The following is a 144,179-nucleotide window of genomic DNA, read 5'->3' as shown; positions in this document are numbered from 1 at the left end:
GGGATCAAAGGAGCCCTTCGAAGCCCGGACCGATCATAGAAATCTACAGTGCTTAAGAAATTTCCAGTGCCAAAATAGCCGGCAGGCTCGATGGGCCTTCTTCTTCAGCCAATATGATTTCTATATCACCTACATCCCTGGTTCTCAGAACATCCTGGCGGATGCCCTGTCCCGACGTTATCCTGGGTGCGGTGATTCCGCAGTTCAAAACTTATTCGACAACAATAAAATCATAGGGGTAGCACAGACCTTTTTAGATCAAGTCAAGTCTGAATATGCCCGTCTACACGAAACAGAACTAAAAAGGTTACGTCCACAGCTGCACATAGATCATGACTACTATTATCATGATAAGGCCCTGTTTTTACCCACTAAAACAGTGCAAATCGAAGCTTTACGCATGTGCCATGATTCCCCTATTGCAGGTCATCGAGGAGTGAAAGCGACTCAAGATCTTTTGCTTCGCTCTTTCTGGTGGCCAACTTTCAAGGCTGACACTGAGGCATATGTGTTATCCTGTCCTACATGTGCTCAAGCCAAGACACCCCGAACCAGACCTGTGGGGTTACTCCGCCCATTACCTGTTCCCCCAGGCCCATGGCATACCATATCCACCGATTTTATGTGCGCATTACCTTCCTCAATGGGAAACCACGTCATAATGGTAACTGTGGACTCCTTCACCAAGATGGCCCACTTCACGGCCTTGAGAAAGTTACCTACGGCAAAGGAGTTAAGTCAGGTCTTTACTCAAGAAATTTTCAGGCTACATGGGCTACCCCAAGTTATTATATCAGACAGGGGTCCTCAATATATCTCCCGTTTCTGGAATCAATTCTGCAAGATCTTGGGGATCCAGGTGGCCTTATCATCTGGGTTCCACCCTCAAACCAATGGACAAACATAACGACTCAATCAGGGTCTCGAGCAGTACTTACGTAGCTTCTGTAACGCTACACAAAGTAATTGGGCTCCCTACTTACCGCTTGCAGAATTCTCCTATAATAACTCTCTACACAGTGCCTCTAAAGTCTCTCCTTTCTATGGCTCTTATGGTTTCCATCCCAGGGCCTTCCCAACTCCCCTGAGAGACAACTCCAACCTTCCCGCCATCTCCTCCTTCGTTCGACAGCTACAGGGTATACAGCGAATTATTCATTCCAACCTTGTGTCCACCAAGTCCCGCATGAAGAAGATAGCAGATAGGAGACGCTGTGCGGCTCCTCTATATCAGGTCCATGATAAGGTCTGGCTCTCCTCTAGATTCCTACCTCTCCGACTCACCCAAAACAAATTCAAACCCCGCTTTTATGGTCCCTTTCTCATCCTCAAGAAAATCAACCCAGTATCTATGCGTCTTCGCCTACCTCAGACATGGAAAATCCATCCGGTATTTCATGTCTCGCAGTTGAAACCTTACCGTCCTGATCTTTTTCATAGGCAGTTGCCCTGTCCCCCTCCTCTGTTGGTTGACAATGTACCTGAGTACGAAGTTCAGGAGGTCTGTGACTCTCGGTTTTTCCATGGGCGCCTCCAATACCTTATTCATTGGAAGGGATAACCTTTGAGTGAGTGTTCCTGGGAGGATGCCTCTTCAGTCCATGCTCCCCTTTTGCTCCGCCGCTTTTTTCGGCTCTTCCCTCACAAACCTGGGGCCTCGGGGGGGGGCATACTGTTATGCCGCGGCGCCTGCCTCGGCCGCGGGCTCAGGTTGCCGCGGCGCGTGCATTCTGCCGCGGCCGGCGCCTGGGTCACGGAGAGCACTGCGGCCGACGCTCGGGTCGCGGGGGTTGCCGCGGCCCAGGCAAGAGCCATGAAGGCTCCAGGCAGCCAGTCTAGGGGTCGCAGCACTCGCCGCTTGCCCTATTTCAAGTTCTGCCGTAAGGGCAGAAGCGGCAGAGCCCGAGACCCCGAGGGGGTTTCAGGCACGGCCGCATACAGCGCAGTTTGCGCTTAACATATATTTTTTCTTGCAGGTCCATTACCTGACAATCACTTACCGTGGTTCTCTGAACAAACCGAACCCTTACACTTGGGGAACTTTATACTTGTCTCTTTTTCCTCCCAGCATGCTGACCACTTCCTCTCTGCCCAGCATGCATTGTTAACGCACGTAACTAATTCACTATTGTTGTCTTTTCCCAACCCAAGATGGTGGTGTTCTACTTCCTGTTTCCTGTTTCCTGTCCAGGGGTATATAAGGGGATTCCAACTGCTTGTTCATTGCGTTGCAACACTCCTTGGTGGTAGTCACGCTCCTATTTGATATCCTTCTGCGAAACCTGTCTGTTCCTGATCTGCCTTTTTTTCCTGCCTTCCTGATCTACGGTCCTAATACCCTGGTGTCCTCCTTTTCGTTTCAGGGAGTTCCTGTGGAGGTTTTTTACCCTACTGGGGTTTTTCCTCTGGGACTCCTTCTGGAGGGCACGGACTGTGGTGGTTCGCTCATACCAAACAGCACCGTGGCTACCGGAAGGGGTCGCCCCTACCTCGGCCAGAGCAGAACCCGTCGGAACAAGGACCGTTCCCCTACACCTCTCAGCTACGAGGGTAAGACCATTGAAAACCGCGACAAGTCGCCTCGTGTACCAGCACAGCGTAGTTGATGTTGTAGTATTTTAAATTGAAAGGGTTTGAGGTATACAGGCCGCTAAAAGTGGGATTGTCCACAAATCCTATGATAATAAGTTTCGGTAAGTTGGCCCAGAAATACATTTTGCTGTTGGGTTAATCTGGTATTGACTGGTATGCTGAATATCTTCAGAGCTATTCTTTCCACGGTGTACTTGGTGTTTGACAGCTGTAGGGCCTCTCCATGAGCCAGTCTGACGCTTTGTGACACTTTCACTCACTTTACAAACAAACTGGCGGACATAACAAGTTTATGCTGTTCCTCATCCCCACTGATGAGACAGAACGAGTCCTTGTTGCGGGTTAGTTTGATCTTAAGATTTATACAATTGACAAATAGTTTATCTTGGTAGAAAAGGTCCAAATGTATGCGTCCTAGGAGGTCAAACTGTCTGCTGCCGGCGGCAAAGTTTGCTCTTTTTACAAAACCCTGATTGTGACCATCCAGCACCGTGGCTTCAAAATGGCCATAAGTATCTATGTAGAAGAGCCCGCTGAAAGCTGGATGTCTGGGGCATCACAGCTGTACTTCAGAATAGTCTCAATGTATACCCTATACGTGTACATATTATCACTCTGCGTGATAAGCCAATCCCCGAGGGTGATGTCCACCTGATTAAACATGGTTGCTACTGGGTAAGCGATCGTCGCCACTTTAGCATTGTTCACTATGCTGGAAGTATCCGCTTTTACAATTTTACAGATGATGTGCAGCAGCGTATTGTTGAGATCCAGATACATATCTGTGGATCCTGACACATAAAACTCTATCAGCGTCAAAGGCGTTAAAGCAGCTAGCAGCGATACCTCCTGAAAAAGCACTCCCCGGATGCGCAATGTATGAAGGCCATGTTTGCAGAGTGACCAGATTTAAAAAAAATAATTACGCTAGCGCCCCTTCTCTTCTTCATATCTCTTGTCCGACATACAGATCTTCGTTTGTGAGTGCTTTTTGAAGATCGGTGTCTTTTTTTATAGGGGGCAGATGGACCCCTGCGCTTTGAAGCACCGGGCTTCCTTTTAACACGTGTGTGAGACTTGTACACCAACCCTGCTCCTTCTTGAGGCTGTTTATGCATACGTTTGACAACCGGAGATGTCACAGAACCCACCTCGTTTTGCACGATGTTCATAGCAGCCGCTTTGATGTGTGTGTTTGTAATTTCATAGCCTCTTCTCAAGAATGGCATAGCTCTTCTAAACAAACTATGGGGGGAAAAAAAACAGCCCCTTACGTAACAGGGGCCCCTTGAAAGTACGGCGGCGGGGTTCCATATCCAGCCTGGTTTCTGTAATAATCCCTATACATAGACGGGTCGCCATTTGTTTTCATAATCATCATGATGACTTGTAAATAGTCGCTGTCTCAGTCTTAAATTAAGCTTAACAATAGGTTTCCCGTATTTAAAGGACACCGGCTCAGCCTGATCATCATAGATCGTGATCGTAATGGTCTCAAAAAGATTTTTGAGAAATTGACACATAGTCAGGTTTGTTGTCTTGTATATTAACCATTGTGTTATTTTCACCCTTCACCTGGACCCATCTTAGCAACGGCAAATAACTATCCCTATCATCTGCGACTCTACGATGTTGCTGTACATGTAGAGTGTATAGAAACCTCTGTTAATATTGAGGCATGAATGGTCCGGTTCTATTTTACTTCTGAAATGCTGTACTGTCCCTAAAACCCTTCTTAATTTACCCGAACAGTTAAACACGGTATCACAATTTGGAGCTTGAAGAAACACCTTCAGTCTAACACTAGATGAACATTTGTATATGTTTCAATGTTGGCTATAGATTTGTTGATGGCGTCGACCACTGAGGAGACGGTTGGGTAATAGCCTTGAGAAAATCCTGCGTGGATGCCCGAAGGGTCCTGCTTACGCTCCATATTAAATTTGGCCTTGAGCATTGAAAAAGTATTCCATGTTCGGGGGTATTGGATTTCTGTTAGGGCTACCTCCCAATTTCCTTTCAGGTCTAAGGGTTTAGCCAATTTCGCTGTATAATTAGAAATTTGATTGTCAGGGAACATGTCCTTTGAGGCATTGGACGGCAGCGTAATATAAAATGGTGTTGTCTACATCTTGTGTGTCTACAACACCACCCCGTCGTACTCCCACAACCTGCACAGAACTGGCCAGCACCCAACTGTTAAATTTCTCAGGCCACCCTTGCCATTTGACAAAAACCTGGTAGTTAGCACCTTTACCTTTCCTTTTCAGAATCTTTTCAACCCTATACACCCTGTGCAGATCATTAGGCCCCTTCTGTAACTCCTTCGTGTAAAAGACGCCACACACCTTTTCGCCATCATAGTCCTTTTTCCTGTAAATAATACATCCTCTTTAACATCCACACTTTCCACTATAAATATCTTGTTACTAAATGTATGTTGGTAACCCTTCGTAAAGATCCCTTTTAATATTGAAACCCAAACATGGGGACAGCTTCTTTACACCCGCGGCGATCCGGTTCCCGTCCACAGTTCTCCACAGCTTTAACGAATTAGCTGTTGTTACATTTACGGGTGCCGTTTTGATGGTTCTGTGTTAAGTGGCGTCAAAAACGTCTATAAAAGCCTGTAGAACTTCCACGTATCGGTAAGTGTTATAGGTCGTGAAATATCTCCACATGTTAGACTTTAAGGTTCTGTTAAAACGCTCTATAACGGCCACTTTTACCTCAGTGTGCGTTACAAAATGGTTAACATTGTGCTGTTTTAGTAATTTCTGAAACATTCTGTTTAAAAATACTTTTCCAGCATCTGTTTGTAGTTTTTGAGGTGTTCATCCTTTCCTGCAGATGGCTTTGAAGGCGGCGGTCACACTGTTCCCACTTTTATCGAATAAGGCTTCTGCGTACGCGCACCTAGATAAGACATCTATGACCGCTAATATATACTGAGCAGCGTTATGTTTTGCTCAGTCTTGAAGACTGACTATGTCCGCCTGCCATTGATAATCCACTTGAGAGTTAACGACTGTAGGTCTACCCTTAAACCGCTTCCGGACGGGCTTATGGAGTGAATATGTCTCTTCCCCAGATAACCACGTCTTCGCCTGGCCTCTGTTTACCGTCTAATTTTCAACAAGAGCCCTTCTAAACAATGCTTTGGCACCCCAGTAGTTCCGGACACCACTTGTATCGTAAATAAAGTTTCCTTAACCCACCGCCACCAGAGATGTTAACAGCTGTTAAAATCCATGAAATAAAAGACAAATATTTTGTGTGAGGCCATTTTATTAAAAATAAAGAATATTAGCACAGCATAAACACAACATACTTTACAGTTACTAGCCACTGGTCTTATGGGCGGCATTGCTGGACAATATGTTGACTTTCCACTACACGTACATTGTATGACACGTTATACACATAACTAAGGACCATGCCGCTACACGGTTGCAGCGTCACAAGTTTTGCTATTTTTATAGATATACACTTGATAGCTCTAGACATGACTTCCGTCTCACCCCTCCTATAACTTGGCAGAATCAGGATACTGACAGCATTCATAAGCTCGTACAGTTCTAGGCCTGACAATACAAATCCCTTATTTGTGAAATAATCATCCGTTTAATCAGCACATATACCATTCTGGCAATCCATATGTATCCAGGGCGTAACGCTTAGACATCTTGCCCTGTGACATTCTGTTTCTCGTCCTAAAAGTGAGTAAGTATGTAATGTTAAATAACACAGTTATGGCCCGCAACCCTAGACTTCTGTATTTAAAAAAAAAACCTTTGTGGGGTTAAACACCCGATTCTTCTATTCTTATAATGAATATCACACATTCGTCTTCCTATGTCCCTTTCTATCAACCTTCTGTCAAAATAGGTACACACACCTTGCATACGTTCGAGTTTTGAACAGGGCTCTCCCGCGTATCGGATCTCATTGAGCACTGCTGTCAAGACCTTAATCATATCAGCTTAGACATATTCCTTTTCCGTGGACAACCCGTACACCACCCTTATCTTATATACATTGTGCGGGTCTGACCTGCTAAATATGTGGCAAATTGTCCTTGCTGTGTTTGACTCGTATAGACACTCGTGAGCCTCCTGTTGTGGGTCGTTCATTTTATGCCCGTAACACAGGTTATAATAGTCACCTGTAACACGTGTTCACAACAGTCACTGCAAAACCTTTAACAGGGCATATGGCGTCACTGAATACAACCAGAGTGTCCTTTTCAAAATCTGTGCTATTGTAGGTGCAAACACATTTATTACGCAGCACTTTGTTCTAGCTTGTAATACATTCAGACAGTTGGGAACAGCATAAGCGGTAAAAATTTACATTATTAACCTTTGGCGCCAGCCCCTCTAATTCATCTCTTTTTGCAGACGTTTTCTACGGATCAAACAGAAAGAAAGATAAACTATTAGTTAAAAGTATGATATCAGCGTATACATGATGAGAGCTTATAGAGTTTTTTTTACTAACCTCATCATTTTCGCTACACTCCTGCAAGCCCATATCTTCATAGAACGGTGAATTCGGTGGTGCTATACCTTCTTCATCATCTTCAGTGTCGATGAAGTTGATTCCAACATTTAATTCGCCTTTCAAGGCTTCGCTACCGCTGCTGTCAGCCTTAATAGGGGATATCACTTGTGGCAAATCCTTGAAGCTGGGCTTTTCAAGCCATTGACAGAGTTCCTCTTGAAATCTGGTAACGTCGAAACCACCATCTTTAGGGGCAGCTGGCTCTGCCTTCTCATCCATCACCGAAGGTGTTAAGGTACCATAATATCTATTGATAGTGTTCAGGGCACTTGAGGAGGCGGATGTTTGGTGAGAGGATTGTATCTCTTCATAATGCCCGACAATCTATTTACTCATGGTGTGATATAAGGCTCTAGAAGGCTCCTTGTATGTATTCTATGTTTCAAAAGGGCATACTCCTCTACAGCACATAGCGGTCACCTGCTCTCCTTGATGTCTCTGATAGGTTGAAGGGTTACAAATAACGCTAACCATGTGTCATGACCATTGCTACATTTGACCAATCCCCTTTTTGGATTAGCCATCAGTGTGGAGGTTTGGCCTTACATCTCCACTGCTCCTCCCTGTGAGGAGACACCCAGCGGCCACATGATCCTGGCTCTCTGACATGTCCAGACATGTCCTCTTAGGTGCAGAAACAGGGTGCACACCAGCAGGGTCCCCATTATACACAGCCCATAGCCCTAGACACTAGGGCTAGGACCCTGGCACATGACTAACACGTGATCACATGATGTCACAACCCACGTGACGCACCTACACCTACGTCAGTTCCAGGGCGGGCTCTCAGGGGTACCAAAAGTCCCGGTAACGGATGTGATGTCATTTCTGGGGGGCAGGAAAGTGTTTCAGTGAAATGATCTAAAATGAGATGGGAGTAATGATGGTAATTTGCAAAGCTGTGAGCAAATAGGTCCATGATATGTTCCCAACATGCATGGGGTAATAGTGAAGTATGCCTAAATTTAATGCCTTCCAGCAGGTGAAACAATAAAAGTGTGAAATGTTTTCTTAATGAACCTCATGAAGATTTGAATTTGCACAGATATACTAAAAATGCTGTCTGTGTCTTTTCAGCATCATCAGGAGAAGCAGAGGAGACATTGGCCATGAAGGCGGGGAAGCAGCTGGCCGCTGTGTTTTGGGTGCAGAAACATCAGACACAGATGGACACAGTGGCAAAGAGGGAGAAGGGACAGGCACGGAGGCCACCAGTTCTAAATCCTCTTCGGTGGCCTCCACAGAAGACCAGTCCATAGTTGTGGCAGACCCAACAGGACCTGTCCTATCCTCAACCGGCACCCACACTCCCATCTCCACCCTCCCGCTTGCCACCCGAGCCCCTCCAATAGGCCAAACCCCCTCCATAAAAGGGGTGGTGTCTCCTTTGCCACAGACACCTCCCCCCTGCCAGTTCCCCCGGCTGAAGGGGCTATTGACCTCTTACGCAGCATTTCTGTAAGCCAGACAGCAATTGCGAATGCCATCTAGGGGCTTAGTTGCCAAATGCAACAGATAGTTGCATTCGTGGATGCCAATCACTATTTCATGTCTGGCATGCAGCGAGTGCTTGCAAAGATAGCCTCTGCACTGACTAAAACCCCACCCACCTTGTGCCCCTACTCCTGACCCTTCCTCATCCCAAATCCCACCTCCCACCGCAATCTCAAGCACACTTACTTACTTGCATGCACCCACGCCAACAGACAAAAGCAAAATACCCACACATATACACAAACACATGAAGAAACACAAGTGTACCCGCATTCAACAGTCACACACTACTGACACTCTGCCCACAGGCACCACAACCCCCGCAACCACCACACCCACCACCATAGACACAACCACCACAACTACCACACCCACAACACCAGCACAGACACATTCACCCCATCACCACAACCACCAGCACACCCACATGCACCACAACAACAACATTCACTGCTACATCTCACTCGTCCAAACATGGTCACACACACAGGCAACACAAAGCCCACCAGATGCATAAGCTCACAATCACCTGAACACAATACACTTACAAAACCACAAACATCCAAACATACACACTCACAGAAAGGCACACACACACACCCCAACACTCACCAATGCACACACTCACCTGACCACCACACACCTTCCAAGACACACACACACCCAAACATGCACCACATACACCAGAGCCACATGCACTTGCATAACAGACACATACACACAACACCCTCTACCTCCCAAACCCCATCTTTTACCACCCCCTCTACCTGTTCCCCTACAGACGTTTTTACTTTTGCTCAGTCCCTGATCCCTGTCAAATACAAACCTGCCCCTTGCAAGAAAGATCATCGAGATACCCCTTACTGAGGAGGCTGTACTTGGCAGTGTCATTAGGAGGCACGTTCTGGGCCTGAAGCCCTCAAGTTCGATAATGGACACTATGGACAAATTCCTTTTACTATATATTTTTTATTTAATTATGAGTGATGCATCTCATTATTTGATTATGGGGGTGATTCTTACCTTGGCAGGCGGCGGAGGCCGCCCGCCAAAGTACCCCCGCCAGAACACCGCACCGCGGTCGTCAGACCGCTGCGGTGATTCTGGGTTTTCCACTGGGCTGGCGGGCGACCGCCAAAAGGCCGCCCGCCAGCCCAGTGGAAAACAACCTTCCCACGAAGACGCCGGCTCTGAATGGAGCCGGCGGAGTGGGAAGGTGCGACGGGTGCAGTTGCACCCGTCGCGAATTTCACTGTCTGCAATGCAGACAGTGAAATTCAAAGTGGGGCCCTCTTACGGGTGCCCCTGCAGTGCCCATGCCATTGGCATGGGCACTGCAGGGGCCCCCAGGGGCCCCACGACACCCCATACCGCCTCTGCCGCCAGGAACAGGATGGCGGTATGGGGTGTCAGAATTCCCATGGCGGCGCAGCGAGCTGCGCCTACATGGAGGATTCTTTTGGGCAGCGGAAAACCGGCGGGAGACCGCCGGTTTTCCACTTCTGACCGCGGCCAAATCGCCGCGGTCAGAATGCCCTGCGGGGCACCGCCAGCCTGTTGGCGGTGCTCCCGCCAACCCTGGCCCCGGCGGGTCAGAATGACCCCCTATGTTTCATTCATTTTCACTAACTTTGTCCTGATATTATTTTGAAATTGTTAACAATGGATTGCTGAAAATGTCATTGATGCAAATGTGTGTAACATGAACCTATTTTCATTTCTGACTATGACAAACACAGGTTTTAATTTTTTACATATGTATGTAGTGCATACATTAGTGTTGGGCATGTTAATGTTGATGCAAGCATTCCTCATGTTACTGGTCACTTACACCAAGATTAAACAAGTGTATATATTTAAATAACTTGTGAATGCAGGTGCGTTTATTTTATAAGGATAAATGTTCAAATTGAACACATATGCATTTTGCATGGTAAATAACAGAGTTAAATGAAATGTAATGGTTAACAGAAATTCCACAAGACAAGGGGAAATGTGACATTTATACATAAATGACATGTTTTAGGTTTAGAGGTGAAATTGCATGTACATTTCTTGTTCACTCACTTTTTGCATTGTATAGTGCAATTACTATATTATATTGGATTTATGTAGTTACATTGATGTACTGTTTATGTATCTGATATGGTAGTTACACGCACCTGTATGAATTCATTTGAAATTAGGGATTAAAGTAACCTTTTGTGTAGGTGTCCCTTGGCATGAACACAGCTAGTATCAAATTAGTGAGTGTGAATAATAAATTGAGGTTTATTTCTTTAAGTTTTTTAAATAGCAGATTATACACATGTGCACTGCACATCGTTGTACTACTGCTTGCAAGCATTTTTAAACATTCACAAGTGCAGAGCCAATGTACACAGGCAATTCTGATGGTATCAGGTACAACAGTCACTTACCTTTGGTTCTGGTGATGAAAGGGATGATTTGCGATGATGTCCAGTATCAGCAGCAAAGGTAGGATTTGTGTGATCGGGTCCAGGGTAGCAAGGAAGTGAAAAGGGAAAAAGGTAAGTTTTGTGCTTATATACCTCACAATCCGCCAACTCAGGTGTGAAAAATCAATAGTGGAACAGATTCGCCAAGATCTAAATCAAACCCAGAATGTTCATAGAATTTGTGTTCTTAGTTTGGTTATCCCATGGTAAAGTTGGAGTCTCCACAGGGCAAGAAGCATGAAATAAGGCCTGTCCCCCCTGAATGTATTTCTTGCTATGCTACCTTATTAGCACCGGAGAGCTCCCCTTCCCCTACAAGGATGTGGTGACTTCCATTGCCAAGTCAATCCACCATAGAGGTTCCCAGATCAAAGGTGGAGGATGAAGATCAAGAGCTGCAGAGTGAAGAAGGTGAATACGGTGGACTAAATCTGAACTGAATTAGGATGCCTATCAGAGCGTTTTTATGTAATTCAAGGACCACAAGCCATTCTGCATGTAGGTGTGCTTAAATACTAACTCACTATAATCAAAAAACCCTCCTGCATTGATGGATCATTAAATCTTTTTGCATGTCAAATGTCTGAGTGAATTAACGAATAGCAACTGCGCACAGACCTTATGTAATATATGCATTAGTTAATTAGTAAGTCCACGTCCTTTCTAACGCCCGGGGTCAGATTAGGAAACTTTGTCGTGTACACACAACTTGCCCTCCATTGAAGATCCTGGTATTCCCTCTCTACTAAGCCCCTTAAATTTGGTCTCTGAAGAAAAAAAAACTTTAGCAGGAGGTTCTCTACTAGCTTTAATTAGCGTCCCAGGATTGGCTAGTGATAGCCCTGGTCTGCTAGAAACAGAGAAAAGTGTTCTTTGCTGCATTTTAGAGAGAGATGACTAAGGTAGAGGGGTTCGAATGCCTGAGTCCAAGGGCATGTTAATGACCAGATTTAATGATACTATTTTTATGCCCACATTGATCTATTAGGGTGGTGTAAGCGCTAGTGGGTAGAGTGGTGGGAGCCCTACTTCTCTGTAAACTTTCAGGTTGCTTTAAATTTTCAACTATAGCTGATAAGGCTGCTACCTGCAATCTTAGGTCAGATACCTCACTCTGTAACCTCCTTACCATAATGACCACAATAGCAGCAATGCTAACGTTAACGTTATCATTGGGCCCCAATCCAGGACCACAGTGCAACGGCTCATTACTTTTTATCCTCAGATATTTGCTCAGTCCCCTCAGATGCACTCCTCCCGAGCTACTACACAATTTAGAATCTGCAAGAACAGAATCCCTTTTTGAACATAAATTAACGGGTTCCAGTAGCACTGGTACAAGTTTCACGGGGTTAAGCCTTCGGGGGGACGGGAGGGGGGGGGGGGGGGGGCACCAGACATCAAGGCCTCTGAGCCAGCTGAACCTTAACTAAATCTAGGGGGTTTGCTCTTCAGCTTGCTAACAAGTATGAGAGTGATTTTGTCACCCTCTTTCTCATGGTTCAAGATTTTTCCACTGTTACCCCACAAAAGAGTTTCAACCTCCTCAATTACCGTGTCAATGCCCTCTAGCATTGTGTTGGCTTCAGATACTCTGCTTAATCAGTGGGAGTGATTTGGAAATTTTTCGTCCTTTTTCCTGGCAGTGTCTCGGTTGCTTTGCGCTTGCCCATTAAAAAAAGCTTGTGCAGTCTCGGGTCAAAGCAAGCATAAATCTCAGCCTTTTGTACAATGTTAGTCCAAGCATCCCTCGTCAAAAGATTCTGCAGGGGCATGAAGAGTTAACAATTCCACAACAGCTAAACGAGACAAACTGGGGAGCAAAAGTCACACCCAGCAGGAGCCCGGGAACATACATACAGGTGTCAAAGCGGGATTTATCTAATGATTCTGGAAGACAGTCCTTCAAACACACATCCCAATTGATTTTAATTCAAAATTAGTCAAACTGGGGCACGACACACGTAGGCGAAAAGAGGTATTGGGAGAGAGGGCGAAGATGAAATGCGGCAAGATGGCTCTTCCCACACTCCTCCAAGATTTTGCTTACCAGCAGTCTGGGGAACGATGACTGACCCAACCTGGCATACGACTTCAGGCGAGACACATAAAATATAAATCAATATGTGTAGAGATGAAATGCAAAATAGCAAATGTCAGAACGCACTGTGCATTTAAAAGCCAGACAAGCTAGGGGACGATGTTCCACCCCAGCATGGAGCCAAGGGGAAGGTGAAAGGTAGAGGAAGAGTAAAAGCCCCGTTATAAACGTGTCACACCCCGTAGGGTGACCACCCGTCCGTAACTTTCACGGACTGCCCGTAATTTCGCCCTGCTGTCCGTGATGAAAGGCTTAAAGGACGGCATTTGTCCGTAACTTTAGCCATTCATCAAAAGGACAACAGACTGCAGGGCGAAATTACGTGCAGATCAGTTTCCCCAGCTGGGTTGAAAGACAGGGTCTCCTGTGCTCCGATGGAGGTGCCTACAGATGAGAAACAGACCTTCTTGTAAGGGGGTCTCTTTCCCTTAGGAAATGCAAATGTGGGCAACTGGTAAATCTGCAAATGTAAAGAGGCTTGAAAATCTGCATCCACTTTAACCAAAGGAGTCACTTGAAGCTTTCTGATGACAAAAATATTTTCTTTTAGGGGGTACTTCAATGGTGTTCCAAGGTGAGCTGTAGATTGTGTGTTTTTAATGGAGTGTTATAAAAAATGTTAGTACTAGGTTTAAACTGTATATTATTCAAATCTGTATTTGAGAAGCACTTTTTTTTATTTAACCAAAATGTATTTGCGCATTTTGTAGCAGCCAACTTTAGGATGTAATTGTATTTATATAGCACTTACTATCCATGACGAGGCGTCGAATGCATGTTTAAAATAAGGACTTACACATTCACAGTTCTTTCAGGGGCCTTGGTACCTCAGAGTACTAACAAACATTGGCAAAGCCAATACGTCTCATCTACGCAAGAGTTATTGGCTTTGCCAATGTGTTTTAGCCATGTTATACATCAGAGTGGCTCCTGTTCATGGCTAAACGTTAGTGGCTTAGTGGTGTGGAGTAGAGCAGCATGGGAGCAGTGGTGGAGAGCCCACTGGTGCAGTGTACAATGCAGTTGTTTAGAGTGCATTGGCGTAGAGTGCAGTGGTTTAGAGTGCAGTGGCATACTATAGTGTTGCAGAGAGCGCAGTAGTGTATAGTGGTGCAGTGGCATAGAGTGCAGAGTAGACTCGTGTGGCAGAGAGAGCAGTGGTGTAGTGTAGAGTGGTGCATTGCAGAGTAGAGTATAGTGCTGTAGAGTGCAGTCACGTAGAGTGGAGTGATGCAGAGTAGAGTAAAAGAGTACAGTAGCATAGAGTGCAGTAGTACAGAGTAGATTGGGGTACAGTACAGTGGCGGAGAGTGCAATGTTGCAGAGTAGTAAGTGCAGAAATGTAGAGTGGAGTAAAGTGCACAGAGAGCAGTGGCTAGATTACAGTGGTGCAGAGTAGAGGGCAGTGGCGTACAGTGCAGCTGTTTAGAGTGCATTGGCGCAGAGTGCAGTGGCATAGAGTAGCATGGGATAGTGTAGCATAGAGTGTAGTGGAGTAGAGTGGCATTCAATAGAGTGGCAGAGAGTGCAATAATGCAGAGTGGTGCAGTGTCAGAGTGCAGAATAGACCTGTAAGATAAATGTAGAATCCCAGACATACACTCTGGTGCTGTGAGACTACAGACAAGCTGTGGGTACCTCACATCCTGACATTAGGTGTGAGACTGTCGCCCACACCATCTGTCCTGCCTCTTACATTTTTTTTTTTAGGTTGAAAGTCAATGGGCGGTTGTGGTAAGCCACAAATTTTTGTTCAATTTGTTTAAACTTACATAAGGTCAATTACCTTAATGTTTCCCAAACTGTTTGCCAGAGGTTTTAGAATGTTCAGAAACATAACAAAAAAATTGCTGTTACTTTCTCTCCAAGAAAGATTGGGTAGGGGGGATGGCCTTGCCGCAGTACTGAAGGGCATTAATTTACTACTGAACAAGGACGTATTGTGACACCTGAATGTAGCATACCAGGAGGCAATCACAAAAAGACCACAGTGAATAAATAGTGCTATGTTAAAAAAGAGAAAATAAATGCACTTACAACATAGTGAGGCATGGCCTCTCTTGCATGTGTCCGTAAAACTGATGTTTGTTCTTGAATTTTTGTCCTGAATTTTGACCCTTTGTCCTGAACTTTGACCCTTTATCCTGAATTTTTTACAGTCCTGTCCAGAATTTGCATCAATGCCACGTGGTTACCCTAGTCACATCTATGTAAGCAGACCTTACTAGGAGTGCAGGAAGTGCTCAAGACAGAGACAAGGAGGGTGTCCCAGCCCTCTTGGTGCTGACGGACCCGGGCCTTGCCACAGCACGTCCCTCGCTGCAAGCTGAAAGGCACGCGCTGTACAGCGCCAAAATAGTCCACAGCTGCCAGCGATGTCAGGGCTCCTCCAGCATGCCCCAAGGACTCTGGGACAGGAAGTGCCTGCTGCTCCCTTTGTAAAATAGCGTGCGCTGCGGGATGAAAGGCAAGCACTATACAGCGCCAAAAGAGTCCACAGCCACCAGCGATGTTGGGGCTCCTCCTGCAAGGACTCTAGAACAGGTAGTACCTGCTGCTCCCTTTTGAAAAAAGTTCAATTAAATCTGTATTTGGTTGGAGCAATGCCTCTGTGCTGGTTCTAGTGATGCTTTCTAGATAGTTTCAGTATATTAACGTTGTGATGGTTTTGAATGATGCCCTTTCATTGGTTCTTATGACATTCCTAGTCAGATACACTGGAGCCCTTTCACTGATTCCTATAGTTTTTGTCTACCGTTGTCCTCATTTTGCTTGATTCCTTAACGAATTAGTTGATTTTTTCAACCTACGTTTAGCACACCATATAACTCCTTCCACTGGTGCTCTTATATTGATTCCAGTATTATACCCTTGAATTGATTCCATTAATTATCTCTGCCTCGGTTTTTGATGCCCTCAAGTTTATTAAGCTGGTGCCAGCATACAGGGTTTGTTGATGTGCTTTGGTTGGTTCAGGTATTAATTACACACGTTGCTTCCAGTGAAGCTGTCAAACTGTCTCTGGCAATGTCTCCTGGTTTTGAAAATGCGGTTGTTTAATTAAATTTAATTTAATTAATATAGTTCAGTTAATATACTATTGGGATAGTTTGTGTATTCTCTACAGCAGCATTCTTGAATTCACACCTTAGGTGTCCGCCACACACCAGACCAGCCTCCTACAGTACTGAATTGTGCTCTTTTATTGGTTGGTTAGGGAAAATGAAACATAGTGGACAAAAGCAATGGGCCGTGGTTCACCCAATTCAGTCAAGGGTGGAAGCTGAGATTTGAGTACAGGATTGCATACTATGCAGTTCAGAGCTTGTAGGGTTATATACTTCTCTTTTCAATTAAACACCATAGGTCAGTTCGTTGTGTTCTTCAATTAATGTTATTCAGTTAGTGTTAGTATATGGAGTTCAATATATATACTTATCACACCTTAAATCAAACTGAAATTATATACACACATATATGCGTGTGTAGTCATAAGATGCAAATGTATGCTTTTCTGATTAGAAAGTTCTCAAAGACACCGAAGATCAAACACAGTGATAGAACATGCATGCCTGAAATCATGCTACACTTCACTAGCGTCTCTTTGAAGAGCTGTAACCCAAGGAGCAAACGCTGTGGGGCTCGGAGACCTCTTTGTTTTTTGGTAATCATTTAATTCTGTTGTTTGAAATGTGCAGCCTCCTCTAAAATGCTTCTTTATTTCAAATCAAGCAAGCCAGTAGTAACACGGACATAATAAAACAGGAAGTTCTATCTTCACTTACTCTGCTGGTACCTCTGGTTTGAAAACCAGAATGATTTAGGAGAGGCGCAATACCTTAAGGAAAGCAATTAAATAATTGGTTGGAGCCCCCACAGAGCTTTGCTCAGGGTCTAAATCCCCCTACCCCGCAGTTCCTAAGTCAACGTTTGTTCTTTTGGTGGAGGTATTCAGATTGATCTTGTATTACATCCTTGTCTCAGTACCAATGAGAGCATAAGTCTGTTCCAAGGATGTCTTTGAGCTGATCTTGGTGGCGTTCTTTGGTTGGTTTCCGTATTACCTTGGTCTGGTATAGTAATGCCTTTGCGCCATTTCCAGTGGTGACATCAAATTGGTTTTAGCATTATACCTTTCCGCTGGTTCCAATAACATCCTTGTGCTGGCTCTAGCAATATTCTTATCCTGGTCGCAGTCATGCACTTGGGACAGTTTTAATATTATACTTTCAAGCTAGCACCAGTGATGTTAATTGCCTGGTTTCATTGAAACCTTTGTGCTTGAAGCCCCTCCATAAATGTAGGTAAAGCCACAATTTCTGTCCAGTGAAGACCATGGGCTGATTTCAGTACCATAAGCTGTGGCTGGGTCCGGTGATGCCTTTGTGTTTGTTTAACTGATTCCCTCAAGCTTGCTCTAATACTAAATTCTCATTCTGATTCAAAGGTGGCCTTGCTCAAACTCTTAATGTGCAGTTCTTAAGTCCAAAGCTTGGTTTTGGGGACCCCTGAATCTTGTTCAGTTGGTGCCACCTGGTTGTTTACAGTGTTGAACTCTCAGGCTGCTTCTTGTTTTAGTAAGGCCTTTTTATTGAATAAGATGAAGTCCTCAGTTATTTCGAATACTGTATTTTCAGGTTTCTCGCAAAATCTTCAAACTAGTTCAGCTGTGTCCCTTAAATTGGTTCAGTATTGTGCCCGGTGGCTGTTTACAGAAGTGTAATGTGTGCTAGTGCTTGTGATGCCATTGGAATGACTACTATATGATACCCTTAGGTGACTTATAGGATTGTGCCTGTAGGAGGCTGGCCTGGCTTATAGTGGGTACCTTGTGATACTTACACCTTGTGCCAGGTCCAGTTATCCCTTATTAGTAGATTAGAGGTGTTCTAGCAGCTTAGGCTGATAGAGATAGCTATAGCAGAGCAGCTTAGGCTGAACTCGGAGACATGCAAAGCTCCTACCATACAACGTATATCATATAGCACTATATCATATGAAAACGCAATACTCAGAGTTACTAAAAATAAAGGTACTTTATTTTAGTCACAATATGCCAAAAGTATCTCAGAGGATATACTCCCTTAGGAGGTAAGTAATATACACAAACTATATACACACAAACCAAAATCAGGTAAGTAACAGAAAAGTAGTGCAAACACTGTAGAACACAATAGAATGCAATAGGGAGAAATAGGCCAAGGGGCATCACAAACCATATACTCGAAAAGTGGAATGCAAACCACAAATGGACCCCAGGCCTAATGTAGTGTGTAGAGGGTCGCTGGAGTGTAACACTAAGGGTGTCCAAGATACCCCACCCCAAGACCCTGAAAAGTAGGAGTAAAATTACCCTACTACACCAGAAAGACAGTAAAGTCAAGATAGGGGATTCTGCAAGGACAACAACTAACTGCAAAACACTGAAGACGGATTCCTGGACCTGAGGACCTGTAAAGGAAGGGGACCAAGTCCAAGAGTCACGCAAGTGTCCCGGGGGGTGGGGGGGGGGGTGGGCAGGAGCCCACTAAACCCCGCCGGATGAAGGTGCAAAAGGGCTGCCTCCAAGTGGAAGAAGCCAAAGATTTGGCAACAACGGAAGGCGCTAGGAACTTCTCCTTTGGTCAGAAGATGTCCCATGACGTGTTGGAGAATGCAGAGTTGTTTCCACGCAGAAAGACCGCAAACAAGCCTTGCTAGCTGCAAGAGTTTCGGTTGAGGATTTTGGGTGCTGCTAGGGCCCAGGAAGGACCAGGAGGTCACCCCTTGGAGGAGACAGAGGGGGTGCTCAGCAACACAGAGAGCCCACACAGAAGCAGGCAGCACCGGCAGAAGTACCTGAACATGCACTTAGAAGATCTGAGGACGACGGTCGACTCAGAATAACAACAGAGGGTCCCACGAGTCCAGCTCAGTGAGTTGGGCAATGCAGGTCGTAGTGCTGGGGACCTGGGCTAGGTTGTGCACAAAGGAAGTCTTGCAAAAGTGCACAGAAGCCCGAGCAGCTGCAGTTCACGCAGTACACAGGATTACTGTCTGGCGTGGGGAGGCAAGGACTTACCTCGATCAAATTTGGACAGAAGGGCCACTGGACTGTCGAAGACACTTGGACCCAGCTCCTGTGTTCCAGGGACCAGGCTCGTCAGGATGAGAGGGGACCCAGAGGACCGGTGATGCAAAAGCTTGGTGCCTGGGTTAGCAGGGAGAAGATTCCGTCGACCCACAGGAGATTTCTTCTTGGCTTCCAGTGCAGGGTGAAGGCAGACAGCCCTCAGAGCATGCACCACCAGGAAACAGTTGAGAAAGCCAGCAGGATGAGGCGCTACAATGTTGCTGGTAATCTTCTTGCTACTTTGTTGCAGTTATGCAGGCGTCCTGGAGCAGTCAGCGGTCGATCCTTGGCAGAAGTCGAAGAGGGAAGTGGAGAGGAACTCTGGTGAGCTCTTGCATTCGTTATCTGGTGAGATGCCCACAGGAGAGACCCTAAATAGCCCACAGAGGAGGATTGGCTACAGAGAAAGGTAAGCACCTATCAGGAGGGGTCTCTGACGTCACCTGCTGGCACTGGCCACTTAGAGCTGTCCATTGTGCCCTCACACCTCTGCATCCAAGATGACAGAGGTCTGGGACACACTGGAGGAGCTCTGGGCACCTCCCCTGGGAGGTGCTGGTCAGGGGAGTGGTCACTCCCCTTTCCTTTGTCCAGTTTCGCTCCAGAGCAGGGCTGGGGGGATCCCTGAACCGGTGTAGACTGGCTTATGCAAGGAGGGCACCATCTGTGCCCTTTAAAGCATTTCCAGAGGCCAGGAGAGGCTACTCCTCCCAGGCCCTTCAAACCTTTTTCCAAAAGGAGAGGGTGTAACACCCTTTCTCAGAGGAAATCCTTTGTTCTGCCTTCTTGGAACCAGGCTGCCTAGGCCCCAGGGGGGCAGAAACCTGTCTGAGGGGTTGGCAGCAGCAGTAGCTGCGGTGGAATCCCCAGAAAGTTAGTTTGCCAGTACCTGGGCTCTATGCTGGAGACGCGGGGATGCATGGAATTGTCCCCCCAATACCAGAATGGTATTGGGATGACAATTCCATGATCCTAGACATGTTACATGGCCATGTTCGGAGTTACCATTGTGACGCTACATATAGGTATTGACCTATAGGTAGTGCCCATGTGTAATGGTGTCCCCACACACACAAAGTTTGGGGACAATGTGGGGCACCTTGGCTAGTGCCAGGGTGCCCACACACTAAGTAACTTTGCACCTAACCTTCACTAAGTGAGGGTTAGACATATAGGTGACTTATAAGTCACTTAAGTGCAGTGTAAAATGGCTGTGAAATAACTTGGACGTTATTTCACTCAGGCTGCAGTGGCAGTACTGTGTAAGAATTGTCTGAGCTCCCTATGGGAGGCAAAAGAAATGCTGCAGCCCATAGGGATCTCCTGGAACCCCAATACCCTGGGTACCTAGGTACCATATACAAGGGAATTATAAGGGTGTTCCAGTGTGCCAATGAGAATTGGTAAAATTAGTCACTAGCCTGCAGTGACAATTTTAAAGCAGAGAGAGCATAAACACTGAGGTTCTGGTTAGCAGAGCCTCAGTGATACAGTTAGGCACCACACAGAGAACATATACAGGGCATGCTTTATGAGCACTGGGGTCCTGGCTAGCAGGATCCCAGTGACACATAGGCAAAAACAAACATACATGCAGTAAAAATGGGGGTAACATGCCAGGCAAGATGGTACTTTCCTACAGTGCCATTGGTGTGGTTTGTGTGATGTCTGCTCGTCTTAGTGCGGATATTGCACTGACTGTTTTTATTTTGACAGAGAAGCCAGGTTCACCTAATTATTGGTGGGGCCCTGGTCATATGAGCAGTTCCGTAGGGAGCTGAGCTGATGAGCATGCCCGCAGCATTCCCTTTCTCACATGCATGATAGTCCATGGAAAAGACTCCAGAAGAACGAGTTACTTACCTTCGGTAACGACTTTTCTGGTGGATACATTAGCTACCTGTGGATTCCTCACCTAATGAATACTCCCATGGCGCCAGCATTCGACGGAAATCTTCTTACTAGTCTCTGCACGTCGACGAGGACGTCACTCTAGCCCACGCGACGCCGTCTGACGTCATACAGGCAATAAGAGGTCCTCGACGACGTGCGGACGTCAGTACCAATCATTTTTTACGTGCATGAGAACAACCAGGCAATGCAATGAAAGAGCAAGGCAACATCCCATTACATTGTAAAAATACACAACATTGCATGAATAACTGTAAATCTTTTATATATATATATAACTCTCTCTTTTTAAAATATATATCTATACATCAAGTATATACACAAAGATATATACATATATACATATAATATATACAACGTCCATTGCACCCTCAAAGACCAAGAGGAGCGTACTCAAGGATTACTTGGCAAGACCAGAAAGGCAACGGGGAGGCGGGTGGGACCGTGAGGAATCCACAGGTAGCTAATGTATCCACCAGAAAAGTCGTTACCGAAGGTAAGTAACTCGTTCTTCTGATGGATACAACTACCTGTGGATTCCTCACCTAATGAATAGAGTCCCAAAGCAGTACCACGCCCGGCGGTGGGTGCCTAAATGGTCAAACCAAGAAATCCTGCAGCACTGACCGTGCAAAATGGCCGTCCCTTCTAACCTCAGAATCCAAACAGTAATGTTTTGCAAAAGTGTGAAGGGACGACCAAGTTGCGGCCTTGCAGATGTCGACCACAGGAACACCTCTGGCCAAGGCCGAAGTGGCTGACTTAGCTCTGGTGGAATGAGCTCTAATGCCCTCAGGAGGATCCTTCTTTGCCAAAGAGTAACAGATTTTAATGCAAAGAACAACCCACCTGGATAGTGTTCTCTTGTGGACTGCCTTTCCTCTCCTCTTGCCCACGTATCCAATAAACAGCTGATCCTCCAGCCTGAAATCCTTTGTTCTATCAATAAAGAAGCTCAACGCTCTCTTTGGGTCCAGACGGTGCAGTCTTTCTTCCTCTTTGGAAGGATGAGGCGGAGGATAGAACGTGGACAAAGTAATTGCCTGAGCCAAATGGAAGGGTGAAACAACCTTCGGGAGGAAAGCAGCCTTGGTCCTCAACACCACCTTATCCCCATAAAAAGTTGTATAAGGGGGCTTTACTGATAAGGCCTGCAACTCACTCACTCTCCTTGCTGATGTTATAGCTATCAGGAAGACTGTTTTTAAAACCAAATACCTTAAGGGGCAAGAATGCATAGGTTCAAAAGGGGACCCCATAAGGAAAGTCAGGACCAAGGACAAATCCCATTGCGGCATAACGAATGGCTTTGGAGGATATTTATTTAGAAGACCTTTCAAGAATCTGATAACAATAGGGGATTTAAATAAAGATGGTTGGTCTGGAAGACATATGAAGGCTGACAAGGCCGATAAATAACGCTTAATGGTAGCCACTGCACAACCTTTCTGCGCTAGAGACAGAGCAAAAGACAAAACGTCCAATAGATGAGCATGCAAAGGATCAATCTGCCTCTCTCCACACCACGCAACAAATTTAGACCATCTATTAGCGTAGATAGATTTAGTGGAGTGTCGCCTGGCCGCTAATATAACATCCACTACCTCAGGTGGGAGAGAGAAGGAACTCAGGTTGCCCCGTTCAATCTCCAGGCATGTAGGTGCAGACTCTGGAGGTTGGGGTGTAGAACCTGCCCCTGCGACTGCGAGAGGAGGTCTGCCCTGAAAGGGAGACGGAGCGGAGGGCACATTGAGAGTTGGAGAAGGTCGGAGTACCATACCCTGCTTGGCCAATCCGGAGCTATTAGGATGACTAGAGCCCGGTCCTGGCGAATCTTCCTCAATACTCGAGGAATCAAGGGTATGGGAGGAAACGCGTAAAGCAACTGGCCGCACCAGGTTATTTGAAACGCGTCCCCCAACGCTCCCTGCATCGGATACTGGAGGCTGCAGAATAACGGACAATGCGCGTTCTCTCGAGTGGCAAACAGATCTACCCGAGGAAACCCCCACCTCTGGAAGATTAAACGGACTTGATCTGGATGGAGACGCCACTCGTGGTCTGCCGAGAAATGGCGACTGAGACTGTCCGCACGCACGTTCAAGACTCCGGCCAGATGGTTTGCTATCAAGCAAATCTGATGGTCCTTTGCCCAGGACCATAGTCGAAGAGCTTCTCTGCAGAGAAGGTACGACCCCACTCCTCCCTGCTTGTTTATGTACCACATCGTGGTAGTATTGTCCGTTAGGACCTGTACCGACTGACCACGAAGGGAAGGGAGGAAGGCCTTGAGAGCCAGACGTGCAGCCCGTAACTCTAACAGATTGATGTGAAACATCTGTTCCTCTGGAGACCAAAGACCTTTGATCTCCAGATCCCCCAGATGAGCTCCCCACCCTAGAGTGGAAGCATCCGTTATGACTGTGGCCACTGGTGGCGACTGCTGGAACGGCTTTCCTTGTGAAAGATTGTTGCTTGCAATCCACCACTTCAAATCCACAGCAGCATCTCTGGAGATCTTGACAGTACCCTCTAGATCCCCTTTGTGTTGAGACCACTGCCTTCGGAGGCACCACTGAAGAGCCCTCCTGTGCCAGCGAGCATGCGTGACCAACAGAATGCAGGAGGCAAACAGACCGAGCAGACGAAGGACCTTGAGGACTGGAACTACCGCTCCATTTCGAAACATTGGAACCAACTCCTGAATATCTTGAATCCGCTGAGGCGGAGGAAAGGCCCGACCCAATGTTGTATCCAGTACTGCCCCTATGAACAGGAGGCGCTGAGAGGGCTCTAGGTGAGATTTGGGCTCGTTCACCGAAAAACACAGGTCGAACAACAACTGGGTTGTTGACTGCAGATGATGCGACACAAGCTCCGGGGACTTGGCTTTGATCAACCAGTCGTCCAAGTAAGGGAATACTGCTATCCCCTTCCTTCTGAGTTCTGCCGCAACCACCGACATCACCTTTGTGAAGACTCGAGGTGCTGAAGTAAGACCAAACGGAAGGACCGCAAACTGATAGTGCTGCGATCCCACCACAAACCGGAGATACTTCCTGTGTGACTTGAGTATCGGGATATGAAAGTAAGCATCCTGCAAGTCGACAGACACCATCCAGTCTTCGTTGTTCAACGCCAAAAGCACCTGTGCTAGGGTCAGCATCTTGAACTTTTCCTGCTTGAGGAACCAATTCAAGATCCTCAGGTCCAGAATTGGTCTCAAACGACCATCCTTCTTGGGAATCAGGAAATACCTTGAGTAACATCCTCGACCCCTTTCCTGCTCTGGGACCAACTCCACCGCGCCCTTTGAAAGGAGGACTTGTACCTCCTGTTCTAGCAACAGGAGGTGTTCTTCTGAACAATAAGAAGGGCGGGGCGGGATGAGGGGCGGGAACTCCCGAAAGGGAAGGGTGTAACCTTTTCCCACAATACTGAGAACCCAAGTGTCCGTTGTAACAGTCTTCCATTTGGTGAGAAAATGCTGTAATCTTCCCCCTACAGGAGAGGAGTGAGTGGGAAATGGTGGAAGCCTAAGGCTGCTTCCCCTGCTGCACCCCGCCAGAGGATGAGGAAGAGGCAGAGTGCTGCTGAGAGGCTCCTCTGGTGCGGACCCTACCTCTCCCCCTAAAAGATCTATAGGGATGGGAAGAGGCAGGTTGCTGATATCTTCCCCGAAAGGAAGAGGAGGAAGAGCCCCGCCCAAATCCACGAAACCTCCTGAAAAATCTGGAAGAGGCCGTGGAAGAAGGAGCTTGGAGCCCTAACGACTTAGCCGTGGCCCTGCTTTCCTTAAAACGTTCCAAGGCCGAATCAGCCTTGGCTCCAAACAGTTTGTCCCCATCAAACGGGAGATCCAACAATGTGGACTGTACATCCGCAGAAAAGCCCGAGTTACGGAGCCAGGCCTGTCTCCTTGCCACCACAGTTGTGCCCATTGCTCTGGCTACCGAGTCGGTGGTATCCAGTCCCGTCTGGATAATCTGGGTCGCAGCAGCCTGGGCATTTGAAACAAGATCCAAAAGACCCTGAGGAAGCTCTGTAAACGATGAGGAAATGTCATCCATCAGAGCATGAATATACCTCCCCAGGATACAGGTTGCATTGGTGGCTTTTAACGCCAGACTGCAGGACGAAAAAATCTTCTTGGACTGCGCCTCTAGTTTCTTTGAATCTCTGTCCCCAGGCACCGTCGGGAAAGAACCAGGCGCTGACTTGGATGAACAGGAGGCCTGCACCACCAAGCTCTCCGGCGTAGGGTGTCTAGATAGAAAACCAGGGTCAGTCGGAGCTGCCCGATACCTCCTGGCTACGGCTCTGTGAACTGCTGGGGAAGATGCCGGCCTCTTCCACACCTCTAACACCGGATCCAGCAGAGCGTCATTAAATGGCAAAAGAGGCTCCGCCGCAGCTGAGGCCGGATGTAGCACCTCTGTTAAAAGGTTTTGTTTAGCCTCCACCACCGGCAAAGGCAGGTCCAAAAAACTAGCTGCCTTCCGTACCACTGCATGAAAGGAAGCAGCCTCGTCAGTATATTCTCCCGGGGACGAAAGATCCCACTCAGGGGAAGTGTCCAGCCCACTGGCCGACTCCAGACCACGCAGCCCATCACCCGAGTCCTCTAGCTCTCCTTCCTCCAGGGCTCGTTGGTACTCCTGCTCCTCTAATACACGGAGAGCACGTCTCCTCGAATGAAGTCGTTGTTCAATACGCGGAGTCGACAATGCCTCTGCCGAAGTCGAAGATCGGCGCCGATCTTCAGAAGCCACCGACGCCGCGTCCGGCGCCACAGGTAACTTCGGCGCCGACGAAAGAGCAGCTGAAGCAGATGGACCCACCGGAGTCACAGGCCGAAATCCCGACGTCGACGTCGACGGGATGGAAATCTCCGGGGCCAATCCTTCTGAAGCCACCGGAGCGGCCACCGGCGCCGACACTGGCGCCGAGCCCACGTTCCCAAAAGGGAGAAAGGGCATAAAGGGTGCCGGCCGAAGAGGCGCAGGATCACCCAAAGAAAAGGCCAAAGGCCCAGCCGGAGCACCCCCTGGAGCCATCTGTTGGAAGATGGCATACATCGCATTCAAGAATGCAGAACTATCGGCTCCAGGGGTGGGAAAAGCCGGATACTGGGGTGCCTGTCTCGGAGGCGACCCCGACGCCGGCCTCGACGTCTGCGCCGGAGAAAACACCTGAGGCTCCAATACCTCAATCACCGACGCCTGTCCAGGTGAAGTTGGAGACGCCGGAGAGGGCAACGGCGTCGAAGGATGCGGGGCAACGGCGTCGAAGGATGCGGCGTAACCGTGGGACTGATCTCCCATGTCCTTCGGCGCCGATCCGAAGACCTGGAACGGGTCTCCTTCGAATGACGCCGAGATTCTCTACGGCGCCGGGAGTCTCGATGACGCCGATGTCTTGGAGAAGAAGACTTCTTGTGATGCTTCTCCTTCGATTTCGCCATAAACAGCTTCGCCTCACGTTCCTTGAGGGCCTTTGGATTCATGTGCTGGCATGAATCACAAGTCGAGACGTCGTGGTCGGAGCTCAAACACCAAAGGCAATCGGAATGAGGATCCGTCACCGACATCTTGCCTCCACACTCACGACAAGGCTTGAATCCAGACTTTCTCTGCGACATTATTACCACAGCGAAAGACTACGCAGCAAAAATACACTGTAACCACAAAAGTAACAGTTGCTCCCTCGAAGATAACCGTTTCGAATGCACGGAAAAAAGGGAACTGACGTCCGCACGTCGTCGAGGACCTCTTATTGCCTGTATGACGTCAGACGGCATCGCGTGGGCTAGAGTGACGTCCTCGTCGACGTGCAGAGACTAGTAAGAAGATTTCAGTCGAATGCTGGTGCCATGGGAGTATTCATTAGGTGAGGAATCCACAGGTAGTTGTATCCATCAGAATAAGAAAATGCACCCCAAGGCAGGAGCAATGTATAAATAACATATTAATTTTGTATAGCACCAACCACGATATACAGTGTATATTGTCATAAATAAACCATATGCAGGAATCTAAATGGTTTATGATCATGTTTTGTATTTACACTACGTATTATCCCAAATGAAAATGTAAAAAGAACATTTGAAATCTTGTAATAATGTCAAGCACATTCATATCTATCCTGTTTCCAGATGTTGGCATATATGCTATTCCCCCATGCTGCTAAATAACACACACCCAGGCACCGCCTAACATTTCCCTTTGATCAGGGTTGACAGCTTTCTGGGAGAAAATGCCATTCGTTTTAGATTTTGTAAATCTGGTACAGCCAACACATAGTGGTGAAAAATAATTTGTATAAAATTGTCAGAATTCTTCTGTTACATCGCAACTGTCTGTACTTCCTCTAATAATCATTCTGAAACAACTTAGACAGCGCTCAAATACTTTGTAATTCATTTTTGTTTGCTGTTTTAGGTTTATGGTTCAGAAAATAAAAATACCAGATTTCGCTGCTCTTCCCAATATTCTTTACTAGCCTGGACTTTAAAACATTGGTCGGGTGACCAGATTCTAAGAAGTAAAAACAGGAACAGGCGAGATATAGAAGCAGAAGAAGGCCTGAACGCTGACAATGATTAAGGTATTTGTCTGGCCTATCCCATTTGTTTGTAGATATATTCACTGAAAAAAACAAAGGTTACAGGGACATTATAGTTAGGTTCTGAATTACCTCACATAAACTCACATAAAACCATAGAAATTCAGTCAATCAATCAATCAGGGATTTGTAAAGCGTGGCTAATCACCCATAGTGTCTCAAGGCACTGAATATCGGCCTGCGGCTCCAGTTGAAGAGCCAGGTCTTGAGGTCCTTCCTGAACAGCTTCAGTGATACGGTCTGCCTGAGCTTGAGGGGAAGTGTGTTCCATGTCTGGGCTGCTAGGTAGAAGAAGGATCTTCCTCCTGCTGTACTTTTCTGGATCTTGGGGACGGCTGCAAGGGCGAGCTGGGAGGAACAGAGATGTCTGTTGGGTACGTAGAAGGTGAGGCGGTGGTTGAGGTATGCTGGTCCTATTTTGTGCAGTGCCTTGAAGGTGTGGATCTGGAGTTTGTATGTGATGCGCTTGTTGACTGGGAGCCAGTGTAGGCCTCTGAGGTGGGAGGAGATTCACCTGTGTCAAGGGATGTCCAGGTCGAGTCTAGCTGCTGCATTCTGGACTCTTTGTAGCCTTGATTGAATTTTCTTGATAATGCCGGCATAGAATGCATTGCTGTAGTCCAGTTTGCTGGTGATGAGTGCGTGGGTGACTGTCTTCATTGTGTTGGGGGGATATCCATTTGAAAATCTTCTGCAGGAGACTAAGAGTGTGGACGGAGACGGCATTAACTTGGCGAGTCATCGATAGAGCGGAGTCCAGGATGATGCCCAGGTTGCACGTATGGTCATTGGGGACGGGGGCATACCCAGAGTGGTGGGCCACCAGGAGTTGTTCGAGGCAGAAGGGGTGGAGCCTATCACGAGGATCTCTGTCTTGTCTGAGTTGAGCTTGAAGCAGCTCGCCTCCATCCAGGCGGTGACTGCTCTCATACGGTTGTGGAAATTCCTCTTGTCTTGCGCAGAGTCCTCGGACAGAAAGAGGAAAAGTTGGGTGTCGTCGGCACACAAGACTATGTTTAGCTTGTGTTGTTTGGTGATCTAAGCGAGTGGGGACATGTGGACTTTGAAAAGTGGCGGCTTGAGTGAGGATCCTTGGGACACTCCGCAGCAAGTGTTTTTTTAGGTTCTGATGTGAACAGTGGTAGTCTGACCCTCTGTGTTCTTCCGGTAAGGAAGGACCTGATCCAGTTCAGGGCTTTGTCTCGGATGCCGGCGTCATGAAGTCTGTTGCAGAAGGGGGAGTGGGAGACGGTGTCGAATGCAGTGGAGAGGTTAAGGAGGATGAGTGCGGCAGTCCCTCCGGGGTCCAGTATGATGCATATGTCGTTGGTGGCTGTTAAGAGTGCGGTTTTGGTGCTGTGGTTGCTTCTGAATCTGGTCTGGGAAGGGTCTAGGATACAGTGTGTCTCGAGGAACTTGGTGAGTTGCTGGTTGACAGCTTTCTCCGTTACTTTGGCTGAGAAAGGGAGCAGAGAGATGGGTCTAAAGTTCTTCAGCTCCCTATGGTCAGTGGTGGGTTTCTTGAGTATGGGGCTGATTTTGGTGTGTTTCCAGTCTGAGGGCAATGTGGTGGTATCGAACGATAGGTTGATGGTTCGGCAGAGCTCCAGTGCTATGGAGGTGCTGGTCAAGTTGAGGTTGTAGGCTGTGCTGTCTGCGGTGGATTTGCCAAGCCTCCATTTACGTTCCAATCATCTGCAGGCGCGCTTGGATTCCTGTAGGTCTGGTGTAAACCACTTGGGTGTTTTGCTCTGTTGGTTTCCTGCTGATTTCCTTAGGGGGGGGGGCTACTTGAGGTGGCTGTCCATGCTTGGTGCGGGATCATGGGGTGGTCCTTGGAGGGTGCTGGAGCAGGCATGGCAAGAAAAAGGTCCATGGGTGTTCCTAGGGTCAGCTTGGTGGTAGGCTGATGATCTTCCCGAACTGAGGGCGGGTAGAATGCTGGTGTTGAACCAGTGAACAGTGCGAGAACCAGGGTCCATGGTGCTGGGCTTGGTCCAGGCATGGACGGGCGCAGACGGGCTTCAGCAGTTATAGTTAACTCAAGTAACTATAACTTGCGCACTAAGGTAACTACAACTTGCACCCCTACCATGCACAATTTTTCTAATCAATAATTTTATTGTAAATGTTGCAGTGATAATATAAATGATGCCACAGAAGGTGTCATCAATGATGTAATATGTAGAGCAATGTAGATTTTCCTAGTCCCATGACGGAAAGTCTTAATTTTATTAAAGACACGGAGGCGAGTATTATGCGTTTCTTTTCTTACTTTAATAAATAGCAGCAGTCAAAAAACATACTACGATTCCCAGAAGGCAAAGGAACAACAGCCAATGGGAATAGAAACGTAGTCCGAACAGTGTACACCAATCATATGTATGCAGAGGCATTGTGACATCACTTGACTGCGAACAGCCCTCTTTTCTTGCGAGAGAGTCAATGAAAGTTAAACAATGGAACGATAGAAAACAGGATAAGAATTGCCATAATAAAAGACAACACATCGGAACAAAAGTTCAAAATCCAAGGTAGCCAGGACGGGTTCGGGTAGGTAGTTCCAGCGGAAAGACCAGCTTGAAGAGTAGACAACCAAGCTGAAGTCCGAGACTTAAGTGGAAGATTGAGTGATGGCCAGCGGTGCTGAAAGAAGAGTGGGAAAGATAAAAAACAAAGTTACTAGAAGTGGAGGGATAATACTCGCCTCCGTGTCTTTAATAAAATTAAGACTTTCCATCATGGGACTAGGAAAATCTACATTTGATGACAAGACTGGAGGCTCCTATTATGCGAGTTTAACGCATATTAATTACATCCAGAGACACATTATTGATAAGTTTGCAATAAAATACTCTAAATACATTGTCATTAGACCAGTCTGCAGATTTAAGAATATCTTCTAATTGGGAGCCCCCCAGAACGCTTTAGAAGCCATGGCTCCTCTGGAAGGATGAGCTCCGAACATAGAAGTATCTATGCCCGCCAGCGACATTAACCATTTAACCCACCTAGCTAGGGTACCCGCTGAAACAGGAGAGTGGGGTTTCCTAAATGAAATTAATAATTGGGAATGAGAAGAGGATCTTAAATCTGCAGTCTTTAATTCATACGCTTTTAAGCATTGTCCAACGCATAGTTTAAGATGATCAGGAAAATATGGATAAAAAACTGAAGATAAATTGGTCTTGGTTCGGCAAAACACATTAAACAACACCACCGTAGGTGTAAATTGTCGATTAGAAATATCCAAAGCTTTAACATCTGAGATATGTTTTATAGAAACAAGGCACAATAACATGGTCAACTTTGCAGATAACATTTTTAACGAAAGCATGGGATTATCAGGCCATGACAGAATAAATTTCAAAACAATGTTAACATCCCATAAATGAGGGGGGGCGTGGCCTGACGCCGATGGCAGAGGAAGCCTCTCCGTGAGGCTCCTGCCAGTGATTCCCACTCCGGTCCAGCCTGAAAGGCAGTGGACCCCCAAACCGCTCCATTGCCCGGCTGAATATGCGCAGGGGTCCCGAGGCTCATTTTGAGGGGTCCGGTCCCGGAGTGAAGAGAGTTTCGGAGCTGAATTGGCGGCCGACGGAGTGCCGCGGAAAAAAAAAGATGGCGGCCGCGATCTGAACGGCGTCCCCGGTGGCAGAAAAGCCACTAAAGCAATTCCATGCTCCTTTCCCGCTCACCCCTCTGGGAGACAGGAAGTACAAGGGGTCCTGGTGGTTCCCTCTGGGGTCCCACGCCGACGAACAGAGGGGCCCAGCGCGGCGTCTGTGCTTGGATAAGGACCGCGGAGCACACACAACATGGCGACCGACACCCGAGGGAAGGACCGAGTGGATCAAGGTGAGAGGCGAAAATTCCGGGGTTCCCCCAGAGCTCCTTTGGCAGCTCCCCTCTGAGGACATCTGATCGCAGTCTACACGACAGCGCCGGGGGGTACTTCTGGGAGGCTTGACCCCATGGACCGCCTCTGGTGAGCTGGAACGAGGAGGGCGAAGTCGGCGACTTGATGGGGCGAACCTGGCCTGCACTGGGACACGGTGCATGCGGCCCCCCTCTACGGGGGTCCCCCTAGATGCGCAGTGCTACATACAGGAGAGTGCAGGGGGCCCCCAGACACTGGATGGGAGTCATGCATGCTTGAAGGCACCCTCCACGAACGGCAAGGCTTTTTGGCTCGACGGGTCCACACCCTGACTGGGAGGAGAGAGAGTGTCCTATCTACCTGGCGTGTGGAGTACCTCAGGGGTTCTTAGCGGCCTAGAGTGCGGAGTGCGGCTGGCACTGGAAGGCGATAATCCTCTTACACGTGTACCGAGCGCCAGAAACAGCAAGTCTCTAATAAAAAGTTCGGCGATCCCTCTGGCAGTGCAGTATACAGCGCGGTGGTGGGAGAGTAGGGGTCCAGAGCCCACCGATCAGACGGAGCTGGAGCCATACCCCAGAAAATGGGTAAAGTCGGTCGCCGGAGGGACATAGAACAAAAAGGTGGGTCCCTAGCTGAGGCACAGGCAGTCCCGCCTGAACCCAGGAATGACGCTTCAGGAGAGGGCCGAGCCGACCCCACACTTCAAGATGTCCTACAAGCTATAACGGCTTCCCGTGTAGCACTGGAGGGGAAAATCGACGCTTTGGCCACAGATCTCACAGTACTACGAGATGATCACCGCCGCCTAGCCGAAAAGGTGTCCACCACCGACAGACAACTTAAAGAGCTCCTTCCAGAGGTCAAAGATGCCACTAAGTCTACACAGCAGCTGGAGACCAGGATCAAGGCCCTGGAATTAAGGGCCGAAGACGCGGAAAATAGATCGCGTCGCAATAACATACGGGTGATTGGTATGCCTGAAAGTGTTCCACAAACTGGCCTGGCGGAGTTCCTCGAGCGGTGGCTCCGAGAGGACTTAGCGGGCGACGGACTTTCTCCTTTTTTTGCGATCGAGAGGGCACATAGAGTTCTGTCGCGTCCTCCCCCTCCGGGAGCCCCCCCGCGACCTATAATAGCCAGGCTTCTTCATTACCGGGATAGGGATTACCTGTTGCATCAAAGCAGGGCCAAAGGGGACCGCACAATGGACAATCACACGGTTTGTATCTTCCCAGACTTCTCCCGGGAAGTACAGAAACAACGGGCCACCTTCAGAGCTGCAAAACAGAAACTGCGTCAATTGGGTCTACAATATGGCATGCTATTCCCGGCGAAGCTTAGGGTAGTGACCAAAGACAGTACACAGTTTTTCACTACGGCGGAGGAGGTATGGCAATGGATTGATCTGCTTCCACAGGAGGGGAATGGTCCTCCGGCACAGGGCCCTGAGCATGGACGGAGGAGAGGGGCTAAACGCAACACGGCCCGTATAGTAAATAGTCCCTCACCTGTGGAGATGCAAACTGAGAGACGAAAAGCCATGGAGGCAGCAGCTTCATTGAGCGGCTCTGATCGCGGATCCCAAGTACAGACTGCTGCGGACTGTGAACCATCTGTTTCGGACCATGAATCCGAGACTTCCCAAGTATCCGACAGATCGGGCCCGGCCATAACACCGGGCACTTCTGACTGTATCATATGAAAGTCTTCCCATCGAACTACACTTGAGCCAGTTGTCCTGGTAATGAGAGCCTCCCCTGGCAGGCACCATGGTGGCCGGTGAGGAGGGTGTACTAGCTGTCACTATGGCGGTCGTACCCACCAGATGGATGAGACCGGGGTCCACAAGTACTACTATATCTTGCAATCCGGTAGTGGGGATTAGGGCGATGGCCCACTCCTTTTGTGATCTAGGAGTTACCCCACTTTCGATAATCTAGTTGACATTTCGCGAAGTTTGGATGAGAGTAGTTCAAACTTTTGTCCCGGGGAAGGGGAGTTGGGATGTTAAATGTTGGGGATTGTTTAGGGGGAGTGATGAGTGGTGGATGTTTAACACTGGTCTGCTGATGTTATATAATGTGAGCGTAGGGATCTTCGTGGTATATGCTAGCCCTGCATGGGGTATGTCACAGATGGGGATTGAAACACAGTTATGGCGTCGTTAGGCACTTATAAATTTCTCTCATGGAATGTACGGGGCATGCACACAATGTCTAAGAGATATAAGGTATTCTCACATTTACAGCGGAGGGGGATTCAGATTGCGTTGCTCCAAGAAACACATTTAACCCAGACTGAAGGGCTAGCACTACAGAAAAGGTGGAGGGGCCAGGCATACTATACCTCTTATTCCGCATTCGCCAGGGGTGCCTTGATATGGATCAGAGCCGGGGTTCCATTCCAGTTATTAGACACGCTCATAGACCCAGAGGGACGTTTTGTAGCAATCCGGGGTCGATTGGAGGGAAGAGATCTAGCGTTGATCAATGTCTATGCCCCGAACTGGGACCAGGGTGAGTTCTTTACACGCTTATCGGGCCTCCTAGCCACCTATTTGCAGTTCCCCCTAGTGATGGGGGGCGACTTTAATTGTGTGGCCGATCCCTCCAGGGATCGCTCCCACCCTCCGTTACATGATTCCCCTCTGATGAGAGTAGCAGGGATATTCTCCTCCTGGCAGGGGAGTTGGGGGCTGGTGGATATCTGGAGACGAGTACACCCAGAGACCAGAGACTATTCCTTCTTCTCCCCCCGGCATGAGCTCCATGTCCGCTTGGATGTGTTTTTCTGCTCCCCAGACATTTTCCCTCAGGTGCATAATGTTGAATACCTGACCCGCACAATTTCTGATCATAACCCTCTATTACTAGAGTCACGCTGGGGTTCGCCCCCCTCTCGCATCCCCACCTGGCGGCTGAAGACTGAGTCCCTAGAAGACGCACCCTTTCGGGAGGAGCTAAGACAACATATTACCCACTACTTTGTAGATAACGAGGCTTCGACCAATAACCCCTTGATTGAATGGGACGCTTTTAAAGTGGTGGTGCGTGGGCGCTGTATTGCGGGAGCGGTAGGGGTCCGAAGGACTCTACTTAGGGACACTGAACAAGCGGAGAGTGAGCTGCGAGAGATGGAGAAAAAAAGACCTGAAAGGCCGCTCCTTCAGCCTACTATCTTAGAGCTTAGAGCTACGGTCGCTGACTGTGTGGAGCGTCTTCGATGCTTTGACTACCAAAACTATATTACACGAGCACACGGGGAGAGAGACAAAGCGGGTCGGATGTTAGCTTGGGTAATATCGCAAACGCATAAAACATCCCCTATCCTGGAAATGATATCGGAGAGTGGAGATCCCCTTCACGGGCAGGAGCAAATTAACTCTCACCTCGTGTCCTTTTACGAACGATTATATAAAAGCACTCTTCGTCCTGTCGGTAACTCCACCGATAGTTATGTATCTAGTCTGCAGTTGCAGACGCTACCACCAGATGTTGCGACACAACTTGAGGGAGCCATAACACAACCAGAGATTCGGAGGGCCATTAGAGAACTATCGAGGGGAAAGACTCCGGGGACAGATGGTCTCCCTATCGAATTCTATGCCACGTATATAGATTTGTTAGCTCCTAGGCTTGAGATACTATATCAATCCGCCAGAGACCGAGGAATTTTGTCGGCAACAGCGAGGGAGGCGGTAATAGTGCCCTTGCTTAAACCTGGGAAAAATCCTGCGGAAGCTGGGGCATACAGACCTTTATCTATGCTGAACCTGGATTACAAGATCCTCAGCAAGATTCTGGCCTCTAGGCTTCTCCCCCACATGGCAACACTAATACATACTGACCAGGCAGGGTTCATCCCGGGGCGCAACACAGCGGATAACATACGCAGATTTATAGCGGTCATGAACGATCGAAAATCGTCTAGCCCAGCCCCTGGAGTGCTTGCAGTCGATATAGAAAAGGCCTTTGATAGCTTGGAGTGGGCCTTCCTTTATACAGTGATGTCCCGCCTTCGTTTCGGACCTGAATACATTGCCTGGGTCAGATTGTTGTATACTGAGCCCACTGCTAGGGTACGGACAGGACGGATAATATCCAGACCTTATGTCGTTGAGCGGGGTACCAGACAGGGGTGTCCCCTATCGCCGCTGCTATTTGCACTGGCTATGGAGCCATTAGCGGCCGCAGCGCGCGGTGGTGGGGGGGGGTCCCGGCATAGTGGCAGGGGGCAAGAGACATCAAATAGCGTTGTATGCGGATGATCTATTGATCTTCTTAGACGATGTACACAGAGACCTTTCCCGGACCCAGCAGTTACTTTCGCAGTTTGGTGAGCTTTCTGGTCTTCGGGTGAATTGGGGCAAGACCGGCCTGTTTCCGTTGAACGCTACTGTAGCCCCACCATTGGAGTTGGGAAATGTCCAGTGGGTTCCAAGATGCCTCTCATACTTGGGGGTCAAGATTTTCCATGACCCAAAGGATATAATAGACAGCAATATTGGAGGCTCATTGCGTTCCCTCCGTTCCAACATGGCTTTCTGGCAAACCTTACCTCTATCTGTAGCGGGGAGGGTAGCCATCCTTAAAATGGTGGTGTTGCCTCGCCTTCTGTATCACTTCACGGTCCTGCCGGTATGGATTCCTAAGGCCATATTTGCAGAACTAGAATCCATGGTCGTGGCCTTTATCTGGGGGGGTGGACGGAAGCGAGTGGCTCTGGCCAAACTTCAGAGGCGGTCCACAGACGGAGGCCTAGCAGTCCCGGACTTTGAGGCTTACTACTTGGCAGCGCAATTCCAATGGTTGGCGCAATGGATAGCCAACAGATCAGCAACAGGGTTGGGGGTAAAGGCATTTACTCCCCCAGAGACTAGATTATACGAACTATTGTTGGGGTGTCCGGGTACTGGGACGCATGATTCCCTTGAATTTAAAGTCCTTGCGCCCTGTTGGAGGAGCTTTTTGCGTAAACTTAAAGTAAAGGCCCCTTACTCCCCCGACCTACCCCTCTTGTCCCTAAGAGCTTTGCCCCATCGGGGTGACTGGGGAGGACTCCAGTCCTGGGTGGAGTCCGGGATACAGACGGTAGGAGCACTATTTAAGGAGGGGGCACTGATGCCGTTTGAAGTCCTTCGGACACAATTCGGTCTACAGGGAGGACACTTCTTATTGTATGGCTCAGTAGTGGCTAGTATCAGGAAACACTGGCTGACACGGACAGGAGAGCTCACTACACAAACAACCTGTACATATTTGGCGACTTCTTCTGGCACCTTTAAGGCAGTTTCTAATCTCTACAGCAGGGTTCAAGCGGATAGGAACATACCTTTGACTCAACTCAAATCGTCATGGGAAGTAGACCTGGGCACAACTATATCCGATGTGGACTGGGAGCGTATTCTGGGGGGCTTCCCCAAAATGACTCGCAATGCCAGATTTAAGCTGATTAATTTTTATGTACTTCATAGGGCATATCTCACCCCTGAGCGGATCAGCAGGTACTTTGAAGTGGAAGGAGTAAATTGCCCGAGGTGCGGACTAGAGAAGGCAGAATTTAGGCATATGATCTGGAGCTGCCCTACGGCGGAGGTGTATTGGGCGGAGGTGAGCCGTCTGGTGGCTGGAGCGATAGGAAGAGAAGTCCCTTGCACAATAGGGCATTGTCTGCTTGGCTGGTTTCCACGCACGGCTAAGTACAAAATAACCAACAGGTTCCGGGACTTGGCCTATGTACTGGCCAAGAGGGAAATAGCGATGTCCTGGAAGAATCCAGTTGGGCCGAGACTGTCCCTATGGACCAGAGAATTAACTAGGTGGGCTGGGTGTGAGAGCGCTGTTTTACATAGCGAGGCCAGAAGGGGTTGGCGGCCCCTGGAGGTGGCGCAAGGTTGGGACGCGATATTAGACTCCTTTAAGGAGGAATGCCGATTAGGTCCAGTCCCCTGATTGAATGATGTTTGGATGTTTTGAGAAGTTACCAATAGTCCCAATCCATTGGTGCCAGTACAGATGACCCCGGGGCAGGATCCTACGGTTGGACTAGACGGGGTAAACACTCTCACACTGTGAGCGGAGGATTGACTCCTTCATAGCACACCTACATACAATACAAATGTCCAGATAAGCTACCAGTACCATCACTGGGGGGTGGGGCACTGTTGGGGAGGTTGAGGGATGGGGGGGTAGGGTAGTTGTTGCAACATCAGATTGCTGTTAGTGCAGAGATGTGTAGATTGAAAAAGCTCTTGATCTCAGAGTCTATGTAGGTCACTGTATATTCTCTTATACTATGTTTACCTAATCATTGGTTGATCGAAATTGCAATAAACTTTGTTTACAAAAAGAGTAAAAAAAAAAAAAAAAAACATCCCATAAATGACTGTATTTAAGTAATGGAGGATTGGAAAATTTTACTCCCTTTAATAAGCGGCAAATCAGTGGATGTTCTCCCACCGGTTTTCCATTGACTGGTACATGATTGGCCGAAATGGCTGATCGATATAGGTTGATTGTACGGAAAGCTTTGTCTTTACTGGCCTCAGCCGCTAGGAAATTGATGATATAAATCAAATCAGCTGAAAAGGGATGGATGTGTTTTCCCAGACACCAGCTGTGCCAAATAGACCAGGCTGATGTATAAGCCTTTTTTGTGCCTGGGGCCCAGGACCGTGAAATGTATTTGGAAGCCTCTGTTGAAATGCGCGGGAAAGATTGAGATTGCCCGATATTTTCCATGCTGACAGGGTTAATAAATTGTCCAGTATGAGAGGATGAGATCGGCCTAGAGGGTCTAGAAGTAGATCCGGGAAGGAAGGAATCAAAATCGGGAAATCTATTGAAAGCTCTAGAAGAGCTGGGAACCAGGTTTGTGATTGCCAAAAAGGGGCTATGAGAATAAAAGAGGCTTGTTGACGTCTGACATGGGCTAGGACCCTGCTGATCATAAGGAAAGGGGGAAAGGCGTAATTGAGGGAGAGGGACCAGTCCTGTAAAAAGGCATCTGATGCCAAGGCCAATGGATCTGGACGCCAACTGTAGAATTGGGGAAGGTGGGAATTGAGGCGAGAGGCAAAAAGGTCGATTTGTAAAGGACCCCATTTGTTGTGAATGATGTGGAAAATTGAAGTGTGCAGTCTCCAATTGCTTGAATCCCAAAGATGACGGGAATGCCAATCTGCCACCGAATTCTGAGACCCCGGAAGGTACTCTTCATGACCGAAATGTGGTTTGAAAGGCAAAATTCCCAAAACCCCTTGGCTAATTCCGCCAGAGGTTTGGATCTTGTGCACTTGAGATGATTTATATATCGAACTGCAGATATGTTGTCCATTCTGAGGAGAATAGCACAAAAAACTCGTTTTTTTGCGAGGCTTCTGATTGCAAAGGAGCCGGCAAGCATCTCTAAACAGTTGACATGCATTTTGGACTCCTCTGACAACCATGTGCCTCCAGTCGAGATTGGTCCACATCGGGCCCCCCAGCCGGAACGGCTTGCATCTGATTCTAATACTAGATCTGGGGCTGATGCAAAGATAGTCCTTCCGTTCCAGGCCTCTAAATGGTCTATCCACCACTGAAGTTCTGTGCGCGAGTCGACGTCTAATGGAATGATATCTGCGTAAGAGAGGCCTTTTCTTAAGTGACAAATTTTCAACCTATGAAGGGCTCTGTAGTGGAGAGGGCCTGGGAAAATGGCTTGAATTGAGGAGGAAAGGAGACCCACAATTCGCACTAGCGTTCTGAGAGAAATCTGAGAGCTGCGCAGGACTTGAAGTATTTCCGACTTTATTGTCTTGATCTTTGCAGAGGGTAGCAAAAGGGTGGCAGAGATTGAGTTTATTTGGAAACCTAAGAATTCTATAATTTGAGAAAGGGTTAAAATAGATTTTTCTCTGTTTATGATAAAACCTAAGTCTGAAAGGAGTGAGCATGTGAGGGATAGGTGAGACAACAGGGATTGAGGAGACTGGCTCATTATTAGGATATCGTCGAGGTAGATGATGAGATGGACACCTTGGGCTCTGAGAAAGGCTACCACTGGTTTCATGAGCTTGGTGAAACACCATGGGGCAGAAGAGAGACCAAAGGGTAGAGAGGTAAAATGAAAGTACTGGTCTGACCATTGAAATTGAAGAAATTTCCTGAAATGAGGGTTGATTGGAACAACGAGATACGCGTCTTGGAGATCCAATCGCACCATCCAATCCTGTTGAAGAAGAGTATCTCTGAGATGGAGGATGGTTTCCATCTTGAAATGGTGATAAACTACAAACTGATTGAAACCCTTCAGGTTTATCACAGGCCGCATTTTTTTGTTTTTCTTGAGAACTAAGAAAATTGAACTTCTAAAACCTGTTGGGTCGGGAAGGGTAAGAGCGATGGCTTGTTTTTGCAATAGTGATTGCACTTTTGAGGTAATGAGGGAAGCCATCTCTGCGGAAAAACGAGGGAGGGGGGGTAACTGGGTCTGAATAGGGGTTGCATAAAGTTCTATGGAATAACCTTGAACGGTGTGCAGAATCCAAGGATCTGCCGTGATTTCCAACCATTTTGGTAGGAAAAAAGGGAGACGTCCTCCTACAGGTATAAGGAATAAGACTTACGAGGTTGAGGAGAGGATCTCGAGTTCCTGAAGTGTCTGGAGCGGAAACCTCTTGATCGCTGAGGGTAAAACTGCGGCCTATACTCTTGGTAGGGCGCGTTGTGGTATCCTCTGGAACCTTGGTAGTAGTACGAACGGCCGGCAAAGCGGTTCCTACCTCTGCCAGCCCTTGCAAAAACCCGCTGGGCAAACATCTTCTTTAGAGATTGCTGGGCTTTATCCAGTGACGTGAAGGTTGATACGTACTTACTCAAGTCTTTGATAAAAGACTCCCCAAATAGAGCACCGTCTGTGCGAGCATTAGGTTGGATGGTCGCCAGGTTGACCAGTTTAGGGTCGAGTTTTAGTAGTAGACCCATACGTCTCATGTGTAACAGCAGAATTTGCATTTCCTAGAAGGCAAAAGGAACGTTGAACCCAAAGGGTAAGCACTTCGGGATCGATGAAGGAGCCGTCGATTCTAGCTGCTTCAGCAATGTCAAATATGTGAGTTAGGGGACCCATAATGTCAAGCAGCTTGTCCTGGCAAGAGGCCCACGCCTTGTCCACTCCTTTGCGTGGATCCTTGCCTAATTTCGTAAAAAAGGTCAAGTGGGGTTGGTCAATAGCGGGAGTAACTGAGAGATTGCCGGAGAGGAAGGGGCGAGGACACTCAGATTTTAACTTTGCCCTAGTTTGTTTATCCAGAGGACAATTAATTTTATCAGAGACATATTGGGCGACATGATCTGCAGGAACCCATTCAGTAGAGTTGGGGTGAAGGATATTGGAAGGGTCAAACATCGGGAAACCTTCAGGGTCTAGAATATTGGAAGATTGAAGGGAAGATGGTTTAGATTTCTTGGGGGGGGAGGAGAAAGGGAACCATCATCCCCAATGGAGGACACATCGGAGTCAGAGTCCGGGTCAGGAAGGTCGTCATCCGTGTCGGGGATAGAAGAAATTATCAAAGGATCAATAACATTCTTTTGCTTGGATTTGTGTTTTAAATTTGATTTTGAAGTTGGTTTCCCAATGTCCAAATGTTTATACTCCTTGGAGGGAGCCTTTTGAGGAACCGCGTCCTCTGCCACATGTGAGGATGACTCACTTTTCTTTTGCGGCAATTTTTTGTTTTTTTTTAATGGGAGAAAGGCGCTGACTGCATTCCCCCGCAGCCTCGGCCGACATAGACCTAGATATCATGCCAGAGAAGGAAAGTTCTAAATTCTTAAAGGTTTTTTGCATAGAGGATGCTACTGCTTGTTGGACAGAAGTTTTAATAAAAACAGACAACTTGTGTCTGATATCCTCAACCTCTATAGAAGGAGAGTTGTCTGAATCCATAATAGGGCTAAGGGAGAACAGGAGTGTGAAGGGTTAAGACAACCAGGAAGAAACTGTAAAGCTCTGCCTGTGCTTGCCAGACACGAGGGAACACAGGAGGAGGAAGGACTGGGGCTCCTGTGTGAAGGCAGGAGGTAAGGGCAGAAAGGAAAGTTTGTCCGGTTTTTCAATAGGAATTAAAATTCTTACTATACTTAGCAAAACGGGCGCTCAAACCGAGGAGCGCTGAAAATGCTGTAAGTTGTCCAAATGAACGGGAAAGCTGCAGCGAGTTGACGCGCTGAAGCAGAAACGCCGGGTTTCCTCAACGTGTCAAAAAGCAACTGCCATTGAGGAAACCCAGTCGAGTGAACGGAGCGCACGCTGACGCCCGCAGCAGGAATTCAGCGGCGGTTGGGGAAGCGCGAGGGGCGCTAAAAGGAATGCAGCAACATGCCGACTAAAACGGGGAAAATATACATAGAAAAGGCGCGTTTATATGGCGCGACCACAATAAATATAGAAATGCAAATATACTTAGATAAAGCAACAACAATGAAATTTTTTATAACGGAGAGAAGATAAAAAGGTACTTAGCTTGACTGCGAGCAGCAAGAAAAGAGGGCTGTTCGCAGTCAAGTGATGTCACACTGCCTCTGCATCCATATGATTGGTGTACACTGTTCTGACTACGTTTCTATTCGCATTGGCTGTTGTTCCTTTGCCTTCTGGGAATCGTAGTATGTTTCTTGACTGCTGCTATTTGTTAAAGTAAGAAAAGAAACGCATAATAGGAGCCTCCGGACTTGTCATAAAATTAGCTGTGCATGGCAAAGGCGCGAGTTATAGTTACATTAGAGCATGAGTTATAGCTACCCATAACTATAACTGCAGAATTTCTATCGTTTTGTGTAAGTACATTTTGAACCTAGCTATAACGTCCCTGTAAACTTTTATTTTTTTCAGTGCATTTCTATGTTTTTTTTAGCACGCACACAAGTAACTATAACAAACACAATGCACAGCTTTTGGCCATTCATGGCGGGGGATGGCCGAGCCAAATCCGACGTCCAATCCTCCTGCATGCACCCAAACCCAAGCTGCACATTACCTCTGGCCATGTGCAGCATGAAGTTAGATGCAGTGGCTAGGGTTTTTTTTAAAAAAATCTCTGGATCTGCGAATCCATCATGTGGATCCATGGACTGGACCAAAAAAAAAAAATTGCCACTTTTTTTGCCAGTGAATGGTGCCTGACCCCACTGTGTGTCCTATGGGGTCACGGTACCTGTATCCTGAACCCTTATGTGTTTCTGAACTATTCCTTTCCCAACTCCCAGCCAATAGGACCCCTTATATGTTTTTGCACTCTTTCTTTCCCACCTCCCAGCCGATAGGACAAGCAAAAAGGCAGCAGCAACTTTTCTATCAGGTTGTGGCCAGCCAATCAGGGCCTTGCTTTTCCCCTTGGATCCACGGATCTGAGTTCGGATCCATGTCCCTACATATCTATATTTTTAAACTATAATATCTCTGAAACTACTGAACTGATTTACACCAGCTTACAAAAAACATGCTTTCTGGACCAAGAGCTAGCTTTCTGACAAGTTCTGTGTAATTCCGTCCAGCGTTTCTGGCTGTAGTCAAGTTCAAAATTCCCAGGAAAAGGCATGGGGAGATAGCGTTTTGGGACCCCCTTTTTCTCTGCCCTTACTTGATGGGTCAGCCTGAACCTTTCAAGACAGAAGCTGAACTGACCAAAGTATCTTCCTGTGGCAACTAGGTCCTAACTATCCTAAAACAACGATACACATAAAGAAGATTTCTGCATCCAGTTATTAGTGTAACAAAACCAACACCAAATAGGACGCCATTGCATTTCTGCTCATGCCTTCTATTGGGCAACCCCTTTCCTCTACAACCAGGGATTTCAAAGTAGTCCCTCATCAGTTTTATGGCCCTCGCATTGAATTGTCTAGAACACATACCTCAATAGTTGGAGAATCAACTCGGCTGTCATTAAAGGTATGTCAAACACATTAGAATTGCATTTGCACAGGTTAGAAATATGTGTACAATTCTCAGTCTCCTTTCAAGACATTTGTACAATCAAGCAACATTTCTTTATCATTTTTAAATATGTGCAATAAAACTAAGGCATTGGCTGGTTATACATCAACAATCCAAAGTTGATCAATCGAATTGCTGAGATAAGCAAGTGATATCAGATACATTCTACACATATTGACCTATAAGACCTATTTCTTATCATATATGATGTAAAGACACTGCACAATTTTTACATTTATATCTCAGTCAATTCTACAAACAATCCATGGGACCACAGAACATATTCAACGTTAATAGTACGCAATCATAAACGTTTCTCACACATTGCCAATATGGCCAGTTCAGTCTGCCTCACTGAAAATTAATAAAATGACCTGGTAGGCCTTGCACAGATCTCCAGTATGTGTATGTTTCAACAGTAGTAAATCAACCACCCATGTAGTACCTCCTTTACCATATATGCTACCATGTCAAGTTACTGTGCACTTTCAATATATCTACATACAATTGCTGTGTAAAAGCTTGTCATTTTCATCAAAATCACCAAAGGGAATATGGTCATGCACTAAACAGCTCAAAAGGTGGACTACTCGCAGTATCTTGTACAAATGTTTGCCCTGTGAAGTGCATGATTGGAAATGGGATGTGGCCCCACAGACGCTACAAGAGCATAGCAATACACCAGTGTTAATGCTGAGTCATGCAGCCCACCTGATCGTTAACAGCTATACGAGAAATATATAAAGTGCATTATACATCCCTGAAAATTTGCCTCAACACTGAGATATAGTGCCCTCATACAGGCAGTTACCAAATGAACAGCATATCATGATGCTTATAAATAATCATTGTATATTGCCACAACATAGCACTGCATCAATTTAGAAAATGTATAAAATGCCAATGTGTGTGCCTACAATTTTTTCTCTCAGCACTGGGAAGCAGTGCCCCCAAACAGGCAGTTACCAGCCACACAACATATCATAATCAATGTACGTATTCATTGTGTATTACACTAAAGATCTCCAAGTAAAGTGCAGGGGTGGATATCTAAGATACTGGTATCACCTATGGATGTATTCACCACATAAAGTGCATTCATCTCAATACCAAAGTACGGCAGCACAACCAGTCGATAGCAACAATTTGGGTGTATTAATATTAATTGTATATTGCACTAAAGATCTCCAAGTAAAGTGCAGAGGTTAGTGTCTAAGATAAGAGTGTTAACTATAGATGGCTTCACTACATAAAGTACATAGATCGCAATACCAAAGTACAGCAGCACACCGAGTCAATAGTAGCAATGTGTGTGTGCATAAAGTGCCAACATGCATGCCTGAACAATATAAGCCAAATTGTTATTGGAGCGCGGTCCCTGTCCTATGAAAGAGAACTTGAGTGCATACCCAAATCAACTGTGAATAAATGTGTATGGTCTCTGTATGGCCTAGAAACTCTTAGAATATATGTGAAGCTAAGTCCCAAACAATCCATAACAGATCTAAAGGCAAGCATATGTGATATTAACTAAGGTTTCAGCTTACTCCTCTAGAGAACAAAGCGCTAGTGCATAATAACTAGCCTCAAAGGAATATTAACAACCATGAGGAGATCTAAATATCCTAAAGTGCACACATTTCCCAGACTCAGGGACATGTGGGAGGGATATAGCCTTATGGTAATGCAAGTCATAGAAGCTACTAAAATAACAGTGCAGTTCCTTCCATATGCCAAGTACACCACACCTGCCAATCTGAAACATGGTAACTTAAAATGTGACCACCCCCGTCATCCCAAAAGGAGACCATCCTATTAAAAGAGGAGCATGAAATATGGCTCACCGCAATAATTTCATAACGTAGAGTACAACAGAATGTCAAAATCTATAAGACCTGGCTTCAGAACTTATTCAAAAAATTGGGGTACTAGGCAAGGGACTACCAACATAGGACATAAAACTACCTGATAGTGAACAATATTAAAACACCGAAGTGGAATATTAACTGAATCCTCAGAAGTGCATATAAATGATGCTACATAATGAAACATGCATACGTCCAGCTAAAATGACAGGCCAATGTTTGTAATAGGAGGAGCAACCAACTTGGTAAGAGCTGAACAACTTAGATGTGTACATGTAGTTACACATCCAAGTAGTGCTCTCAGGAATTTTCGATTCCCAGTAGTATAATCATACAAGATTCACATCTGCTCAACTCCAGTTCTCTGTCACATCTACGTGGTTACGCTTTGATATGTTTGATGTCATAATATCGTAAACAGCTTGGATTTCCCGGGTGCACCTTCCAAAAGTGTTTGGGCCTAGGGTAGTTCCTGATTTCTGATGGCTCAGGTGTTGAAGGATGCAGATCTTCACCTTATTGATGGTACTCCCCACAAACTGCACCTGGCAGCTGCACTCAAGGATGAATTCTGTCTCCCATGTTATTCTCTCCTTTATCTGACAATATCTGCCTTCAAACGTTAAGTATGAGGTAATGTTATTGCCTTTGTTGCGTTCTTTGCAGCTATTACATTTCTTGAACCCCAAATTTCTTTTAGTCAGCCAACCCGATCCTTCCTGATCAATAAACATGCTTTTTGTCAAAATGTTTCCCAGTGATTGTGCTCTCTTGTACGTGATCTGATCTGGGGATGGGAACCTATGATAGCCTTTAAATGTTCATCATGTTGTAATATATGCCAGTTACATGCTAGTATGGATCTGATTTGTTGATGTTCATTGTTATATTCCAGAAAGAACTGTACTGTCAGACCCCTCTTCATGTGTGGACTCCACTTGACGAGTGTTCTTGCCAAGCCTGTCCTTGAAGAGCAGGTCATCTCTGGCTTTCATCAACACTCTCTGATGTGCTTCCTCAAGAATCTTTCTGGGATATTCTCTTTCCAGAAAGAGTTCAATCATTGCTTTTGCTTCAGTGTGGTATAAGGAGACAGTAAAGCAGATCTGTCAAGCTCTAAGTAACTGGTTGTATGGAATGCTTGATTTGAGTGCCCTGGAGTGTCCACTGTTACCATGCAGAATGGAATTGTACATTGTTTCTTTCCGAAAAATACTCGTCTGGATGAATTCACTGTGGATATTTAATTCAACCTCTGAAATGTCAATGCGACTACTACTCTGCTTGGCTGTTAGTTGAATTTTGAAGATGTTGTTCAGGGTTTCAATGTATTCACATAGAAGACTAGCTTCACCATCCCAGAAGATAAATAGTTCATCAATAAAACGTACTCAGAGCATAATCTTGTCCTATACTGGATGTTGGCATCTGACCAAGCTTCCTCCTTCTCACACCACCCAATGTATAGGTTTGCATATGTGGGGGCGAAGGAGCCTTCCATGGCCATTCCTTGCTTTTGAAAAAGAATTATTTTGTCAAATAAAAAGATGTTGTGGGTGAGACAGACTTTTAGCATAGCCATAAACATTCTAGTGTGCTGTACATAATTCACCGGTTGTGCTCTTAAAAAATATTCACAAGCTTGTATGCTGTTCTGATGTTTAATGGAGGTATACTGTGAGGAGACATCTATGGTTACCATGATGTATGAACTGCGTCATGGGATATTGTTGATATTTTTGTGTTTTTGCTCAAAACATTGTTGTGTCTTGAATGTAAGACAGAAGACTGGTCACGTAGTTACATAAGAACAGATCCAGGAACCTGGAGGTGTTTTTCAGGAGTGAGCCCACCATGCTCACTATTGGTCCCCCCTGTGGCTGTTGTCGATCCTTGTGAATTTTTTTGGAAAGAAATAAATGCCAGGGTTTCTAGGATGGTCAACTTTCAAATAAGTAAATTCATCGAATGATAGAAGCTCTTGATCTACCAATATTTGCAACAAGCGCTTGATCTAACATTGTTGTGGAAGCTCGCTCCGGTAACAAGACTGCTGGATTTTGGGCGAAAGCGCCACCGAGCATGGGGGACTGAGTCTAATCCTATGCTGTGTGACAGCTGTTGGCCTAACGCCTTCTGGCTAGCTAGCAGCATCTCACAAGTACCAGAGGGTAGAAGTGATTTATGGCAGCCTATTGCATGACACTCAGATCCCTCAGGGGAGTCATGGTGGGGCGGATACCATCCCTTTCTAGCAGACATACGAGTCTCACACATGCAAAGACAGAACAGAAGCAGGGTTTTGGTTCAATAGGTTTTATTGAAGCAAATGCATTCTACGCAGGAGGGCATTAATGGGGATTATAAGGATAATAAAACACAATGCTACGACAGTCACACCATGCTGTCATATTAGTCCACCTGGTATTCCTAAGTATCCAACTAAGTTCCAACATGAAAGGGAGCATCAGTGCTAGCCCATATCTGCTCTTCTGGTCCCAGGAAAGAAACCCAATCCCCATACCTGTACTGAGGTTAGATGAGTTCTATTAGTCTGCTAGGAGTAGATGAAGAGGAACCAAAAGGGTGACTGGCTGTCAATACTTCAACCAGGAAGTGTTGGCATCCATTTTGGGACATTCACAGTAAAATTCACAAATATATGTGCTGTGAATTGTTTTATAAAAAGCAAGCACGATCTCCTGTGCTTGCTTTTAATTTTGCCCCTTGGTGGGCCAGGTCCATGGGGCATACTTATTTTAATTATTAAGAGGGGGGTGCAAGGGTCCTCCCTGCTAGGGCTTTTAGAATCCCCAGGGACCACCACCTCCCCTGGGCTATGCTGTACAAATATGCAGGGGGCCACATGGACCCCCGGGCGCTGGGACCACCACCTACCCGGGGAAAGAAACAAAAATTATAAGGGGGGCCCCATGAACCCCCCCAGACCCTAGGGACCACCACTTCCCTAGGGCTACATTATACTAATATGCAGAGGCTGCGTGGACCACCCCAGGCTCCGGGGACCACCACCTCCTGGGGGCTAAGTGTAAACAATTGTTGGTGGGCTGCGAAGGCAACTCCCCGTGGGCCCCAGGGTCCGCATAGATCCCCCTAGCCCCGGGGACCACCACATCCCTGGGGTCAAATAAATATTAAGAAAGAAGGAGGGGGGCATGTTGCCCCTCTCCTGGAGCCATATATGGCCCCGTGGACTGCCACCCCCTAGGGCCATCTCATGCTACCTCCTGAGGTGCCCACCCTTGGAGGGAGCTGTTTGCTTTTGCTTGGCGGGAGATGTGACAGCTCGGCCAAACAAATGCAAAGACTCTGCTTCCATCAAGCCAGAGCTGTGAAAATGCTCTTGCTTGCTGGAAGCAGAGTTTTCATCTTTTCTCTGCCAGGCCCTGTGGCCAACCGCCACCTGCACAAATGACGTGTGTGGCACAGGGTTGGGTGGTTATAGGGGGTTGGGCTGTGGATGGATTAACGTAAAGTAAAGTAAGGCGTGAGTTATAAGTACCCTAGGGCATGAGTTATAGATGCTTGAAATAACTCTAACTATAACCACTGAATTTCTATGATTTTTTTATTAGTTTTTTAGATTTTTATGTGAATATACTTGGTAGTTATAGCCATGTTTCCATGGAAAAGGTTTGACAAATCTTCAAAAAATGTTTTTAAAAACTGTGTCTGTGATGCTTATTGTGCACAGAAAGTTTCAGGGTGATCCATCAAGCGGGGGCTGAGAAAAAGGGGCAGTCAAAAAAGTTATATTTCTCATTTTAATTCCGATTAGACCTTTAAACATGAATACAGCCCGAAGCACTGGACAGAATTACCCCAAATTTGGCAGAAAGCTAGCTGTCGGTACGCCAAATGTGTTTTGGGGTACTTGGTGTAAATATGTTCAGCAGTTTAGGAGAAATTAAAGGAAATCCAAATTTGTATATCTGAGGTTGCGAAGTCTTCGCTAATCATAACAAGCTCGTGCAGTGAAATTCAGAGCTTTGATTGGCTGCCAACACTTAAAGTTGGCAACCAACCACAAAGTTTGGCAGCCATTTTGGGACTCTGCTTCAGCCCTGTCCCACCAAAAAATGTAAAAAAACGGAAAAGGGATCAGGGTAGGGACACCTTGACCCCTTGGTTCTGGTATTGGGGTCCCAGTGGAACCCCGCCAGGGCAAAAAAGACATTTTTTAAAATTGTTTTACTGCTAATTTGCAACTCCCTCCTCTGGGTTTAATGAAATCTAATGTGGGGGGGACCGTGTGGCCCCGCAACCCAGCACCCCTCTGAGGCGTTAATGAAATGTGATGCGGGGGCCAATGGCCCTCTTGCAGCCCTGGGGACCACCTCCGCCCTGGGGCATTAATGAAATGTAATGCACAGAGCTGCGCAGCCTCCCCCCGCAGCCAAGGAGACCACCACCTCCCCGGGCTCTGAACACATTAAATGCGGGGGGCTTTAATAAATGAATGAAGGGGGTCTATTGGGACCTGCAAGCCCTGGGGACCATCACCTTACCGGGGCTCGATGATATTGGAGGTGGGGCGCGTGGGCCCCTTGCTTGAAGCCAATAATGGCCCTGATGACATAGCTACTTTTGCTTGGAACCCTCACCATGCACTGCTAATTACCCCACAAATTAAGACACTGATGATATCATGATTGATAATATTCAGGGCTCCAAAAAACTCGACTACTCGCATTGGCGAGTCTTATTTGTTCAGATCGAGCTATTTTTAATACTTGCTCGTCCATTTTGGCAACAGGTGTTCTGTTTAGTTGAAAAGTGGAGGGGCAATAAAATTTGCCTTTAAAACATGTTCTTATGTCACATTTGCTCTGTGTTCAGAGACAGAAGTAAAAAGTCAGTTTTTCTTTCAATTAATTTTCCTTCTGACTGCAGTTCCAGGACTTTGTAAGGTAAACTGTGTGACCTTCTGCTTAGAGGTAAAATAAAAGGATATAGGGTGTCAGATTTTTCCTAACACACATTTAGGGGGTCATTACAACATTGGCGGGCGGCGGAAGCTGTAACCGCACTCCCGCGGTGCCCCTTACAACATCCCCGCTGGGCGTAAAACCTAGTTTACGCCCGCCTGCCCAGCGGGGATGCGGCTGCAACATAGGAGTCGGCTCCTAATGGAGCCGGCGGTGTTGCGGCCGTGCGCCGGGTGCAGTTGCACCCGTCGCGCTTTTGGCATGGGCTTTGCATGGGCCCCCAGGGGCCCCAGGACTCCCCTTACCGCCAGCCTCTTCCTGGCGGTGCAAACTGCCAGAAACAGGCTGGCGGTAGGGAAGTCATAATCCCCAGGGCAGCGCTGCTTGCAGCACTGCCCTGGCGGATTATCTCCACCGGGGCTAAAACGGCGGGAAATATGGGTCTCCGTACTGCCAGCCTGTTGGCGGTACAGATGCCACTTTAGCCCTGGCGGTCTCAGGGTCGTAATGACCACCTTAAATGACTAAGCCAACTGTGCCAACATTTAAAAATATATTTCAGTAGTTGTGAAAGCCCTTTTCCACATTTCTGTGTGATGAAAAAAATACTTTAATAGGATGAAAACAAATCAAAATACTTTACGTGTTGATGTGCAAAGTATATGTTTTCTGAAACCCAATTTTCACAGACTGTTAATACACTATGGGGGTCATTCCGACCCTGGCGGTCATGGACTGCCAGGGCCGGGGTTGGAGGATGCACCGCCAACAGGCTGGCGGTGCATCAAGGGAAATTCTGATACCGCGGTCAGAAAAGGGAAACCAGCGGTTTCCTGCCGGTTTTCCCCTGCCCCTGTGAATCCTCCACGGCGGCGCTGCAAGCAGCACCGCCATGGGGATTCCGACCCCCTTCCCGCCAGCCTGGTTCTGGCGGTTTTCACCGCCAGAACCAGGCTGGCAGGAACGGGAGTCGTGGGGCCCCTGGGGGCCCCTGCAGTGCCCATGCCAATGGCATGGGCACTGCAGGGGCCCCCTAACAGGGCCCCACATTGATTTTCAGTGTCTGCTTAGCAGACACTGAAAATCGCAACGGGTGCAACTGCACCCGTCGCACACCAGCAACTCTGCCGGCTCCATTCGGAGCCGGCTTCCTCATTGCTGGTGCTTTCCCGCTGGGCGGGTGGCCTTTTGGCGGTCGCCCGCCCGCCCAGCGGGAAAGTCAGAATTACCGCGGCGGTCATTTGACCGCGCTGCGGTATTCTGGCGGGGGAACTTTGGTGGGCGGCCTCCGTCGCCCGCCGAAGTTAGAATGACCCCCTATGGGGGTTATTACAACTTTGGAGGAGGTGTTAATCCGTCCCAAAAGTGACGGTAAAGTGACGGATATACCACCAGCCGTATTACGAGTCCATTATATCCTATGGAACTCGTAATACGGCTGGTGGTATATCCGTCACATTTGGGACGGATTAACACCTCCTCCAAAGTTGTAATAACCCCCTATATATTAAAGCTGCAAGTTAGTGGAGAGGTTTTTGGACATCTCTTGGAAAGCTACTGTGTGTAGATGGCAATATGCTACCACATCTTGGTTTAGTAATATATTTATTAAAATTGAGTGTTTAAACAAACTGAGAAACACTCCTGCCCTGATGGTAATGTTGTTAGTAAACTAAAAGTCCTCGGTTATGTGGGCTAGACCTCATGAGCATGTGGACTAAATTTGTGTGATGCATGCAGCAAACTTTAGTCTACTTAATCAAACAAAAGATTTTTTTTTGTACTGCAGCAAAGCTGAGCTCACATATTTGAAGGTGCAATCATATGTGAGAATTAGGAAAAAGGCGACTCTTTAAACTACTTGCCTAGTATCGCACAATTTGAGACCCGTTTACGGGTCAAGTACATTGCAGTTAGGTCGAGTAGATTATTTCAGTTACTTGACCTGCAGGTCTAGTAACATTTTTATGATTTTTCACGCCCTGATAAAGTAATATTTGCAGTAAACTTTTTGAGGAAAAACTGAGTATGGCGGGGACCAGAGCTATAGTTACTTTAGAGCACGAATTATAGTTACTTGAGATAGCTCTAACATTACAGATACATTTCTACAGTTTTGTATGTTCAAAATATTAGCCTAACTATAACGTCCCTGTAATCCTATGTTTTTTTTTAAATTCTATTGCCTAACTATAACGTCCTACTAACCTGTGTTTTTTTCAGAGAATTTCAATGTTTTTTTTAACATAAAGTACTTTTCATTGCTATACATTATTCAAACCACCGCCGCACCCAGCCTTTGGCTGCCAACCCCTATAACCACCTAACCCTGTGCTGCACACGACCCTTAGCTGTATGGAGGGGGAGTTGGCCGCAAGGCCTGATTTACAGCCAGATGAAGCGGCCAAGCCCCCTAACAACCCAACCCCAGGCTGTGCACGGCCTTTGTCCGTGTGCGACAGGAGCTGGCCACCGCCAGTCTCTCTGGGTGTGAGAATAGGAGTTACAGGGTGTATCTGGGTGTGAGAGTGGCTAGATGTGAGAGTGGGTGCATCAGTATTTTACTGGGTCTGTGAGCGGGTGCGTCAGTGTTTGTGAGGGTCTGTGAGTGGGTGCGTGAGGGTTTCAGTGGGTCTGTGAGTGGGTGCGTGAGAGTCCGAGTGGGTCTGTGAATGGGTGCATGAGGATCTGAATGCAGCTGTTAGTGGGTACATGAGGTCTGAGTGCTTCTATGAGTGGGTGCATGAGTGTCTGAGTGGGTCTGTGAGTGGATGTATAAGGGTCTGAGTGTGAGTGGGAGAAAGATATGAAAAGAGAGTGAGAGAGGTAGAGTTTGTTAGGCTTTGATGAATGATATAATTCGATTGAGATATTTCTGGAAAACTGAGAAGAAAAATGTATTTGTCAATTAAAAAGAGTGAGATCACCTTTCAGTATGAACCTTAAATATTTGAAGTTGAAAAGAAATTGAAGCAGGTAAATGAGCAGAGACACACCTAGGCTTGAATCTTCAAACTTCGGTACCGGGGTCTGAGATCTCAACAACTAGGCCACAGGAGACTCCATATTTTGCAGAATCCAGACAGACCCCTCACCTAACACATGCACGCTGCCATTGCAGATTGTGTGTGTTGGTGGGGAGAAAAAGGCAAAGTCGATATGGCATTCCCCTCAGGATGCCATGCACACAAAATACTGCCTGTGGCATAGGTAAGTCACCCCTCTAGCAGGCCTTACAGCCCTAAGGCAGGGTGCACTATACCACAGGTGAGGGTATAGCTGCATGAGCAATATGCCCCTACAGTGTCTAAGTCTATTCTTAGACATTGTATGTACAGTTGTGGCTATATTAAGTATATGGTCTGGGAGTTTGTCAAAAACGAACTCCACAGCTCCATAATGGCTACACTGAATACTGGGAAGTTTGGTATCAAACTTCTCAGAATAATAAACCCACACTGATGCCAGTGTTGGATTTATTAAAAAATGCACCCAGAGGGCATCTTAGAGATGCCCCCTGTATTTTACCCAATTGTTCAGTGCAGGACTGACTGGTCTGTGCCAGCCTGCTGCTGAGAGACGAGTTTCTGACCCCATGTGGTGAGGGTCTTTTTGCTCTCTGAGGACAGAAAAAAAGCCTGCTCTGGGTGGAGGTGCTTCACACCTCCCCCCTGCAGGAACTGTAACACCTAGCAGTGAGCCTCAAAGGCTCAGGCTTCGTGTTACAATGCCCCAGGGCACTCCAGCTAGTGGAGATGCCCGCCCCCTGGACACAGCCCCCACTTTTGGCGGCAAGTCCAGGGGAGATAATGAGAAAAACAAGGAGGAGTCACCCACCAGTCAGGACAGCCCCTAAGGTGTCCTGAGCCGAGGTGATCCCTGCCTTTAGAAATCCTCCTTCTTGATTTTGGAGGATTCCCCCAATAGGAATAGGGATGTGCCCCCTCCCCTCAAGGAGGAGGCACAAAGAGGGTGTAGCCACCCTCAAGGACAGTAGCCATTGGCTACTGCCCTCCCAGACCTAAACAGACCCCTAAATTGAGTATTTAGGGGCTCCCCAGAACCTAGGAAACTAGATTCCTGCAACCCGAAGACAAAGAAGGACTGCTGACCTGAAGCCCTGCAGAGAAGACGGAGACACCAACTGCTTTGGCCCCAGCCCTACCGGCCTGTCTCCCCACTTCAAGAAAAACTGCAACAGTGACGCGTCCCCCAGGGTCCAGCGACCTCTGATGCCTCAGAGGACTACCCTGCATCTAAAAAGACCAAGAACTCCCGAGGACGGCGGCCCTGTTCCAAAGAAACTGCAACTTTGCAACAAAGAAGCAACTTTTAAAGACCACACGTTTCTTGCCGGAAGCGTGAGACTTTCCACTCTGCACCCGATGCCCCCGGCTCGACCTGCGGAGAACCAACACTACAGGGAGGACTCCCCGGCGACTGCGACTCTGTGAGTAGCCAGAGTTGACCCCCCTGAGCCCCCACACCGACGCCTGCAGATGGAATCCAGAGGCTCCCCCTGACAGCGACTGCCTGCTTCAAAGAACCCGACGCCTGGTAAAGACACTGCATCCACAGCCCCCAGGACCTGAAGGATCCAAACTCCAGTGCAGGAGTGACCCCCAGGAGGCCCTCTCCCTAGCCCAGGTGGTGGCTACCCCGAGGAGCCCCCCCTTGCCTGCCTGCATCGCTGAAGAGACCCCTGGGTCTCCCATTGAAACATATTGCGAACCTGACGCCTGTTTGCACACTGCACCCGCCCCCCCCGTGCCGCTGAGGGTGTACTTTCTGTGCTGACTTGTGTCCCCCCCGGTGCCCTACAAAACCCCCCTGGTCTGCCCTCCGAAGTTGCGGGTACTTACCAGCTGGCAGACTGGAACCGGGACACCCCTATTTCCATTGAAGCCTATGCGTTTTGGGCACCACTTTGACCTCTGCACCTGACCGGCCCCGAGCTGCTGTTGTGGTAACTTTGGGGTTGCCCTGAACCCCCAACGGTGGGCTACCTTGGACCCAACTTTGAACCCTGTAAGTGCTTTACTTACCTGTGAAACTAACAAATACCTCCCCCTGGAACAGTTGATTTTTGCACTGTGTCCAATTTTAAAATAGCTTATTGCCATTTGTGCCAAAACTGTACACGCTATTGTGATGATTCAAAGTTCCTAAGATACCTGAGTGAAATACCTTTCATTTAAAGTATTGTTTGTAAATCTTGAACCTGTGGTTCTTAAAATAAACTAAGAAACTATATTTTTCTATATAAAACCCTATTGGCCTGGAATTGTCTTTGAGTGTGTGTTCCTCATTTATTGCCTGTGTGTGTACAACAAATGCTTAACACTACCCTCTGATAAGCCTACTGCTCGACCACACTACCACAAAATAGAACATTAGAATTATCTCTTTTTGCCACTATCTTACCTCTAAGGGGAACCCTTGGACTCTGTGCATGCTATTTCTTACTTTGAAATAGTACATACAGAGCCACCTTACAAACCCCCCTGATGCTTAGCAATGGGCTTTACAACAGTAGTCATACAATCCTTACGAGCTCCATTCACACTGAGCACGGCTTCCATAACATCCCCTGGTAGGGGGGATTCGGCCAGGAGGGTCCCTATTATCAGCTTTAAATTTTGGCTCACAACTCTCTCCACTATTTGCGGGATGTTCGCCTGTCTCCATCCAACTCTCCTTCCCTGATCTTTCATTCTCAGAGAAGCCGGCCCGACTGCCCCCGGTTTACATATATTAAGTGGGAAGTTAAAAAGGATCGTAAGAGGGTTATGGTCACTAAATTGTTGCTCTACCACCTCACCATACAGGACCAGGTTTTTCATGGCTGGGGACACAAAGATATAATCAATTATAGACCCAGCCCCTCTTCCAACAAAAGTTAGGACCTGAAAATCACTTACCCCTTCCAGATCGCATATATTCAAAAGACACAAGCTCTGTAGTCCCTTAATAAGATACCTTCCCCTTGCATCCTGTAATCCCTGATACATATGCCCTATGGTCCTGCTCGAAGGGGTTCACCTCAGTACAATGCTCCCCTATCTTCGCATTGAAGTACCCTAATACAACAGCACAGAATTCCATGCCACACACCTCCAATTTACACTTCAATGTCTGCAACACTGAGAAGAGGGCCCCAATTTGGCATCCAGAGTCCTGTAAAATGTTGTAGAAATTTACCAGGACATTAAACTTATTTGGGAAGACTACCCAAATAATAAGGAGGCCCCGGTGATTACAGTTTATTTGGTATGCTCTTGCTATCTTAGAAGACCGGATCAGAGTAACAATATCCCCTTTTGGGCATCCACTTAGTAGTCGCTCAGCCGGAACTACAAACCTTTGGAAGCCATCCTGCACGGCATGCCCCTCAGACCAGGTTTCCTGTAGTAAGATGAAATCTAAATCTACCATAAACTTAACCCATTGCACATCTTGAGGTTTGGTATCATACCCTGCCACATTCCAAGAAATTAAACGAGACTGAGAAGTCTTCCCAGCCTGACCTCTCAAGCTCATAAATACATTTGAGGGCCTCGGTGAAGCCACTAAGCCCCTGTCTTTCAACCCTGCCGAAGGCACCCCTACACAACGTCAATCGATCTCCTCCAGATCAGAGTGTGTAGTAAGTCTATTTTCTAAACTAACTTGCTGTGGTTCCACATGCACGTAGGCGCCATTCCTGGCTTGGAAATCACCCATGGGCTTGTATGCTTAGAGAAAAAGCCCAGGGGGACCATACCAATCTTTTCCTTCACCTGGGGCACCAAACATTGCGTCGCAAGAAACCGTTAGGCCAAACCTGGGTATCTACAATTTACAATAATACAATCCCCTTTGCCTTCCTTTTCCCGAGGCCCATCCCACCCAATCCTTCTGACAAACAAGATATCATTAAAATCTTCACACGGAAAATCACAATTCTTGCCCAGCCAGTGGCATGTCTTGTTTTCCAGTTGATCCATAGATTCACTTACTCTCAGCATCAAAGATGGACCATTTGTAAGCACCACCATATAGGGGGCAGAGTCCTGAGGGAGCTCCAAGCGGACAGGTGAAAGACCATTTCCCAAAGGCGAATTTTGTCCCCTCCTTTGTTCTTGAGACAACGCTGCTTTCTCCATAAATCTGCTCCCACTTTTTTCTCCAGCTCCAGACCTGCACATATCCCTTACAGCTACAGGCAGATTTGTAAGAGCTGACTCTGTGCACTCTATGCATCTGTCCGAAATCCCTAAATTGGAATGGTATAGTGGCTGCTGATCATCTCTTTCCAGGATTATAGAATTTTTCCCTGATCGGGACCACCTCCCCCCCATGTACTGATCTTTGGGACCCAGAGTCCAGGGGGCTATAAATTGCTGGAACAGTAGTGGACACCCCCCCCCCCACACACACACTCAACAGGGAAACTTCCACCTTCAGGGCCTCCAATTTTTCCATTACCAGAACCAGACTTGCCTCAATCATCTCCTTAAAGTTTGCCAAAAGATTGTCAGCACCAAGTGCTAGGCACTGACTACCATCAGTGCCTTCCCAAGTACCAGTGCCACTCTGATTTTCAGACAAAGTCAGGTATTTTTTCTTCTCTGGCTGCTTCAGAAGTTTGTTCCGTTCAAGGGGGGGGCTAATGTAAGCTGACAGGACCTTCTTGCTCTTTCTTGGTAGACCTTCCAAACCCTTCACCCCTGCTGCCTGCAGGGTTGATTTAGGGAGATCCCCTTGCCTTGCCAGTGGCTGCCCATCTTCATTACAATAAGGTTCCAGGGCCTCAGCATTTGGTGGAACTCGCTGTCAATCACTCATTTCCATCGAAAGGCGTCGCTCTGCCAAGTCTATTTCCTTTGCAACTACCCCAACTGCTCTAGCAAGAAAGGAGTCTAGCGTTGAGTTTGTTGACCTCTTCCCCCCTGCACATTGGTCCCCATTCTGCTGGGCCCTCTTCCTGTCCATCCTATTGGATGGCTAAACGCCTCTTAGATGTATCTCATCTACTGATTAATTTTAAGAGGGAGTGGTCACCTCCTCGGCATAGAAATTATAGTGGATATGATATGGTAGTTTTTAAACACTCACCCTGTTTTGCCAGGCTTCAGAGGGGTAGCCCAGCCCAGCCTCTTCCGGCCACTGATGGGCAAAGGATGGGCCTGCCCTTGGCCCGGGCTTCACTCGTCCGTATCCTGCGCTGCCGGGCTCTGCCAGTGCTTAAATGCACTGCCTCGTGGTGCTCCACCCTCTCCTGAGGTCCTGCTGGGACTGTTGCCTGTTGGGACAGCAACTCCCCCCCACTCCTGGCTACGAGCGCATCCCACGCTGCGTGGCTCTCCTGGTGCTTAAATGCACTGTCTCACGGTGCACCGCCCTCTCCTGAGGGCCTGCTGGACCTGTTACCTGTTGGGACAGCGAGTCCCCTCCACTCCCAGCTACGAGCGCGTCACATGCTGCGGGGTACTCCAGGTGCTTAAATGCACTGCCTCGCGGTGCTCCGCTCTCTCCTGAGGGCCTGCTGGGCCTGTTGCCTGTTGGGACAGCGAGTCCCCTCCACTTCCGGCTACGAGCGCGTCTTATTCACAAAGTCGTCGCAGCCAGAGATATACACATTTGGATTTCCTTAAATTTCTCAAAAACTACTGAACAGTTACACCAAATAAGCGAAAGAGTAATCTGCGTACCGAAAGCTAGCTGTATGCCAAATTTGGAGTCATTTCGTCCAGTGGTTTGGGCTGTATTTGTGTTCAAAGTTCTTATGGCAATTAACATGGGAAACACAACTTTTTTTCGCAACCCCCCTTTTCTCAGCGAAATGCAACTTTTTTGCCCCGCCCTTTTTTTCTGCCCCTGCTTGATGGATCAGCCCGAAACGTTCCATATGCAACACGAATCACCGGGACACTTTTTTGGGAAAATTCGTGAAGAATCATCAGACGGTGCCAAAGATATAGGCAAGTCAAAAAATGCATTTTCTATAGAAACATGGTCCTAGCTATATCTACCTAGTGGCGACGGATGGGGGGTTTATATAAATACATCATTATCTATATCTATTTATATACCTATCTTTTTCTTTCAGACAGCAAAGGAGGAGGTGAGATGGTAATGTAGTCATTCAAAGCATTCAAGGCTATGCACAGTGTTCTAATGGCCACAGGAAGCGAGACCTGCTGTTTATAAATGCAACACTTTGAAAAAAATGAGAAAATTAAAATTAAAAGTTTATTTAATTATAAGCTAACTTTTCATTTTGATTTTCCACGATTTAAAAGCATTGAGAAACATAATTTTGTTCTCACCTCGAATACTGAGTTGACAAGTATTTTATTTAAGAGTTAACTACCTTAAGGCTTCAATTCTTCACATCTGTGCCATGGGTCGTAAATCTGATTCCAGCTCTGCTCGTTATCAGTCCCTTCTATCTGCAGCCTGATTATAATAATGTAAAATAAACAGTCTTCCCTTCACTTTAAAAGGGAAAGTGTGACCCTGTGCTTATTTAGAAATGAATCCCAGGCTGTGAGCTGAAGAGGTCTTGGAGCTATTGGGAGCTCAGATCGACTGGTTGGAGATACCTGATCTAGTTCAACTCTCTCCCTCTACAGCCTCGTCTCTCGCATCCTTCTCAGCACTCTGCTTATGGGGCAGCCTTTGATGGCTCCTTGTCACAGAATCCAGTCTGCCAAGTACCACAATTCAGAGGTTAGACTACTACATTCTAGTGCTGGTGTTCGCATCACCGCACTAACATGCATCAGTCACACATATTAGAGCTCCTGTTACAGACCTGCACATTGAGAAGCTACATTAATTTAAGCAGTGAGCGTGCTTTCTCTTTACTGCTGGTTATCAGTGAAGAAAAATTGGCCCGATCTCTCTGCACCACATAGAGCTGATGTTGCAGTGCATCGGTGAAAGCAATATTAAATAAGGCGCCTTCTGGTCCTACGTGCGTCCTGATGCTTAAAGTACAGCCCAGTAAGGCAATGTTTTTCCCTACTTCTGGCGTTCAAGGCTGCACCCAGAGAAGGTGGAACCAAGCAACCCTGCGGATTGCGGGTTAGATAACAGGCGCAAGATGTTTTTACCAATAATAAACCCATACATCTGAACACAGCATCCATGGCCAAGAGTAGGCCTTCGTCAATCTGCATTCCAGTGATCCTCCACCATGGACTCAATTCAAAGATTCTTGCAGCTGCCTGCTGGCACAAACCGTCCTGGTCGATATACCTGGTCAGCATCAGTGTGAGCAGTGTCCAAGCCTGAGGTGCAGAGTCCACTTAAACTGCATAGAAAATAACATTGCACACACACTTTAAAATGAAAGACAAGTGCAATTTAAATAATCAGTAGAAAATACATTATTTTACATTACGAAGCCTAGACCTTTTCCATTACAAAATATAGTTTTCATCACATAAACCATACTATGTAGAAGATTATTTTGATTTACTTGTCGAATGTCATGTCTTTCGGAATGTTCTGTAGTGTTATGTGAGCTACAGTCAAGTCCTGGCTGGCTGAAGAGCTGCCTTGTCTTCATGGCGTTTCTGTTTACTTTCAATTAACATTTTTAATAAGTCTAATGTCACTCTGGTATTGTTGTCAGCGTGGAAGATGAGACTTAGTACTAGTAACAAGTGGCTTGGATGGGGACACGCTCACAGCGCACGCCACTAACTGCCTTGTAAAAAGTTAAGATTTATTGCACACTGCTCCCCTACATTGGACAACTGGATAGACCTGGTTGTAGGGAAAGAACTTTCCAATTTCAAACAATACACCTGTAAATATATCCGTTCACCCTCATTTTCATTTGCAATACGATTTAATTGAGCAAGTTTAACTATGTCTGTGGTACTTTTGAGTTAGTTCCGCATGCAAAGCCACTGTCCTATTGATTCAGCGTGAGCGCAAGGACACTTACTTGATATTCTCTTAGTCTGATGGTTTATCCAATGACTGCAGATGTTGGCGTGTGTGCAACCAGAGAGAAATAGAATTTATCCCGGTTGACAATGTGAGGAATAATGACAAGTATATTTATAGTGCTACAAAGTCCCTGTCTGCTACTGAAAGCACTGGGAGTATGGAAGTCCTTATTTCAAAACGGTATTGTACACAGTATAAAATGCAACAAAACGTCCAGAGATTTAGGCCCTCATTCCGACCCTGGCGGTCCAAGACCGCCAGGGCCACGGGCAACGGAAGCACCGCCAACAGGCTGGCGGGGCTTCATTGCCCATTCTGACCGCGGCGGTAAAGCCGCGGTCAGAAAAGGGGATCCGGCGGTTTCCCGCCGGATTTCCCCTGGCTGGGCTGAACCTCCATGGCGGCGCTGCAAGCAGCGCCGCCATGGGGATTCCGACCCCCTTCCCGCCAGCCTGTTTCTGGCGGTTTTTACCGCCAGGAACAGGATGGCGGGAACGGGTGTCGTGGGGCCCCTGGGGGCCCCTGCACTGCCCATGCCACTGGAATGGGCAGTGCAGGGGCCCCCTAACAGGGCCCCAGCATGATTTTCACTGTCTGCATAGCAGACAGTGAAAATCGCGACGGGTGCTACTGCACCCATCGCACACCTGCAACACCGCCGGCTCCATTCGGAGCCGGCTTCTGTGTTGCAGGCCCTTTCCCGCTGGGCCGGCGGGCGCTCCCTTGGCGGGTGCCCGCCGGCCCAGCGGGAAAGTCAGAATGGCCCCCGCGGTCTTTTGACCGCGGGGCGGTCATTTGGCCGTTTCCTGACAGGTGGGCGGCGACCGCCGCCCACCCGGGTCAAAATTACCCCCTTAGTGTTTAATATAAAACTTTCCAGATTTACTTAATACGAAAAGTAATTGCATATAAAATAAAATTGGTGGAAAATGTATTTTTCTAGCAAACCTCAATTATCAATGCAGTCACTTCAGGGGTATGTCTGTGAATGTGTTTGTATGTAATGAGAGAGAAGCAGAACTAAATCCTGATTGGGGCAAGAGGGAGTGCGAATTGTTTATTTATAGTGCTATGAGATCCCAGCCTGCAACCTAACACTAAATAGAGAAATCATTATTTTTACATTGGGGCAGTAAGTTAGTGACATACCATTTTAGGGGTTTGCCAGCAGTTAAAAGACTACGTTCGAGCTTCGCATTTATCTCTTTCCATGCCTGGCTTTACTCTTGAGAACGTGTCACTCTCAGAGTCACAAAAGTGGCAGTTGAAGGTCACTCATAAGTACATTGAGAACATGGAAATGTCACACATGAGCAATTTACAATATGGCAGTTACGAAGGTCTCCAGTACCTGCCAGCAACGGCTCTGCCACTTCGGCGGTGAGCACCAGATCAGCAGAGCAAAGCAGCAGCAACCATATTGGCCTGCACGCGTATCTCCTCATGGCCTACAAGTCCGTTCCTATCACCATTCAAGCATCCGGCACAGCAGGTGGTACACGGTTCCCGCGCTTCTGAAAGCGCATGGAACCACGGTGATGAGCCGCGTAAATTCATCAAGTAATAGGTAAAATCGTGGCGGCCATCTTGGTGCAGCTTATATTTCTTCTTGGTTTAACATGACTGTCAAATGTTATCCTATGCTTTTACAATAAGCGAAAGCATGGCCTACTTAATAATGAAACGCGTGCGTTTTAAATATACTGAGGGGTTTAATAAAAACACTTGGACACTGATTATAAGTACTAATTTAATGCTAGTGTTTAATTTCTGTCGATACATAGGAACAACCACTGGAGGGTTAAGTGCTGTCAAGTGTATTTTAGCCATATTCTCTACAAGTATGGGCATATGTTCTTCCCGAATACGATTTTTGCAGCTCAGCAAGTATTTCCAGACTGAGTAGCCTTTCCCTCTTAGCATCCAGATAGTTTCGCCGATTGGTGGCAGTACACATATTCTTCGCAATTTAACCTTCCTGCTAACAGCTTAGCCGATATGTTAAACAACAGGTCGATCGCTGGTAAATCAATTTTGGTGAGCCCAAGTCCCCCATTTTTCAAATATATACTGAAATGGTTGACCTGAGCGTGGCACCAGAATTCTTTGTCAGGAACAGAGGCAAGGATTATGCATTATTCTGTTCACTTTATTGTCACTGTAGTTATAAGCACATATGAAAAAACACAAGAAAAAAACGTTAACACTACATGTTCCATGAACCAAGTGTGGGAAGAGCCCATAGCAACTACTATCCAATCAATACACAGCCTGTTTTATATAGGTCCCGTTCTCATCCTTCTTCTTCGCTGCTCGTCAGTTAAGTCGCAGCTTTTCTCTGCATACTTAACTGCTGCATTGCATTGAGATTTACTGTGATTATTTATTGCCTCTACCCGTTGCACTATTCCTGATTGCTGTTTGGTTTCGGCACTCTTATTGGGCTACAGTCCGAGCGTTCACAGTACTGCGCGGGTCCAACAGAGTGGTCACTTTCGTGCCGACAAAAGATCTGTAAGGCGAGCAGCGATCTGTCAAAGTAGCTTTGGGATACACATGCAGTGACACTCGTAACTGGTGTAAAAGGTCATTTATTTAGGACAAGATTTAACATAAACATCAAATTACTTTAGAACTGTATAACTCCCCTTTGCCCAACCTTAACTTAAAACGCTTCCTTATGCCCTTCAAACTCTCTTTCAATGGCTCTCCTCAAATCTCCTCCCTTAGGCACTCCCCTATTCCTTTCATGCCCTCCTTGTTTGTAAGATCCCACCCCCCCATTCTGATCCTACCCCTGGTTTTTCTCCTTGGAAGGGGGGACAAGCCCGCATCAGGCTCTTCCCCCTCACCCATTTCCTGCCAGAATTTGAACAACATCACCTGCCCTAACTGACGTTAAACTCATTCTCCCCAACCCTAACTTCTGAGCTCCCTCTAACTGGAACCCCTACTAAAAACTTTGCCTATCTGCTGGGCGGGTGGGTGGTCACGCAAACCTCTCCTATCTAGGTCGGCCCGGAAAAGAGGCCGACCCCACCCTTCCACCCCCTTATAAACTCCTCCCTAACACCCACCCCCACTTACCTTAAACCAATCAGGCGCGCCCGCGCCACTTCCTGTCCTCCCGAAAAGACCCGCGGAGTGACTAGAATGAGTCTCTCTCTCCGCGGGCCCCCCATAGTGAGTGCTTCTGCAGACTCGCGTGAGGAAAGCACTGTAAGTACAATGAGGAATCCGCGTCAATATCACTGACAAGCACATGCCAGGGGCAGGCTGCCCAAATATCAATAGGGTGTTCTGTGACATACATTATTATTCTATTCTCCTTTGGTGCTCTTCCCTCCGTTAATATCATGAACTCCCATAGGGACCAAGAATATTCATCCACAAAGGATGCTAGAGAAGAATCCTCAGCGCCAGCCGACAGGCGTGGATAGGGCTCTGTCCCGAACAATATCAAGGGCTTTGGCCCCTCTACAAGAGAAAGTTGACAAGCTTGCCATGAGAATACCAGGGGTATTCTCCAACCCCAGTTCCCTCAGGGCAGGGACTAGTGGCTTGCAGGCAGGGGGCAAGAAGGCGAATAAGCATGACGCAGGACACCTGGAGGGTTTCAATAAACTATATGCATGCTTAAACACGCACCTTTCTGGGTGGACGATCAACCTGGGGAAATTGGTGCCCCAAATTTGGGCCCTGACCCCAGGGACTCGACTAGAGGGGAAGGTGAGACAGAAGGGGACATGTCTTCCGATGAGGAAGGAGACTCCGGTAGACCTTGGCGCCCTGGCTCCTCTGCCTCCGAATCCCCAGACAGAGAGGCCAGACAAACGGACATGCTTGATCTGGAGGGGATATACCCCCAGATCCTCGGAAGGGACTCCGGACACAAAGGTGGTGAGTATGTTGGAAGCAAGATATGCAAACTTCTAGAGGAGGAAGTCAGGGCACGCCTAAGAGCAGAATGCCCTAGGACCACATTGAGTTGTAGGGTGGTGGCCACGACAGACATAGACCCTAAAATGTGCCTTTTCTTCAGCAAATATATGTGTGTGACCAAAAGAAGTGCATAGATCACTCCTGGAGCACGTGCTGGATGTGCTGGGACCTCTAACAAAAATAATAGAGATGGCAGAACAAGCCAAGCAATTGGGAACTCCTATGTCTGCAGACGTGGCTGGCTGGGCTCAGAGGGCAGTTTGCCTTCTGGGCAACGTTAATTGTGTCCTGGTAGCAGAGAAGAGGAGGTCGCTGCTCATAAAAATGTACTCCAAGGTGGGGGAACTGGCTACCTCTGAAGCTGGCATGATAGCAAAAGGCCACCTTTTTGGCGAGCCTTTCTTCAAGGAGCTGGGGAGGTTCGTCTATACTTTTCTGGCCCTTGACAAGGCAGAGTCTTCCATAAAAAAATCCTCCCAAGGAAGGTTTTTGCAGGGGCCGGAAGAGGCAGCGGACGCTCCTCCGGTCGCCCACCCGCACAAGGTCCCACTAGGAGTCAAGCCAGATGAAACGACAGCCTGGATTTATGTGAGACAAGGTCCATTCTACCCAAGCCAAGGTGCCGGAAGAGGCAAGAGCTACAGAAGTAACAGAGGCACCAACTCCTCTCAGAAAGGACAGTCTGGTAAGCATTCCTGTTTCTTCCCCTCACGACAACTAGGGGTGCACAAAGTTCACATGAGACCCTTGGGTTCGCCAGGCAGTCAGGGGCTTCCACATAGAATTTTACAAGACACCTGTCCAAAACACACACCCTCGGCCCTTTGGCTTTTCAAGTGAGGAGTCCCTCCTAAAAGATTCAGAGATAAGAGACCTTCTAAGAAAAGAGGCGATTTGCAAAATGAACTGCCATCCGTACAGATTTGTGAGTAATCTATTCTTGGTCCAAAAGAAGGACAAAGGCTACAGACCAGTCAAACTTGAGGGAGTTCAACAAGGGGCTGGTATTCCGCCATTTCAAAGTGGATGGCCTCCATCTACTGAGAGACATGCTTCTATCAGGCAACTGGATGGTGAGGCTGGACCTCAAGGACGCCTACCGTTTATTTAGATGTCATCCTTCTCATGGACCAGTCTCAACCCCACCTCATATATAATTTGAACATGACTACTAAACTATTGCAGGATCTGTGCTTCGCCATTAACAAAGATAAGTCAGAATTGACTCTGAGCCAGAAAATAACATTCTTGGGGTTCCTCATCGAGTAGAAAGAGGCTACTCTGAGCCTCCCGACCTCCAAGATCACATAGATGAAATTCGAACGGTATTGAGAAAGGACAGAGTCTCCCTGAGACAACTCTCCAGGATAGTGGGCCTCCTGTCATCTTCAATTCACCCATATTCCTGGGACCATTGCATTACAGAGCTCTACAGATACTGAAAGCGCACCACCTGAAGAGGGGTTTAGCTTACTCGGAGCTGGTATCTATGTGGACCCCAGAACAGAACTACAATGGTACTTGGACAATATGGAGGCCTGGAATGGCCGAGCAATATTTGGGACAACTCCAATTGTAATAAAATCAGATGCCAGCCGACAGGGCTGGGAGCCAGATGTGGAGAAATCTCCATGGGAGGCAGATGGTCAGAGGAGGAGCTGAGTGTCCACATCAACTGCCTCCAACTCTTGGCAGGGTCCTTCGCAATAAAATGACTCACTAAGGACAAGGTGTCCTGCTGCATACTTCTGAAGATGGACAACATTTCAGCAGTCCAATATGTCTACCGGCTGGGGGGACCCGGTCGTACGTCACAAAGGATTTCTGGCACTACTGCCTCGAGAGACAGATCTCTGTGACTGCGGAGTACCTCCCAGGCATCAGCAACAAAATCACAGATTGGAAATCCAGGACCTTTACAGACAGCAGCGACTGGCAACTGGACTGTGACACATTCATAGCCCTTATAGACAGATGGAGCCCATGCAATCTGGATCTCTTTGCATCCAGATTGAACCAACAACTACCAAGGTGCGTGAGCTGGCGACCGGATCTGGAAGCGGAAGCAGTGGATGCCTTCCTGCAGGACTTGTCCAAGGACAACCCATATGCCTTTACACCGTTCATGATGATTCCCCGAGTAGTGGCTCAGGCTCAGAGACAGAAAGCATCACTGATCCTGATCACACTGATCTGGAGGTCTCAGGCATGGTTTCTCCTGTTGATGGACCTCTCTTGGGATCTCCAGATCACTGTGCTCTCGTTCCCATATATACTCAGGGACCCTTTGCAACAGCTTCACCCTCTGGTTCTCCAGGGACCTCTAACCCTCGTGGCATGGAGGATTTTAGGCAACGATGAAAAGGCGGCCGCCTTTCACAGGAGGCTTCAACATTCAACCACCAAGCGTGAGTTGCGGCAACCTCCAAAAGATACCGCTCAGCCTGGCAACAATGGCATCATTGGTGCTTGGAGAGACAGCTGGATCCCATTGGGACAGAAATTACACACTTACTGAATTTTCTAGCAGAAAGGGCTCAAGCAAGTATGGCGTACAGGGTTGGTAAATTCTTTTAGATCTGCCATCTCAGCCGGGCACAACACCTTTGACAACAAGCTGCTTGGGGAACACCCTTGTGTTTGTAAACTTTTAAAGGAGTTTAGGCTCAGCAGACCACCGGAGCCTCAGTACTCTGACTTGTGGGATGTTAACTTGGTATTGTAGCTCCTTATGAGCTGGTAGGATAACCAGTATCTGTCAAGGAAAGAACTATCAGCGAAATTGGCCATTCTATTATTCCTCATCTCATGCAAGAGGGTTTCAGAAGTGCAGGCCCTGGATATATCAGCCAGGATCTTCACCCCAGTTACATTTACAATTTACAGAAGAACAAAGACGCTTACCAGGTCGATATCCCATCCTGCTTTTACAGATAACCCTACTACAGAGATTTAAAGACTGAAACACAAAACCACACTCAGGGGCATAGCTTGGTCAGTAAGTGTAGGAAAGTACCCTCTTTTTGCAATGGTTACCCCTATTTTCTACCTGTGCTTGACTGTGTTCACTGGGATCCTGCTAACCAGGACCCCAGTGATTATGCTCTCTCTCTCCTCTAAATGTGGTTGTTGCATACTGGTAACCCAGTATTTCACTCACTATTGGCATACTGGTGCCCCCTCATAAGTACCCAGGGCATTGGGGCTCCAGGGTATCCCTATGGGCTGCAGCATATCTTTTGCCACCCACAGAGAGGCCATGCAAAGGCTTCTGAAGGTCTACCATTGCAGCCTGTGTGAAAAGGTGCATACACCGTTTCACTGCCATTTACACTGCACCAGGTCACTTACAAGTCATTCCTATAGAAGGCCCTCCAGCCCTGAGGGCAGGGTGCAGATACTTGTGCTAGAAGAGGTGCCCCCCCCAACCTCCAAGACCATTTTCCCAGACTTCGTAAGTGCGGGGACGACATTTTAAGTGTGTACTGGACATAGGTCACTACCTATGTCCAGCTACATAATAGTAACTCCGAACATAGGCATGTTTGGTATCAAACTTGTTGGAATCATACCCTAAGGCTTTTGCAAGCATTGTTTTTTTTTAATTCCATGCACTTTGGGGGGCTCCTTAGAGGACTCCAGTATTGTCACTCCAGCCTTCTGAGGTTTTTCAGGCAGCCCCAGCTGCTGCCACCTCTCAGGCAGGTTTCTGCCTTCCTGTTGCTTGAAAAGCTCAAGCCCAAAAAGGCAGAACAAAGGATTTCCTTTGGGGAAGGGGTGTTACACCCTCTCCCTTTGGAAATAGGTGTTACAGGCTTGGGAAGGGTAGCCTCCCTGCCACTGGAAATGCTTTGAAGGGCACATTTGGTGCCCTCCTTGCATAATCCAGTCTACAGCGGTTCAGGGACCCTCAGTCCCTGCTCTGGTACGAAACTGGACAAAGGAAAGGGGACTGACCAATTCTCCTTTCTATCACCACCCCAGGGATGATGCTCAGAGCTCCTCCAGAGGGTCCCTGGGTTTTGCCATCTTGGATTCCAAGTTGGCAGGGAACTCTGGGAGCATCTGAGTGGCCAGTGCCAGCAGGTGACGTCAGAGCCCTCCCCTGATGGGTGCTTATCTGTTTAGCTGACCAGTCCCCCTTTCGGCTATTTAGGGTCTCTCTCTTGGGTGGTTCTTCAGATTCGGATTGCAAGACTCCCGCAGGAATCCTTTGCATCCTCCACTTCAACTTCTCACCTAAGAAACTGAATCTGGACCCTCCAGGAACTCTACAAACAGCAACAAAGAATCAAAGACAACTTCTGCAACATTGTATCTTCAGCTCCTGCCAGCAACTGCAACTGTTTCACGGTTGTGCATTCTCAGAGGACAGCCTGTCTTCAGCCTGCACCAGAAGAGTGAAGGAATCTCCCTTGGGGTCAAGGAGTCCCTACCCTGCTTCAGCAGGCACCTACTGTGACAACGACTAGCTGAGTGGATCCCCTCTCCTGATGAGCTGCGTGGATCCGGACGGTCCTGATGTTCTACTTTCTAACTTTGGTGGAGATAAGAGCTTGCCTCCCCAGGCAAGACAGTACCCCCATGCATCATGTGTTTTGCAGTTGCCAAGGCTTGTTGGCATCCTTCCATGAAGTTCTTCATGCACTGTGCAGCTCAGGCCCCAGCACTCTAGCCTGTGACGCACATCTTCCTGAGTGGTTCTCCGGCGGCGTGGGAGTCTTTGTCATAGTGCTGTATGGGCCTCCTTTTGCACCTCCTTTGTCCCCGTGCTGTGGGACTCCAGTGCGGGCTGCCTGGTTTTCTGTGGGCTCTCTTAGTTGCTGAGAGCCCCCTCTGATTCCTCCTCCTGGGTACAGTCCACCTGGTCCTTCCTAGTCCCGTGCAGCGCTATTTTTCGCTAACCGCAAGCTTTGCGTGTTCCAAGGCTTGTTGGTAGACTCCAGGGACACAAACCAGACTGCAATCCTCCATCCGGCATGGGACATCATCTGCACCAACCAGGAACCCGAATCTGTCTTCGTGGGTGCAGTACTGACTGTTGTTCTTCACTGGTGGTTCTTTTGCACCTTCATCAAGGTTAGCAGGGGCCCCTGTTCTCCCTGGACTCTTCTGTGCTTCTTGGACTTGGTCCCTTTCTTCCACAGGTCTTCAGGTCCAGGAATCCACTGTTGTCATGCAGTCTCTTCTGGTTCTTGCATAATCTTCTTTCTCGTGTTCTGGGAAGGATACTGTGTTTTACTCCTGCTTTCCTGGGCTTTGGGGTGGGTTCTAGTACTTGCCTTTGATGTTTTCTAGAACTCCCAGCCCTCAGCTACGCACTGCACTTGCCTAGGTGGGAAACCGACATTCACATTCCATTTTCATAGTATATTGTTTGTGTGATTTTCACTATTTGCACTGTTTTCTTACTGTGTTTTTTACACCTGTTTCTGCATACTAGTGTATATAATTTGTGTACTACTTACACCCTAAGGGAGTATAGGGGGTTATTCTAACTTTGGAGGAGTGTTAATCCGTCCCAAAAGTGACGGTAAAGTGACGGATATACCACCAGCCGTATTACGAGTTCCATAGGATATAATGGACTCGTAATACGGCTGGTGGTAAATCCGTCACTTTTCCGTCACTTTTGGGACGGATTAACACCTCCTCCAAAGTTAGAATAACCCCCATAGTCTCTATGGTATTTTTGGCATTTCTGTCACTAAAATAAAGTGCCTTGATTTTTGTAACACTGAGTATTTTTTCATGTGTGTGAGTACTGTGCGACTACAGTGGTATTGCATGAGCTTTGCATGTCTCCTAGATAAGCCGTGGCTGCTCAGCTACACCTACTTCTAGAGAGCCTGGCTTCTAGACACTGCCTACATTTCACTAATAAGGGATAACTATACCTGGTATAAGGTGTAAGTACCATAGGTACACACTACAAACCAGGCCAGCCTCCTACGTAAGACGGGGGACCCAGTATAAACCATGCCAGCCTCCTACCGTAAGATGGGGGGTGAGCTTCAGATTTCCCAACTTTCATACTGGTTAAAATACATAATACAACAAGCAGGTCAGGAAGGGTGCCTTAAGGAGAAGTAGGAAGGCAGAGGAGTAAAATAACATTTTTTGTCAAATCAATGTTTTGCAAAATAACCATTTTTAGCACCTTTGAAACAGAGACAATAGTATGCGTGTGTGTTCTTGTCTGCATGAGTAAGTAACATTTCCAAGTGAAATCCCATAAACATTTCACCATACCTGACTTAAAGCACCCGTACCCAACTGTTTACTACAGAATATATTTAATGGGGTGGGGGTTGTAAAACCCCAAACACCCCCCCAAAGCTATGCCCCTGACCCCACACCCGTCTAATTAATTATACAAAAGCATACCCTGCTCAAACCATGGTATCAAACCACTTGTGCTGATAAAAAAATTCTGCCCCACTTGTGTAGATCGGCCTAGCACCAGTGACGGGAACAGATCCTAATGAGGTCAAAAGGAGTCTCCACGCAAAGGCTCCCATTGTGCTTGGTTTGATCCATTCCTGTTGCGGCTCTAGGCCCACCCACACAAGTGGGGTAGCAGTTTTATCAGCATAGGTGAGGGCAATGCTGGGCTGTAGGAATTGTGTTGATTCCTGCAGATTCCAGAAGTTTCCATTTACAGATATATGATTAAAATGTGTGATTTCAGGCAAAGTTTGAGGTTTGTAGGGCACTGTGGGACAAAAACCTAATGGGATTCAGGCATCTCATGCCATCTTGGATTTCCCTAGGTTTTCAAAAATGTATAGATTGGCTAGGTTTCCCTAGGTGCCGGCTGGGCTAGGGTCCAAACTACCCACATCGAAAAAGAGGGTCAGTTTTCAGTGGAAAAATGTGCTACGTCCATGTTGAATTTTGGGCCTTTTCTTGTCATGGGCACTAGGTTTAATCACACAAGTGAGGTACCAATTTTATCAGGAGACTTTGGGGAATGATGGGTGGAAGGAAGCTCGTGGTTCCCCGCAGTTTCCAGAACTTTCCATCACAAAAATATGACGGAAGTGTGTGTTTTTAGTCAAGGTTTGAGGTTTGCAATCAATTCTAGATAAATACATATGGTGAGACCATGCACGTCAGCCCACCCTGGATTCCCCTAGATGTCTAGTTTTAAAAAAAGTTACAGGTTGGCTAGGTTTCCAAAGCTGCCAGCTGAGCTAGGGTTCAAAATCTAGAGCAACCGACATTGGAAAAAAGAAGGTCAGTTTTGGTGGAAAAATGTGATGTATCCGTGTTGAGTTTTGGCCCGTTTCCTGTCGCGGGCACTAGATTTACCCACGCAAGTGAGGTACCATTTTTATTTGGAAGACTTGTGGGAGCATAGAATAGTAGAACATTTGTTATTACCATTGGATTTAGCTGCATATGTGCCTTTGAAATGTAAACCAGTGTATCAGGAAGATGACATTTTGAAAAATACACTCCAAATCATACGCTAGTACGGGTACTCACAAATTCAGAGATGTAGAAATAACCACTTCTACTATATCTTGTGCCCATTTCAGAAATACATAGGTTTTCATGATAGCCATTTTTCACTCTGCCTATTTCGTAATAAAAAATGGTCTATACTAGTTTCTCAATGAAAAAAACACTGTATAATGCAGTTCAATTGTTTGCTCTGGGTACTGTGTGTTGTTGGATTACCTACAAACCCCATATATCCCTGCAACCAGAAGGGTCGGATGGATGTAATGGTATATTACTTTTGTCAATCTGCCATTGTGACAAAAAGTTACATATGAAAATGTTGTCACAAATGCATACTTTTCCCATTCATTTTCAATATTTTCTTTTTTTAAGAGTTATTTTCCTTTGGAAAACCTTGAGGGATCTACACATATGACCCTTGCTAAATTCAGAATTTTGTCTACTTTGCAGGAATCTATAGTTTGTCTGGATCATCCATGGGTTTCATACCGGTTTGCACCACAAACTGGAAGTACGCTGAAAGAACAAAAACAGGGAAAACAAGCTACCTCTTCAAAAAATGCTAAAACTGTGGTACAAAATAAGGTTTTTTGATTCAGTTTTGCGTGTTATTCAAAGCTGGGAAGATGATGACTTTAGTAAAGCAAATAGTTTGTGATGCCATTCGTAGTGAAAAAAACAGATACTTTATCTGGAGCACTTTATTCTATTTTTCCAAAAAAACTCAACTTTTGCTATATGTTGCCTATTTCCTCAGTCCCATCCAGGAGAATCCACAAACCCTGGGCACCCTTACAATCCACAGGATGCTGGAAAACAAGTACATACATTTGGTGTGGATAGCTTATGTGTACAAAAATATATGGAGGCCTAAGCACTAACTACCAAATAGCCAAAAAAGGGCTCAGAAAAGGGGAAGGGTAGGGGTGGGGGAAGGCTAGCAGCAATAGGGTTAATAAAGCACCCCTGGGTCAATTTACTCATTAAGGACTATCACATATGTGAAAAGGGTGTCATTTCTAAAAATGATCCCTTGACATGGGTGTAACTGTCTTCTTTTACTCCCAATAAAGTATTGCTCAAAGTGTCATACACATGGCTTGAAATGTCACACATAAACATATTACACACATGGAAATGTCACACATAAGCACACTGGAAACTTGGTTGCTTAGCAAAGAGGGTCAGGTTCCTAATTCATTAATGAAGGAGTGTTGATTAACTTTTTGAAAGGTGGAAATCTTTCTACAGAGCCTACGTCTTATAGGCCAAAAACGCTACTCAACCCGACTATAAGATTTTTACTACAATCTTAGCTAACCGCATAAATACAGTTTGCCCTCTACCTAATCACGGATGATCGAAACGGGTTTAAAGCTGGTAGAAATTTTAGCACCAGCACTAACTTTATGTCTGAATTTATCAATGTGGTTATCTCTGATTCAATAACGGCAGCAATTATTTTCCTCAAACCTCCAAACTGGACAGATGTGCAGTGATTGATTTTCTTGTACCCCTTAAAAAAGTCCAAGTACTCTTGTATAAATATTACTAAGTTGAATAAGTACTGTAAATAAGCACCTTGCTGGCCACGTACTTCAGTTGATTCTGTTACCCACTTTCACAAGGTGTTATTGGGTTGCCATTACTTTGTTGTATTCTTGTATTAAGGTCAAGTATATTACTATAAACCAATACCTAACAATGATAACTGCTTCCCTAAATGTCTGTGTTTCAGCTAAGAGAAATATTTAGCTGTCAATGAACACTTACAAATCTGGTGCATCATTGTAAAACATTGAAGACTAATATTAATATTTCCTGAAAAACAGAGACATATTTTTGGTGACATTGGAGAAGCACTGAACAGTCACCATTATAGAAATGATTCATGTTTTGCAGGCTTTGAATCGTTTAGATTTTTGAGTGTTTAAAAAATAAAAATAGCTGATTTACCATGTCAAGCTATCATACTTTGAATTTGTAAAAGGTTTCTATCCAGTATTTGGAATTTCAAAAGCTCTGTATTGGTATTAGGGTTCTTTGGGCGTCTGACTATAGGTAACCTGACAGGAGATAATAGTGTAATTGCAAGTTTACCTATTTGGGAAACAGAGGACCAAGGTTTCAATCCCAATGTACCCACTTTATCAAATTGGGTGAACCCAAGGTAAAACCCTTTTTGTTCCTGTTACATAGTTTCCTTCTCTGCTAGCATTTTGTGAGTGCCTAGAAGTCATTTGATCTACTGTGTGACCTGTCGAGGAGAATGCATTAATACTATCTCATGTTGATCCAAGGCAAAGCTTCTAACCCCACAACCCCATTTTTATTACTCAGAGATATCATGAAGCCGTTTGCATCACACAGTTACATAGGAAATGTCATAGGTTTGATCTGCACTCGAAGAATAGGTTCCCTTTCGCTACCTTGGTGCAGTTTAAAACCCTTTCTGTTTAGGACAAATATCTTGCACACAGTGTCTTTGTACGTAGCAAATGTCCTTTGCTCCAATACAAATGCAGGATAATTGTGCAATGCAAAATTTGCATTCTATCCCTATTCCGATGTTCAATTTTTTTCCATGGGGGAACCAGCCAGATTTGGGCGTTAGCAGCTATTTTCGAGCTGGAACTGGCTCAGGGCTGCACTGCTGAATTGTACCACCTATGCCCAGTGCCCTGTGTGCACTCCAGAACACATTCACCAGACCACCAGGGTCACGTTTGCAGTCAGACCGCCGCCAAAGGGGGGGTCTGACCGTGACATTACAACTGTGGCAAAAGTGCCATGGTCAGACCACCGGCACAGCCACATTTTGGCTGCCAGATGGCCTGGCGGTGCCGGCGGTCCCAATCCGCCAGGGCAGCGCTGCAGGCGGCACTGACCGGGGATTACGAGCTCTCTCTCCACCGGTGTTAACATGGTGATAAATGCTGGTAGAGACAGGGCGCCAGGGGCACTTGGCATGGGCAGTGCGGGGGCCACCCTGGCCAGCCCCGTCATATAAATCACTATCTGCAAAGCACCCGATGCACAACAGCATAGCCGCCAGATCTATTATGAGCCGGCGTCAATGTTGTTGTGCGTTTCCCACTGGGCCAGTGGACAGAAACTGTGTTTCCACCTGCTGGCCCAGCAGGAAATACAAAATAGGTCCAGCAGGAAGGCTGTTGCACTGGCTGCCTCCTGTCCTGTGGGAGTTTGGCGGGTGTCCTTTTCCGCCCACCAAACTCCTAATGAGGGCCTCAGTGTGTGCTTCATTGTGTAGACAGCAGCCTGCAGAAGGGAACAGCTGTTACTTTCCTTTTCAACACAAAGGTTGTGCTGAACAATGTCACACATTCACCCCCAGTCACAGACCTGGGCCTAAATCCATTGCTTCTTTGCTCACCACGCCATTCCACTTTTGATCCAGCCATATGCAAATCAGTCTTGTCCGTACTCCCCATGGAAACAGTCCAGTCCAAACTGCCAGGCCAGCTTCTCCCTGGACCAGAAACAAGCATCCTGGTACGGGTTTCGGGGAATCACTCCTCATCGGTCAGAACATTGATTCTCAACCTTTCTCCAGACCTCCTTCACCAGTTGGAAATGTACAAAGGCGCTCTATCAGCCCCCGACTGGAAGGAGGAGTAGGACTCTAGAGAGCAAGCTTTACTAACTCTACCTGGAGGAGAGGAAGCTTGAGCTTGAAGAGAGGAGACTAGCCCCAGACGCGATAAGGGTTAGATTGGGACTAGTTCCTTTAGTTGGTGGCAGCCGTATAAATAAGGAAAGTGAGTGTTAATTTGACCCTAAGGTTCCCAAAGGGATTGTCCAAGCATACAGTGCAGGTGATGACATAGACAAGTGGTTTGCAGCATTTGAGAGATGTTGCAGTGTGGGAAACATTCATCCACAGCACTGGGGCTCTCTACTTTGGGAGTTATTCCCAGCTAAGGGCAGAGATAGACTTAAGACCCTGTAAAAGAGACCCTCACTGAAGGGTTTGGACCCACCACAGAGGAGTACAGAGTCAGATTTAGGAATATCGGAAACAATCAAGACCAAACTTAGGTAGACTTTTTTGACTCCTCGGTCAAAGCACTAGAGACCTGGATAAAGGGCAATAAAGTTGACACTTATGAAGGGCTATATAATCTTTTATTTCCTGACTAATTGTTATACAGAGAAATTGTGACAGCATCTAGTGGATTCTGAGTTGTCTTCTCCCAGACAGCTGGGGAAGATATCTGACAAATGGGTCAGGTCCAGGGTAACCCAGAACAAGGCCCATAGTGGAAGTGACTCCAAGAAGGATGAACAAACGTCTCAGCAGGAGAAGGGGGCTAGCACCAACAAAAGTAAAAAGACAGAGTCCTCATCAGGGCCCCAAAAGAACTCCAATGAGGGAGGGCCTTGAGACTTGTCCCAGTTCAAGATGAAGGGTCATCAGGGGAAACACTGAAGACAAGAAGGCTGGGACATGCTTTGACTGCCAGCAGCCAGGGTGTAAGAAGGGTGATGCAATTTGCTCCAAGAAGCCCGCCACTGAAGGGTGCTGTTCGCATTGGGATGAAAGTAGAGGTGTACTCTGGAAATGCCAGAGGTCACACTGAGGCTATCTTGGTTTCTCTGGGAGGGGTGGACATTGAACCCTTGTCTGTCTTGCCTTTAAGTTTGGAGAAGTATACACAGAGACCAAGAAACAATGGGACTGAGGTAGAGGCTCTGAGGGATGCAGATGCCAGTGTCACAATGGTGACAGCCAAACTGGTTTCCCCAGACCAAATGATCCCTGGTGCAAGTTACCTGATTACCATTGCTGAGAATGAGACTAACATTCATCTAATGGCTTTGGTTAACTTAGAGCGGGGAGGAGTTACTGGCCCAAAGAAGGTGGTTGTGTCTCCTGACATTCAAGTCGAGTGTCTATTGAACAATGATTTGGAAACTTTTGCATGGGCAGAAGTAGGAAGGAGGGCTCATGCAGAAATGCTGGGTCTCCCTGGGTGTGTGTGTGTGTGAGATAACAAGGAAACAGTTTGCACATCAGGGTAAAGGTAAGGAGCTGGAGACTGAAACTATGGCCAAGACCCTTAAGTCCAAGGGGAAGGGCAAGAAGACTGCTGATCCAGCCTCTACTTACACACAGGATCAGGGAGAGAACTCACCCCTGTGGGTGGCCCTGATGCCTGAGGAGGGAAATGCATCTGAGGAAGCCTGGCCTGACTTGGCAGAGCTTCTCAGTGCAGGGGATCCTCCAGAAAATAACTTTGCCAGGAGCAAAGAAGATGCCCTCCCCCTGAGAGCCTCAGGCAGTAAACTGTCAGGCAAGAGAAAGGAGATGTCAGTGGTACTCATAGAGTCTTTTGGGAGGATGGCCTGCTGTACACTGAGGCTAGGGACCCCAAATCTGGGGTAATCAGCAGAGTAGTGGTCCCCCAGGTGTACAGAGAATTCATCCTACCTTTGGCACATGATATTATACTTTGCTGGCCATCTGGGACAGGTTAGTGGCCCATTTGTATTGGCCCCAGATGTCTGAGAAAGTTAAGGAGTTTTGTCGCACCTGTGCCACCTGCCAGGCCAGTGGCAAGACAGGCACCCAACCAAAGGCTCCCTTAATTCCACTACCTGTGGTTGGGACTCCCTTTTAGAGGGTAGGGATCGACATGCTTGGGCTTCTTGACCCACCCACTGCATCTGGGAACAGATTAATTCGTGAAACGGCCTTAACAACGGGGATTGAGTCATGTGTGCCATTTCCCCGCAAGCTAAACCACGCTTGCCTAAACCACACATTGGCATAGTGTCTGCCTTCACCAACATGTGCCTTATCAGTGCATGTGCGTGGTTAAGGCAAAGAGCTCGATCTAGCTGTCACGAGTGGGAAGAGGAAGCAACGGGAGAGGTAAGTGGGGCTGGGGCCGAGTTGGGGGGGGGGGTAGTTTTTGGGGTGGGGTGGTTTCAGGGTCCAGGGCAGTGGGGTTGGGTTAGTTTTTTTGACGGGGTGAAGACGCATGGGCTGAGTTTGGGGGTTAGTTTTTAGGGGTGGATGTTTTAGGGCTCAGGGTGGGTGAGGGGTCAGGGTAGTTTTTTTTAACAGGGACAGAGTTTTAGGGCTCAGGAAAGGCAGAAGGGGTGCTGTTGTGCTGTAGTTGTACATGTGGGGAGGTAAGTGATACTGGGGCTGGGTTTAGGGGGAGCTTTTAGGGGTGGGGAGTTTTTAGGGCTCAGGGCGGTTGGGGAGGCCGTGGTAGATTTCGTTATTCTTTTACAGGGGGCAGGGTTTTAGGTCTCAGGGCGGCAGAGCGCTGTTGTGCAGTAGTTGGCGAGGTAATTGGAACCGGGCCGAGTCTGGATTTGTGGAGGAGCTTTTATGGGTGCGGACAGTTTTTAGGGCTCACGGTGAGTGAGGGCATCAGGGTGGTTTTTATTTTTAAAGGGGGAAGGGTTTTAGAGCTCAAAGCGGGTGGTTGTATGACACAACCATACATGCCTTTAGCACACATTCCTTTACGAACCATACTTTTACAATTAAACTTCTTGTAAAGGCATGCGTGGTAAAGACTCGGTCGTAGTTCAGACTGCATTGTTAAGGCATGCATGGTTGTGTCATACAACCAATTCATTCTAGAGGTAGTGGACCATGCCACTAGGTACCCAGAGGCCTCTTACTACTGCAACTGGTCCTGCAGTAGCAAAGGCCCTCCTGGATATCTTTACCAGGGTGGGCTTCCCTAAGGATGTGGGCTGTGACAGAGGGACAAATTTAATGTCTGCATACCTGAAGGCCATGCAGGATGAATGTGGTATATCCTATAAATTCACCCTCAGCCCCCATCACCTCAAGACTATTGGCTTAGTTGAGAGGTTCAACAAGACCATTAAGGACATGATCATGGGACTCCCAGACAAACTCAGAAGGAGATGGGATGTCCTGCTGCCATCCCTGTTGTTTGAGATTCCTCAGAAGGGGGTTGGATTCAGCCCGTTTAAATGTCTTTTTGGACACCTTGTAAGGGGTCCTCTGAGTCTTGTGAGGGAAGGATGGGCGAAAGCTCTCAAACAACCCAGGCCAGCTAGGACCTTGTGAAAAACTTGTATGAACAGAAGGCAGCCTTGATTGAGTAATAACCTGGTCAGCTGGTGTGGATGTTGGAGCCTGTGGCTCTCAGCTCCCAGGGCCCTTCGAGACAAATGGAATGGACCCTACCCCGTTGTGGAAAGAAAGGGGAAGGTCACCTACTTGGTTGACTTAGGTACCCTCAGGAATGCTCACAGAGTGATTCATGTCAATCACCTAAAACCACACCAGGACAGGGCTGAGATAACCATGCTCATGGTCACAGATGGAGGGCAGGAGGAGGAGAGTGAGCCACTCCCTGATCTCCTGTCAGCCAATCCCCAAGATGGTACAGTAGAGGGTGCTGCACTGTCAGAAATCCTCACTGACCAACAGCAGGCTGACTGCAGACAGGTTCTCAGTCAGTTTGCAGAGCTCTTCTCTTTGACCCCTGGTCAGACAACATGGTATACCCATGATGTGGGCACCAGTGACAACTTCCCTTTCAAAACAATTGTACAGACTGTCTGATCAAGTCAAGGAATGCATCAAGACAGAGGTCAAGAAGATGCTGGAGCTAGGGGTGATAAAACCCTCTGATAGTCTCTGTGCCATCCAGTAGCACCTGTCCCCAAGCCTCACTCAAAATGTTGGAAACCTGAGATGAGGTTTGTGCAGATTATATTAGGTTTAAGGGAAGTCACTAAGACAGATGCAAACCCCATTCCCAGAGTAGATGAGCTGACTGATAAGCTTGAACCAGCCAATGCCTATGGACTGACTATGCCTATGCAGATGGCTTTTCCAGGTTTTTCCACTTAGAAGATGAGGACTACCAGATGAGAGGTAGGTGCTCATCCCCTTTCGTCTGGGAGGGGGTATGTTGTAAAGTGTCCTTTTTGGATGGCCACCCCCCCCCACACTTTTTGCTGCTTGATACTGTTGTTTTTGACCTGTTAGTGTACTACTGAGGCCTACTAACCAGCCTGACAGGTGAAATTAGCTATGGAGAAGGTATACACCTCCAAATGGCTAGCCACACCTGTAGGGTGGGCTAGGAGGTGTGTTCAAACGAGTGAGGGTTCTGCCATCAAAGACATCATCACTGACAACAGGACCTGGACTCCAGCCTCAGCACGAAGAGAGGACACAGTAGTGACCTAGAAAGACCACCACTGGAACTGAGTGACCAAAGTGTGCCCAGGGTGAAAGCTCGTTGGTCCCAGCAAGAGGGACCTAGTGGACACTGAGAAGCCAAGAAAGATTCCCCTAACTGCTGGTACCAGTCCCCTGTAGAAGTAAACACCATGTTGAAGTCAAAGAACTGCAACCCGACAGGCCCGAGTGAGTGAGCTTAAAGAAACTCAGTGTCCAGCATCCAAAGAGTGGGAGTGCGGTCTCAGCCAAGTTTCAAGCCTCTACTCCCTACTGGACGAACTCCAGCCATTGAAGTACCAGCGGATCACCTCAGCAGCTACCAAGGCTTGTCTGTTGTCAATCTGGAAAGCGACAGCCACTCAGACATCACAGACTCCAGAGCAGACCCTCACCATAGAGACTGATGTTGGCAGTGACCCCTTTCCTGTGATTCTGCATCCTGAAAAGAGTGGAGCAGCAAAGCAGCTTTGGCACGACCAACTCCGGTGATTGACAGCTAGAAGCCACCTCTGCACCTGGAGCCTCTGGACCTGGTGGCAAAGTTCCAACTCTTGATTCCTGGTCCTGGCCCCTCAAAAGGCCTCAACATCCACAGGGTAGAGTGTGTGTTCACCCCCAAGTGCCAGTTTACCAAGTTGTGCAAAGGCACCAGCAGCCACAGAGCCGTCAGCACCCACGACAACCAAAGCACCTCTGCATCTGGACTCCCTGGTCAAGGTAATAAGAAACTGACTGTTGACACTTGGTCTAGGGACCCGCAGAACCTTAAGTCCAGGTGGGTTTCCAGGAACTTACCATGTAAGTGCCCAAGTGCACACTTTGATTTTCTCCATTGACTTCAATGTCAGACATTTCCAAATTTTCCAAAGTTTGTAAAATTCATAACTCCGATTGTGTATAACTTTAAAAGTTCATTTTGGTGTCTAAATTTATATAACAATATGTCTTATTTTTCTAAGGTGGTGTTGAAATTCTTTTGAGTTGTGTCATTTACTTATTGTCCATGTTGGCATTGTGAACTGCTTTACACATGTTCTTCTATGTAGTCTGACTGCTCTTTGCCTCACTACCGGGGCTGACCTAAGGTTTACTACTGTGTGCCTGAGGTACACTATGGGGTAATGTGCTAGTATTACATGGTAAGACTCCCCGGTCATACCACATGATACTGCCACCTTGCTACACTTGCTGTTAGCTCACAGTACCTGCAGCCTACCCTACGTCACCTGACTGGGTGTAAATGACACTTAGAACTTTGTGAATTCGTTTCAAACAGTCACACAATAGTGGTATTAACAGAGCCTGAATGTACCATCAACTGACTTGAAGTGGGAGTGGAGCTAAGCACAGCCTCAGTAGCACCTGAATAGGTTGTGCTCTGCCACCATACAATAGACTTAACAACCGTGCGTTGTCAGTGCAGGCAGCTAGGAACCAGAGCAGGGGAGGCAGGAATGTCCAGGAACTTCAAAGAACCTTTCTGGAAACTTCTCCCACCTTCTAGGAGCATGGCACCAGTGTATAAAAATAGGACTCTCTGACCCACGCTTCAGTTCACTACTGGAGCTGCAAAAGAACTCACAAAGGACTGCCTGCAGCTGTGACCTGCTGTACATTCTGCCAGACCTCTGCTATACCTGGAAGTACTGCTTTGCTGCCTGGAGCCTGTCTCAAACCTCAGAGGCCAGCTCTGCTGTGGAGTCCTGCATCTTCACCTGCACCCAGGACTTCTAGAAGTGACTCCAAGGGTTAGCTTTACTGGCCTCCTGTTCAGAGCTACAAAAACATAACAGGCTCCCACCATCTTAGACCCAAACCTGGACCCAGCTCAATTGAATCGTGAACCCCAAAGAGGCCTTCATCCACTCCTGGGCCCTTGGTTGTGGTGCTAAAGGTGCCCAGGTAGTCATTTTCCAAAACTGAGCACTTCTTATTTTGAACTTTTTATATTCATAAGTCTGGTTCTGCTAATTGGATTTTGATTATTTTTGTGTCAAATAAGTTATTAAAATGTTCTCTAGTTTTTTTTTTATTTGTTTGGGATTTTTCATGTTATACTTTACCTTTATTACTGTTTGTGTGCTGCGTAAATACTTTACACATTGCCTCTAAGTTAAGCCTGACTGTTTTGTTTGTGCCAAGCTACCCAGCACAGGTTAATTTAATGACTTTTTGTGATTCGCTGTGTGAGGGATTGTGGCTGTTGTTGATCAGGGGTCACAATGAGTCAACCAACAGCCCAATTTCTCACAATAGGTCACCCCTATGTAGGCCTCGTAGCTGTAAGGCAGGATGCATGGTATATAAAAGTAGGACATGTAGAAATTTAATGTTAACATATCTTTGCAGTGACTAGCACCCAAATGCTATTCTATGTAGAAAACCAGAGCAAAGAATAAAATACTAATATTGTATCTCGGGTAAGGGGCCAGCTGGAAAAATCATTGAACAACTATATTCAGGTTACAAAAAGCCAAATAAATGGTGGTCAGCTTTTTAATAAATATTAAGGAAAAGTAACTTTTAGAAAGTTACCATTTGCTAGCCTGCACTGTCAGTAGGTTAATTAGCATAAGCCTCTACTAGCTCCCAGCCTGTAAATAGCCTTGAATAGATGTGAATAGATTTGAAATGCCTCCCAGGAACAAACAATAGCCTGACCTCTATGAGCAGAGATGACTCCTCTGAAGGGTAGGGATGTGGGCAATTTGTGAGCCAATTTGTGTGAATCCACTGCCTGGGTCCTAAAGCACTCTGGTTTTGTCCTACTAGACTTCTGTCTCTGAGTTTATTCAGTGGACAGAGGGTCCAGAGTATAGTTGGTGCCTCAAACTGGATTTTAGTGTTGGGAGATGTGGGAGGACAATAGGTTTACCATAGTACACTCCCTACACACCCGGCCTTCTTGAAAGTGCCCACAGTGGATAGGGTTGTCCTGGAAAACGTTCACCCAATGGTTAGGGCGTGCCCAAGAGTCATGCAGAAGTCTTAAGGTTGACCTCCTGTTCAAGTTGGAAGGATACAGCAAGTTGCAAGAGGCCTTGTCTTAGAAGTACCCAGCTGACCAGTGGCAGCTGGACTGGGACTTGACTCCGCTGTTGGCCTCTGCCTGACAGAGTCCCTTAGTGCTTCCCCTAAGGTCCTGGGGGCTTTATAAGTGTACTCATGTGGTGACCTGGGACATAAAGACTAAGGGACGTATTTACAAGAGGCTTGGGCTGCCGTTGCATCTCTTTTTTTGCCGCAGAGACCACGCAGGCTGCGGGCCCATATGTACAAAGCCATGCAAAGTCACTTTGCATGGCTTTTCATGGCCTTGTAGAAATGGAGTAAGGCAATGCAGTGCAAGTCACTGTGTTGGCTTACTTCGCACCAGAAAGGTGTTCCATGGGCGTTCCGTGGGTGTTCCCAAGTAACACCCATGGATGCATTCCCATATTTACAAGGTTTTGTAAACCTGGAAATGTGTCAAATGTCTACCCATCCCCAGGAGAGGCGTAAGGGAGGCACAATGAGGAGAAATACCTTTATTTCTCTTCATTTATTTGATATGTGTGAGGCATTCTGCAGCACACATAGAAAGAGGAAAATACTTCTCATGTTGCACAAATAAAAATATTTCAATGTCGAATTTTCAAAGAGGCTCAAAATTACACTCACAACCCCTTAGTTGTGCTGTGTAACTTAATACCTTTCACTTAAACATACAAATTATTGGGTCACTACCAATGGATTTACCTTCCACCCACTGTGATCAGCTGCTACAGCTTACATATAGCAATTAATAGTTCTATAAAAAAAACAAAAAATTAGCAAAACCTACTGTAAAAGGTTATCTGGGAGCACACTCCTTTCCAAGCACCAGCAAACCCAGGAGACTGTAACTTCTTTATACATCATTGTTGACTTCATTCTAAAGTCCCTCATACTCACTGGCTCCCCCAATATCTTCCAGACGAGAAGGCTGAGAGCCCTGCTGACCACCAAAGGATGAATTATCCTGTTGAACCCTTCAAAAGACTCCTAACAGCTAGAATCAAAAGAAGTTCTTCTACTATCAGCTCCACCTCCCCCAGAAACCAGGAGGTTTGAAACCCAAAATGGCGTCACCTAAACTACCTGACATTTCTGTATCTGACCAGCATCAGAACCTTTTGGGTCATGACATTGGTGGGAAAGAATATCTCTTCAGACCTTTCCAGTCTTATTGAAAGGCACGTACTGTGTGTACCCCAGTCCCGTCTTCCAACTCAAATTCTTCTTCACCTCTGCTGTCAATATTAACACAAAAGGATTCCCCTTCAGAGTTTCCACAGTGATCCATTATCAATTCAAAAACTTTCTGATTCAGCATACAATAATCTCTTGTATTTCTTAAATTGCAGGCTACCACCTGAGTGTCATTCCCTGACAGATACTCTACTTTGAGACCAGACTTGTTCTGTAGACAATTATGCCATACTTCTTGTGCAACTTCTGGTGTATTTCCTGACTGGCGTTTTCTTACAAGGTTTATATTTCAACCCTTTGACACATTGCCCTTCTTCAAAAAAACATTAAACTTGCTTATCACACTGAAGCTTTTCTGGCAAAGAAAACTCCAAGTAGTTGATATGCAAATCCTTCTCCTTCACGGACCAGTTTGCACCAGTCTCTTTCTTCTGCATGTGAGCCCCTGAGCCAAAGAGATTTGCATCTGATTCCAACACAGAGGCCCACATTACAACCCTGGCAGTAAATCCCGTTTACCGCCGTGCTGAAGGCCACCAACATACCGTGGCTGCGGCAGAAATCCGCTACAGGTATTATGACCCACTTACTCAAGAGAAACTTCCTGAGCACTCAGAAATCTCTCAGACAATAGCTGACATGAGCTCCATGCATTGCACACAACATATTAACCCCTTCAATGCGGGCGTCGGCCACTGGCCGACGCCCGAACTACCTCCCTGGTGCGGGTCACGACCAGTGGCCGACACCAGGGAGGGTGTTAATAAATCCTCGGGTGCGTTGCACTCGAGGATTTTTTATATTTTTTTCTAACCCCGGGAGACACGGAAGCTTCCGTGTCTCCCCTTTCCGTGTCTCCCCCCCACCCCCAACCCGCCCATTTGTGACGTCAGCGCGCCGCAAAGTTACAAAGTTGTTTTTCCTTGCGGCCGCTTCCTGCTCCGATGGGGAAAACGGCCTTCCCCACGTTCAGGAAGGCCTCGTAAGAAAGGGGAGAGTCTCCCTTTTCTTACGGGGCCTTCCTGCAACTGTTTCCTGGCCCCCGATCGCAGCACGTGGGCAGGGCGACCCCCTGTGGGGGCAATATTTTTTTTAGATGTTGTAGGGTTTCCCTGGGAGCCATTTTGGCCCCCAAGGAAACCATACAACAACTAAAAAAAATAGATCTATATATAGATCTTTATATATAGATATATCTATGTAGATATATCTATGTACATGGATATATCTATGTAGATAGATATATATATAGAGATAGATCTATATATATCAATCAATCGATCAAAGAGATTTATAAAGCGTGCTACTCACCCGTGAGGGTCTCAAGGCGCTGGTGGGGGGGGGGGGCGGGGGGAGGGAAAGGGGCTGGGAGGATCACTGTTCGAAAAGCCAGGTTTTGAGGCCCTTCCTGAAAAGAAGTAGGTTTTGGGTCTTGCGAAGGTGGGTTGGGAGGGCGTTCCAGGTTTTGGGTGCAAGGTAGGAGAAGGATCTGCCCCCGGTGGTGGTGTGTTTGATGTGGGGGACAGAGGCGAGAGAGAGGTCAGCTGAGCGGAGGTTTCGTGTGGGGGTGTGGAAGGTGACTCTCGTTGAGGTAGGCAGGGCCTGTGTTGTGGAGTGATTTGTATGCGAGGATGAGGATCTTGAAGGTGATCCTTTTGTCAATGGGGAGCCAGTGGAGGGATTTGAGGTGTGGAGAGATGTGTTCGTGTCGGGGGAGGTCGAGGATGAGTCGTGCTGCTGAGTTCTGGATGCGCTGTAGTTTGCGCTTGAGTTTTAGAGTGGTGCCGGCGTAGAGGGCGTTTCCATAATCAAGTCTGCTGCTGATGAGTGCGTGAGTGACAGTTTTTCTGGTCTCTGTGGGGATCCATTTGAATGTTTTTTTCAGTATACGGAGTGTGTTGAAGCATGAGTAGGTGAGAGCGTTGATTTGTTGGGTCATCGAGAGGGAGTAGTCTAGGATGATGCCGAGGTTGCGTGCGTGGTTGGTGGGGGTGGGTGCAGGGCCTAGCGTGGTGGGCCACCATGAGGGGTCCCAGGTGTTTTTGTGTGGGCCAAAGAGGATTATTTCGGTTTTGCTTGAGTTGAGTTTCAGGTGGTTGGCTGTCATATATATATCACTTTTGTCAATATATGTGTGGTTTCCCTGGGGGGAAAAGGGTCAAACTTGTCTAGTGGCAGTTTTAGTGCCATAAAGAAGCGCAGAAGGTTTATATGCCTACTGCTAAGAGCAAATCTGTATTTTATGTAAATAGCTGAGTACATTAGTAAAGTCAGCCATTACCTGCGCTATAATACCAATGAAATGTATGTGCGGGGTAGAGGGCGGCTATGGAGAGATGAAGGGCACTTTTGATGGGTGGTAATGAGGGAATCCGAGGAGGAGGGAGTGGTAGCACCAATAATGATTGTTGGACTGGGCGCAAGAGGTGCTAAAGACTGTGACGAATGGTATGTGACAAGGTGTTTTTTGAGTGTCTTGAAAGAACGTGCTCATTGAGCGAAGAAGCGCAGGTAAGGTGGCCTCTACTGTTGCACGTATTTCACACACACCATCGATTTTGTGACTGTCTACGTAGGCTAGTGTTTTAGAGCAACAGTTTAGCCAATAGCAGAGATGGCATCTTGATGGATGACTGCTGCCTGCACTCGGGTTATAGAGGACAGCTCCGACATAGGATCAGAGACTGAGACATCAGATACTGGTACAGCATCTGAGGGATAGGACAATGGTGCAGACTCTGGGAGTGATTTTTCAGTCGGAGGAGTCCCATTCGATAACTCCTCTTCCAGTACATTATGAGGGAGGTGATGAGGACAGTCCTGCTGTCCCTTCGCAAGCTGTTTGTGCAACTGGGTAATAGTGGGTTAGCCCAACCCAGAGAGCAGGTGAATGCGGTGGCAAGCAGAGAGAGAGAGAGTGCTCTCTTGGGAGCTCCCCAATTTAGTTCAGCCCCAAATTCCACCACCCAAATCGTGTTGTGGAGACATCAAAATTATCTATGGCAAAACAAACTGGTTTTGTAAGGCAGGCACCTGTGTTTTTGGTCCTGGGTTCGGCGGCCATATAGAGAAACACACTAAACCCAAACATTTCTGGAAACTAGACATTTGGGGGAGTCCACAGAGGTGTGACTTGTGTGGATTCCCGAAAGTTTTCTTACCCAGAATACCCTGTAAAGCTGAAATGTTGAATAAAAACTCTATTTTTCTCGCATTTCTGTCACACAAACTACAGGAATATGCTGGGATCCACAAAATTCCTACCACCCAGTGACTCCTCACCTGTCCTGATAAAAACACTACCCCACTTGAGTGCCCACACCTAGTGCCTGCGACCGGAATGGATCACCACAGGGTCAACAGCTGCCTCATGTAAGGACCAACATTGACCGTTGTGTGATCTATTCCTGTCGCGGGCACCAGGCCTACCCACACAAGTGAGGTATCATTTTTATTGGGAGACTTGGGGGAACGCTGGGTGGAAGGAAATTCGTGGCTCCTCACAGATTCCAGAACTTTCTGTCACTGAAATGTGAGGGAAACGTGTTTTTATAGCCACGTTTTGAGGTTTGCAAAGGATTCTGGGTAACAGAACTTGGTCAGAGCCCCACAAGTCACCCCATCTTGGATTCCCCTAGGTCTCTAGTTTTTAAAAATGCACAGGTTTGGTAGGTTTCCCTATGTGCCGGCTGAGCTAGAGGCCAAAATCGACAGGTAGGCACTTTTAAAAAAACAGCTCTATTTTCTGTCAAAAAATGGGATGTGTCCACGTTGTGTTTTGGGGCATTTCCTGTTGCGGGCGTTAGGCCTACCCACACAATTGAGGTATAATTTTTATCGGGAGACTTGGGGGAACGCTGGGTGGAAGGAAATTTGTGGCTTCTCACAGATTCCAGAACTTTCTGTCACTGAAATGTGAGGAAAACGTGTTTGTTTAGCCACGTTTTGAGGTTTGTAAAGGATTCTGGGTAACAGAATCTGGTCAAATCCCCACAAGTCACCCCATCTTGGATTCCCCTAAGTCTCTAGTTTTCAAAAATGCACAGGTTTGGTAGGTTTCCCTATGTGCCGGCTGAGCTAGAGGCCAAAGTCTACAGGTAGGCACTTTGTAAAAAACAGCTCTGTTTTCTGTCAAAAAATGGGATGTGTCCACGTTGTGTTTTGGGGCATTTCCTGTTGCGGGCACTAGGCCTACCCACACAAGTGAGGTATCATTTTTATCGGGAGACTGGGGGGAACTCTGGGTGGAAGGAAATTTGTGGCTCCTCTCAGATTCCAGAACTTTCTGTCACTGAAGTGTGAGGAAAACGTGTTTTTTTAGCCACGTTTTGAGGTTTGCAAAGGATTCTGGGTAACAGAACCTGGTCAGAGCCCCACAAGTCACCCCATCTTGGATTCCCCTAGGTCTCTAGTTTTAAAAAATGGACAGGTTTGGTAGGTTTCCCTATGTGCCGGCTGAGCTAGAGGCCAAAATCCACAGCTAGGCACTTTGCAAAAAACAGCTCTGTTTTCTGTCAAAAAAATAGGATGTGTCCACGTTGTGTTTTGGGGCATTTCCTGTCACGGGCGCTAGGCCTACCCACACAAGTGAGGTATCATTTTTATCGGGAGACTTGGGGGAACATAGAATAGCAAAACAAGTGTTATTGCCCCTTATCTTTCTCTACATTTTTCCTTCCAAATATAAGAGAGTGTGTAAAAAAGACGTCTATTTGAGAAATGCCCTGCAATTCATATGCTAGTATGGGCACCCCGGAATTCAGAGATGTGCAAATAACCACTGCTCCTAAAAACCCTATCTTGAGCCCATTTTGGAAATGCAAAGGTTTTCTTGATACCTATTTTTCACTCTTCATATTTCAGCAAATGAATTGCTGTATACCCAGTATAGAATGAAAACCAACTGCAGGGTGCAGCTCATTTATTGGATCTGGGTACCTAGGGTTCTTGATGAACCTACAAGCCCTTTATATCCCCGCAACCAGAAGAGTCCAGCAGACAAAACGGTATATTGCTTTCAGTAATCTGACATCGCAGGAAAAAGTTACAGAGTAAAACATCAAGAAAAATGGCTATTGTTTTCAGCTCAATTTCAATATTTTTTTATTTCAGCTGTCATTTTCTGCAGGAAAACCTTGTAGGATCTACACAAATGACCCCTTGCTGAATTTAGAATTTTGTCTAGTTTTCAGAAATGTTTAGCTTTCCGGGATCCAGCATTGGTTTCACACCCATTCCTGTCACTAACTGGAAGGAGGCTGAAAGCACCAAAAATAGTAAAATTGGGGTATGTCCCAGTAAAATGTCAAATTTGTGTTGAAAAATGTGGTTTTCTGATTCAAGTCTGCCCGTTCCTGAAAGGTGGGAAGATAGTGATTTCAGCACCAGAAACCCTTTGTTGATGGCATTTTCAGGGAAAAAACCACAAGCCTTCTTCGGCAGCCATTTTTTCCCATTTTTTGGGAAAAAACAACATTTTCACTGTATTTTGGCTATTTTCTTGGTCTCCTCCAGGGGAAACCACAAACTCTGGGTACCATTAGAATCCCTAGGATGTTGGAAAAAAAGGACGCAAATTTGGCGTGGATAGCTTATGTGGACAAAATGTTATGAAGGCCTAAGCGCAAACTACCCCAAATAGCCAAAAAAGGGCTCAGCACTGAGGGGTGGGGGGGGGAAGGCCCGGCAGCTAAGAGGTTAAATACCCCAGCATCATACAAATATAAACATTCCAGAACATATTTGGTGCCTAGACCTCGATTGTATGACAGAATATTGACTTCGCTGTACAAAAATATTTCAGAAAAATTAATAAAGGCCAAAATATCGACTGCACTTATTTGTAAGATAATGCACAAGAATATTGACCATAAAAATATCATGGACCAAAATGTTGATAGAGCATGGGCAAGAAAATATATTTAAGTGTATTTAACATTACTGTTACTTTAGAGAAAATAAATTAAAAAAAATGTATATATTATAAAATAATGTTAAAGTTAATACTTTTGAAAACCTTTAAATTCAAATGTGTGTAATTTTAAAATAACTGAAAAGTATAGAAATACTTTTTTTTAAATTAAATTGTAAATTTAAATGCATTAATTAAATGCATATTTCTTACATAAAACTTAACTATGTATGATTATTATTTTTTGAAAAAATGTAAAAACACATTTCATAATTAGTAAAATCCTTAAAATTAATGTTAAAAATAAGTTATTAAAACTGTTAGGATGCTGGAGGAATGATTCAACGTTTTCGCCCCTAGCCCACTCCCCCCGCCACACTCTGCAATGCTAAGCCTTTTGTGGCTATTTGGGATAATTCGCCCTTAGGGCTCCTCCTTTTTTTCCATATAGCTATCCCGGCCAAATGTGCATGCTTTTTACCAGCATCCTTGGGATCCTAAGTGTACCCAGGGTTTGTGGCTTCACCTAGAGAGGACCCTGAAATTAGCCACAATATAGCTAGAGGGAAAATGTGCTGCAGAAGAAAGTGTCTGTTTTGTTTTTCCTGCAAATGGCATCAATGAAAGGTTTGCGGTGCTAAAATCATTATCTTCCCAGCTTTCAGAAACGGGCTGTAAGTACATTTTGCGGATACTCAGAGCTAAATAAATCACTAACTCCACTGCTATAGGACTAGAAGTTATAACAGTGGCGGCGGACAAGGAAAGCAGCTAGCTGGGAAGCTTTGATCTGACACTGGAGTGAGGGTTATGAGACTATACCATAGTGGCACCCTTTCATTGAAAATGAATTTCTAGGGTGCCTGAGTAGTGGACTAGAAGTATGATTGTTATTCGCCAGTTACAATTTGAGTTGCAAAAGGCTAGTAGCCCGAACGAGGCAATGCTCCTCTCTCTTTAGAGGGGTTCCTGCTCTTAAAGGTGTGTTTTCCATGATCTGCAGCACAGGATAGAGGTAGGTGCCTGTCAAGCTCATCAATTGATATATATGTATCCCCTCCCAGATTGGCGAGTCCCCTTGCATCTCCTGGGCCATCTTTACATACAACCTTACCCCTTTAGTGACAACACATGAGGCAATCATGGTTCAAAAATACCACAGTTTATTCACGCAAATACAAGTTCTCAAACATAACAGTACAAAAGCCTGTTCCACAACTATGTCCAAAGTCTTTTAGTCCCTCGTTGTGGGAGGGTCCAGGTCTGTCAGTTTTACTTTGCTAAGCACTTCTAGCCAGAGCCTAGAGCGAGTAGCCCCTTTATTTGCAATGATCCAGCATTTCTTGCAGCTTCTAGGCTACACCTTGATGCCGAGTGTTGTGGGTGGCCCCCATGTGCCTACTTGGGCTGCAAGGGCTGTGTCCGCCCACTGCTGACCACTTGCTGTTGGCCTGCTCCCTCGTGCTCCTGCCTCGAAGCATCCCAAGGGCACTCTCTTGAGAGGCTTCTCCCATGGCTATGGGTCTCACCTTGCTGACGATCCATGCTGGTTCTGACCCACTCCGCCTGAGCCCTCTACGTACTTGCAGCAGCGACGCCTGCGCTTCGGTGTTGGGAAGTGGGTCAGTGACGAAGGCATGTGAATCCTGGTAGGTAACCTTTTGGCCATTTAAACCTGGTGCCGCCATAGTGCCTGCCCGCTGATTGGGCCATTTAAAATAATGCTGGCCACTAAGACCAACATATTTTCGTGGGCTTGACCTCTCACTTTCAGGGTCCTGCCCCTCGTTAGGTGTTTGCCACGAGTCCCTAATAGGTCTGACTGCGCCTCCCCGGCCGCGTAATTTTTTCCCCTTGCTTCTGTTTAAAGCATAGGGCAGTCACAATCAGCACTCCACAAGAAGTGAGAAGTCAAGGCGAGAACCAAATGGCGTCAGGCAAGTGGGTGATCAAGAAAGAAAGAGGGGAAAATTCAGCCCCACACAGTTATGGATACCAATATAGGTGAAGCCCACAATATATGAACAGTCACCACTTCTCCAAGTACTAAGAAGGGCAACTAGATTTTAAATAAGAGTCATAATGGTAGACTAGCCCATGTACTTGTGCTTGCTCTTTTGCTTGTAAATACAATAATCTATACCCAGGTATAGCCATTGTTGACGAAGCTATCAAACATCAGGCAGAAAGTGTCAATTACAGGTTTGAAAATGAAAAAAAATAGAATGTCACTGTTGTATGCTGTATAAAGCCCGAGCTTCTCCGAGCCATCACGCACCACAACACATGATAACAGATATAGGGCCAGACGTTCAATTAATGTTTCCGGTCACAAAACGGCCTGATTTGCAGGTGACTAGAAAAATGGTTTTTGGTATGCACCAAGCCCTATTTGCGATTTGGGGCCAGATGTAGGAAAGCATTTGCGAGTCGCAAACGGCAAAAATTGCCGTTTGCGACTTGCAAATCGCATTTTTCTATTCAGAAATGCATATTGCGAGTCGGGACCGACTCGCAAAATGCATTTCAGAATCGCAAATAGGAAGGGGTGTTCCCTTCCTATTTGCGATTCGGAGTGGTATGCAATACCATTTGCGACCGCTTTTGCCGTCGCAAATGGTGTCGCAGTTACCATCCACTTGAAGTAGATGGTAACCCACTCGCAAATGGGAAGGGGTCCCCATGGGACCCCCTCCCCTTTGTGAATGGACCCAAAACTATTTTTTCAGGGCAGGTAGTGGTCCAAGGGACCACTACCTGCCCTGAAAAAATACCGAAACTAAAGGTTTCGTTTTTTTTTTAAGTGCAGCTCGTTTTCCTTTAAAAACTACTTTATTTAAAAGCAGTCACGAACATGGAGGTCTGCTGACTACAGCAGGCCTCCATGTTTGCGAGTGCCTATAGTCGGTATGGGGCCGCAATTTGCGACCCACCTCATTAATATTAATTTGCGACCCCATACCGACTCGCATGTCTGAGACACCGTTCTGCATTGCAAATTGCGACTTTCAATTTGCGAGTCGGAAGGACTCGCAAATTGCAAGTCGCAATTTGCAAATTTCCTACATCTGGCCCTTGGTAACCTAATACCGAATCGCAAATTGTGTTTGCTATTCGGTATTAGGAAGGGGCTTGTTTAGGTCGTCTGAATCACAATGGTATGTGTGTATGTATGTTTTGAGACCAAAATGCAGTCACAAAGCATTTACATTTTACCACCAGTTTCAAGTTGGTGATAACTCATTAGCAAATCGGAAGGGGTCGTCAAGGAATGGTTGGAAAAATATTTTTTAAGACCAGGCATTGATCTCATGGACTACTGCCTACACTTAAAAAATGAAAAAAAAAACTTCTAATTTCTCTTTTTGAAATGTATCCCATTTTCCTGTAAGGAAAACTGGGTGCATATTTGAAAAACAGCCACAGACATGGTGGTCTGCTGACCCCAGCAGGCCACCATCCCAGTGATTTTTGCCATTCTCAATGTGTTGCAAACTGAGACCTACCTCATTAACATTTATGTGGTAGCTCTATTTGCAACCCACTGGGAATTGCAAAAAGTGTTAAACACACTTTAGTACATTTGTGTTTGCCAGTACCAAATAGTGAATTGCAAAAGTGTGCTATTTGTTAATAGCAAACCATTCCTTACCTACATCTGGCCCACAGGGGCAGCAGAGAAGAACACAGCGCCTGCTTGAGCAGCCAATGATAGCTGACACACCCCACTATCCTAGTGGCTCACATTAGTGATTGTTTTTCATATGTGTTGTAATGTTGCACACTACTTTTGATTTCACAGATAATCCTGTCTGCAGATTGATGATTGTGTAATTCTTTCTTGTGTACTTAACCGCTTGTTACCGAGGCCTCAAGCCGCACGAGTGCTGCCTTCTCCCCCACCTTGCTCCCCATCTACACTGTAGCGCACACACCAGCCACCTCTACCCAGCTAATCAACTGCCCGCCTTTACTTGTGCTGGACCCCCAGCAACCAGAAATGTCTGGGTGCGCAATGGTAGCAGCAAGCTGTGGAGGACGTGGTAGCGCAGAATGCAGGGGATCAGTCAGGAGAAGTGTAGGAGAGAACACGAATGCAGCATGCTGGCTGTTAATGCGGTCTCCACAAGTGTTTTTCGCTGTGCTTAATTTGTTAATAAAAACGCGTCGGTGGCCAAATATCTCATCTGAAACACGTGGCTGCTGCAATTAAATGTGGGAGCACTGAATACTGAGGCCGCATAAACCTGAAGCGATCTTGGGCCTCTCTTTCCCATGTATAGCCACTCCCTGCCCCTTCAGCTCACACCTGCAGCTTTCTGCTTTCTCCCTTTGTGGCGCTTTTTTGTTTTGCTCTTCCTCAGTCCGTTCGATATGTGTATTTTGCTTGCAATAAATGCTTGAGGCAGAAAAATAAGTGCTGCCCCTCAAAAATAAGTGCTGGTGTCCTGCACCGGAAACCACTGGCTCAAATTAAGCATTGGTTCTTCGTTACGCAAAGCAGGAGGAGCACACAGTGAGAAGAGGTAGCACCCATCTTCTCTTTCCTAGCAAAGTTTGTGCCTCCCTTTTGCCTCCTCCTTTGCTCCAATCAACTCTCCTACTTTGCAGATTAGACAATAGCAACAATCTGCCCATGGGGTTCCATCCGTATCCCTTCTCCCCACTGTCAAGGGGTCAATGGTTTTGCCAGAAGCTTCTTAAACTTGTCTAGTCACACTTTGTCAGTAACTCAATGATGAGAACGTCTAATGAATGCCGTTATAGATTGTCCAAGAAAAGGGGGACTCCACCCTGTTGCCACGGTGGCACCCTGCCACAAAAAAATAAGGAAAGAAATATGTGGCAATGCATCATGCACATCCAAGCACTGCCTTACTTATGCTTGAAGCAGGAACTGACATCACAGGAAGAAAATCTGCAACATTTCGTATTGGGATAATCCAGCAACATCCAAAAGACTTGAAGAGCATTTTCTAAGGCTTAGTTCTGCCACTCTGAAAATTCATGTTGCTTGTTCCACCTTAAAAAAGCCTGAGTTTGATAACCAGTGTACCACACAAAATTCTGAAACCCAGCTACTAAGACCTGTGATACCTGTAATCTGCAGGAAACCCTTCTGTGTCACTGCAAGCATTGAAATGGTAAAGTAGTTTAGCCGCGACTTCTGCATCTGACTGGGCATGGCATTTTGCAATGTGCTGATTTGAAGGGTGTAAGAGACTTTTTCCTCTTCTGAAATTACACAACCTTAGATTAGTTCTTCATTCGGTCCTACTCACAATATGATATACCATTTCACCACAATGCTGCACAGTTCTCAGCAAAAACAAGGTACTTGACAAGTCTTAAATAGCTGTTTCCGAAGTGGTCTATGACAATTCTCTGGACTACTGTTGAAGTGCCCGCACAAGTCTTCTGCGCTCTCTGGGCTCAGAAACCACAAATGCTCTGGTGAGACACCATCATTCTTCTCCACTAGACGTCGACTTTATATTTGGACTTGGAGAAGAGTGTAGGAGTCAGAATTATTCATTCACAAATCAATGGCATAAGACATGAACAATTTAACATTAAATCAAACTCCAAACTGAAAAAAGTTTCAAAGCTTTATTACAAACCCAAAATCAACGTCACGTATTTGGTGCGCAAAACTAAATTATAAACATACATAAAAAACATTGTCTGGCCAAAACATCTGAAAAGATTTAATCTGCTAAACATCAATATTGTTTGACACCCCAAAAGAACAATATAGATTTGAAACAACACAATATGCACATTAATATCAGATCCCAAAGCAGATGATGGGGGCATCGGTAAATCTTCAAAATGCAATTTTAACACTTGGATTTCAGAGCTGGACCATCCTTATCTCTAACACAAATTAGGACTGGCATGTGTGGGAACGGGCAAACATATGCGGACAAAACAAAAAATAAAAATAAAACAAAATAATTTGAAAAATCATCTAACTAGGGCACCTCATTATACAAATATACTGGTGTGAGTGACTAAACTAAAAGGGAACAAGAAATCACATTTAATTATTTCTCTCCTAATGGACAGCAGACAGGAATACTTCATTGGCGAGAGCAGTCACTTTCTTCCGGAATCAGTTGACAGCAGCATCAAGACAGTGCAGAACATGAGCTGCGCATCGTACAACTCAGCAGTTCAGAATTAGCCGGAAATATTAGTACTGAACTAACAGAACAGGGCAATTAGACAACGATTAGAAAACTCATTTTGGGGCTTAGAGAAACAGAGAGTGACAGCAGCCTTACTAAAAAACAAATGGACTCCGACAGAGTTCTGGACAGCTTTGAGACACGGGAAAGACTGACTGCAAATTTCATAGTTTCTCACTAATTAGAAATATGCACAATCCATTCATTGGTTCTTCAGGTGGACTCACCTCAGACATCAACTTCGATGTCCAATGGATGTTGATGGCACCACTAAGTTTTCAACTGCTCAAGATTTTCTCAGCAAAAGTGCATTATCATTTCAATGATTTCATACAGTCCCGAAAAAATATCACATTCTCAAATAACTTGCTACATTGGGTACTTCTCTCACAGTACACAAAATAAACTTACAAAAAGTCATGAAAATCATAAGTTTCCTGTCCCGTTCAACAGCTGGAAAAAATAATGCAAGATTGGTAATGACAAACATGTCCCTTGCCTTCAATACGATAGGACATTCAACATCACATTAATGCCCTAGGAAAAGAATTCAGGTCAGAGGGGACAAAATAAACAAGTGATTTTCCATTACTGTTGCGAAAAAGTCTTTCAGGCCTAGTCAAGCTAAGAAAACCTTAATACACATTAATGCAATTAATACATTAATAAACCTATTGTGCACCTTACAGTTATAATCAAATATGCAAAGCAAGTTATTAAATTGCAAACATTATTTATGATATGTTAGAATTAATTTAGATGATCATTTATTTTTCTGCACACATATAACTCATGTTAATAAAATTCAATTTGATTCAATAAGTATGTTTAATTTGTATTCATTTGATACTTCAATTCTTAATCTACAATTTAATAAAAAACTCTTAACAGTGATTCATTTCAATACTTCATTTAATATGAATGCAAAATCTCTCATGTTAAAACGTAGTGCTTAATATGAATGGCAGCCACATGGTCCACCATAATTGAAACCTACACATTTTACATTTCAACGTTAATTTATCTGTCAAACTTTGAAATGTAGGTTTATTAGTCACCATGCCACTAATTCATTAATACAAATTTGATCTCTCTCGCTACCTTGCAGACATCCTGACCTTATACACACCCATCAGGAGTTTTCAGTCTCCCAACCTTAACTTGCTGGGTGCATCTAAAACATTATATGCAGGTTTCAGCCTCTCCAACTTACTGTTCCTCATCACAGGAACAGACAGCTTCCTGAGGTCTGAATCTTTTCCACAAGGGGTGAGATTATCCTGAAGAGCAGCCTCTTGAGATTGGAGAGAAAGAATACCTAAAGACAGAGATTGCATCTAAATAGTAAATCGGTGTATTGGCAAGCTATACCATATAGCGTGTCTATATGTTGCATTTATTTTTAATGTTAACTTGACCCAGACCAGCACCTTTGTACAATATGTCATAAGACTCCTGTTGTTGTAACAAGACTGCTGGATTTTGGGTGGCAGCTCCAGCAAGCATGGGGGACTGAGTCTGATGCTAGATTTTGGATGGCAGTGCTACGAAGCATGGGGGACTGAGTCTGATCCCACACTGTGTGACAGCTCTCAGCACCTCACAAGTACCAACAGTAAAAGTGATTTGTGGCAGCCTATGGGATGACACTCTAAGACTCTGCAGAGAAGTTGTGATGGAACAGTTGAAACCCCTTTCTCTCAGTTATACAAGTTTCATACATGCAAAGACAAACAGAAGCAGGATTTGGTTCAATAGGTTTCACTGGAGCAACTGGGTTCTATGTAATAAGGCATGAATTGTGTTTATGAGGATAATGAAACACAATGCTATTACAGCAGTGACCAGGAAAGGGAAACACAGGAAAAGTCACACCATATTGTCACATTAGTGTATCTAATTGTCAGAAGGTTACCAATTGAATCAAACATCCACAGGAGTAGATGCCTTTTACCCAACTCCCTCTAACAGATGCGTGCTCAGACCTTAACTGATTATCTGAACCCTGCATCTGCTAGGGGGAAAGGGGAATGGGAATAGAAAAAGAGAGACCTCCTCCAGATACAGTTCCTGCCTGTATTTCCCACTTGAAGATAGGATATTCTGCTTCTGTCACTAGTACCTTTCTTCTTTTGGGGATTTCTTTAAGGGAAGGACCTGCAGTCGGGTGATAAGAGCAGAAATTAGTATATTGCTACTGTGCATTCAACTGTTCAGTCATTCTCATTCACCTAATTCAATTGCTCTACTAACCTGGATCTTTTGAGAGACTATCCTTTCTCTTAAAGAACAATGTTATCTCAGAATCTTCTCTTCTCCTGAAGTCAGAGGTAAAATCCAAGGTTCTCCGAAGAGCAGTCCAAAAGTTCACAAATGTACAATTTACTATTGTCTTTTACAGACATAGAAACATCCTTCTAAAAGTTCAGATTTCTCAATCACAGTCTCTAAGTCATCAGTCTGAGTTCTGAGGTTTGTCTCTAAGACTGATGAGTATACAAGGCGAAGTGTTTTTATATATATATATATATATATATATATATATATATATATATATATAGACACATATTGGCAAGTCGGGAAATTATACAGAAGGATGCCTTACTGCATTTGCTTGAAGTTCAAAACAAATCCTCCTCAGAAAGATGATAGTCAGTTGCTGGAAGAAGGAAAAAATTCAGCTTCTCCAAAAGGGAAATAATCCCTGGTGTGCACACCATACCAAGAAAAAGGATTAACTACTCAATACTGGAAGAATTCTTAATGAAGCAAAGCACCACAGGAATACTGCTCATTCTGCCCAAGATGACAGTTGAAGTGCATGGCTCCCAGAGAAACAGCTGGAGGGAAGCTACAGCACGAGACTAAGGTAGAAACACTAGAGTGCTGACCTCACAAAGATCTGCGGCCACCATCTTGAGTGGCAATTAAACCTGAGGAGGCTAGTTCTAAGAACAACCTCCGCAAGAGCCACCGGGAGTGAGGACGCCGCTGCAACCAATGTGGGTACAGAGAAAAGGGGAATCGCCTTTGCGGAGGGAAGAACTTAACGCTGGCAATAGGTTTCCTGACACTAATATCCCTACTTACACTACTAAGTTTCTACATGAGAGCAAATTGCAGAGGTAGCCTTAATCTGCACTTCCAGTCCTGGGAAGGAAGCCCAATCCCGATACCTGTGCTCAGAGGTAAAGAAGAGGTCTATTAGCCTGCTGGAAGTCCTCCCATGTAGACAGAGAGGAAGCGTGGAATTTCAGCAGAAACTGCAACGACATACAGCATGAGATGGCAGGCTGGCTGGAATGTCCCCTCTGAGTTGGTGGGGACAGCAAGTTGTTTTATAATAAAATATCTTGTTGTTCTGAGAACTGCACTGACGTGACAACACATATTTGTCTGTGTAGGGTAGACATTGTATTCTCAGGACCAGCAATACCCAGTAAATAATCATGTGCAGCACACTTCTGCTACTTTTATCACTCGCATGGGGAAAAAAGCACATTTCTGCAACAAGTCATAATTTGGCAGCCCGAAACTACATAGGCAATTTCGGCTCGCATTCCAAAACAGCTTTCTCTGTTCAGCATCACATACCTCCCATTCGAGAGCACCTGGAATGCGGGACAATTCAAAAGGACGGGAACACCCTGCAGATGACAAGCTAAATTTGCAACTGAAGCATTACATGCTGTGTGCAAGGACAGCTGTTTACTAATCATCGAATGACTTCAAGATGCCTCGCATTCGCTGCCGTTAAGCAAGACCTCTTTCATGCCCTTGAAACATTTGTACGTAACTAACTCCTAGATTTTCAAATCTGCCTACAGAAATGTGCTTCAAACACAAGGTGACCTGAAATGTTGAAATGGGCAGATTAATAACCCTGTGTATTAACTAAACTGCAGATGGTATTTTCGTCACAGTGAATGGCAACTTTTCTAAATTCTTGATGTTTAACAAAAGGTAAATTGGTTCTTTCTAGGCCATTATTTGTTGCTTTCACGTCAAATTACACACTGAAAACAGGTTCCTGGAGCTGACTGGTTGCCAGGGTATGCGACCACTTTCAGAACTTGTAACGTCCAACGTAAACTGCATAATGGACCTAAGTTGACTCCGTCCATGGTGTAAAAATGACATATCTTTTTGTATGATGTCAATTGCAGTTTAGGGTGTAAGTGTGGGTGGACAGTATTCATACCATTATCTACAATGTCTAGATCTTTCTGGAGGTTTTCCTGGTCTATTTGCCTCAACCGGGAGACGGCTTCTTTTTGTGTAAGTTTCAAAATCTTCTTTTATATTGCATGCGTGGTTTTCTAGGACCTAACAGGATATCTTGTAATACTGTGTTTTCTAACAGAAAGCTAAGGTGCTCTTTAAAGTCTGCTAGCGTGGAAGATTTCAACCATTGTTGACCTAGTTTGCCACGTTGTATTTGGTGGTGAGATCAGAGTGTTGTGATGATATGTAACAAGGATCAGGTCGGCTTGCTCTAAAACCCCCCGTGGAGCTTACAAAATGTGCATGACAAACATTTGTGTCTACGGGCCACAATCATCACCCGTTTGGACCTGAAAGTGCTGAATTAAATGTTCAATTTCAGACCCACCTGTTGAGCTGTTCTTCAGTGACATTTAAAATCTTTTGCCATTTGTCAAATTTAGCTGGTGATGGAATACTCAGCGCATTTAGGCCCATATTCATACTTTTTTAGCGCTCCATTTGAATAATTTTTTGAAACAAAAGTGGCGCAAAGTTACAAAATACAATTGTATTTTGTACGTTTGCGCAGTTTTTGCGTCAAAAAGGGGTGCAAATGCGGTGCTAAAAAGGTATAAATATGGGCCTTAATTCCTTAATCTGTGCTAAGCCTAAACAACTTGTTTGTTGTTCAGTTTCATTAAAAAATATAATTTGCAACAGAATAAGGCCCTCATTATAACATTGGCAGCAAATGCCACCTACCGCCACAGTGATGGCCACCAACATACTGTTGCCGTGGCTACCAACCGTTCACCAAAATATGACCGTAGCCAGAATTCTCCCAGAAGGCTGGCGGAATTCTGGCTATGCTCATGGCGGCGGATGATACGGCCTGGCGGTGTTCTGCTGGTGAAAGCTGCTGCAGGTATGTCGGGTTCTCCAACAGGGAAGGAGGGCGGGGGTGTTGTGTGTGTGACTGTGTTTGTACGCGTGCATGCGGGTGTGAGGCGTATGTAATGCGTGTGTGCATGAATGGGTGTGAGTGTACGTGTATGTAGTGTTGTGTGATTGCGTGTGTGCTAGAATGTATGTTAGTGTGTGTTGCTGTGTGTGTATGAATGTATGCATGCGTGGGTGAATGTGGGTATGCGTCTGTGTATGAGTGTGTATGTATGTGCGTGTAGGTGTGTGTATGTAGGGGGTTTGGGAGGGGGAGGACTCTGATAGTGCCTACCGCCATGGTTTTCGTGGCGGTAAAAAAGCCACGGAAACCATGGCAGTGGGTGGGGTCATATTGCCATGGGCGGCCTAGTGATGTTGTTACCGCTGTGGCGGTCGGTGTGTTACATTGGTGGTTTGGCTTATGCCAAACAGCCAATGTCATAATATGGCAGTATGTACTGCCAGCCTGTTGGCGGTACTACCGCCACTATTACACTGACTGCCAGAGTCATAATGACCCCCTAAGGCATGCCCTAAACAAAGCTTCCTATCCGTGTATTTGCCAATTTCTAGTTCCCCACACACTCTTTAAGTCAATCATTTCAACCAATATCCATAGCCTTTAATAGCCAACTGGGAAACAGAAGATTTAGAATAGATTAATTTTGTGTCTGTTAACAGGACATTCTTTAATTCCATATGAGGCACTTTAAACAGTTCTCGGGGTGCTGGCTTTATGTATGAAGTGGTGTCCAAATGATGGTAACAGGACATTTCCCCATAATTTGCTGTTGTTTGGTAAACATCTTCACTTTCAAACACAATATAACACTCACACTCAGAAAGCGTAGAATCAACTGTTTTCAAATCCCACTCATCAGAAACCATCCCAGGTGTTATTATATAATTTACAGAGACTTTGAATACATATTTCCGTCGACCGGAAGATATTGAATGAAACTTTATCCCAAACAATCCCATCAAAAATCAGTATAGCTGAAATGTTCACTTGGGACAAGTCTCTGCGGACCTTTTGTGAGGACAGGTGAGGCTTCAAAACCTTATCCACCAGTTCAACAGCAGAGCATTCAGGAAGATAATGACCATGTATCAGCAAAAAAAAAAGAATGCACGCACTATTAAAAGGATGAATAGATAACTCCATGGATGAATCAGATAGTTAGTTTTAAGCCAATTGAATAGTTTACATGGTCTTGATACAGGTGTAGTTGAAGATGCTGAAGAATTTGAAAAAGAATCATTGATGTTGGCAAAATATCCAGAAGCGGATTATGCAAACAATGGAGCCGGTGTCGGAGAACTGACGGATGTATCCCTTGGTAGTTCGTAGTAAGTGATTCTATCCATTTGTGTTGAATTTGAATAATATAGCTCAGAACTTCAGACATTTCTTGTCATAGATGTAGTGACAGGTACTAATAAAAGTTAATTTTCCAATCCTCCCCAAGCTCGGAGAAGTCTCATCACTGTTGGTTACATTTTAAAGAGGCACAGCCTGACTGGCAGTGAGAGGAGTTCAGGACCTGCCCAGGAGTCCTCGTGGTCTACTCTGTAGGACTGGACACATGGTGTAACTTGACACTGTCAATTTAATACAGAGCGGTTTTCTTCCAAACGAGGCAGCAGTGATAGAATGACAGTTCTGGAACCGGGTATTCCCAGAACTGGAACAGGTGCTCCATAGGCTGGGCCAAATTCAATTTTTAAAGGAATCTTTTCACGCACTAGATCCCCAACTTTTGGAAACAAGCTAGTGGTTGTTGTTGGTGAATCCCTCATTCCCAAGGTAGCGGCCCATGCAGATGAGTTTTTATCACGGAATAGTTGTAATTCCTACAAGACAGTGACACATTAGTTTATGTCAAAAGGTGTGTCTGCCGCCACTGTGCCAGGGCCATCAATATCTGGGACATACATAGGTAGGCCAAACAGAACCTCATATGGGGTACGCCCTCCCAAAGTCCTTCTGGGCAGACTGTTTAGTGCTCTGTGGGCTCCATGTAGCTGGTTAAGCCAACTATGACCTGTACCTAGTACCCTTGCTGTTAAGGATTGCTTTAAATCTCTTTTTTCCCCTACACCACCGCATTTCTTTCTGGATGATAGGGAGACGAGAAATGTAGTTGGACCCGTCTTGTCGCCATGGTGTTCCTGAATGCCCTTGAGACAAAGACAGGGCCCTAGTCTGAATGGAATGCTGCAACTGCATCTGTTCCAATGAAGACCTGCAAATCTTTTAAAACAGTTCAGTGTTTCAGCGTCAGCTGATAATTTTGGCCACACCCATAGAAATCTGGAGCAAGAATCAACAGCGACTAAGATGTATTTGTATGTATCATCATGTGTTAGAGGACCACAATGGTTGAGGTACACAGAGTATAGTGGTTTGTTGGACATTAGGGGGGGTCTGCGATGGGCTTTTCAGGGTGGACTCTATTATTTGTTGGTAGGTGTCACAACAAAGGACATACTATCTGGTCTGTTTGTATAGACCTGGCAACCAATAGTGTTTTTGCAATAGTGAAATTGTGGCTACCACACCTGCATAGGCAGAAGCAACCTCGTCATGCATTGCTTTTATTAGATCTAATCTTTGTTCTTGGTTGAGGATCACGCAATCACCCACTGCTGGTATGGTTGCGAATGCAAAATCTTTAGCGCTAAGTTGGTAGGAATATTTGGCGGGGTAGGCCTTTGGCAAAGGCTTGCTGTAAACCGAAGCTTTCACAGCAACCAGCGTTTCATCATCCAACGTCGTCCTAGAACGAGTAATTGCGGCAACAGAAGCCACAGCTACTGCTGACTTGGCCGCTTCATCAGCCAAAGTGTTTCCTGCAATGTGTATTCCTACACATTGATGGCCCACTTTATGTACTACATGGATTTTTGGTAGCGTACCTTTTTAGATCTGCTACCTTTCCCCACAGACGTCTGTGCTTAATGGTGTTCTCTTTTGAATCTCTCAACCCATTCTGGCACCCGTAATGCAGGTATTCATTAAAGGACTGGACACAATAATATGAATCACACACAATCAGAGTTTGGAGGTCAGGATCCATATGTTCCAGTGCCAATAATAGAGCCTTAAGCTCTGCAAATTGTGCAGTGCAGTCCCACACGGTCTACGTGTATGTGTTTTTGGGGTGGAACTTGCAATCCCTTATGAATCCGCTCACAGCTACGCAAGCAGCAGAGTATTGCTGTTTGGCACTACCGCTGGTTGTGCTGAACCCTCAGTGAAAAAAATAATTTGATTTTGCACAACTAGCAAAATGTTTGTAGGTGTTCGGTATTCAAGTTCATATTGAAGGAACTCTTGTGTCTGAAATTTATGATAAAAAACGTATCAACATCAGTGGCAGTCAGAGAGGTGGCCTATTGAATCCAATGTGGATGTAATGCTTTTGCATTTTGAACACAGGCTTTTGCCACAGCCTCTAAGGGTGGTATTGGGGTCACAACAACAATGTGTTTCCTCTGGGCTAAAGGTCTCTCTTTTATGACAGCCATCTGAACAACAGTCAGAATTTTCTCAGTGGGGGCAAAGCATTATTCAGCTGTTGAATACAAATGTGATGTGTATGCTATATGGACGCTATCACCTTCATTGGATCTTACATAGGTAAACTCAATGCCACCAGCAATTACTCTGATGACCAAGTTTGTTTTGTTGTATCATCTATGTAGATGTTTTGCTTCAAGTATATCCTGATGTAATGCTCTCAGAATGCGTGTGTGTTCAACCGTCCAATATTTACTGGATGTATGAAGTCATAAAGTGGTTTTATGCATTTTGCATAACCTGGAATGTAAGTTCTGCCAAATTTGAAAAGTCCAACAATGACGGTAGTTTTTTTTATAGTATTTGGTGGTTGTAACTTTGCACACTTTTCTAGAAAGTGGGGCACCAGGCTCTCTCCTCCATCTGATAACTCGTATCTCTAAAACAGGACACTGAGAAAGGAAATTTTAGTTTTCTTGGAATTAAATTTGTAGCTTATTTCAGTGAGACCCACCACAATGTGTGCAAATTACATAAAGTGCTACTTTCATGTTTAGTAGTCTCATTGTGCATCTGAGTAGTAAAAGCTGTATAACAGATGTATGGATGATAATGGAAATGATAACCTATTCTCAACATCCTATGTGTGACGTCAATGGGGTATAGGTGCAACAAATATGTTTCTCATGTAAATCAGGTAGGATTATCAAACACTGGCAGTCACAGCTATATATATGCATGTAAAGTACATCAGAGGGTATAGGGAATCTGAATCAAGGGGACTGTCACAGGATGCATAGCAATATGCTGCACATGAAATGTCATATGTTGCATTTGACATCATATGGGGATATGTGAGACTTGTATATGAACAGATTCATAATATATACATTATACATTCAAGTACATTTTCTTTTGGTCCACGTAATTACCTTGACATGAGGAGCGGAAGACAGCCTCCAGTGTACCGCCCACTGGTAGACATGCACACTATGAAGGAGAGACACATAATACAGATATATCGCCTGAATAGGCAGACTGTCATGGATCTCTGTGATCAGTTGAAACCAGATCTGATGCCTGCCATTCGCAGTCCCAATAGCATACCTCCCATCGTTCAAGTCATGTCAGTGCTACACTTCCTGGCCACTGGGTCCTTTCAGAATACAGTGGCCCTAACTGCAGGGATGTCTCAGACAATGTTCATTCTGGTTTGGAAGGTAGTACTATCTGCATTGTAGAAACACCTGGACATCTACATCAGGTTTCCCCAACAAGCAGATTTGGCCTATGTGAAGGCAGAGTATTATGCTTTAGGACACATTCCACATGTGATTGGAGTCTTAGATGGCACTCATGTAGCGTTGGTTCCCCCCGGTGCCAATGAACATGTATATAGGAACAGGAAAAATTACCACTCCATTAACATCAAAGTGGTGTGTTTGGCAGAACAGTACATTTCACAAGTATGTGCCAAATATCCTAGATCAGTCCATGATTCCTTCATGACACGGAACAGCAAGATCCCACTACTGATGACACCACTCCACACAGAGATGGTCTGCCTGGTTGGTAAGTCACATATGACAGGTGTGTCTGCAAAGTTTTTTTCCCGCTATCACAAATGTGCATGTCCAAGATATGTGTTTATGTTGTTATACCTATTCCATATACGTGACTCTGGCTATCCAAACCATCCCTGGTTATTGACCCCAGTGAAGTACCCAACCATGCCAGGGGAAGTCTGCTTCAATGAGGCCCATGGAAGAACAAGGCATGTTGTGGAGCAGACTTTTGGGCTCCTGAAGGCAGGATTTCGCAGTCTAGACACATCTGGAGGAGCCCTCCTCTACTAACCTAACAATGTATGTCAAATTATTGTTGCCTGCTACATCCTCCGCAACCTTGACCTGAGACGTCATATATCATTCATACCAGGTGAGGGGGAGCCAGCAGTTCCTGTGGGTGGAAATGCGGATTTGACAAGTGAGGATGAGCCATATGAAGCTGAGGCTGGAGACATCAGGGCAGATCTCATCAATCAGTACTTCAACTGACTAAAGGTATGTGATGTGTTGTCAATAGTAAGATTCCAGTTTGTTATCTATGGCGGTAGCCAATGAGTCAGATATGTATGCAGATTGTTAGTTGGTATTGTGTACTGAACAGTGTGGTATACAGTGTCATGATTTGTAAATGCACAAGCAAAGTCACACTTGGAAAAATGGCTTGTCAGAAATGATGTATGTTGACAACTATGCCATATCCCTTATCTTTGACAATCACAGATTTGCTGAGTTTCAGTTTGGTTCTTCCTCATTGACAAGTCACAGACAGTGTCAGAGGTAGATGAGATGTGCAGGCAGACATGAGAAGTTGACATGGATGAGACCAGGTAATGATTAGCATGAGTGGATTTTCACTTATATGGCCTGACTGTCTGGACACTGAGATGGAAGTGTGTTTCCTACCAGGAAGACCTGTTTGGTACTAGATGTGTCAAATGGTGCCATGTGTGTGTCCATATGTGTCTGGCACATGTGAAAATGTTGAACCAGAGCCCATAGCATCATGATGGTTACTGTTGTATGTGACCTACCTTGCACATAGCTGTCAATGTGTTACTACTTTGCAGACCGATGTGCATGTCTCTGGGGACTGACATAGGCGAGTGGCAAACCTACAGGTACCTGACCATGGTAAGTGAAAGGCTCCAGGACTGGTGACATCTGTAGTGATCTCTGTCTATTTCATAGGGTATGATTATTAGCAAGCTAAGGTATGGGTATGTGAAAAGGCTTTACCTGGTGATACAGAGGACAATCTGTATGCCTCCTTGCTTGAGGAAAGACTGACATATCCCTAACTTCAGGATCCTGTGGGTTAGTAGTGCATGACACCTAATCTGACATTCCGAAGTCACCAGCAGTACCACTCTATTTGTTGTTTGCAAATCTACAAATAAACGTGTGGAGTTTTATAATACAGCTGTTTTGAATTATGTCTAGGTTACAATCCCAATGTTATGCGTCTCCTGGTGATACTGTACACGTATGATGTTCATAACAAAGTTTGTACAATACAGAGGGAAATATTGGTACAAGAGCTGTCATACATTACAGTTGTACATGGTTGATACATGACACAGGACTTGGGTTTAAGTGGTATTTATTGGGAAGTGCAATACGATATGTGTGAATAGACACAGAAAGTAAACAGTGAATGGTTCAGTCATGGTGGATGAAATCATCAGGGTAGCTGCTACACCATTTGGGAACACAAGTCCAGTGTCCTTGCACCATTGGAAAATGGAGTTAGGTTTCAGACATTCAACAGGGTGTATCCGTGGCACACAAGGGGGAACAATCAGGAGAGGTTGACTTCCCGGCCGTGGTTTGGTCTTGGCATCTGCTCCTCCTGGATGTCTGGGTGGAGGTCCACGTTTGCATGGTGGTTCCTCTGCTACAGGGGTGGGGTGTCTGAGGCATGTCCTTCCCGTGGCAGGGCCTCCATTCCACTAGCAGCCACAGATGTTGAAGGGCATGATGACTCATTACCAGTGCAAGAGGCCTGATGTTGTTTGGCAGACCTACTCAGAGTAGTGCTGATGTCTCTCAGCCCCTCAGCAATGGAAGCCAGGATGGCATTTTGTGCCTGCCACTGCTGCATGGCTTCCTTGTGGTTGTCCCTTTGCAACTGTTGGATTCCCCTAAGCATGGTGAGTACCTGGCCCATCCTACCTTGGGAATTTTAGTAGGATCCAAGACATGGGAAATTATTTCCTGGTTAGTATTGTTCCTTTGAGCCCCCATCCTCTGGCCCACACCATCCCTCCCATGCACCCTACCCCCACGTGCCTGTGCCCCTGGCACAGTGTGGCCACTCCCAGTTGTAGCAGGTCCATCATTGTCAGGGGTGACAAGAGGAGACTCAGGTACCTGTACTGGGGGGCACACAATGGATTAAACAGTCCTTGGGACACAGGTTTGGTGGTGAATGATTGCCTGTGATGTAGATGCAACAGGGCTGGGAGGAGTCAGACTATTGACATGGGTGATAACCTTTTTGTGCCTAGTGAAGTGTATGGCATGATACATGGTACAAAAAGTGGCCCAATACCTAATAGTGTCAGAGTAGGGACACAGTATGGGAGTAGGCAATTGACATTGACCTCTATCTGGATGTGCTGCATGTGCATCCACCTCGGCATCTAGAGTCCCCCCCCAGGTAAGTGAATTTCAAATTTAGGACTTTTTTCTAAGGGCAGTTTGATTGGGCGCTCAGTTTTGCTTGTAATGGTAGTGGGCCATTGTATTGCTGTCAGTGCCATAAATTGTTGCCCAGTGGAACATTCATGATGGGTTACATCAGTTGTTATTTTCACATGCATGATATCTCACATTTGGTGCACTGATTAGGTTTTCTTTATGGTGGGATATTGCTCCTGGTAATTGTAGTGCTATCAGTTCCCAAAACCTAACATCCCATTCCAAAGGGCTGCGGACCCAGGTTGGTTTAGTGGACATGTGGCATGCAAAAGAGGGGTATTTGTACTCTTGGCACAGAGGGGTGGAGGGTGGTTTGGTAATTGAGGTGGGGTAAGGTGGTAAGGGAACATGCACAACAAAACATTTTGGTGACATGTATGTTGTGGGGACTTAGCAGACTCCATTCCCCCAGGTATTCCGGTCAGACCCTCAGGATGAAGTATGTCAAAGACCTTCTCCTCCCAAGTTGTGAAAGTAGGGAGAGGAGGTGGGGGTCCACCTCCAGTTTTGAGTACCACAAACCGGTGCCTGGATGCCATGGAACGTACCTTCCTCCTGAAGTCATTCCACCTCTTCCTGATGTTCTCCCTTGTGCTTGTAAGCTGCCTACACAATTCACTCTGTCAACTATTCTTTGCCACAACTCCATTTTCCTGGCTATTGATGTTTATTGGACCTGTGCTCTGAACAGGTGTGGCTCTACCCTGACAATTTCGTCCACCATGACCCTGAACTCCTCATCTGTGAAACGTGGGCGTTTTTGTGGGGATATTGTAGTGGTGGTATAGACGATGAAGTAGTGTTAAATAAGAGGTTGAAGAAAACATAAGGGATGAGGTGTAGGTACTGTGATGTGAGTGGGTGATGGTTGTTGTATATTGTGTGTGATTGTAAATTGTGTGTTGTGTATGTTGCGCAGGTGTGGGATGTATGCGTGGTGAAATGTGTAAGGGTGCTAAAAGTATTTATCGATAAATCTGTGATAGTTATTCCTCCTCTGTGGCTATGAGTGGTGTCCTGTTGGCAAAGGATTGTGGGTTGTAAGGGGGTGTGGTATATAGTGGAGTGTATAGGTGTGTTGAGTGTGTGGATGTGTGTCAGGTGTGGGATATTCAAACTATCCAATGTGGTGTGGTGTTCAGCTTGATGTGAGTTCAGACCACTGCGGTTCGCACTGCTATTGGTTTTCTGCCATGGAAGAACCACTGTCATGATTTCTGGATCGTAATCTGATGGGAGGATTGGTGTCGGGCTGGCAGTGCTGGTGGTTGAACCACCCTTTTTCCGTCTCCCAGTGTTGTGGCGGTGTTGTGAAATTGGCTGTTTTTTGGCGGACTGAGCTGTATACCTCTTAATACGGCAGTCAGATGACCTCCAACATGGCGATCTTATCATCAGACCATCAAAGTCATAATGAGGCCCTTAGTCTAACATTCTGTGGAACGTGTGGTAGGGAGCCATCAAGTCAATTTGGTGTTCTTGATAAGATAGTGGTATTTCTAAATACGCATAAGGTCTATACAGTGCTGGTGCATTTGCTGGAGTGTAATGGTGAAATGTATGTGTGTTCCCATCTACTGCTGGAAAAGAGACCCAAGAGTAAAACATTTCTGTTCTGCATGCTGCGTGTGCGTCAATGACCTCTCCTCCCTCTTCCGTGAGTTCATTATTTCTTAAGTGTGTTGTGAGGGAAGTCTCATGTTTGCTGCAATAATTACCCTATTTTGGTCTGCCACTTTTAAAATGGAATGACATTTTTCAGAGAGAGATGGGAAATACTTTTATGAGTTCAAGTTTGAACAACCTATAGCATCAAATAAGTACCACTGATCTAGCTGAGAAGGATATTCCCTAATACCACGGACATCGCCGTATAAGGTAATTAGGGTGCCTTTTGCACGTAATGAGACAGAGATACTTGGGAGATCTGTAAAATCAGTGCCTAATCAATGTTGGTGGCACCATGTCGTAGGACTCCCGTTGTAGTAACCGCCATGGTCATAATACGGAAAAAAAGACCTCCAGCCTCTTGGCGGTCTTACCGCTGGTTCTCCGCCTTCCGCCAGGGTCATAATGACCCCATAAGTTTCTACATGAGAGCACCTAGCAGTGGTAGCCCTAATACGCCCATCCAGTCCCTGGAAGGAAGCCCAATTTCCATACATGTGTTCAGAGGTAAAGAAGAGGTCTGTTAAACTGCTGGGAGTCCTCCCACATAGACGAAGCATGGAGTTTCAGCAGAAACTGCGACAACGTTCAGCAAAGGATGGCAGGCTGGCTAGAATGTCCCCTCTGGGTTGGTGGGGGCAGCATGTTGTTTTATAATAAAACATCTTGCTGTTCTGAGAACTGCCCTAATAAAACGCATATTTTTCTGTGTAGGGTAGACATTGTACTCTCAGGACTGGCAAAACCCGGTAAACTATTGTGTGCATCCTTGGAGTGAGCACAGGATGAAAATGTCACGCAAAGAAATGAATATCAAATTCTGCATGGAAGGGCAACTGATAAAAATAATAAAACTGCTACTAAAATGAAGCTTTTCTAAAATAATAAGAGGAATAATATGACAAGTGACTAGGTGAGAGGGCACAGGCCTCAGACCCAAGCTAAAATAAATATGCCTACATAAACACTAAAATAACCTCACAACAAATACCTTAATCATCCACTATCGTTTGTGTTACTCACCACATCTGCATATCATGTGGTGCAATGCCTGTGCCCTTTTTAGCAGCATTTCTGAGCGACATGTAATGCTGCTGTTGTGAAATAAATACATATTGACCCTGAATCATGAGGACCATAGCTTGGAATGTTTGAATGTGGGACCAGATGTACATAGCTTTGGGTTTGTGATTTCCTGATAGTAATTTTTTGCGATTTCCTATTAGGAAATCGCAAACAGCTATGTACAACAGTGTGTTTTACACTTTTTGCGATTCCCAGTGGGTCGCAGTTGACCTACCTCATTAATATTCATGAGGCAGGCTTCAATTTGCAACCCATTGGGAATCGCTAAAAACACAGGGATAGGGGCCTGATGGGGACAGCAGACCAACATGTCTGTGTTTTCCTTGAAATAAATCAACTTTTTTTCATAATGCAGCCCGTTTTCCTTAAAGGAAAACGGGGTGCATTTCAAAAATGAAAATGAAAAGTTTTCTTTTAATTTTCTAAGAGTAGGCAGTAGTCAGTGGGGCCACTGCCGCACTTAAAAACACTTTTACGACTGTTTATGAAAGGGAATGGGTTCCTTGGGGACCTCTTCTCATTTACAAATGGGTTACCATCAAATTGAATTTGGTGGTAAAAAGTTAATGTTTTGCGACCGCATTTTGGTTGCAAATCATTCATAGATACCACTGCGAGTCGCTATTAGGAAAATATGCCATTAAGGGGCAAGTTCCATGCCCCTTTCTCATACCGAATTGCTAACCCACCTTGTGAATAGGTTACCGAATTGAAAAATAGGGTTTGGTACATAGGAAAATGCTTTTTCCAGGTCACAAACGGCCTGATTCCGCAAATCGGACCATTTGCAAGCTGAAAAAAGCTTTACACATCTAGCCCTTTCTCTGCTATTCCTTGAATAACTAGACAAAGACCCTTCTCTGCATTTCTGAAAACACAGAGAAGATGAAAAAGCCCTGTGAAACCTTCCATCTGTGTCGAAGAGATGCTTGACCTTTTAACCCTGTTTATGCGGGCATCGGCCAGTGGTCAACACCTGCACACCCTTCACAGTGCGTCTGTCAGCCACTGGCTCATACTGGGGAAGGGATCTAATGAATCCTCCAGTGCAAGTAAATTGTTTTTAAAAAGAAGAAGGGCAGGGGACAAGTGGAATCACTTCCTCATCAGCCCCCAACTCCCTCCACCCATCTGTGACATCAGCGAGTTGCTAGGCGCACTGACATTACAGATTCCAACCGGCAGCGAAGAAGACCCTGCGGCCCTCAAATTTTTGGGGGAAATGTGTAGTTGCCCTATCGGGTGCAATTGCCCCTGGGAGAACTACACAAGTCTAAAAAAAAAAAAAGTAAAACAATTTATGCAGGTTAATACTAACCCCCTTTATGGGACATATCTATATCTAGTTGTATATCTATATATATCTATACCTATGGTCCTGATTTAGAACTTGGCGGATAGAATACTCCATCAGAAATGTGATGGACATCCTGTCTGCTGTATTATGATCCCCATAGAATATAATGGAATCGTAATATGGCAGACGGGATATCCGTTATGTGCGTGATGGAGTATTTCTCTCTGCCAAGTACTAAATCAGGTCCAATATCTCTATCTATCTATCTATCTATCTATCTATCTATCTATCTATCTATCTATCTATCTATCTATCTATCTATCTATCTATCTATCTATCTATCTATCTATCTTTTCACTCAAAAAACAAAGTTTCCAAGGATGTTATAGTTAGGAAATAGAATTAAAAATAAACATAGAAATTCAGTTAAAAAACACAAAGGTTACAGGGACATTATAGTTAGGATCCCATTTTAAATCTATGAAACCGTAGAAATTCACTAGTTACAGTTATAGTTATTGTTATCTCAAGTAACTATAACTTGTCCCTCACGCCTACTTTAACTCGCACCCCCGCAATGCACAGTTTTTTTGTCAAATATTTTACTGCAAATATTACATTGACACTATCAAAGATGTCATGAGTGCCATAATTTGTGGGGTAATTAGCAGTGCATGGCGAGGGTGCAAGTTATAGTTACCTTAGGGCACAAGTTATAGTCACTTGAGATAACTTAAACTGGTGAATTCCTGTGGTTTTGTACGTTTAAAATGTGAGCCAAACTACAACGTCCTTGTAAACTTTGGCTTTAAAGTGAATTTCTATGTTTTTTAATTCTGTTTCCAAACTATAATGTCCCTGTAACCTTAGTTTTTTTCAGTGAATTGCTATGTTTTTTTTAATATATAGTAATTTTCATTACTATATGTTAATCCAACCTCCACTGCGCATAGCTTTTAGCAGTGCACAGTGGAGGTTGGCCACAGGGCCTGGCCACAGGCCAACCCCCTATAAGCACCCAACCTTGCACCGTGCACGTCCTTCTCATGTGCGTGGCAGGGATTGCTGGGGTTGCTGGTAAGGCCTGGCCTGCAGGCCAACCCCCTGTGGCCAACCCCCTCCAACAACCCAATCCTACTCTGAACATGGCGCTTTGACCGTACGTGGCGGGAGTTGGCTGCAGCCTGTCTATCTGAGTGTTAGAGTAGGTTTAAGAGGGTGTATCTGGGGATAAGAGTGGCTGTGAGAGTCTCTGTCTGGGTGTGAGAGTGCGTGCATCAGTGTCTTAGTGAGTGCGTCACTGCCTGCTCAGGTCTGTGAGTGGGTGCAAGAGGGTGTCAGTCAGTCTGTGAGTGGGTGTGTGAGAGTCTGACTGGCTCTGTGAGTGGGTGTGAGTGAGTGGGTCTGTGAGTGGATGTGTGAGGGTCTGAGTGGGGCTGTGAGTGGGTGCGTGAGGGTCTGAGAGTGTCTGAGTGCATGCATGAGTGTCTGAGTGAGTCTGTGAGTGGGTGCGTAAGGGTCTGAGGGGGAGTGGGAGAAAGAGATTCAAAGAGAGAGAGAAAGAGAGTGAGAGGAAGAGAGATAGACAGTTTTTTAGGCTTTGAAGGCTGACATACTTAGAATGAGATATTTCTGGACAATTATAAAAAAATTTAATTGTCAATTAAAAAGAGTGACATCGCCTTTCAGTATGAGCCTTAAAATTTTGAAGTTAAATTAGGGGAGGGAAATGGTCCCGGACACACCTGGATGAGAACCCTCAACTTCCAGTGTGAGGGTCTGAAACCTTGACCATTAGGCCATTGGTTTAAAAAAAAATCTTTTCTTTTTTTATGCTTTACAGGCCATCTGGGACTGCGGGGAGGTGGGAGGCCTCAAGGCCTCCCCCATGGTCCCAGTTGATTGCTTTTATGTTTTTTTACATTTTTTGCCCTTTATGGGCTGTCTGGGACTGTGGGGGAGCCTCAAGGCTTCCCGCGTGGTCCCAGACGGTTCTCGCCTCCTGCGTATGCCCACATTGCTCCAGCAAGCAAGGAACTGCTTTTAATAGCAGCTCCTGCTTCTTGGAGCAATGTTTTCATCAGTATGCGTCCAGGGAAGACATATGAAAACTCTGCTTTCTGGCAGCGAGACCTGTTTGACAGATCCTACTGTCAGAAAGCGGACTTTGTTTTCTATTGCTTAGTGGGAGCTGTAAGCTGCCACCAAGCAAAAACAAACAGCTATGTCCCAGGGGTGGGCACCCTGGGACAAAACAGGAGCCACTGATGACTCCACAAGGGGGCCGTGCACCCCCCCTCCAACGTACATAGCCCCAGGAAGGGGACTGAAACCACACATTGTCCTTCAATTTCTATGACAGAACTTCTGGAATCAGAAGGAATCCACAAAATTCTTACAAATCTGCATTACTCCATTTGTTCCAATATAAACGCTGCCCCACTTGTGTTGTGCCTGCGACAGCAACTGCTCGAATCTAGGCCAATAGCAGCCCTCGCCAGGAGACTCCCATTGACCTTGGTATGATCTGTTTCTGTCACAGGCACTAGGCCTAGCCACATAAGTGGAGTACCATTTATATTGGGACAATTGGGGGGATGCTGGGTGGATGGTAGTTTGTGGCTCCAGATACCAGAACCTTCCATTACAGAAATGTGAGGAAACATAATTTTTTTAGTCAAAGCTTCAGATTTGCAAGGTATTCTGGGTAACAACACCTGGTGGAAGCCATGCAAGTCACCCCACCCTGGATACCTCTAGGTGCTGAGCTATAAAAAATGTACAGGTCTGCTAAGTCTTCCTAGGTGCCAGCTGAGCAAGGGTTCAAAACCTAAAGCTACCCACATTGAAAAAAAAGGTCAGTTTGCAGTGGAAAAATGTGATGTGTACATGTTGCATTTTGGGCCATTTCCTTTGTCGAGCACTTGGCCTACTCACACAACTGAGGTACTATTTGTTTCAGGAGGCTTGGGGGAATGCCAGGTGTAAGGAAGTTTGTGGCTCCCCACAGGTTTCAGAACTTTCTTCACACAAATGTGAGGGAAATGTGTTTTTAGTCAAAGTTTGAGGTCTGCAAGTGATTCTGGGTTAACAAAAACGTGCGAGAGTCATACAAGTCACCTCATCCTAGATACCCCCTAGGTGTTTAGTTTTCAAAAATAAAATCTAAAGCTACCCATATTGAAAAAAAGTGGTCATTTTTATGTGGAAAAATGTGATGCATCCATGTTGTGTTTTGGGCCATTCCCTGTCACGGGCACTAGGCCCAGCCACACAAGTGAGGTCCCATTTTTATCAGGAACCTTGGGGGAATGCCATGTGTAAGGACATTTGTACCCCCTCGAAGATTCCAGAACTTTCCATTACAGAAATGTGAGGAGAATGTGCTTTAGTCAAAGTTTGAGGTTTGTAAGGGATTTTGGGTAAAAACACTTGGTGAGAGCCACACAAGTCACTCTACCCTGGATACCCCTAGGTGTCTAGTTTTTTTAAATGTACAGCTTTGCCAGGTTTCCCTTGGTACCGGCAGAGCTGGTGCCAAAATCTACAGCTACTCACATTGGAATAAAAGGGTCAGTGGGAAAATGTGATGCGTTCATGTTGTATTTTGGGTCTTTTTCTGTCGTGGGCACTAGGCCTACCTGCACAAGTGAGGTACCATTTGCATAAAGAGACTTGGGGGAATAGGGGTTGGAAGGAAGTTTGTGGCTCCCCACAGATTCCAGAATGTTCCATCACAGAAATGTGAGGAAATTGTGTATTCTTAATCAAAGCTTGAGGAATTGTGGGTTAAAAAAAAACCTGGCGAGAGCCACACAAGTCACCCCACCCTGGATACCCCTTGGTGTCTAGTTTTGAAAAACGTACAGATTAGCCAGATTTCCCTAGGTGCCAGCTGAGCTAGGGTCCAAAACCTACAGCTCCCCACAATCGAAAAAAGAGTCCGTTTTCAGTGGGTAAATGTGATGCATCCATGTTGTGTTTTGGACAATTTCCTGTTGCAGGGACTAGGCCTACCCACACAAGTGAGGTGTAATTTTGATTAGGACACTTGGGCGAATGATGGGTGGAAGGACGTTTGTGGCCCCCGTAGATTCCAGAACTTTCCACTACAGAAATGTGAGGAAAATGTGTTTTTTTTGTCAAAGTTTGAGGTTTGCTTGGGACTCTGGGTTAAAAGACTAGGTGAGAGCCATGCAAGTAGATACCCCTACGAGTATTGGATGTTGTGTTAAAAAATGAAATGTTCAATCTGTATGTAGTTGTAAGAAAAAGAGACAGTGTTTCTGAAATTATAAAACAAAGCATCTGCAATCTGTTAATCCAAGGCCAAGGGTTTTTATGAACCGTACGGTGCACATATTTTACCGTTATTAGATGTTTGAGTGGAAATATTGTCATTTCTAGAGTAAAACAGTGTTCTGCTCTACTTCAGACTCAGAGGAAAACCACGTAAAAGGAATAAAAATCTTGCAGCACTCTTAGTCTGAGTAATGATTTTATTAAGGCACATCCCAAGTTTCATGCACAAAGAGAATAACATGAGCTTTTATTTCAAATGCAGCAATACATGTAAACTTCTTAAAATAATCACAGCAGTAGATTATTAATGATTAACGAAACAATGAGAATGCAACACTACAACAATGAATATAATATGTATATATATATATATATATATACACACACACATATATATATATATAAATATATATATAGGGACTACGTATTCATGCATGCACACTGCAATGCTAAAAATAAGAATTAAAAATGCATCACCATGGGGCTTGACACCGACATCATCCCTTCATCTGCCAGTTTCAGGCCGTGGAACAGTCACAACCGAGACAGAGGGAGTCTACTACCCACAGTGGGATTCTGAACAGGGTGTCCCTCCTCAGAATGAGTTCCTTCCAGTCCCAGCTGTCAAGCTTCCTCCCCTTATATCCTTTAAACAAACTGGAGAGGAGAATTCTAGAAACTCCCCCTCCCATCCGGTAAGTTGTTGTTCAAACGCTGGCCGTACCAGGTCAGTGTTGAAAAGATCATGCTAGAAACTGGCCAACTCTCACTCTGTTTTTCCAAGACTGAGCTGCTCCATGCTTTACCATAAATATTCTCAGCCTGATACAGAATTGCATGACATTTGATAACAGATATTGCCTGTGGTGATATTGTACATAATTATTTGGGTCAAATGGTCCCATTTTTCATCCATCGTTTCTTGGCAAAACGGGATACCACATCGCTCTCTTGGACATCTCCATCCTGGTTAGTGGCATTAAAAATATCCAACAAAATGTTTGCAGGTGTACGTATAGCAACCAGACAGGTAGATATAACGTCCACTGTACTTTGCATGGAGGCCATGCAGAAATCCGACCTGTTGAATACAGCTTGTACCAGATGTATCCAGACATTTTCAGTCAAGTGCAGTATGGGTGTCGATGGGCGTGGTCGATCAATCATTTCGGAGTTGGGGGCTTTCAGTCCCTCCTGACCCCACACCTGAAAGGAGACCACGTAGCACAGCTAGCACACAGACATCTCAAAGTATGATCTGTAAAAGAGACAAGCAAACAACATTTGTTAGCTGGAACATGCGCCTATCGTTCTCTACCGGATTTCATGATTAATAGGACGTTGTCCCTGCCCTTTGCTATGATTTCTGCTGGTTCAGAAGGATGATTTGGGGAGTCCACTCACACCTTAGCACCCAAGGTTTTTGTCAGTTAAACCAAAAACTCCCTCCCCACGCACTGTACGAAGGGCTGGGGCCATCCCCCTTTTCACTATTCCTCCATACCCTGGGATAATCACCATCTGGGCAATCCTGTCTCCAGACTGTATCATCAAATCAGTGTCTCCACTATTAAGGAGAATAGTTTTAATTTCTCCCTGGTAGTCTGCATCGATTACTACCCCCAAGATCTGAATACCTTTGAGTGCCAACTCAGATCTGGGAGCAATCAATCCGAAATGCTTCGGGGGAATCTGTATTCCAAAACCTGTTTCACAGTGTGCCATGTCTCATGGTTTCAAAGTGTACGCCTTTAAAGCAGGTAGATCAAGAGCTGCAGATTCTGGTTTGGCTTGGTAAGGAGCCAAGGCTCCTGTTTTTTTCCCCAGTACAGGATTGTGGTAGTCTCCACATGGGGTTGTATCTGCAATGCTGGGGTTAACATCCGCATTAGCGAAGTCTCTGCATTTGCCAGTGGTCTGTTTTTCAAAATTTGGAGAGCTTCATGTAAGTGCTTTCTCCAGTTTTTCAAGATTCCATCTGATAGTTTTCGTAAGTGGGCTTTCAGCAAGCCGTTCATTCTCTCAAGCAGTCCTACAGCTTGCAGCTAATAAGGAATGTGATAAATCTACTCAATGTTGTGCTGTAAACAGTAATCTTGTACCAATTTACCTTTGAAGTGCGACCCCTTGTCACTCTGGACCTGCAGTAGGACTCAATATTATAACATTAACAAGTCCAGAGTTTTGATGGTATTTTACTGGGTGGCCCATTGTAGGAAGTTGGCTCTTTATATACTATTTCAAAGTAAGAAATAGTGTGCACAGAGTCCAAGGGTTCCCCTTAGAGGTAAGATAGTGGCAAAAGCAGATCATTCTAATGCTCTATTTTGTGGTAGTGTGGTCGAGCAGCAGGCTTATCAGAGGGTAGTGTTAAGCATTTGTTGTACACACACAGGCAATAAATGAGGAACACACACTCAAAGACTTACTCCAGGCCAAAAGGTTTTTATATAGAAAAATAACTTTTCTTAGTTTATTTTAAGAACCACCGGTTCAAGATTTACAAGTAATACTTCAAATGAAAGGTTTTTCACTCAGGTATTCTATTAACTTTGAATAATCACATTAGCATGTACAGTTTTGACACAAATGGCAATAAGCTATTTTAAAAGTGGACACAGTGCAAAAATCAACAGTTCCTGGGGGAGGTAAGTAAATGATAAGTTCACAGGTAAGTAAAACACTTACAGGGTTCAAAGTTGGGTCCAAGGTAGCCCACCGTTGGGGGTTCAAGGGAACCCCAAAGTTTCCACACCAACAGCTCAGGGCTGGTCAGGTGCAGAGGTCAAAGTGGTTCCCAAAACACATAGGCTTCAATGGAAATAGGGGTGCCCCGGTTCCAGTCTGCCAGCAGATAAGTACCCGTGTCCTCGGAGGGCAGACCAGGGGGTTTTGTAGGGCACCGGGGGTACACAAGCAGGCACAGAAAGTACACCCTCAGCGGCACAGGGGCGGCCAAAGCAGAGTGCAAACAGGCGTCGGGTTTCTGATAGGAATCAATGGGGAGACCCGGGGGTCTCTTCAACGATGCAGGCAGGCACAGGGGGGCTCCTTGGGGTAGCCACCACCTGGGCTAGGCAGAGGGTCGCCTGGGGGTCGCTCCTGCACTGGAGTTCGGTTCCTTCAGGTCCTGGGGGCTGCGGGTGCAGAGTGTTTTCCAGGCGTCGGGTTCCTTGTTACAGGCAGTCGCGGTCAGGGGGAGCCTCCGGATTTCCTCTGCAGGCGTCACTGTGGGGACTCAGGGGGGTCAACTCTGGCTACTCACGGGCTGACAGTCGCCGGGGAGTCCTCCCTGTAGTGTTAGTTTTTCGCAGGTTGAGCCGGGGGCGTCGGGTGCAGAGTGGAAAGACTCATGCTTCCGGCGGAAAACGTGTGGTCTTTAAAAGTTGCTTCTTGGTTGCAGAAAGTTGCAGTTTGTTGAACAGGGCTGCTGTTCTCAGGAGCTTCTTGGTCCTTTTAGATGCAAGGTAGTCCTCTGAGGCTTCAGAGGTCGCTGGACCCTGTTGGGTGTGTCACTGTTGCAGTTTTCTTCGAAGTAGGGAGACAGGCCGTTGGGCCTGGGACCAAATCAGTTGTCATCTCCGTCTTCACTGCATGGCTTCAGGTCAGCAGTCCTTCTTCTTCTTTGGGTTGCAGGAATCTATCTTCCTCGGTCCTGGGGGCCCCTAAATACTGATTTTAGGGGTGTGTTTAGGTCTGGGAGGGCAGTAGCCAATGGCTACTGTCCTTGAGGGTGGCTACACCCTCTTTGTGCCTCCTCCCTGTGGGGAGGGGGGCACATCCCTAATTCTATTGGGGGAATCCTCCATTTCTACAAGATGGAGGATTTCCAAAAGGAAGAGTCACCTCAGCTCAGGACAGCTTAGGGGCTGTCCTAACTGGGGGGTGACTCCTCCTTGTTTTCCTCAATATCTCCTCCAGCCTTGCCGCCTAAAGTGGGGGCAGTGGCCGGAGGGGCGGGCATCTCCACTAGCTGGGATGCCCTGTGGCGCTGTAACAAAGGGGATGAGCCTTTGAGGCTTACCGCCAGGTGTTACAGTTCCTGCAGGGGGAGGTGAGAAGCACCTCCACCCAGTACAGGCTTTGTTCCTGGCCACAGAGTGACAAAGGCACTCTCCCCATGTGGCCAGCAACATGTCTGGTGTGTGGCAGGCTGGCAGAAACTAGTCAGCCCACACTGGAAGTCAGGTATGTTTTCAGGGGGCATCTCTAAGATGCCCTCTGGGTTTATTTTACAATAAAGTGCACACTGGCATCAGTGTGCACTTATTGTGCTGAGAAGTTTGATACCAAACTTCCCAGTTTTCAGTGTAGCCATTATGGTGCTGTGGAGTTCGTGTTTGACAGACTCCCAGACCATATACTCTTATGGCTACCCTGCACTTACAATATCTAAGGTTTTGCTTAGACACTGTAGGGGCATAGTGCACATGCACATATGCCCTCACCTGTGGTGTAGTGCACCCTGCCTTAGGGCTGTAAGGCCTGATAGAGGGGTGACTTACCTATGCCACAGGCAGTGTGAGGTTGGCATGGCACTCTGAGGGGAGTGCCATGTCGACTTAGTAATTTTCTCCCCAGCAGCACACACTAGCTGGCAAGCAGTGTGTATGTGCTTAGTGATGGGTCCCCAGGGTGGCATAAGACATGCTGCAGCCCTTAGAGACCTTCCCTGGCATCAGAGCCCTTGGTACCAGGGGTACCAGTTACAAGGGACTTACCTGGGTGACAGGGTTGTGCCAATTGTGGAGACAAAGGTACAGTTTAGGGAAAGAACACTGGTGCTGGGGCCTGGTTAGCAGGGTCCCAGCACACTTTCAAATCATAACTTGGCATCAGCAAAGGCAAAAAGTCAGGGGGTAACCATGCCAAGGAGGCATTTCCTTACGCACATGTACAAGGGAGAGCAATAAGCTACCCAGAATAAGTGTCCACTGTGCAAGTGTATAGACATCCATGGCTAGTCGGTAGTGGCCCAATGTAATCAAGTTGCCATATCTGCCCTGGTAACTTCCCTCTCCCCAACTGACCTCTGACAGTTTGCTGGACAGATCTCTGTTGTGTGTCTTGACAAATAGGAAACAGTTGTTGTCAAGTCTAGGAGAATGTGCATCCCTCCAATCTCTGCCCAATAGTAAGTGGCTTTCTCTCCCAGGTGTCCACATTTTTGGTGCACCTATTTAGCCAACCCTACCAAGTCAGAATTCTGTGTAGCCACCTCTTCCTCTGAGATTTTGGCTTTGCCATCTGCAAAGGAACTGAACCAGCATTAGAGTAAATTGGTGGGGCAGTGGGGATCTACATGATACACAGTACTTTGCTCTAGCAATTCCCACATTTCTTGCCACAACTCTTTGCCCCACTCCTCATTAAAATGTATTTGCCAGTTATGTGCATGCCATGTAGGAAGCCAGTTGGCTAACCCATTGGTGGAAGACCAAGAATCAGTATAAATGTGACAAGTCACTGGTAATTCTTGTTGCAGTGCTTGATACACAGCGCACAGTTCTGCATACCGACTACTCTTCCCTTCTTCTGTAGTAGATAACAACTTCTTTGTGACTGGGTTATAATACACTGCCTTCCAGTGCCTTGTAGTCCCCACATACTTGGCAGAACCATTGGTAAACCATACATGCTACTTATCCTCAGGGGACAAGAATTCAATGGCTCACCCCATCTCACTGGTGACTATTTATCTGGGGTACCTCCTGCACCCTCTCTTCATTCTGCACAGGGGCTGTGGCACCTGTTTTTATAGGGCTGCTGTCCCTGCTGGTCCCAGTCGGCCCTGTCTTTTATGTACCATTTCCACTGTATGATACTAGCTTCTTGTGCATGTCGTATAGGGTGAGTTTTGGGCGAACTCATCACCCACTGCATTATTGGAATCGCAGGTCCTAAAATCACATTATTACCTATGGTCATTTGCTCTGTAACCACTAGAGCCCAGTAGCATGCAAGTAACTGTTTCTCAAAGGGAGTATATCGCTCTCCAGCATCAGGTATCTTTTTAGTCCAGAAACCCGGGAGCACCCTCGTTCTGCCCTGTCTTTGCCCCATGCTCCAATTTCCATATTGCCCCTGAACGGTTACATGCAACTCAATGGCGGACATTATGACCCTGGCGGTCGGTGGACATGTGGCGGTAGTACTGCCAACAGGCTGGCGGTAAATACCGCCACACCATGACATTGGCGGGTTGGCTTCAGCCAACCCACGAATGTACCACACTGACCGCCATGGCGATAGCAGCCGCCGGGCCGGAGATAACAATCTCCAGCTCGGCGGCCGCTATTGTCCCGCCAGAGGCAGTATGACCCTATCCTACCACCATTGTTTTCGTGGTGTTCGTAATGCCAGGAAAACAATGTTGGTAGGCCTACTAGTGACAATTAATTCCTTCCCTGTCACTGGTAGGGGGCCCACCCCCGCAACACTCCCCAGACAACCCCACCCCTCCCTCCATCCACGCTCTCCCCCTTTCAATCCTTCCCCCATACACGCTCACTCGCAGGCACACACCTCGCATTCACACACTCACTCCACAGGCATACACACATTTATACACGCATGCATTCATTTATTCATGCACACATCTGTACACACATTCAAAGTTACACGCAGACGCATTCACATTTGCATTCATACACGCATTCTCACACATGCAAACACACACGTAAGCAACACTACACACTCATTCGCATGCATGCACACACTCACACATTCATGCACACACCCCCACAGATACAAACAACACCCCCCAATCCCCTCCTCTGTTGGAAACCTGACTTACCTGCATCAAGGGGGCCTTCCGGCAGGGGACGGGATAGCCCACCAGCAGAACACTGACAGGCCGTATTATTTGTCATAATATGGCTGATGGTGGTCTATTGGCGTGGCGCTGCTAGTGGTAGCAGCACCAACTTAACACCGTCCACCAGCATGGCCACAGCCGGATTTCCACCCTTCTTGTGGCGGAAATCCAGCTGTGGTCACATTATGGCAGATGGATGTTAGCCGCATCGACAGTCTTTTGGCACCTGTTGCCGCAGCAGTAGGCAGTACTTACTGCCAAAGATGTAATGTGGGCCAATGTCTATGTTGTAACCATACAATTTATGTATGTCTCATGGTTCATATTAACCTGTATTATAGATATTAGTTTATTGTCAAAATGGACAAATGACAATATCCGTGTATAATTTGCAAACTCACATATTAGTATTAATTTTGATTAGTGGTATAGTCCAGCAGCTCCTAAGAATGTTGGGCATTGGAATGCCCTGGAGCTTGCTTTAGAATGTTGGCGAAGGACTGTTGGAGAGCTGGAGTTGGAGAGACGATGTCTGAGGAGCTTAGTGATTAAATAGCTTAATATAACTAAATCTTACCTGGTTATTTCTTTATTTAAGCAACGCTAACTTGCGGAACATAACATCTTTGATGGCGACGAGGTTGGGATTGCTGTGCAGGGGGCAGTGAAACTCCTCACCCCTGATTACCTTCATCGTTTCCGTTGGATATCCAAGAACTCCTGTGTGGCGCTTCGTTCATCTGAGCCTAACGGTGATCTTTGGAGATTGGTGGTGCAGTGCTCAACCCTCTGTGGTATTCAGAGGAAGAGACCATGGTAGCGAGTCTGGAGCGCCCAGAAGTGAAGCACTTTTCCTGAGTGTTGTGAAGTTTAGGTGCTTCGTGTCCGTCAAGTTTCTGAATGTGAGCGCTTCATTGCCGGGGAGGATTGCCTGAGGTAGTGGTGGCAATACTCTTCCCTGAGACACAGTCCCGCAGGCTGGGGCGTCCAGAAGTGAAGCATTTCTCCTGAGTGTCGTGAAGTTTATGTCCTTCGTTTCCGTCAAGTTTCTGAATTTGAGCGCTTCACTGCCGGTGAGGATTGCCTGAGGTAATGTGACGATACTCTGCCCTGGGACACAGTCGGGAAGGAACTATTGCCAGACCAGCTGGCCTGGCTCGGAGTTACAACGTCACGCTATCGGCGCAGCGTTGTGAGGAGGAGGTGCGACCCCGGCAAAGGGGCGTCGCTCCTCAATTGAAGCAGCATTGACTTTGCGGAAGCGGAGCCAGGCGTCGCTCCTTGATTAAATCAGTATTGACGTGTAGAGGTGGAGCCCTGCATTCCCGGCACCACGCTATTCGGCGAGGTGTTACCAAGAAGGAGGTAGAAGTGTCGCCGTTAAATAGTACCAGAGGTAACGAGGAGCTGTGTATCTGGGAATGGCAGGGCACGGCGCTTTGCAAGAACAGCTCTCATACGGCTGAACAAGCGCTGTATGGAAGCTGACACGCATTCCTCTGAAATTGCAGCTCGCGTTAGCCGCACAAAAAAAAAAACGGGTTTTGAGAGACCACAGGTATTTACTGCTTCTGCAAGCGAGATATAATCTGCATCTGAAGGGCTTACTTTTCTTTGTGTTCCATATTATTCCTTATTGAGACTTTTACTGTAGTGAGGCCAAGATTGATTATCGGCACGTTAAAACTGAAAGACAAGAATCTTAAGGAAAACTTTAACTTGTGAAAACTTTGACTTGTGACAATTTACACAATGGCGGCGGCTGGCATGTCACAGCCCCCACCAGTTTTGAACGAAATTGGTGAACCTGTTTTACCCTGGAAAGAGTGGGAAAAATTATTTGAATCTTATTTGATAGCAATCGGAGGGGAAAAATTCTCGGCATTGAGGAAGCAGCATATTCTGTTACACAACCTGGGAGTACATGGGCGAAAGGTATATGAAAATTTAACAGACCCTGATGATGGAGAGAATGGTGAGGGGGATGGCTTGAATGATTATGAGAGAACGATTAGGAAGTTAGAGAATCATTTTGGCCATAAAATCAATGTTGTACTTGAGAGACATAAATTCTTTAGTAGGACACAAGCTAAGGATGAAAAAATATCCAGTTATTTTGCGTGTTTGAGGGGACTGGCCAACACCTGTGAGTTTGGCAACCTTGAGGATTCCTTAATACGTGACCAGCTAGTAAGATGTACCAATAATTAAAAAATTCAAGACAAATTGTTAGTTCACAATCCAACCTTGAAGGAGGCTGTGGATATAGCCAAGGGGATTGAACATACGGTGGAGTGCCTGAAACTAATTAAACATTCTCCGGGGGAAGAAGATGTCAAACAGGTTAAAGAGGTTAAAGCTCACCCCAAACAAGAGATTAGTGCACTTAATCTAGAAGAAGATTGCAAAATTCATGAATGAGTACGAAAAAGGTGGCACTTTATACCCTACAAGTGTTATCGATCTGGATGGTATAAGTGTAAGGGTATTTGCAGACTCATGTTCTCCATTTACGTTTATGGATTTGTCAACACCAGGACAGTGCGCGCTCTACGGGCATCTAGAATGCAAAAACCCAACACTCGCAAGATAATGTAATTTATGCATTGTGATGATATGTTATTGTTTAACCTTTTGCATTGCAGAATTCCATCCAAAAGATTCATTTTTAAGGTGCTTATAAATACTGTAAATTTGCAATGTATTGCTGCAGACATTCAGAGTGTGTTAGGGTGTGGTCCCTTTCCAGGGTCTTCTAGAGACTTTCCCTGCAACATGCCTGGGCGTGGTTCTAGGCTGGGCCAAGACTCTATAAAAGAGAGTCAGCCCAACTTCCAGTGCTCACTATTCAGAGGTCCCGGTGCAGAGCAGCAGCTTCTTCCTGAGCTCCTGTCCCGGAGGCCTATTTGGATTTTCCAGTCTTCTGCACTCATCTTTCATTGGTGATCACTGTTTCCAGGAGGTAAGAGGTAAGACGGTGTTTGGACATTTCCCAACACCGTAATTGAGAATTTTCATATTCTTGACTTTAATTCTTAAATGAAGAACAGATTACTTGTGTGCTGCCATTTTTGACATTTGTATGGTGGTTTGCAAATAGGGAGGATGCGCAATTTATTCCATAAAGATTTGACTTCGTTATTACATTGTTGTTCATTGCGCGCTGATATTTCTTGACATTTACATGATGTTTTACGAGTTGGCAAGATGTGCAACTCGTTTCATGAGCATTTAACTTTGTTGTTCATTGCGTGCTACTTTTTCTTGACATTTACATGGTGGCATTCGAATCGGTGAAACGCGCAATTCACTTCTCGTGTGTAATTCATGCTGTTCATTGTGCGCTACCATTTTCTGGCATTTACATGGTGGCATTCGAATCGGCAACACGTGTGATTCTTTCCTTGAGTGTTTTTTCATGTTATTCATTGTGCGCTACCATTTCTTGGCATTTGCATGATGGCATTTGAATCGACAAGACGCGCGATTCTTTCCCTGAGTGCTTTTCATGTTGTTCATTGTGCGCTACCTTTTCTTGGCATTTGTATGGTGGCATTTGAATCGGCAAGACGCGCAATTCTTTCCTCGTGTATAAATAATGTAAATTACTGTGCACTACTATTCTAAGACATTTTCTTGGTAGCATTTCAAGTTGACACGTTGCGTGATTTATTCCTTGAATCTACGTTGTGTGATTTCATGGTGCACATTCCTTTATGGTGTTTAATACTCATATGAAAATCTGCAATGTGCGTAATTCACTTCCCAATGTTTTTTCTGAGAAGAACACAACAATACCAGAGTTCTAGATGTAATGCTGTGTGTTCCTGATATGTATTCTTAAAAGGAGATCCATATGGTTGTTTAGAAATTGCTCAGAGTGTTTCCTAATTCTCATGCTAAAGAAAGTATTCGAATCTGAAAGTCCTATTTAACTTTTCCTGTTTCCTCCTTAGGTATTCGGTCATCTAAAGCCTAGTCAGTTTTAGGACTATTCTAGGGTTGTTCATGTTTTTCAGAAAAAAGACGAAGCTTAGAGTTGTAGCATGGTACTGAATTCATGAGATGTAATTTTGATGTTGTGTTTTAACCTTTTGCTTCCTACAGGTCTCCTTCCCAGCTGTTCCCGTCCTAATCCCCCTTTCCCCACTTGGACTCTCGTAGACTCTGTGATAAATCTGATCAGAGTATTGGAGCTGTCTTGTGGTGGAAGTGTTGGGAACGTGCACAGACCCCGAGGATCTGGTGACTCTGACAGAATAGTGAGCCCACGAATTATTATCCTCCTGGTTTGTGTATGTTCTCAGCATGGCCACACTGGACGAGCTAGTCAAGGCTATCACCCAGCTCCAGTCAGAAGTGGTATCATCAAAGGATTTGACAAATAGTCTAGCTGAAAGGGTGAGTCAGTTACAGAATAAGGTTGAGAAGAAAGAACAAAGTCCCACAGGTGTGTCTTGGCCAGGTACTTCTTCTCAGACTTCTGGAGGTAATCCGACTAACATTTCCCTCAATGTTCCTTCAGCCATTCCTTTAGCTCCCCCAGAACGCTTCTCAGGTGATCCCTTGAAAGCGCAATCTTTTCTGGTTCAAGTGGAACTTCACTTCACCTGCAGACTACATACTTTCCCCGATGCCCAGTCTAAAGTAGCTTTCTTGTTGTCATATCTGTGTGGAGATGCAGCTACCTGGGCTATTCCTCTTGTGCGTAAAAATAGTCCCCTGTTGTACAACTGGAAAAATTTTGTTCGTGAATTTGAGAGAGTTTTCGATCGTAGAACTGTAACACAGTCAGCAGATCGTGAATTATTAGACTTACGCCAAGGGAATCAGGACTTAGGGGGTCATTCTAACCCTGGCGGTCCGAGACCACCAGGGCTAAAATGACGGAAGCACCGCCAACAGGCTGGCGGTGCTTCCTGGGCCATTCTGACCGCGGCGGTAAAGCCGCGGTCAGAATACCGGGTCCGGCGGTTTCCCGCCGGATTTCCCCCGGTTGCCCAAATCCGCCATGGCGGGATTCTGACCCCCTTCCCTCCAGCCTGTTTCTGGCGGTTTTTACCGCCAGGAACAGGCTGGCGGGAACGGGTGTCCTGGGGGCCCCTGCACTGCCCATGCCACTGGCATGGGCAGTGCAGGGGCCCCCTAACAGGGCCCCAGTATGCTTTTCACTGTCTGCCTAGCAGACAGTGAAAAGTGCAGCAGGTGCAACAGCACCCGTCGCACACCTGCACCACCGCCGGCTCCATTCGGAGCCGGCTTCAGTTGCAGGCCCCTTTCCCGCTGGGCCGGCTGGCGCTATATTGGCTAGCGCCCGCCGGCCCAGCGGGAAAGTCAGAATGGCCCCAGCGGTCTTTCGACTGCGGAGCGGCCATATGGCGGTTCCCGCCAGGCGGGCGGCGACCGCCGCCCGCCAATGTTAGAATGAGGGCCTTAGTGTTATATTTAGCCAACTTTAATCGGCTGGTCGCTGAGACATCCTGGCCTGAAGAAAAACAAGCGGCCTTGTTTTACAGGGGACTCAAAGAGGAGCTAAGAGACATCTTAGCGCAAATCGACCCACAACCTGCAAACTGTCAAGATTTAATAAACCTTGTCTTGAGGCTTGATCATCGTTTAAATGAACGAAAAGGAACACGTAAAAAGACTGAAAAACATTCTTGGCATGCTCATGATAACAAAGACTCAAGAACTCAGAGAGAAAGAACGTCGGAACCGGTGGAAATTGGAACCATCAGGAGACCTTTGACCAAAGATGAAAAGGACCTACGCATAAAAAATGGGCAATGTCTCTGTTGTGGGCGGAAAGGTCATTTCGCCAAAGATTGTCCAATCAAAACAAAGAGCAAGCGAGGCCCAGTTCAGAAAGTTGCAACCAATGCATCAGTCGAGTCGGAAAATCTAAAGCACCCAAGTTGCAGAGAAGGGTTGCTCTTGGGTGTCACCGTGGATCCTTCACAATCCAAACATCTAAAATTGGGAATAGGAGTTCAGGTCAAGAAAAAGACCTATTTCAAGAAGGCTCTAGTCGACTCTGGGGCTACCGGAAACTTTGTTGACGCCCAATTGGTTCGTGCATGGGGGATCCCATGTATTGAAAAGAAGACCCCGGAAACCATCCAGGCAGTTGATGGAAAACTCTTGACTGGAGGTCCGATAACTCTTCAGACTGTCCCCTTGACAATAATTTGTGAAGGTAAAAATCAAAGAAAGAAACATAAAGAGGAACTCATCCTTGACGTGATCCATGCTCCCAGTATGGGATCATCCTTGGCTTGCCATGGTTATCTCATCACAATTCAGAGATTAATTGGGCAGAACGAAAGATCGTGTTCTCATCAGTGCTATGTAAAGAACATTGGGGGTGATTCTAACCCTGGCGGTCGGTGTTAAAGCGGCGGCCAACCCGCCAACAGGCTGGCGGTAAAAAAAATGGGATTCTGAGCCTGGCGGGAACCGCCAACACAGACAGCCACCTTAACACTCCAACCGCCACGGCGGTACAAACAAACAGCGCGGCGGTCACCGCCAACAGACAGGCGGCAGACAATGTACCGCCCACACTATTCCAACTCACCAATATGCCACCTTTTCCGGGGCGTGAGCACCGCCGATAAAAACACGGCGGAAACAGACTACGGACGGGAAAACGCTCACCACTACGCACTCCAGGAGGAAGGAGGACAGCATGGAACCCGAATTAAACATCCTACCTGCTCTCGTCTACCTTCTCATCTACCACGAGTACGAAGTCCGGCGCAGATGACAACGGTGAGTACTGCACCTACGACACACGGGAGGGGGAGGACGAAAGGTTACGGGCACACACATATGCGACCCCCCCCAACTATGTACTCACCAATGCAGAGCACCAAGTCACAGTGACACCACCCAAACACCCCTGAAAAATGCTAGGACATAATCATATTTGGAATAAATATTTATGTACCAAAAAGCTCCAGAAAATTATCGTACAACCATGAAAGATATTCACAACAAAACTAATGACATACACATCAGTGTATAACTGAAGTATCAAGTCCTGCACATCCTACGAATTCAGCATGTCCGTGGGCCAAAGTCTTGAGAAATAAGGGCAAAGCCCACACAGGAGACCTGAGTCCTTTGGAGAGAACACTGCAGGGGCATCAGATGTAAAAACTACAGGCACCTCAGGGGGAAGGGAAGGGGGGGGCACCACAGCCACATGAGTCCACGACGCCAGATCCACGAGGAGCCACCATGCCCACTGGACCATCCTGGGGAGTGCAAAGCCACAGTCTCTCAATGTCTCTACAGTGGGTGGGCTGCCCACTGGACCATCCTGGGGAGTGCAAAGCCACAGTCTCTCAATGTCTCTACAGTGGGTGGGCTGCCCACTGGACCATCCTGGGGAGTGCAAAGCCACAGTCTCTCAATGTCTCTACAGTGGGTGGGCTGCCCACTGGACCATCCTGGGGAGTGCAAAGCCACAGTCCATCAGGTGGATGACAGTCTCCACTGGTCAAGGAGGAGGCATGGTGGGCACAGTGAACCATAAACGGTGCTTGAGACGGCGGTGCCCAGCGGAGCGGTGCTTGAGATGGCGGTGCCCAGCGGAGCGGTGCTTGAGAGGAAGGGCCCAGCGGAGCGGTGCTTGAGAGGAAGGGCCCAGCGGAGCGGTGCTTGAGACGGCGGTGCCCAGCGGAGCGGTGCTTGAGAGGAAGGGCCCAGCGGAGCGGTGCTTGAGAGGAAGGGCCCAGCGAAGCGGTGCTTGAGAGGAAGGGCCCAGCGGAGCGGTGCTTGACAGGAAGGGCCCAGCGGAGCGGTGCTTGAGAGGAAGGGCCCAGCGGAGCGGTGCTTGAGAGGAAGGGCCCAGCGGAGCGGTGCTTGAGACGGCGGTGCCCAGCGTAGCACTGCTTGAGAGGAAGGGCCCAGCGGAGCGGCGCTTGAGACGGCGGTGCCCAGCGGAGCGGTGCTTGAGACGGCGGTGCCCAGCGTAGCGGTGCTTGAGAGGAAGGGCCCAGCGGAGCGGTGCTTGAGACGGCGGTGTCCAGCGGAGCGGTGCTTGAGACGGCGGTGACCAGCGTAGCGGTGCTTGAGATGAAGGGCCCAGCGGAGCGGTGCTTGAGAGGAAGGGCCCAGCGGAGCGGTGCTTGAGATGGCGGGGCCCTGTTCAGCGGTGCTCTTCTCCATGGCGGGGCCCTGTTCAGCGGTGCTCTTCTCCACGGCGGGCCCTGTTCAGCGGTGCTCTTCTGCACCGCGGGCCCTGTTCAGCGGTGCCTATCTCCACGGCGGGCCCTGTTCAGCGGTGCTCTTCTGCACCGCGGGCCCTGTTCAGCGGTGCCTATCTCCACGGCGGGCCCTGTTCAGCGGTGCTCTTCTGCACCGCGGGCCCTGTTCAGCGGTGCTCTACTCCACGGCGGGCCCTGTTCAGCGGTGCCTATCTCCACGGCGGGCCCTGTTCAGCGGTGCTCTTCTGCACGGCGGGCCCTGTTCAGCGGTGCTCTACTCCACGGCGGGCCCTGTTCAGCGGTGCCTATCTCCACGGCGGGCCCTGTTCAGCGGTGCTCTTCTGCACCGCGGGCCCTGTTCAGCGGTGCTCTTCTCCACGGCGGGGCCCTGTTCAGCGGTGCCTATCTCCACGGCGGGCCCTGTTCAGCGGTGCTCTTCTGCACCGCGGGCCCTGTTCAGCGGTGCTCTACTCCACGGCGGGCCCTGTTCAGCGTTGCTCTACTCCACGGCGGGCCCTGTTCAGCGGTGCTCTTCTGCACCGCGGGCCCTGTTCAGCGGTGCTCTACTCCACGGCGGGCCCTGTTCAGCGGTGCTCTTCTGCACCGCGGGCCCTGTTCAGCGGTGCTCTACTCCACGGCGGGCCCTGTTCAGCGGTGCCTATCTCCACGGCGGGCCTTGTTCAGCGGTGCTCTTCTGCACCGCGGGCCCTGTTCAGCGGTGCTCTACTCCACGGCGGGCCCTGTTCAGCGGTGCTCTTCTGCACCGCGGGCCCTGTTCAGCGGTGCTCTACTCCACGGCGGGCCCTGTTCAGCGGTGCTCTTCTGCACCGCGGGCCCTGTTCAGCGGTGCTCTTCTCCACGGCGGGGCCCTGTTCAGCGGTGCCTATCTCCACGGCGGGCCCTGTTCAGCGGTGCTCTTCTGCACCGCGGGCCCTGTTCAGCGGTGCTCTACTCCACGGCGGGCCCTGTTCAGCGTTGCTCTACTCCACGGCGGGCCCTGTTCAGCGGTGCTCTTCTGCACCGCGGGCCCTGTTCAGCGGTGCTCTACTCCACGGCGGGCCCTGTTCAGCGGTGCTCTTCTGCACCGCGGGCCCTGTTCAGCGGTGCTCTACTCCACGGCGGGCCCTGTTCAGCGGTGCCTATCTCCACGGCGGGCCCTGTTCAGCGGTGCTCTTCTGCACCGCGGGCCCTGTTCAGCGGTGCTCTACTCCACGGCGGGCCCTGTTCAGCGGTGCCTATCTCCACGGCGGGCCCTGTTCAGCGGTGCTCTTCTGCACCGCGGGCCCTGTTCAGCGGTGCTCTTCTCCAGGGCGGGGCCCTGTTCAGCGGTGCCTATCTCCACAGCGGGCCCTGTTCAGCGGTGCTCTTCTGCACCGCGGGCCCTGTTCAGCGGTGCTCTACTCCACGGCGGGCCCTGTTCAGCGTTGCTCTACTCCACGGCGGGCCCTGTTCAGCGGTGCTCTTCTGCACCGCGGGCCCTGTTCAGCGGTGCTCTACTCCACGGCGGGCCCTGTTCAGCGGTGCTCTTCTGCACCGCGGGCCCTGTTCAGCGGTGCTCTACTCCATGGCGGGCCCTGTTCAGCGGTGCCTATCTCCACGGCGGGCCCTGTTCAGCGGTGCTCTTCTGCACTGCGGGCTCTGTTCAGCGGTGCTCTACTCCACGGCGGGCCCTGTTCAGCGGTGCTCTTCTGCACCGCGGGCCCTGTTCAGCGGTGCTCTACTCCACGGCGGGCCCTGTTCAGCGGTGCCTATCTCCACGGCGGGCCCTGTTCAGCGGTGCTCTTCTGCACCGCGGGCCCTGTTCAGCGGTGCTCTACTCCACGGCGGGCCCTGTTCAGCGGTGCCTATCTCCACGGCGGGCCCTGTTCAGCGGTGCTCTTCTGCACCGCGGGCCCTGTTCAGCGGTGCTCTTCTCCACGGCGGGGCCCTGTTCAGCGGTGCCTATCTCCATGGCGGGCCCTGTTCAGCGGTGCTCTTCTGCACCGCGGGCCCTGTTCAGCGGTGCTCTACTCCACCGCGGGCCCTGTTCAGCGTTGCTCTACTCCACGGCGGGCCCTGTTCAGCGGTGCTCTTCTGCACCGCGGGGCCTGTTCAGCGGTGCTCTACTCCACGGCGGGCCCTGTTCAGCGGTGCTCTTCTGCACCGCGGGCCCTGTTCAGCGGTGCTCTACTCCACGGCGGGCCCTGTTCAGCGGTGCCTATCTCCACGGCGGGCCCTGTTCAGCGGTGCTCTTCTGCACCGCGGGCCCTGTTCAGCGGTGCTCTACTCCACGGCGGGCCCTGTTCAGCGGTGCCTATCTCCACGGCGGGCCCTGTTCAGCGGTGCTCTTCTGCTCTTCTGCTCTTCTCGATCTTCTGATGGGCGCTGACCTATTTGACATGTACAGGGTGGAAAGGAGGAAATCATGAATGACCTGCATGTTAGATGTGATTGGCCCCCCCCACCAACTTTGCCATATGGCACATGCTCTCATCTGTCGGGCGTTGCACTCCTCATTCGCCCCCCACCCCACCAACTTACGTCCACCCCAATCCACACAGGCATAGCCCATTCCATGTGCACCCGGTGTACTCACTTGTTGGTCTGGAGGACCGTAGAGTAGCGCATACTGGGGGAGGACCCCATCCACGAGCTTCTCCAACTCTTCAGACGTGAAGGCAGGGGCCCTTTCCCCAGTCCCAGCAGCCATTGTATCTTCCAGACCGAGGTCACAGCAGCACTTGCAGTATAGGTCCTCTCCTGTGGATGATCAGGTCTCGAGTGATTAAGCAGATAGAAAATGGCGGTCACGCCCGCGGCGGTGCGTACCGCGACCGCCGGCGCACTTCGTCATTGGCTCCTGAAACCCATAGGCTTCAATGTTAACCAATGCGGCTTTGCGCCGCGGTCTTCGACCGCCTACCGCCACGGTGTGCCCCGCCAGCGCATTGACCTCACATCCCATTGTCCCACTTCACAGGTCAGGCAGCCGCCATTTCAAGGGCCTACATGGCTTAATTTTGACTGCGACACACAGGCCTAGGCCTTGCATTGCCACACATACACGCCTTTCAACCCATTGCCATTCTTTAACTGTGCAAGCTGTCTGTACGTACCTGTGGTTTGGCTGACTCTGTGCTCCATGTTGTCCTTCCTAGGCACCGTCCGCTGGGACTTGCGATGAGAAGGAGGAATCCTCGCGTGTACCGACCGCTGGTGGACCTGTCGACAATGGAAGAACGCCATATAATACTTCGATACAGACTTGACCGTGCCACTATCCATGAACTGTGTGCCCAGCTGGAGCCAGCCCTGATGTTCCCCATCCGCCAACCCACAGGGATTCCCCCTCTGGTGCAGGTTTTGTCAGTCCTCCATTTTTTGGCCAGTGGGTCATTCCAGACCACAGTGGCCATGTCATCTGGAATGTCTCAGCCTATGTTTTCTAAGATTTTGAGCAGAGTGTTGTCTGCCCTGATGAAACTCATGCAGAGCTACATCATTTTCCCAGAGGAGGGTGACTTGCCTACAGTGAAGGGTGATTTCTATGCCCTTGGACATATCCCCAACATCATTGGTGCCATTGATGGGACCCATGTGGCTTTGGTACCCCCAAAAGACGATGAGCAGGTGTACCGAAACAGAAAAAATTATCATTCGATGAATGTCCAGGTGGTCTGTTTGGCTGACCAGTACATCTTCCATGTAAATGCCAAGTTCCCAGGGTCAGTGCATGACGCGTATGTGATGCGAAATAGCAGCATCCCCTATGTGATGGAGCAGCTACAGAGACAACGTGTGTGGCTAATAGGTGACTCTGGTTACCCCAACCTGCCGTGGCTACTGACCCCAGTGAGGAATCCCCGGACAAGGGCAGAGGAACGCTACAATGAGGCCCATGGGCGTACTAGGAGGGTGATTGAGCGAACCTTTGGCCTCCTGAAGGCCAGGTTTAGGTGCCTGCATATGACAGGTGGATCCCTAATGTACTCACCAAAGAAGGTGTGCCATATCATCGTGGCGTGCTGTATGCTTCACAACCTGGCTTTGCGACGCCAGGTGCCTTTCCTGCAGGAGGATGGTCCAGATGGTGGTGTTGTAGAAGCCGTGGAGCCTGTGGAGAGTGAAGAGGAGGAAGACTCAGAGGACGACACAGACAATAGGGACAGAGTGATACAACAGTATTTCCAGTAACACCCAGGTAAGAATCACCCACGCCATTTCACAATTGCTTCTAGCCTCCTGCATCTGTACTTTCTGTAGTTCCCACCAGATCGTTTTGGGTAATTTTTGATTTTCCCTTCCTTTCTCAGTGCTGTATGACGCAGTGCCTGACTTCTGCTTGGTTTGCCCATGAACTACAGCGTATTGACATTGGTATGTTGTCATCACTAATTGACAGAACAGATATTGAACAGTAATATGTAATACATTTGCTAATAATACAGCATGACTCCAAACTGATTTGTGTGCAATATGTGATTTATTTACAGGGCTAGATATTGGTACATGTGATTCTAAGGGTGATGGGTGGGGGTGGAGTAATGTCCATGGCAGAGTCCAGTTCTCAGTCTCACAGGTGCATTGTCCTTTTGCCTGTGGAAGGATGGAGCAGAGGCAGTTCATGGTTGGACAGGGTGGCAATGTGGGACAGTGGGAAGAGTTCAGGGGGTATGTCCTGCTGGCGGGGGTCTTGACATCCTACTCTGTCTTTTTTTTGGATCTCAGGCTCCTCTTACGGGGTGGTTGTTCTTCAGCAGGAGGTGGGGTTCTGGTGGCCTGCCGTGGTGTTGGGGCCTCCTGTCCACTAGCGCCGGCGGAGGTGGTAGGCTGTTCCTGGTCCGGGCTAGTGACAGGGGCCCTGTCTGGTGCCACATGGTCCCGCAACGCGTCTTCTATCCTGTTGAGGGCCAGGACGATGGTCCCCATTGCGGTCCCGATGATTCTCAGCTCCTCCCTGAACCCCATGTAGCGTTCCTCCTGCTGTGCCTGGATCTCCGTGAACCTGGCCAGTACCGTCGCCATCGTCTCTTGGGAGTGGTGGTAGGCCCCCATGATGGTGGTGAGGGCCTCTTGGAGAGTGGGTTCCATGGGCCTCTCCTCCCCCCCCTGTCGCACAGCAGCCCTCCGAGCTGCCCGGTTTCCCCCGGCCTCTGTCTCCTGGATGGTGTGCCCGCTCCCACTGCCCCCTGGTCCCTGTTGTTGTTGGGGTGTTGGGTTAGCCTGGGTGCCCTGTAGTGGCAGACACACCGCTGATTGATGTGTCCTAGAGACAGAGGCATGGGCCCGCTGGGTGGGAGCTGTGCTGGTGTTGGCAGAGGGGGTCGGGTCTGGTGTGGCCTGTGTCTGGGTGAGGGGAACCGACTGCCCAGAGGTCCCCGATGGTCCGGGCTGGTCATCAGGTTCAGTGTCGACAGAGCTGCTGTCCTCACTGTGGGCCTGTTCCGGGGGTGGGATGGACATTTCTGGACACTCCTGGCTGGTGTTTTGGCGTTCGGGTCCTGCATGGGGTAAGAGAGTTTGGTTATTGTTTCTGTGTGTGCAATAGCGTGCGTGTTATGGGTGCCCTCGTCCCCCAGTGCAGGCATTCCCTTGAGGGAGGTGTTGTGAGGGTAGTTAGTGGGGGGGGGGTAAGTGCGGTGGTCATGCTTGGGTGATGGGTGTCCATGGATTGTGTTGGCATGCAGGAGTTGGTGTTGGGATGGGTGGGTTGTGCTGGTGAGACATTGTCAGGGAGGATGTGTGCTGGGGGGTTGGGGGTGAGGGTGGGGGTGTGGGTTGGCATGCTGGTGGGGTGGGGGGGATCTAGTAGTTGAGATTGGACTTACCAGAGTCCATTCCTCCGGCTACTCCTGCGAGGCCCTGAGGATGCAGGATGTTGAAGACCTCTTGCTCCCATGATGTAAATTCGGGAGGGGTGGGTGGGGGTCCGCCGCCAGTCTTCTGGACCGCGATGTTGTGCCTGGAGACCATCGATCGGACCTTCCCCCGTAGGTCGTTCCATCGTTTGCGGATGTCCTCCCTATTCCTGGGATGCTGTCCCACCGTGTTGACCCTGTCCACGATCCGCTGCCATAGCTCCGCCTTCCTAGCTATACTGGTGTGCTGCACCTGTGAGCCGAAGAGCTGGGGTTCCACTCTTAGGATTTCCTCCACCATGACCCGGAGTTCTTGGTCCGAAAAGCATGGGTGCCTTTGGGGTGCCATGGGGTGGTGTGGGTGAGGTGTGGGGTGGTGTATGTGATGATGAGTATGTTGGTGTGTGGTGCTTTGTGCTACTATGTGGTGTGTGTGTGATGGTGTAGTGTGCCTCAGTGTGTATTGCTATGGATTGTCTGCTGTGTCTCTCTCTCCTTCTCTCAGTAATTGTGGTCGTAGGGGTTTGTGGGTGATGTGGGGGTGTGTTTTATAGTTGATTGATTGTGTGGGAGTGAGTTGTGTATGTGTATCAGGTGTGTGTATTTGTAATTGTCCAATGTGCCTGTGTTTTGGTGCTGTGTGTGTATTTTGACCGCGGTGGTGTGTACCGCCAATGGAATACCGCGTTGGAAAGCCCGCCGCGTTGATTCGTGGGTCGTAATGGCATGGGCGTTTTTCTGTTGGCGTGACGGTGGAGGTTTGGTCATCTCCAGTTTATCGCTGCCCGCTGATGTGGCGGCCTGCAGTGGAGGTCGGATTTTTGGAGGTTTGGCCGTTGTGGGTCAGAATAACCGTGGCGGCTTTCCGCGGCCGCGGCGGTGTTATGGCGGTCTTCTGACCGGCGGTAAGCGCCTTTTACCGCCGAGGTCAGAATGACCCCCATTGTCTCCAAAGGACTCAAGAATCGGAAGTTCGCCATTCTTACATAGCTACCGCCGCAGAGAAAGAAGTTCAGTTGCCCAAACAGTATTCGTCTTATGAAGATGTATTTGATGAGAAGGAAGCAGACTACTTACCTCCTCATAGATCTTATGACTGTCAAATTGATCTAGTCCCAGGGGGGATACTTCCCAAATATTGTGTGTATGCCCTGTCAGAACATGAAAATCAACATTTACGAAAATACTTGGATCAATTCTTAGAGAATGGTTTCATCCGCCCCTCTAAGTCTCCCACAGCTTCTCCTTTGTTTTTTGTTCCAAAAGCGAACGGAGAGCTTCGAACTTGTATCGACTATAGGGGCTTGAATAAAATCACCATCAAGAACAAATATCCTTTGCCTCTAATTCCGGTCTTACTGGAACAAGTAAAGAAAGCAAAAATCTACACGAAGCTTGATCTTCGAGGTGCTTACCATTTGGTCAGAATGAGAGAGGGTGACGAATGGAAAACGGCATTCAAAACAAGATATGGCCTTTTTAAATACACGTCATGCCTTTTGGTCTGTGCAATGCTCCAGCAGCATTTCAATTTTTCTTAAATGACGTTCTTAGAGAGTACCTCGATATCTTTGCCATAGTTTACATTGATGACATTTTGATCTACTCAGACAATGAGATTGAACATGTTCAACATGTCAAGAACATTTTGGCAGCCCTTCGTAAACACCATTTATATTGCAAGCTAACCAAGTGTGAGTTTCATGTTAGCACAGTTGAGTTTTTAGGGGTTATCCTTACCCCTCAAGGTATGGTGATGGCAGAAAGGAAAGTAAAAGCCGTATCTGAATGGCCCATCCCAAAGACTGTTCGTGATGTACAATGTTTCCTGGGCTTTGCAAATTTTTACCGGAGGTTCATCACTCATTTCTCCCAGACAGTGGCTCCAATTACTAAGTTATTAGGAAAGAAAGAAAAATTTGTATGGTCCCCAGAAGCAGACCAAGCCTTTTCAACTTTGAAAGAAGCTTTCTCCACTGCCCCAGTCTTGACTCATCCAGATGCGGATCGACCTTTCATAGTGGAAGCTGATGCTTCAGATGTGGCGATAGGAGCAGTCTTGTCACAACAAAACAAAGACACTGGTCAGCTTCATCCTGTAGCTTACATGTCTCGGGAGTTGAACGAAGCCGAACAGAACTATGTCATTGCTGAAAAAGAGCTTCTGGTGATTCGTGACGCCTTTAAAGAATGGAGACATCATTTGTTGGGAGCTAAATATACTGTCACAGTATATACTGATCATCGCAATCTTCAATTCATGAGTTCTGCCAGACTTTTGACTCCTCGGCAATTACGCTGGATGCTGTTTTTTGCCGAGTTTGATTTTGTGGTAACCTTCCGGCCTGGTAAAGATAATCGCAAAGCTGACGCCTTGTCCCGCCAAGAGTCTACCACATTGCCTGTAGTTCAAACCTCCAGAGTTATCATTGCTCCTGACAAGGTCCTATGTATAATAAAAACAGAAGATTTCTTTGAAGACATCCGCAATTTATTCACTGTGGAAAAATGGCAGGCGTGGGCCCCAGCAGATCCGAAAAGATCAATCAAGCAAGGATTACCCTTTCACGATGCTCGTTTGTTCGTGCCCACTACCAAACTTCGCAAGATAGTGTTTCATTGGTTGCATGTTATACCTACAGCAGGTCACCCTGGTACTCCTAAAACTCTTGAATTAATCCAACGCTATTTTTGGTGGCCTACCTTAACAAAGGATGTAAAAACAATGGTAAACAACTGCGAAGTCATTCAAAACCGAAAGGGTTGTTACACCCACTCCCAACCCCAAGTCGTCCGTGGGAACACATCTCTTTAGACTTTATTACAGGTCTGCCAGTGGTTCAACAGCATTCAGTAATTCTGGTGGCAGTAGATAGTCTCACGAAATATGGACATTTCATTGCCTGTAAGAAATTACCCACCTCTAGTGAACTGGCAACTATCTTACTGAATAGAGTGGTTCGTTATCATGGACTGCCAAAAGTGATCCTCTCCGATCGGGGATCGCAATTTGCCTCCAACTTCTGGAAGACATGGTGTAAAACACTCCAAGTGACATCTACCCTATCTACTAGCCACCATCCTCAAACAGATGGTCAAACTGAGAGACTAAATCAGACTTTGAAGCAATACCTACATGCTTACACTGAAAAAGCACTTAATTCATGGACATCAATGCTCTGGTTAGCTGAGTTAGCCTACAACAACTCCTTCCACACTTCTACTGGCGTTACACCCTTCTTTGGTTTGTTTGGCTATCATCCTGACACCTTGCCCATCACAATTCCTCAAGAAAGTTCTCTCACTCCAGCTGTGTCAGAAATCATTCAACATTTGCATCAAACTCAGAAATCGATTCAACAACATATAGAAAAAGCCAAAAAAATATACAAAAAGCATTATGATAAGAAACATTGTGAGGGACCGCAGTATCAACCTGGTGACAAAGTGTGGCTTTCCACAAAACATATAGACTTCAAGAAGAAGCACATGTTCAACCCCAAATTTATAGGTCCTTACACTGTTCTTCAGCAAATCAATCCTGTGACCTATAAACTACAATTGCCAAAATCATTACGGATTCATCCAGTGTTCCATACTTCCCTCTTAAAAAAGGCAGTCCAAAAGGTCCACCCTCATCCAGCTCCTGTTCTAGTACAGGGGGAAGAAGAATATGAAGTCAAGAAAGTGTTGGACTCTAAACTGAGCGGGCGTAACCTATGGTACTTAATCTCATGAAAAGGTTATGGCCCTGAAAGTAATTCATGGGTTTCCGCATCTGATGTTCATGCTCCAGTACTTGTGAAACGCTTTCATCGTCTCAATCCAAATAAACCAGGCCCTAGAGTGCGCCTGGGAGAGAGGAGTACTGTCAACACCAGGACAGTGCGCGCTCTACGGGCATCTAGAATGCAAAAACCCAACACTCGCAAGATAATGTAATCTATGCATTGTGATGATATGTTATTGTTTAACCTTTTGCATTGCAGAATTCCATCCAAAAGATTCATTTTTAAGGTGCTCATAAATACTGTACATTTGCAATGTATTGCTGCAGACATTCAGAGTGTGTTAGGGTGTGGTCCCTTTCCAGGGCCTTCTATAGACTTTCCCTGCAACATGCCTGGGCGTGGTTCTAGGCTGGGCCAAGACTCTATAAAAGAGAGTCAGACCAACTTCCAGTGCTCACTATTCAGAGGTCCCGGTGCAGAGCAGCAGCTTCTTCCTGAGCTCCTGTCCTGGAGGCCTATTTGGATTTTCCAGTCTTCTGCACTCATCTTTCATTGGTGATCACTGTTTCCAGGAGGTAAGACGGTGTTTGGACATTTCCCAACACCTTAATTGAGAATTTTCATATTCTTGACTTTAATTCTTAAATGAATAACAGATTACTTGTGTGCTGCCATTTTTTGACATTTGTATGGTGGTTTGCAAATAGGGAGGACGCGCAATTTATTCCATAAAGATTTGACTTTGTTATTACATTGTTGTTCATTGCGCGCTGATATTTCTTGACATTTACATGATGTTTTACGAGTTGGCAAGATGTGCAACTCGTTTCATGAGCATTTAACTTTGTTGTTCA

The sequence above is a fragment of the Pleurodeles waltl genome, chromosome 4_2 (genome assembly GCF_031143425.1).
Source record: "Pleurodeles waltl isolate 20211129_DDA chromosome 4_2, aPleWal1.hap1.20221129, whole genome shotgun sequence".
NCBI lineage: Eukaryota > Metazoa > Chordata > Amphibia > Caudata > Salamandridae > Pleurodeles > Pleurodeles waltl.
Note: the sequence above shows the minus strand (reverse complement) of the source record.